Consider the following 143,673-nt stretch of genomic DNA (forward strand, 5'->3'; position numbering starts at 1 on the left):
AGAGGGGAAAACTGACTTAAAATTAAACCAGTGAATCTATTCTTCTCCTAAATGAGAAACAATGAACAATGTGCTCTGGCACTGTATTTTAAAGCAGCCCAAAGGTAAACTGATCACTAAGGAAGGGGAGAATGCAGTCAGTATGATGAAATTAAAGGGCACTTATTTGAAGCGCAGTTTAAATACGGTAGTTAAATGGGTGGGGGGGAATCAAGATTTTAAAATATTTGCTTAGAAGTTGGCTTCTAAGCACATTTGGTTGAACATGCTTAGAAGCCTCCTCTTGATCGTCAACTCTGATATTATAATGGAGCCAGTTCAACCACTCTTAGAAGCCCCTTTTAGACCTTCCTGGTTTCGGGTGGAGCGAGCAGAAATATGTACACGCACTCCCAATATCTATGCATTCAGACCACATGTTAAAAGCACCAAAGTGTTGGTGCTGACCTTTAAAGCCCTAAACAGCCTCGGTCCTGTATACCTGAAGGAGTGTCTCCACCCCCATCATTCTGCCCGGACACTGAGGTCCAGCTCCGAGGGCCTTCTGGCGGTTCCCTCACTGCGAGAAGCAAAGTTACAGGGAACCAGACATAGGGCCTTCTCAGTAGTGGTGCCCGCCCTGTGGAACGCCCTCCTATAAGATGTCAAAGAAATTAACAAATATCAGACTTTTAGAAGACATCTGAAGGCAGCCCTGTTTAGGGAAGCTTTTAATATCTGATGAATTCGTGTCTTTTAATGTTTTGTTGGAAGCTGCCCAGAGTAGCTGGGGAAAACCAGCCAGATGGGTGGGGTATAAACAATAAATTATTATTATTATTATTATTATTATTAGGGCTAATGTGTATTTGAAATCCAACAAACTGTTGGGGAGGGGAGCTGTTTGGAGTTAGGAATTGGGGGGTTAGGAATCGGGGGGTTAAGATAGGCTTGCCATATTTCAAAAAGTAAAAACCAGGATACCTCATAAGTTGTTGAGCTTTATTTAGACAACCCCCACACCTGATGAGCATGTGTGTGTGTGTGCGTGTGTGTGATTTTTGAATTGACTTGCCTAAGATCCAGGACAAAGCACTGCTTTGTGGAAATTTTCCCACCTTTAGAAATCCCAGTAATGTCTGGACATGTAGCAGCACATGGGCCTAGCCAGGATTTTTGGGGTGGGTGGGGAAGAAGAAGAGTTTGGATTTGATATCCCGCTTTATCACTACCCGAAGGAGTCTCAAAGCGGCTAACATTCTCCTTTACCTTCCTCCCCCACAACAAACACTCTGTGAGGTGAGTGGGGCTGAGAGACTTCAAAGAAGTGTGACTAGCCCAAGGTTACCCAGCAGCTGCATGTGGAGGAGCGGAGACGCGAACCTGGTTCCCCAGATTACCAGTCTACCACTCTTAACCACTACACCACAGTGGCTCTGTGTGTGAGAACTCTGTGTGCGAAAACTGAGTTATCAGCAATGCAATTGGTCAGTTAGCCCCCTCCCCAGCTGCGCCTATGTCTTTTGTCCTCCTTTTTTGCTATCAGTCCACATCATGCTGAAGTGGCTTTCTGAACAAATGTAACAGCTGTTAGGCTGCAGTTATATACATTCTGTGTTTAACATGCATTTTGGCCCTGAGAAGGAAGACCCCTCTACATCTTGGCTGTGATGAGGTCAATAGCAATAGTGTTTCCAAGAGCGGTCACAGCACCTCAAAAGTCCATTTCTGGCCTCCTCTTCAGTTTTTTACACACACACACTATGGTTACACAAACTTGCCCTAAACTCTGATTTCCCCCAGTCTGCAATGCAATACCTGTTTTCTCTCTTTCCCTCCGCCCCTTACTGTCAGATGGTGTTTGACATAATTCAACTCCACAAAGTAAGCACTACAAAAATGCACTTCTCAAATATAAACACAGTTCCCTTATGTCAAACTTTTAAACTTCATAACCGTGGAACGGCAGAAATCTGTATAAACACACAAGTGCTGTTGTAACTATTGATGTTGGCCTGAAGGATTGAGCATGGCTGCCAAGTCTTTTAATGAGGAAATACTTACAAACCTAGCCCCAAGGTAAAGCTTTGGTAAAACCTGATTTTTTTAAAGGGCAATTAATAATAATAAGCCTGTAGTCACAGCAGAGAAGCAGCCTATATTTCGTTTTAAAATAATGTAAAATTAAATTGCTAGTTGCAGCTAAACTTGGAGTGTCAGCCTGAAATAACTGGCATGGGGGTGAAAAGCCATTGCATATCCTAAAGTATGGGGATACCATTTTAAGCAGGGTTGGAAATACAGTAGTTGTAGCAGTATTTTTTACTGTTATAACATTAGGGTTTTTAGGGGGGTTTTCAGTTTTCCAAAACCTTTCTTCCAGACATTAAATTAAAAGTGTATTTTATGGAATGGAGGTAGATTTTGATTCCAGCTAACAATATTGGATAAACTATTGTTGTAGTAACTAACGGGATATGAAGTATCTGTGATGTGGCTTCTAATGCAGCAACAGACTGGTCATAATTGTGAGCCCACTGAGTAATTTAAACATTTCATTATTTTAATGAAGCAAGCTGACAATGTCAGGCACATCTTTAACTCAAAAGTGCGCAAGACACAAAAGCTGCTTTGAATTTGGCATACGAGAGCAGTCTCAAATGAAATTCGCAGACACAAAGACTGAGAGGGCATATCAGCAGAGCCCCAGAGTTGATGCTGAGACGTAGAATTTGGCAAAGATTTTGAATGGTACTAAAAACATGCCTTCAGGAGTTGTTTGATTGAAATCTGATGGCTTGTCAAAGTCAAATTCTTTTACCTAATGAGGAAACCACACAAATATAACAGTGGAATTTAATATATACAATTCACATATGTGCATGTACATATACAGAATCATTAAGAACCAGATGTTTTTTTAAAAAGGCCTTGTCTTTTTATGCCAGTAGTTTGATGAGAGCATGGTCCTGACTCGACATGAGATCATAAAAAATTGCCTGTGCCTCTTTTTACACAGTGAGCCTATCCTCCAGTTATGCCAGCTGGGATGGGTTAGGATCGAAACCAAATCCTCATGTGTGCAACCCAAAGATATACCAACATAATGAAGTTGCACCAACATTGCAAGAGCATTGGGTCTACTAAAACTTGGACCAAAGGAAGCAGGCCAAGGCCAGCAGAGGGGACAATGGTGGAGTTGGTGTATTGTGGAGGAAAAGCAATGATCAGTGTAGCTGGAATCCTATGCCCCCTTGCAGGTTGCTTCATCTCCACTGCTAGCACAAACCTATGGCTACAAAACAGGTGAAAGAGCACAACAACAAAGGAAGTCACCTTTGAAAGCACCATGAGGGTAGTGACCAAACAAGGCCTGAGAAGCTATGATCTGTTTGGAAAGCTGTATTTCAAATACATCAGCAGAAGACCAGTGGATACACTTCAGTTTATAAATAGCAAGAAGAAATTAGCACGTTATACACAAACGAATCTTGTGGGATCAAAAACCTAAGCACCAATAAAAGTGGCTATGACATAATAGGATTACAGTATGCAAGATTAAGTACAACTTCGTCATAGCTGTTTGCTGCACTGACCCTCCTAAACACCACCAACGCTCTAGTAGCAGCTTGCTTGGCTTTTGAAAGAAGCATCACTGCTGCTTTATTCTTATCCCCAACTCTCCCATTATTGTGTTTTTTATTTCCTGCTGCAAGCTTGCTTGGGATTACAGTCAGTTGAAATCGGCGGGAATTCTGAATAATTGTGGGGAGTAAGAATGAGGCTGGAAAGAGCTTGTTGCACTTGCAAATATCCAGCTGAAGTTACGCGGTCCTCATACTATTTATTTCTGGCCAGTTCCATGGATTCTCTCCCCCCCCCCCCCGGGAACTGCAGATTAATTGCATTTTGAATCTTGATTATTGACTGCAGATTTTCCTATGCAAAAAAAACACATGCAAGCAATGCGAACATGAAAATGTGATCCTCTGTGTACTCGATGGAGAAAAGATTATGTGTATTTTTTCAGTATCACTGTGGTGCTGTGACATTTTAAAATGGCATTTCCTCCCATCTGTTGCACATTTGCAGACGAAAGAGTGGGGGACAATTCCCCTGCAATATCACAGTAGAAAATAGTGCCTTTTCAGAATTAAAACCACCCTTCTTGCTTGACCTAAAAAAGACAGTGCTCTTACTTCCTGATCAAACAGTCACCAGCTGTTCACAGAAGTCCACCCTTAGCAACACATACCTAGGTATGTTATTTAAATATATAGTCTCTGCAGCTATATTAAAGCAAATAACAGAAAGACTTAAATCCCCACAGAAACAACAGTGCATTCCATTTTCCCTCAAGCACACCCATCTGGGGAACATCTGCTAGGGAAACACTGGCAAATTGAGTTAATATACATTAAAAACATGCAGCTAAAACCTGGATCTTTCCTTTTCCTTTCTGTTTTACACTCCCTGGATTGTCTTTCTTCTCTCTTTCCTCTTCAGTTTCTTTTTTAAAAAATACCCTGCTTTGCTGCTGGCTGTTCCGTACACTGTCCATGTTTTCCATTCTTGACCACCCACTTTCACCTTAAGACTACAAAGCCTTTTCTCTTTTTGCAAAATCCCATTCAGTTTCAAGGTGGATCTTCATCATTGCTCCTTTCTTCTGCTATTCTTTTAGGGCAATGGGAAGCTGCTATGTACCAAGTCAGACTACTGCTCCATCTAGTTCAGCATATTGCCTACACTGACTGGCAGTGACTCTTCATGGTTTCAGACAGAGGTCTCTCCCAGACATACCTGGAGATGCTGTGTATTGAACTTGGGGCCTTCTGAGTGCCAAGTAGATGCTGTACCACTGAGCTAACCAGGTGCTCTGCTCCTTTCTCTTCGTCTGTCCTTCTTTCCTTTTATGTGGCCATTTCCTCTTGTGCAATGGAACAAGGCTTAGTTTTATGCAGAGGACAATGACTGAATCCAGAGATGGAGAATAGCTGATTTATTAGGGTTGCCATATTTCATGAGGTAAAAATCCAGACACAAAAAGAAAGTTGGCGAGCTTTTCTAGGGCAATTGCCCAATAACCCCTCTGTCACCACAGAGCCTGAGCCACCCACTCCAAAGCCCGCACCCAGGTCACCTATAAAAACCCAAAATCCAGGTCATTTGCTTTTAAATGTAAAATTCCCCGTGGATGAGCATGTAGAACCCCCAAAAGAGGACATGTCTGGGAATTTCCAGGTGTATGGCAACCCTATATTTCTGAAGATATCAGAAACCAGTGACATAAGAATTAGAGACCCCAGGTATACATTTTTATTATTTTAATTATGTTTCACTTTAATTGCCTTTTAGAATGTATTAGGCTTGATTTTTGTGTGTTCTGCATTTGTGAGCCTCTCTCCTACGCTTGCATTCAATCTCTCCTTAATCTACCCCTGAAAGTGGTACCAATGGCAGGATGTTTTAGCAACAGTGTATAAATCAGAAATCCTTGAAGCTATCGAAGACCCAGGAAGAGGCTTTTCTGATGCTCTTCCCTCACTGAAGCCTAGGTTGCCAGGGTAACGCCAGACGTTCGAGACCTAAAATGGACAAATGGCCTGGGCACATTGGGGCCACTCCAAGGTGATGCAGGGGTGAAGATACCAATATGAAGCCATGTGTGCTTTACTTCTCGTGACCTGTAACTTTTCCTGACATATGTGAAGATGTTTTAGGACTCTTTGTTTGCTGTGTTTGAACTACTATATAAGCTTTTGTTCTGAAGTGCCTTGGGACAGACCATCTCAACTGGCATGTTGAGTCCAGTGAGCTCAGTCCTATTCCAAGACCTATAATAAACGTTGGGTCCCTAAATCCGGATGCTGGACTTGAAAACAGTTTCCTTTGTTCCGTGGTATATTCAAAAAGTGGTTATTCCTCACCTGGGTAACGAACAAGGTGGTGTAGAGGTGAATTCTTACCACACCAGTCAAAGGACCACATGTATATCATCCAGTAGTTTGGCCTGGGCCTTTTCAGCCTCTTTTTATGTAGAATTTGCTGTCATGTCTGGGGTTTCCTCAGCATTCCCCTATCAGTGAATACTTCCCAAAGTTTCTTTCTTCTGTTTGTGTTATTTTGCATTCCTCTGCGTATACTCAGCTGCTACTTTGACATCCCCACCTAAGGCTGGCACTGCCTCAACAGCCTGTTCTTCTCTTCCTCTGATTGTTAGTGTGGAAATCAGGGACTCTGCCATGAATGCCTGGAAGCTGATCCAACTTCCAGTATTAGATGAGTATGAGCAAGTGATGAAAATGGGTGGGTGGATGTGGGTGCAAGCAGGCTCTTTGCAAGTCGTAGTAATAGAAAACAGGTATGACTTGGGGGGGGGGTCTGAACAGTGCTTAGATGGGAGACTTTCTGGAAACTCCCAAGTACACCCCCTTGAACTTCATAATGGAAGAAAGCAGTGCTATTTTTCTAGAAAAAGAGGTGCTTGAAATTCACCATGAACACCTCCCCTCATTCTCTTATAATGGCAATGATGCCCACTTGAGAGGTGCCAGAACTGAGTTCCGGCTGAAAAAAAGCCCTGGAAGAAAGGTAAGATGTAAGTAAATGAAATAAAGATAAAATAAAACATTCATTATAGTAACCTGCCTTTCAGCGTTTCTGAGGGTAAATGAAATGAAGACTGGAAAACATGTTACACGACAAAATGCTGTACCAGTAACAAATATGGTTTTTCAATGGTCCTTAACTCATTGAAACAACTTGAAAGTTCCAGATACTCTGATAAGACAGCAAAGGCTGCCAAGGTTATATGAGCATTTAATTGCCCTGGTTCTTATGTATGCAACATGGACACCAGACCCGCATCAACTCTCAAGGCTTAAGCACCCTTTTGAAGGAATCATCATGAGGTGCACACTTGCATATGTTTCTGACAGAAGCTTCCAGTCCACTGACATGTCCAGTTTCAAAACTTGGCACACTTGAATAATTTAAAATTGAATAAAGAGCCACATAAGTGGTTTTAAAAGTAAAATATGTAAGCCAGGGAGACGAGAGGCACAAGACCACAGTCCTGATTATGAGTGTATAAAGCTCTACCTGCTTGACCTCCTTTCCTTCTGGCTGTAAAACAGCTTCCTGCAATTCCCTTCATGAGTCACTGGTCACTCCTGGCACTGAAATTGCATACCTAAGGAACTGACTTCTTGAGATACAGCAGGGACATTCCACCTTCCTTAAAATACAGAGAGGGCAAAATAGTTCCACCTCCAGTTGAAACAACATGAATCGAAAACCTCACCTTTTAATAATTACCTGGCGTTGTTCCTTCCATGCCAGAGTTTGGTCACGGCAGCTTTTTCCTATTTATAATGATGCAAATGTTTGCTTAGCTGAATAGCTCTATTTATTATTTGCCATGTTTACAAAAGCACTCAAATGCCTTCTGTGCCGGTAACTATGGGACGAGAAAAAACTGCGGATTCATCCATTTAAGTGGGTTCTGTTGCTGTAATGCTTCTCTTCCGTGCCCCCCCCCCCCAATAGTTTGCTGATGACTATTCATGAATGAACCTATGAGCCTTTTTGGACTTATATGACCTTGAAGCACATCAGGCTGCAATTGCAATTAATTTATCATGAGCCTCAGTAGGAAGTAAAGTTCTAATTTTATAGCTGCCTTCATGAAGACTGACAACATTTTGCAACAATCTGGGTAAGTGTACTACTGTATTTGTCTTTGATGCATCTATCTATCTGTTACTTTCCTGCTCTCCATAGTGAGTCTTATTGGAATTAACAGTCTTGGACCCATGCATCTAAGAACAGAGGTGGCTGTAAACCATTTGCTAAAGCTAAAGTAGCAAACAATGGGTTAGATTGTAGTGATTTTGATGGACAAATAGACCCCAGGTGATTGATGCTGGAAGATGAGAAGCAGCAGTGAGGTGCTGGAGGCCTGCCCTGCAAAACGTATGTTAACCTGCTACCCTCAGGTGTGATAGAGGATGTCATTCTGCCACTGATACTTCTGTACCTGGAAATGGCGCCAGGGAGACCATCTTGGCCTTTTGTGTCTTGGGTTAGCCCTAAGATATGATCCCCTCTCCCTCCACCCTGTCCCTTCCCTCTCAATAGTTTGATTCTATACGGATGGACTGTGCTTTTAAGTAAGCCAAGCAGAGAGTAATTTCAGTATACATCAGAAGAAATGTGCTCTTACATGTTAGTTAACATGTGACCTAAGATGGTCTCCTCAGTACACTTAGAGTATCCTATTACCGTTTCTTAATTTTCAGTTAGAGCTACTAAAACTCCCACATTAGAGAGGCCAGTTGGGATACAGTGGTACCTTGGGATAAGTACTTAATTCATTTCAGAGGTCCGTTCTTAACCTGAAACTGTTCTTAACCTGAAGCACCACTTTAGCTAATGGGGCCTCCTGCTGCTGCCACGCCACCGGAGCACGATTTCTGTTCTCATCCTGAAGCAAAGTTCTTAACCCAAGGTACTATTTCTGGGTTAGCGGAATCTGTAACCTGAAGCGTCTGTAACCTGAAGCATATGTAACCTGTATGTAACCTGAGGTACCACTGTATTTATAATACTTCAAGCTCCCACATGCATGGCTTGGACTGCTAGATAGAATTGCAATATTCTTTCTGAGGACAGGACAAAGGAAGTTTGTTGGGAATGAGGGAGAAAGGAGAAAAATACCGTGAGGAGGAGAAGAGCAGTGTAACTCAGGGGTTTAAAGCAACACAAGGACTGTGGGATGTTTCTGGTCTACCAAGGCTTATTGGCAGAATTGGTTTTTGTTTTTTTTCAGACTATGGAGAGACATCTCAGATGGTTGTATCCATGGGTTGCCTAATCCTGATCCAAGTTATTTGAACAGAGATGGGTGACACAGCAAGATTAATAGAACAACAACAATATTTTTGGTTGCAAATGTCTTCCACCACAATTTTTGTCCAATTATTTCCTGAAATGTCCCTTTGTGGGACTGATCTCTTTTTGCACCTGGTTCTTTAGCATGTAACTGCTGCTCTGTGCAAAACAAGGGCACAGTTCTGGGGTGCAGCATTGTCAGATTTATCAATCTCCATTTTCTTTTTTGGTCAGAACTCTTGGACAGGAGAGAGTGCCAGGGACCAGACCAGCGGCCACCCTCTCAACTCAAGCAGTAGCAATCATATGTCTGCCTCAGCCATTAACATCCTTAAAGGGGTGTCTCTGTTTCCCCTTTTCCAAATCAGATTTTCCACTATATTCCTTTAGGGGAGAAAAACAGCTGAGGAAACTGAGAAGGGAGAGGATCAAAATCTGATCCCAGTGCTACAGATGTTGCTACATGGGATAATTCATAAATGGATTTTTTCTTTACCCAGCAAAGCACCCTGATTTGGGATCCTTGCCATCCAGCATATTCTTGGTTGAGACTTGCTGTCCACTTTAGGGGCACCTTCTAATGAGGCTTCTAAGGTAAAAGCTAAAGGTACCCCTGCCCGTACGGGCCAGTCTTGACAGACTCTGGGGTTGTGCGCCCATCTCACTTAAGAAGCCAGGGGCCAGCGCTGTCCGGAGACACTTCCGGGTCACGTGGCCAGCGTGACATCGCTGCTCTGGCGAGCCAGAGCCGCACACGGAAACGCTGTTTACCTTCCCGCTGGTAAGCGGTCCCTATTTATCTACTTGCACCCGGAGGTGCTTTCGAACTGCTAGGTTGGCAGGCGCTGGGACCGAGCAGCGGGAGCGCACCCCGCCGCAGGGATTCGAACCGCCGACCTTTCGATCGGCAAGTCCTAGGCGCTGAGGCTTTAACCCACAGCGCCACCTGCGTCCCTCAATGAGGCTTCTACTATAGTCTAAATCAGGGGTCTGCAACCCACGGCTCCGGAGCCGCATGTGGCTCTTTTACACCTTTGCCGCAGCTCCAGGGCGGATACTAGCGAGGGGAGGAGGCGCATTGTGTGCCCCGACACTCCCCACTGTGGCGGGCGCTGTACTGGCTGTGACATCGCATGGGGGCGGTGCGTGCGTTAGTCACGCACCATCCCCACGTCACCTTCCCGCCCGCTACATTGTAAGGGGCATGTACGCTGGTCACTGCATTGAAAGGGGGCATGTACACTGGTCACTGTTTTGAAGGGGAGTGAAGAACTCACACACAAAAAAGGTAACTTGTTAATGTAACGTTTATTTCTATGAGGAGGAGTAATTCTGAGGGGTCAAAGAAAGAAATAATAAAAAAGTGACAAAAAAGTTATTTTTATAATGACGTGTTTTGCGGCTCCCAGTTTTTTTTTCTTCGGAAATGGGTCCAAGTGGCTCTTTTTGTCTTAAAGGTTGCAGACCCCTGGTCTAAATGAAGGATGGGCTATCCCCCCCCCCCCCATGGTGGCCTTCCTTTTTATGTTTCATGTCTTAGCTGCGAAAACAGCACTACAGTGCCATCAAGTGATAATTTGCAAGCATTACACTGGCATATTTGAAACATAACAAGACTCTGTACTCTAATTCAGTAACCAAGCACAGAAACACCACCATCTATATCCTGGATTCTCAGACGGTGTGTGTCAGGTTTCCCCAGAAAACATAGCTGTCAACGTTTCCCTTTTCTTGCGTGGAATCCTATTCGGAATAAGGGAATTTCCCTTTAAAAAAGGGAAACGTTGACAGCTATGCAGAAAGGGAACAAGAAGCTGGTTATCGCTCCATTCTTGCCTTTATCATCCCCCACTCATTCTTGAGCAGAGCCCTATGGGACAATTAAAAGTAAGGCTGGATGCAAACAGAAAAAAATGAGTAAACAATAAGTGAATGAAGTTTCCATTTTTATTGTCAAAGCAAGAGCAACTACACTGCTCTTGTTGTTGTTGTTTAGTCGTTTAGTCGTGTCCGACTCTTCGTGACCCCATGGACCAGAGAACGCCAGGCACTCCTGTCCTCCACTGCCCCCCGCAGCTTGGTCAGACTCATGCTGGTAACCTCAAAAACACTATCCAACCATCTCGTCCTCTGTCGCCCCCTTCTCCTTGTGCCCTCCATCTTTCCCAACATCAGGGTCTTCTCCAGGGAGTCTTCTCTTCTCATGAGGTGGCCAAAGTACTGGAGCCTCAGCTTCACAATCTGTCCTTCCAGTGAGCACTCAGGGCTGATTTCCTTCAGAATGGAGAGGTTTGATCTTCTTGCAGTCCATGGGACTCTCAAGAGTCTCCTCCAGCACCATAATTCAAAAGCATCAATTCTTCGGCGATCAGCCTTCTTTATGGTCCAGCTCTCACTTCCATACATCACTACTGGGAAAACCATAGCCTTAACTATACGGACCTTTGTTGGCAAGGTGATGTCTCTACTTCTCAAGATGCTGTCTAGGCCTGTCATTGCCCTTCTCCCAAGAAGCAGGCGTCTTTTAATTTCGTGGCTGCTGTCACCATCTGCAGTGATCATGGAGCCCAAGTAGAATCTCTCACTGCCTCCATTTCTTCCCCTTCTATTTGCCAGGAGGTGATGGGACCAGTAGCCATGATCTTCGTTTTTTTGATGTTGAGCTTCAGACCATATTTTGCACTCTCCTCTTTCACCCTCAATAAAAGGTTCTTTAATTCCTCCTCACTTTCTGCCATCAAGGTTGTGTCATCTGCATATCTGAGGTTGTTGATATTTCTTCCGGCAATCTTAATTCCGGCTAGGGATTCATCCAGCCCAGCCTTTCGCATGATGAATTAGTAATTTTATTATTTATACCCAGCCCACCTGGTTTTATCACTCCTGCAGTTCCTCCCTCTACAAAATCCTGTCTTATAGATATAAAACCACAGGCCTGGTAGTGGGCCAACTATGACATACAGTGGTACCTCGGGTTACATATGCTTCAGGTTACATATGCTTCGGTTACAGACTCTGCCAACCCAGAAATATTACCTCAGGTTAAGAACTTTGCTTCAGGATGAGAACAGAAATTGTGCTCTGGCGGCACGGCAGCAGCAGGAGGCCTAATTAGCTAAAGTGGTGCTTCAGCTTAAGAACAGTTTCAGGTTAAGAACGGACCTCCAGAACAAATTAAGTACTTAACACGAGGTACCACTGTACTTGGGCCACTAGAAAGCTGCTCCTCTTATCTCCCAGTAATAATGCCAAGCCAAAAGAGAGACCAACCCAGTCCCACCCATAGGCCTTGACATGGAGCTAGTGCAGAGCTCAGTCTCCCTGCCCCACTAGAAAGAATACGCACTCAGCTCCAAGTTGCCAGTTGTCCAGGGACTACTCAGAAGCAAGAGGAAGGATACTCTGACCCCATTTGTGAGGTAAAGGAACAAGAGCCACCAACTGCTATTCAAGGAAGAACACTAGCAAGTGAAGACTGGCCTGGCTTAAACTCTTGTAGCTCACCATTTTGCCTTGGAGAACTAATCTCCATCCTCCGTGTTTTGCCTCCATCCTTCACTCATTGTGTGTTATGCCTTTTAGTTTGTAAGCCTGGTGGGAGGTCCTGTCTCTTTCCTTTTTAAACTTTATATATTGATGCTAGCTACTTCAGGAGGCAATAATTGTTTGAAAAGTGGACTAAACATGCAGCAAATAACTAAAATCTATAGAACCTCCTGAAGCAGGGCCAATTTTCCTTTAATAATCCCATGCATATCTACTCAGATGTTTACAACGGGGCTTAGTCCCAGGCAAGTGTATATTGGATTGCAGCCCATACTTATTCATAGCAAGCCCCACTGAGTTTACTCCTAGGTAAAAGGGTTATTCCTAGGTAAGTGGGTACAAGTCTGCAGCCTTCACTGTACACAAATAAGGGCTCTGTATTTTAGAGTTGCAAAAGCCTGCGCTGGACGTTATTAACTTGTCTAAAAATAGAGGCATTTCTTTACCGAGAGTGCGCAGAGCCAACTTTCTCCTATAAAGTACCAACTTTGAGGCTTGTGGCAACCACTCACCTCATCTAACTGCTTTGTCCCTATGTATAACTACATATAAATTTAAATGCAGCAACACAGACACTAAATGGCAGCAGCTACCCAGAGCAGAACACCTTATTCAGTAAGAAAACAACTCTAAAACCACCTGCCTGAAAAAAACAACCTAATTTAAACAGATGGTCTGGTAGGTGTCCAGAATTTTGAGATACAATCAGGTGTTTAAGTAAACGGAAGTGCTATTTGCATAGAGCAATATTTACAAAAAAGCTAAATGCGGAATGCAATCTACACTTGGGCGAACAGTCTTTCCAAACAGAGGAACTTAGAAATTATTGAGCTACCCTGCAGGCCCCAAGAAACCGAGCGATGAGCTGCTTTGCCTTTTTTATACTGTATATGCCTTGCAAGTTGCAGAAATCCAGAGCAGTCAAAGAAAACAAAAACCGCTGTTTGGTTTTGTTTTTTTTAATGCAGCCTCTTAAATGCGTGCCTGTCCTTTCGGCGCTGTGCGCTTAAAAATACTGCGTCGCGCTTTAGGCAGGAAGCCGCTCGTTGAAGCCCGGCATCTAAAGCGCGACACAGCAGCATAGAAGGCACAAAGCGAGCGAATTACAAGCAAGGGCGCCTGGGAGATGCTCGGCGATAAGAGACTACACTTCCCGGGAGCCCCCGGGGCTGCGGAACGGGAAGTGACGTTTCCGCGCCGCTACCTGGTCAAAGGGTTAGAAGAGCAAGTGGCAGGGAGCATGTGGCTTATCAGCTACTGGCTGTGAACCCCGCGCCTCCGCTGATGGCAGTGTACGCGGGCTAAGGACCAGAAACCTTGGAGCTGCTATAGCATGGCAGCAGCAGGAAGCAGCGAGCAGAAAGAGCTGCTGGCTCTGATGCACCAGCACTTGGTCCAGATTGGCTATGAGAGAGCAGCAAGGGAGCTGCTGGCACAGAGTGGGCAGGTAACTGCACGGGCTCCCACGTGGGTAGAGGGGGCGGGGGGGGCTGACGAGCCGTGCTCTCCCCCCGCCTCACTAGCAAGCCTTCCCAATAACTCTATGAAACTGCAACCCTATAAAGTCTTTTCTTTCTGGTCTAACAAGGCAGCTGCCCTCACTCCACCCCCACCCCACCCCGGTAATCCTGCAGTAGGGAAGAATTCGTATTGGGAAGCTTGTTCTGTGGCGTCCAGCAGCCCATTTTCATAGCAGTAGCCTTTACTGGCCTCACAAGGCCTTAGCAAGGATTTGTTCAGTTTATTGGGCGTGTATTTCTAGGCAGCTCTTTAGAACACCCAGGGCTCCTATTGAAAGGATTTCTGAGATTTTATTTCAGTGGCTTGTATCCTCTAAGCAGCGTACGGTGCATTTATAAAGATGCAATGAAGACAAGACCAGTGGATGCTTACCAGAAAGCTTAAAAGTCCCAATTTGAAATTAAAGGTTTTCACTAGGTGGTGGGAGTGGAAGGTGGGCCTCCCTGATCTGAGCTGGGAAGTTCTTCAGAACTGGGCCTGGGTGGGGACCACTAGCAAAGGCTCCCCTGAACACCTCAGGCAGGGATACAGTGGTACCTCGAGTTAAGAACTTACTTCGTTCCGGAGGTCCGTTCTTAACCTGAAACTGTTCTTAACCTGAGGTACCACTTTAGCTAATGGGGCCTCCTGCTGCCACCGCCGCACGATTTCTGTTCTCATCCTGAAGCAAAGTTCTTAACCCGAGGTACTATTTCTGGGTTAGCGCAGTCTGTAACCTGAAGCGTCTGTAACCCGAGGTACCACTGTAAAAGGAATCAGGTGGTCGTTATTTACATGAAGCACTCTGGACACTTGGAACATGGTGGGTGTAGTTATATATATCTAAGAAATCCTAAGGAGCTGTGGTATCCTAAAATGTAAGGTGTTCATTGTGTGATCGTGTTCTGGAATAAGGGTAACACTTGGGTGAAGGAACCTCTACCCCTACCCCCATGTTGCTGGTTATGTTCTACAGGTTTGCCCAATAGTAGATATGCTGCTTTAGAATCCACTTTTTGTTCTTAACGTGAGTTTGCTGTCATCGTTCACAATATCAGTAAAGAAAAATAATCCATTTATCTGACTCCACTATTCTTTCTAACTGCCAACTTCTCTTTCCAACTGCCACTTCGATTGAATTGTATACCTACTTTTGGGCCACCCTGTATAGTCAAAACAAAACAGTATTTGGTAATTTGCTATCTAGATAGGATAAGCAAACTTGCTTTTTCATTTTACTCTGGGAAGTATTGCCTATAAATCCAGATTACCTCTCACAGTCGAGTATTTGGGAATGGTAATTCATTGATTTTTCTAACCTTTCTGAGCAGTCCTAGGAGTGGATTGTGAATTCCAGTCCACATTTTGACTGTTGAGAGTCAGTTATTACAGATTATCAAGAGTAACATGTTCTGTTTTATGCTAGTACCCTTGAACCTAGCTGGTTATTTAGTTCGCTTCAGCTAGCATTGTCCTGGTATCAGTGTCAACAGAGTCTCACACACACATGCATATTATTTAGTGACTTGCCGTTGAATGTTTGACTGCTAGGTACAGAAGAAAATACTGTGTGTGAGGAGCCTGAAAGGGAATGAAACTGAAAGCTCCAGCTGTTATACAATGTTAGTCATCGTTGGAATATATTTCTTGGAAGCAAGGGATTTAGTAACACTCACATCCAATCTCTGAGGCTGTTTCATGGATGCAGGTTTATTCAGAAATACACATGCATGTGTGAATTTGCCCTAAGCCTGTTAAATTCAAGGGTTCCAATTAGAGTTTTGGTTTGAGGTTTATACACCCAAAGCAAGCTCATGATAAAAGTATGTGAGTTTTACATTATCTACTTAATGGGTGTGTTCAACTGCTTAAATATTGAATAGATTAAAAATATAACCTATAGAGGAAGCAAGGGGTTAGTGTGTTGTTTGAGTATAGCCTCAGGAAATGAGGGTTTTTAAAAACTTAATATTTACGTTGTCTTGTACTGCAGTAAGCCACTTGTGACCTATCCTAAATTTTGTTTACAGTTGGGATGGTTGAGTTCACAACCCAGAAACCACGGACTCTGTAAAGATTAATTATTTGCATTTGGTCTTGGGGATGTGTCTGCAGGTGCAAATGGTCTTCACCACCCAATATTAAAATAATTTGTAGCTTAAAATAACAACACACTTGAACAATCTGAATATTTTTTACTATGGTCATCTAGCAGGGTGTATGTATGGAAAATATGGCCTAGTGCAAGTACGAGACCACATAACACTGGTCTTGAAAGACCTACATTGACTCCCATACGTTTCTGAGCACAATTCAAAGTCTTGGTGCTGACCTTTAAAGCCCTAAACGGCCTTGGTCCAGTATACCTGAAGGAGTGTCTCCACCCCTATCATTCACTGAGGTCCAGTGCCGAGGGCCTTCTCGTGGTTCCCTCACTATGAGATGTGAAGCTACAGGGAACCAGGCAGGGGGCCTTCTCATTAGTGGCGCCCGCCCTGGGGAACACCCTCCCATCAGATGTCAAGGAAATAAACAACTGTCTAACGTTTAGAAGACATCTGAAGGCAGCCCTGTTTAGGGAAGTTTTTAATGACTGATGTTTTAATGTATTTTTAATCTTTTGTTGGAAGCTGCCCAGATGGGCTGGGGAAACCCAGCCAGATGGGCGGGGAATGAATGAATGAATGAATGAATAAATGAATGAATCTACAGCCCTGAACTCTAATGCAGAATCATTTTCTCCTTGGAGGCTCTGTAGTCCTGTGGACCACCACAGAATTCCCCCAACGCTGTAACCTCCTAATTGGAGAATCTCCAAAGTGGTTCTGCTGTCTGGGCGCTCTGTTTAGTATGAAACCTTTTCTTCCCACCTGTGACAGGTATACAGAGCTTCGTGGTAGCACTAGCAAGACTTGATGCACATCAGCTTTGAACATTGCCATTTGAGAGGTACTGCTAAGCTATCAGGGACGCTGTGGTCTAAACCACTGAGCCCTAGGGCTTGTCGATTGGAAGGTCAGCGGTTTGAATCCCCGCGATGGGGTGAGCTCCTGTTTCTCTGTCTCAGCTCCTGCCAACCTAGCAGTTCGAAAGCACACCAAAAAAAGTACAAATAGATAAATAGGTACCGCTCTGGCAGGAAGGTAAACAGCGTTTCCATGTGTTGCTCTGGTTTCGGTGTTCCGTTGCGCCAGAAGTGGCTTAGTCATGCTGGCCACATGACCCAGAAAAACTCTGTGGACAAATGCCGGCTCCCTCAGCCAGTAAAAACTAGATGAGCGCCACAACCCCAGAGTCGTTCATGACGGGACTTAACTGTCGGGTCTTTTACCTTTACTTTTACTAAGCCTATCAGATTGAAACAAATAATTTAGGCAGACAGGATTGCAACTTGAAGGTATTTTGTGGCATAGAGCAGAATGATACTACGTGTATATAGGATTGGGGTAGCCAGACTTGAAGCTGGGAGGTTTGAGAGATTATAAAGACCCTAAACATGGAAATTACACTGAAAACAATATCGGACAAAATCTTTTTGGTTTCAGAGGTATCCACTTGTTTCTCATCCAGACTGAAGTCGTGTGGGCTTTTACCACCTAGAAATAACATTGTAGAGCAGTGACTGTTACTATTGTTTTTGTTGTTGTTTAGTTGTGTATGACTCTTCATGACCCCATGGACCTATTACTATTAGGGGTGTTCAGATAAGCTATTCTCATGCATTTAGGAGCTGTGTTGAATGTGTCCCCCCACCCCAATCCCCACAAGTGGCTTTGTGTAAGAAGCATCTCTCAATATTTAAATATATGTGAGTTCCTCCCACATATCCTGGTATAGAGGAGGCCAGTATGTGTACATTGAAATGCACATAGCACTGTTTGATAAATGTGATAAATGCTTATCCAGCTGTGTTGCAGGCACTTTTGTTTGTGGGTGTGGTTCTCCCCACTGCTTCGACATCTCCATTTGGATTGCAACTATGAGAGGCAAATAAAGTCTGGAGCCAAAATTGGCTGTACTGACAGTGGATTAAGTAACATGCAAGAGGGAGAGTAAGAATGCAAAAAGCATATTACAGGAAACCTACAGTGTTGTGTTAGTTGATGTCAGAGTTGGCAACTGCTGCCAGTTTTGTATGTGTGTGTTTCTTCAACGTCCTAGTTGTGTATAGGATATATTTATCAGTGCTGGTAATAGTATGTTTCCAATTGTCATATTTGGCATTTATTAGGCACTTGGGTGTAGCTGCTGCCAACACTTCTCTTGAGGATTTTATGAAAGTACAGTAGTACCTTTGTAGTCGAACAGCTTGGCTCCCAAACAAATTGGCACCTGAATGCCGCAAACCCAGAAGTGAGTTTTCTGGTTTGCAAATGTTTTTCGGAAGCTGAATGTCCGATTGAGTGCGGGAAGCTCCTGCAGCTAATCGAAAGATGCGCCTTGGTTTTTGAATGGTTCCGGGAGTCGAACGGACTCCTGAAATGGATTAGGTTCGACAACCATGGTACCACTGTACTTGATAAGTATATAGACTTCTGAAAAAAAACAAATCTTTGGATACATTTTAATCTGGGGCCAGAAATACTATTTTCCATTATGTTGGGCTTATCTTTTTATCTTTTGGGGGATATAAAACCAGTGGGGTTTTTTGGTAAATATTCTACAATGAGAAGACATGAGTTGTGTCCTGGGAGCATCTTTTGGCCAAATTGTTTTCCTTTTTTGTGGTTCTTAATTCTGGGCCTGTAATGTACTTGGAGCAACTCTACAGTTGCTTTCTTGTTGTGTTGTTGTTGTTGTTTTTAAAAAATGTGGGGCCAAAGAGTGGGGTTTCTGTTCTTGATATGGGTAAAGGACAGAATTAACCTCTCTTTTTCCCGTACAGAAGACCTTCCTACCATCCCCAGTCCCTCTCGGAGATATCTTCACTCAGTGGAAAAAGTAAGTTTAACAAAAAAGAAACAAGTTGTGTTTTTGTCTGATACTGTGCCTGATAGACACACTTTTAAATTAGTATTTGTTAGCAATACATTTTAATAATAGTAGTATTAGTATTTTCTGCATTTTAATTACCGGTATTTCCCTTTGGGAAGGGTAACCTCCAGACCAACATAAACTACCCTGAATAAAAGGATAGATTAGATAAAATAATCTTGTTTCATTCTTGGAACATGTGGAGTTGCATTTGGCGTTTGTAATAAGGGGCTCTTCCTGGAGCAATCCTGAAGCCATTATAGATTTCCCAGGCAAGGAAGGGTCTTTATTGTCCCATGACTCCTCCTTGTGCTCTACTTAGACCTGTCACTACATACATAGAGGGTCTTCACATGTGAGGGCGATGGCATAGCTGGCCTAGCATTCAAAGAACTCCTTGGAAGGGGGCATCAGAACCTCAGTGTCCTCCCCTTTTGTACTGTAGAAGGGTCAGAAAGCACTTCTAAAGCAAGCCCCCAATTTTTTAAAAAAAAATCCCTTTCGTCCAGCTCATGAAAAGTGGAATATTATGTCCCTATTCTTTTTTGCTCAGATTAAAACTTTGAAGCTCCTTCTGTTTCACTCCATCAATCTGGGACTTCTTGGGCTCTGTGTATCCTTTATTATATTGATAATATTGATATTATATTGATAAATTGATAATGCAAAGTTGTCTGGCCTGAGGTAAAAAGATTAGTGTTTTGTCTATAAATCACCATGCTCAAGTAACAGTACACATAGGCTACATAATTTTGACTAATTGTGGGTTGCAACTTTGAATTGTTCAGTCTTTCATTTCATTTTTACCTCCAGTTTTCCCCAAAGTTGTTTTCTAAGTATTGCGTAAATCTCACACACTCTTCCTCTCTGTCTCTTCAAGCTACAGTGGTGCCTCGCAAGACGAAATTAATCCGTTCCGTGAGGCTTTTCGTATAGCGGTTTTTTCGTCTTGCGAAGCAGCTTAGCGGATTAGTGCTATTAGCGGTTTAGCGGCTTATCAGCTGATAAGCGGCTTAGGGCTTAGGAAAAGGGGGGGAAAAGGAAAAAAACCCCGCAGGAACTCGCAATACATTTTCGTCTTGCGAAGCAAGCCCATAGGGAAATTCGTTTTGCGAAGCGCGTCCAAAACGGAAAACCCTTTCGTCTAGCGGATTTTCCGTCTTGCAAGGCGTTCGTCTTGCGGGGCACCACTGTAAATGGTTAGACATATGACACCTACATGATATAAAATGCAGTGTAAGGCAGGGATCTGCTAGGAGATGCCAACTTTCCTACTGAGTGATACTGTCAAGTTTTGCCCCCTGTTTATTCTCTCTCTGTGGTTCCTTCCACCTCCACATTTCCCCTGCACATTGGCCCTTGGAACCACCAATACCATGGCAATCCTTCTGTGTGGGGCTCATTCTCCCCTTTTACCCCTCTTTGGGGGGGGGGTTAAACTATGATCCATTCACTCTTGTGTGAGGGCAAGAGATCCATTAGCTGATCCCTTGTCTCTTTAATTGTTTTTCTCTTGGATAAAGTTTAGACTCAACATTTTTTTTTTCTTGACAGGTAGGTGATCAGTGTGACAGGCTTGGAAAATTCCAGCTTCAAATTAGCCATGCAGATAGGATGAAGCTATTACTAGGTTTTAATTAAGCTCCTCATCCTAATTTCACGGTCTTGAGTATGATTAGTTCTATTACTGCCTCTAATAGGTTAGTTTTAAAAGTTAACTTGGGGAGACAGTTTGCCTGAACTACAAACATTTTTTTAAAAAAGTCAAAGAAGTACCCAGTTTGTTTTATTTCCATAACAAAGTAAATGTTTCATGAGTGACAGTGGTGGTTCTTGTACTACAGAGGCATGAGACTCAGAAAGTTGTTGAGTGAACCCTTTTAAGCTAACTATCCTCGTTTAATGCCTATTCAACATACTTGCAAAATCTGTTCAACAGAACTTCCTCACAAGCCCAGAAACGAAAGGCGGAGGAAATCAAGCAAGGCAGCCCAGCAAAGATCAGAGTTCCTGATCCCAAGAGCAGCTCTGAGAGCTCGGAGGAGGAAGCAGCAAAACCCATAAAAAGTAAGATGCACTTGTCTAATTCCATGTCCCCAAGCACTTTACTACCTGGCTATTTTGTGATGTGTAATTTGCATCTTAGATGCTGTTTGAAAAGAGCAAATGCCGGTGAGGGACCATCTCATTTCTGTCCTTGACACATGCAGTTTGCTTGCAAAGAGGTTTTGCTATGAGGAGTGCTGTGGAACTTTGGGATACTGTCTAGAATTTTGTCACATGGTGTCCTTTGACAGGATAGAAATTGTCCTGCGACTTCAGTTTTCCTTCCCCTTAGAGACACTAAAATCCTTCATTCTTGTATAGGCTGACATCTCTTATCTGTTGCAGGCAATGTGGCTGTGAATAACAGTTCCCTAGCTAAAGCGGAGAGCAGCAGTGAGGACGAGGAGTCATCTTCTGAAGAGGAAGAAGCTGCTGGCAAGGAGGTGAGAAGGCAGTTACTGTTACTGCTAGTGCTTGTAAACTGTGTGTGAGAGAATAGGATAGCTGTGGAAAATCAGACTTCATGATTGCAAATATAGCACTTGCTTTGTTTGTGTATGTTCAAAATCTCTCATCAGGTAAACTTTGAAAAGTCCCTTTTTTTAGAAAGAGAACAGAGGAAGGTTTGAGCTGCCTCTGCTCACCTTCCAGAAAGGCAAAGCCCATATGCTGCACAGCTTTGAGGGTTAAAAAACCTAAACCCAAAATGCTTAATTCAGAGATATAGGAAAAGTCATGAGAGCCTGGAATAACTGAGATGTGTCTGCTTTGAAGGCTCACAAGCGGATATTGTAAGATTTGGGAGAAAAAACATACCTACCAATAATCCCTATGGCAAAAGGAACCATTCCCTGTTTGAAATGCATCCATATGCACCTTGTTAGGGTGACCATAATAAGTTGCATTCTTTACATAGTAAATTCTAGACAAGCTTTGAATGTCTAGGCAATTGTCTAGAGTAGACAGTTCTAGACAAGCACTGATCTACCTTCAGATCGAAATCAGTCTTGAGGCTATTGAATAGGCGAAAGCCTATAACAAAAACACATGGTCCAAAAGGTAGGACACAGCGCTCCTCTCTGTATTGTACATGCAGAGCTGCCAGTTAATGTGGTCTTATTGGAGCTGTTTGCAAACTTGGAGTCTCTGTGATGGACTGCATAGGCTATGTATTTTATTTATGAAATTATACTGCTTGATTGTAGAAAAGCCTCAAAGCAGTGTAGAAGAATCATTCATTGGTGGTGTCCTATGTACAAGTGTAATGAGATTGCTTCTCCTCTTAGGTGAACATCCCCGCAGCAGGAAACAAAACCAGCAACTTGCTGCAACTTGCTGCCCAGAAGACGAACTCCTTCCCAGGCAAAGGGGTGGCTGTAGCTGCTGTCCAGGCAAAAGGGCAGCAGAAAAAGGCAACTGCAAATAAGCCACCAACACCGGCTGTGACAAAGGCAGGACAGAATAAAATCCTCCCTGTTAAACCAGGATCTGCTTCGCAGCCTCTTGCTATAGCAGGGCAGAATGCATCACAGGCAGCCGCTGCAAGGAAGACAACAAAATCTGAAAGCAGTAGTAGCAGCAGCAGCTCATCTGAAAGTGAGGAAGAAAAGACACCAGCAGCAGTAAAAACCCCAGTACCCAAGCCAGGTAAGCAGTTGGCTGGCTTGAGATGTGTGTTGCAAGACATTGCACAAACATCATCCAAGCTCTCAGACTCAAATCTTTCCTTTTGACTTGCGGTGAGGTTGGCCTGCATTGCCTTGCAAATCATGTTGTAGGCTTGATTGTTTCAGCTCTATTTGAGGGGATAAATATAAAAGAAAACTATTCTCAACAAAAGGAAAACGTTCAGTACTCTCACTCAAAGCAGGTATCCATTGCAAAGAGACAAAACACGTTGAAGGATCTAAAGGACACAAATGCAGTTGTGTTCATGAGCACGCATGCAGGCAGGCAGGCAGGCAGGCATGTGTGTAGCACAGTAGCTTTCTTGGGTTAAAGTTATGGCAAGCATCTGAGCTGTCTGAGCACCTGAAATAAATACATTTCCATTTTGATGTCAGTTGACAGATTTTTCTCTATGGATTTCCTCATTTATTTATGAGGATGTTGGCCAGTATCTAGCTAAATCAAAATCACATGCAAAATAGGGTCACTCACCTCCCCATAAATTTGACCTGTATGGGTTTTCATAAGCCTAGCAATTTTAATAATATGTTTTTTAGTCTATTGGAAAGTCTTACAAATTATGGTCAACTAAGACTCACTCTGTCTCATTGGAGTACAGTAATTGAAATGGGCTTAAGTAACTTGAGTCCATTGGCTTCAGTGGGTCTAAAAGGAGTGTGTAGTAATATTGGATATTGCTCATCACTTCTGTCAACTCCAGGAGCATAAACCTCCTCAGTTATGACCCACTTCTGCTGTGAATTCTTAACATCCCTCCATACTTGGATCTTAAAACGTAATTGGTTTTTACTGCAGAAGAATATCCTGCTGCTGTGTCATTAATTGGTGTAATCTCAAGTACATGATTGGTATGTTCTGAACATGCCAACTGGAGGCTAAAGACACTTTCTAATGGCATGACTCATGTGAATAGAAACACAATTCTTCTATCTTGGGCTTCTCTTTCCTTTCCAGAGCTGAGTAGTCAGCAGCCAGGGCATATCTTTCCAAACAGCAATATTTTAAGGTAATTTAGATGACCTGTGGGTCGTGGCCCACTTAAAAACAGCTTTGTGCAAGCATCTTAAAATCTGATGGTTGGAGATATGGATACCCTAATAATAATAAAAAGCACCCCAGAGCTTCCTACTTTTTTGGTCTTGGATCTCTAAAGCTGCATTTAATGTTCTCTCATGTTTTATCGGATTCACCTTAAGTGCTTTTGTCTCCTCTGTGTCTTAGCTCTAAAGAAGGCAGAGAGTAGCAGTGGAGACTCCAGTGATGATTCAGACTCGGAAGAAGAAACAAATACTGCAACAATCCAGGTAGTTCCAACTACCGTAGGAGTGGGAAACAGCCAACTCAAAGGCTGGATGCAGCTCATGGCGCTTTTGAATCCAGCCAGCTCTCTTTGTCCTACTTCCCTACTTGGAGGGAAAAGGTCCCATTGGTGCAAAATGGGGTGGGAAAGAAGGGAGAAAGAAGGGGAGTAACAGTGGGTAACCTAAAGAAAATGGATCCCCTGGCCATCACCAGCCAACCCTGCCAACTTTTGGCTTTGATCCTGCTTACCACTGGCTCCAGCCCACCCCTGGTAATGTGGCTCCCAAGTGACACTTGTCATAGAAATGGCTTCCCACTCCTGATCTAAGAGCTCCTTTTAGGACAAAGAGAGTTGCACACACCTTAGCTAGGAAGGCTCTGTACACACACTTCATCCTATGGCTGAGAGAAGTGGGAGTCTCCATTGTGGAAAGTGTTTTCTGTCCTTGCCTCCCAAAGACAAGTGAACATCAGAGAGCTACTTCCACATAGAACTGTTCCTCCCACTGCTTTGCTTGAACGTCTCCTCACATCCCAGTCTCGCTGTGTGGGAAAAGCTTAAACATTGGGGTGGAACTTTCCAGGCTAATCTCTTCCCAATGCATTTAATTTTCATTGTGCCAGGAGATTTGGACATTGGGGTGCTTTCGTGCAAGCTGTTTCCCCCATGTGAATGTTAATGCATGTGCCTGTGCTAATATTTGAATTGGCTCTCCGGAACATCGCTCTAAACCAGCCTTCCCCAGTTTGATGCCCTCCAGGTGTTTTTGGATTACACCGCCCATCAGCCCCAGCCTGTTTGACCATTGGCTAACTTCAGCAATTTATTCTGTGGAAGAGTTCTCCCCTGGTTTTGGGCTCCTCTGTCCGACTAGGAAAAGCAGAGTTATTTGCCTGCTGCTTTAAAATGGGAACTGCTGTCAACTTCTACTTTCTTCCCTGCCTTTTTCTGTGTTTTTTTGTCCTGTCTGCTTTCTCCCCTTTACTCTTCCTGTTTCTTCCCCACCTTTGATGCCTTTGCTTTCCCAGCCTCCGGCTGAGCCCACTCACATCCTTCTCATGATGTCTTCTGCCACCTGAAAACTTTCAAGGGAATGCAGAGACAGTGGCTACATGTCGTTTCTTCCATTTCTGTATTCCCTCCCCACCACACACTGCCAGCTCAAGGGCTTTAGCAGCACAAGAGGGTAGCACTGTGTGATGAGATCGTGTGATCATAACTCATTGGGATGACTTATTAAGTCATTGGATCAAGGAGAGAATAGGCCTGCCAATTGTTAGGGCCCATCCAAACATCCTTATCCTGCCTGTTTGGGCATTGTAACAGTTCCTCCTGTTCATTTGGTAGGTTAGCAGGTATAAATATTTGAGGTGCAGTGCTGGTGGTGAGGTCACATTCATTATACACCATGTTAGTTCTCCCTGGTGTATTACTGTCTATCTTCCTTGTTCGGGTTCCATGGGTGTCCTGGGATCCTTTGTGTACATTTCTTCACTGTCAGTATTCTTTAATTCAAGGGGCCCATTTCAAAGCGGAGGGGTCTCTTCTCTCCAGAATGAGATGTTGAAAGGTGGTTGGCCCTGAATTCTGGGTCTTGCCTACCTAACCACGGTCCAATGCCAGATTCCAAAACTGCTTGGGAATCGAGGGCAACTTGCAGTTTAGGTGCTTGGAGGACTGTGACCATGTATTGCATTCTTATCAAAGGCATGTGCCTTGAGAACTTCCCAGCTCTCTCAGCTGCCATGCGCCTATTTTTAACTTTCCCGTTGTTGTAGGTAAAACCAGCTGCAGAAAGCAGACAGGTTGACACGACACTGACAAAAAGTGTGCCAGCCACCGCTGTACTGTCTAAAGGAAATGCAGTAAAGGCATCTCCAGCAAAGAAAACGGCACAACAAACCAGAGCAAGATCTGGAAATGTGGCTAAAACCACGAAGCCAGCAGACAGCTCTGAGACAAGTGACTCGTCTGACACAGAGATCGAGGAACCCTCCTTGGCAACACAGGTGAGACATCCTGGAGGTACCTGCCCTTCCTTTCTCTTCCTAAGGCAGGGTACTTCCAGGTACTACTGGGCTACAACTCCCAACATCCTGACTATGCTGGCCGGGGCTGGTGGAAGTTTTAGTCCGATAACATCTGGAGGACCATACCTTTCCCATACCTGCTGTAAGCCTCTAAGCACAAAATCCAAGAAGGGATGCTAGCTTAAAAATGGGCTACATTTGGCCAGCACACACCCAAGCCCCCAAACCATGGGTTGGGGGCTCAGTAGTATATTGGCTGGATGTAGGGGAGAAATCAATTTCCCCCAAAATGCCAGTGACAAAATGCATTGCTATTCCTAAAATAAGCCAATTCAAAATGAAACACTCTAATTGTGTAGTTTGGTTTGATGGCACTTATAGCTGTGTTTATGTAAGTCCATTCTGAAAGTTGCTTCCCAAAGCCTACTTGCTGATTTGTTTTTTATGTTGGGATTTATTTATTTTTAAAGCCTTACATATGAACCACTTGAGTTCATGAATTGGCTTTTATCTGTTCTGTTCCATTCTTCTAATCTTAAAAATAGGCAAAGTCACCTGGAAAAAGCCCTCAGACATTCTCATCCCCAGTGAAAAATGCAGCAGCACCCGGTCTGCTGTCAACCAAGACAGTCTCTGTTCCAGCTCTGTTGAAGCAAACGCCAAAGACTTCCGCAGTGAAACAGCCACCTCCTGCCAAGGCTGCTGGCGGGGGGAAGAAAGCTGAGAGCTCAGAGAGCAGCGAGTCGTCATCTGAAAGTGAGGATGAGGCTCCCTCAGCTCCAGTAAGCCAGAAGGTTAGAAATACATTGCTTCTACTTGAAATAATGGGATTGACTCTGCCCCACCCCCACCACCCTCCACCCTTCCTTACATGGCCTAACACATTCAGAATTATGTGTCTTTCTTGTGCATAAAATCTCCACTTTACAGGTTGCTTTTCTCAATCCCCTGTCCTTGATCATCCTTTTTAAGAATCTCTCGGGCTGTTTCCAATTCAGTTGGTTCCTCAGTATGTTGCCAATCTAGCTAAAGCGTAATAAGCTTGCTTTTCTGATGCTCACATTTTAACAACAGGTCATGACTGATGAAGCAAAAATGTTTTCCTTCACAACATAACGTTTATTACACAATCACTATTGGAACTGTTTTCTGAATGTTGGACTCATGTTATTGTTCCTCACTACGAAGCTTAAAATAGGTTTATAGCCCCTGTTGGTGTCACCTCGACGCTCAGAAATGCAGTTGGTAAATCTCTGCTATTCACAATGCCCTTATTGCCATTTGGCCTCTTGCCTCAGTTCCCTGGCCTGTCTTGGGGTATGTCTGTCCTCTGCAGCAGTTTTAAGGTCGCTGCTTTGAGTATTTAGCAGTATTTGGTTGAGTTTAGTATCCTAAAAACTGCTGATCTGTGAGATACTTCCTGGAATTTTCAAAGCGTCAATCTTACAAACCCCCGGAATGTCAAAGGGAGCACATCTCTCAAACTCCTATATTGAATTATTGCACCCTACCCATTTTGGGTTTTTTTAATTGCTTTGTAGTCTTTGTTAATTTTCTGCCTTGCAAATAATTTGTGTGACCACAGGCATCTGGTTGGCAATTGAGAACAGGAGGCTGAACTAGACAGGCTACTGGCTTGATCCAGCAGGCTTTTATCTTCTTGTGAGTCCATCTAGCTCCGTCCTGTCTATGCTGGTTGGCAGTAGCGCTCCTGGATTTCAGATAGAGCCTTCCCAGCCCTACCAGGAGATGACAAGGATTTTACCTGAGACCTTCTGCATGCAAAGTCATAAACTTTAGTGATTATTAATGGAAGCAGGCAGTGATTATTAATGGAGGGTTAGAGGAGGGCCCGGGTGGCACTCCAAATGGAGTATAACCAGATATGTTTTGTCATGGCAAACTGATGTGCGCTTTGCAAGCATGATTGTTAGTTCTAGGGTCCCATGTTCGTTCTTCTGGCTCTGTCAAAGATGTGCTTTCTCCTTCCTAACTCCCCCTTCTTTTTGATTTGAATAATTCTGGTCACAGAACATGATCAGAATGAGCCAGCTGGACAAGGTGTGTTGCACAGATTTCCTTGCCAACTTATTGCATTCATTCTTGGGACACAACTGGATGAGAAGTTAAGAAAGGCTTCCAGCTGTTATAAGCGTCCGCCAGTCTTGGCATCAGCCTCTCTTAACAGATGAAAGCTGCTCAGAAAACCTCTCTCTCTTTTTGCCCAGAGCCTTATTCTACTCCCCAGCGCTCTTAAAAATGCAGTAGACCAGATGCTGGGCTGGTGGTTCTTTTTGAAATGGCTGCTTTGATTTTGCTTCCTTTGGGGGCCTTTGAACTTCAGTGTAATTCAGCCCAACTATAATGTGCGTTGCTTGCTGCGTGGCTTCCTTCTAAGGCAATTGAATGGCAAAACTGAATTTGGTGGAGGGGATAAACTTGCTTCTTGCTTTCTGCCCATACCCCCTTTCATGTTCTCATGAGCTCTTTCATGTTGTTGTTGTTGTTGTTGGCATCTGTCTGTCTCGAGAGACAATGTACTTCTCCACATATCCTTAGGTCTTGTATGCTATGTGTGTAGGCCTTCCTTTATAGCACTTAACAAATCAATGGGGTTTTGGATTGGCTGATATTTTTGTCTCATGTCATTTGGAGAAAGCAACTGAATTAATTGGAGAGATGAAACTTAAAACGTTATGAAAGATCTGCATTTGAATTATAAGGAAAGGATCCTGGTGCTTTTTCAGTTCAGTATAGTCCTTTCCATCTGCTTTGGAACATACTTCAATTTGCCAAAGCACTGTCCTCTTCTGAAACAATTTTTAATTAAAGGACAATTCAGTTAGCCCTTCTTCATTTTTTCCTCGAGGCTTTCCATTATATCTCTGAGCCTGAAAAAGTAACTGATAGCTTGTTAATGCAACTGATAGCTTGTAATACAATTTTTTTAATAATAGATAATGTCCTTTTTATAATAGATAATGTCCTTTTTAAATTTTTTTGTAGTGCTTGCTGTTCAAGCAGTTGAATGCTCTGGTATTTTGTTTGATAGACACTCCTTCCTCCTGGGATTGCAGCCACTTTAGCAAGCTTTGCAATGCCATGCTTTGTGGGGGGTTGTTTCTCACAAGCACCTAGCTGGCTGCTGTGGGAAAGAGGATTAGAGAGATCTTTGATCTGATCCAATGGGCGGCCTCTCATTTTTTATGAGGGGTGTTAGAAGTGGCTTACATGCAGAGTTGCTTAGTTAGGGCAAGGTGAGAGCAAAGGTAAGGAGAAAGAGCCTGGAAAGATAGGATTATACTTTAATCCACAGTAATAGTAATATTAATTAATAACTTATTTATTTATTTGTTACTTATACCCTGCCCATCTGGCCGGGCCTCCCCAGCCACTTGAGGTGGCTTCCAACAGAATTAAAAGCACAATAAAACATCATACATTAAAACAGCCTTCAGATGTTTTCTAAAAGTCAGATAGTTTTTTATTCCCTTGACATCTGATAGGAGAGTGTTCCACAGGGCAGGCGCCACTACCAAGAAGGCCCTCTTTCTGGTTCCCTGTAACCTCATTTCTCACAGTGAGGGAACCGCCAGAAGGCCCTCGGCACTGGACCTCAGTGTCCGGGCAGAAAGATGGGGGTGGAGACGCTCCTTCAGGTATACTGGACCGAGGCCATTTAAAGGTCAGCACCAGCACTTTGAATTGTGCCCGGAAACATACTGGAAGCCAATGTAGGTCTTTCAGGACCAGTGTTATATGGTCTTGGCGGCCACTCCCAGTCACCAGTCTAGCTGCTGCATTCTGGATTAGTTGGAGTTTCTGGGTCACCTTTAAAGGTAGCCCCACGTAGAGCGCATTGCAGTAGTCCAAGCAGGAGATAACTAGAGCATGCACCACTCTGGCAAGACAGTATGTGGGCAGTTAGGGTCTCACCCTGTGTACCAGATGGAGCTGGTAAACAGCTGCCCTGGACACAGAATTGACCTGCGCCTCCATGGACAGCTGTGAGTCCAAAATGACTCCCAGGCTGCGCATCTGGTCCTTCAGGGGCACAGTTACCCCAGTCAGTACAATGTAGCCAAGTGATTTAGTACAGGTGGGGGATGTCCTGTACAATGTCAATCATGTAGCTGCTCTGCCTGAAACAGCCAAGATAAAGGCATTTTGAAGCACTAGTAGCAGACAGCTGCGCAGGTTTTCTGCAGGATCATGAACCACCCGCTCCACCTGCTTCTGCAGCCAGCCAAAGCATGCCAAGAGAAGGCTCTACTTTGTTTCTTCGGCCCAATGAGCTCCAGGAGAGGAGGCGTTTCTGAAATGTGTCCTGTGCGAATTGAACTAATTTGCTCCAAGAAGAATTCTGATGCCCTAGGGCCTAGAGTGATCTAATTTAGCGTGCTTTATTTTACTTGCATTTCGTAAACAAAGCTGAAAACCTTGAAACTTGCCTAAAATAGTTCTTTCAATTGGCATCTATTCATTGTTACTAACACATTTATGAAATGGAAAAATTTCCACCCCATGTCACTTGGCTGCCGGGAATTCTACCGCGAAACATCTGAACAGCACGAGGTTCAGGAAGGCTGCTTTAAAGTATGAAATTTCATTGCTTTAGGATGCCACTTTTGTGGGAGGGGGCTTTCACAGCTGTAGGATTGTCCCTGGGGATTCAACAGAGAATACACACCACAGTTGGGCAAGACAAACCTAAAGGAATATTCCTTCACTTCAAGTCCTAAACTCTCATGTCTGAACTCGAGTTCAGGTCATGCAAAATTGTGGTTGTTTAGTCGTTTAGTCATGTCCGACTCTTCGTGACCCCATGGACCAGACCACGCCAGGCATTCCTGTCTTCCACTGCCTCCCGCAGTTTGGCCAAACTCATGTTACTTGCTTCGAGAACAATGTCCAACCATCTCGTCCTCTGTCGTCCCCTCAGTGGCGTAGCTTGGGGGGTGCAGGGGGGGCCGGCCGCAACATCTGGGGGGTAGGGTTAGGGGTAGGGTTAGGGGGCGCAAATCCAGGGTTAGGGGGCGCAAATTACTTGCCTTGCCCCGGGTGCTGACAACCCACACTATGCCACTGCGTCCCCTTCTCCTTGTGTCCTCCATCTTTCCCAACATCAGGGTCTTTTCCAGGGAGTCTTCTCTTCTCATGAGGTGGCCAAAGTATTAGAACCTCAGCTTCAGGATCTATCCTTCTAGTGAGCACTCAGGGCTGATTTCCTTAAGAATGGAGAGGTTTGATCTTCTTGCAGTCCATGGGACTCTCAAGAGTCTCCTCCAGCACCATATTTCCAAAGCATCAATTCTTCGCCAATCAGCCTTCTTTATGGTCCTTCTCTCACTTCCATACATCACTACTGGGAAGACCATGGCTTTAACTATACAGACCTTTGTTGGCAAGGTGATGTCATGCAAAATAGCCGTGTCTATTTCAGTTGCACTTAAAAACTGTAATTATCAGTCTTTCCCATCCAGGAATATCCCTTTTTTATCCTGTTTTGGGTGACAGATTGGGGGCAAATCATAAGAAACCAATGAAACTCAAATAAACTCTTCAGCCATGAAAATAAATCCTTCACTGATGGCGGATGTGTGTGTTTTGTTTTTTCCCTGTGGTGCAGAAATTGCAAACTCCTCAGCCTCCCGCTGGAGCCAGACAAAATCAGATTGATAAACCAGGCACCCCGGCGAAAGCTGTGTCGAGTGCTTTGAAGGGGAAGGAGATGGAGAGTGAGAGCAGCAGCAGCTCATCTGACAGTGAGGAGGAAATGATTCCTCCAACACAACATAACCTGCCACCTCCTTTCGGTAAGAAGCCCCTGGTTTTCATTGGTGCTTGTTTTCAGCTTCTCTGTAAAATTTCTTTGCCTGAGCATTGGGGGCTCCGGAGTAACAAACAGCTTCCCTAAGGGTAAAAGCGCGCACACCCACACCCACAAAATGCGCTCTGAAGTGCCAAAACACAGGAACAGATGCCAATTATTCTGAAACTGATGTGAGGAACTTGTCAGTGTTCCAATTCTGTATTTGTTTTGTTTCAGAACATACTTCCAAATTGGCTGAAGGGACTGTACTTTTTGAAGGGGGGGTGCTCATTGTTTCTGGTTCCTCATAGTGTTTGCCAAGCAGATCCATTTCTGAGTGATGAGCTCCCCTTGGAGGCTGAAGAAAATAGCCAGTAAAAATGGCTTCATGCTTCTTGAGCTATTCATAAAGGAACGTTGTTAGCAGCTATGAAACCCTCTCTGGAATATTCTTTGCTTTGCTGCTTCTGTGAAGTTGAAAGACTTGGTGTGAAACCATCTTAAGTCATGGGAGGAAACCAGCGTGACAGCTTGCAGAGCCAGGGAGAGCTTTGCATTCAGTTTTTGTGACTGGGAATTTTTGTACACAGCTATCACTTTATTACTCCACACCAATGGTTTTCAGCCAGTGTGCCATGGCACCCTGGGGTGCCTTGAATGATGGTCAGGGGTGCCGTGGGCAACACTGATCTCCGTCCCTCTTTCCATCCCTCGCCCCTCTGGTGCCCTCTTGCGTCTCTGCCTCCCAAAGGCTTGCACAGCTGTTTGTTGCAGCAGCCCTGGCTGCAAGCTCCTCAGGCAAATGGTGCCTCTGGAACTGGCTAGGGGGTGTTTCCCAGGCCCCTGTGGGACAGTGCAAGGAGTGAAGAGAGTTAGCCATCCATCCATCCCTGTGGTACAGCATGAGCCTACACTGGATATCTCTATGTTCAGAGACTGTTTTTCAGCAAATGCTATGGCCCAAATTGCCTAGCAGGTCTCACTGTTTCATAACACGAGCAGTAAAAAATATGCCTGGAATCTTACAGTGATGAAGGAGGAGAAGCCCTGAGGGACTAGATGTTCTCCAAAATTTTGACATTCCTGTAGAAGCTGCCTCTTTCCATGAAATAATAGAACCCACTGTAAGATGTTCTGTTGCAATGTAAACCCGAGAATTCAAGGACGCTTAGCAACAGAAAAGGCTATGGAAGCGTGTGTACCCTCTCTTTGGGCCATTCCGTGGTCTTTTTGAAAGCTTATTTCATGCAAAACCTTAAAAATGAGAGATCGAGCATGTTGCACCCAGCAGACAGACAGAGTGGGAGATTTGGCATAGGGCAGCTCAAGTTCTGGTCTTCCCTCACCCATTAAATAGCTTTGGGCAAATTCTTGGCCTAACTTTACATTTCAGTGTTGCTTAAAGATAAAATGCGTGTAACTTCAGTGCATACCACCCCAAGTTTCATGGAGGTAGGTTGGGACACAAATGTAGTGACATAGTACAGTGGAACCTCAGTTTTCAAAGGTAATCCATTCCGGAAGACTGACTTCTGAAACATTTGAAAACTGAAGATCAACGGGTGGTTGGCAAAATCCATTGAAAAAATGGGAAAACACACAGCAGAGGCCGTTCGACTTCCAAGGCACATTCAAAAATGGAAGTAATTACTTCCGGGTTTTTGGCGTTCAGGTTCCGAATCGTTCAGCTTCCGAGACGCTTGAAAACCGAGGTTCCACTGTAGCATGCTTGAATAGTGCATATTATTTAAACGTGTGCTGCACTGACTACTGCTTGGTGCCTTAAAACCATCACCTCTCATCTTTCAAAGCATGGGTTGCATCCGTTGCTAGGCCTACACAGAGTAGACCCATTGAAACAACTAATTTAGATCCATCAATGTCAATGTTTACTCTGAAACATAATTTCTATGTTTACTTTGAGTAAACCATGGCTGAATGTGACCTTGTGTGAGTTATTAGGATGTCTGGCACGGCTCTTAGTCTTTTCCCTGCTACCCTTTGGCACCAGCGCACAGGAGGCAGGAAGCTGCCTTATCCAAAGTCAAGCTCTTCATCCATCTTGCCCAGCATATTCTACTCTGACTGGCAGCAGCTCTGCAGAATCTCCAGCAAAGTACTTTTCCCCATCACCTGCAGCAAAAGATGGAACCCTGGACATTCTGTATGCCAAGCAAGTGTTTCCCACTGAACTTTCCCTGAGTTAACATGCATTTGCAATGCCTTTCTTTTTGCCACCATGATCATGGAAAAGAAGAGTGTGTGAAGTTTTAATGGAGATATTGGGAAACTTCCCCCACAATTTTATCATGTTTGGTCTATCTAAACAAACTGAACAAAGATGAGGCATTACTGTACTGCATGGCTTGGCTATTTTGTTTTTTTCCAGGGAGCTTAGACCAGCTAAAGGTTAAAGGAATTGTCCTTCAGTGAGTTCTCTTTTCAATTGCAGTGCAATGGATTTGCTTTTTTTAAAAGGCTTGCATCTAAAAATCTTTCTTCCCTGCTTGTAGGTTTGACAGGCTTTGTAGTTTGGGGAGGGGGAATACCAGGCAGCAGCTTATCTGTCACCAGAAGGTAGCTGCTAATAAGATCTAGACTTCACGGCTGCAGGCTGGATCCCAACAGACTTCCTGACATATTTGTCCAGAAGCTGGAGGGGAAGACGTTTCTCGATTCAGGGTCCAGCTTTTCTAGTGGGACCATGAACTGTGGTGATCTCCAATTCCTTCCTGTTTTTCTTCAACCAGTGCTAGGAAATCACCAGCAAGCACTGACATGACCTTTCCAAGAGAGCAGCAGCTGTTCCTGAAGTCTGTGTTTCACTTCCTTTCTCTTCCTTTTTCCATTTAAGAAGAAATGGCTGCAGCACAGGTCCAGAGTGCATGAGCACTATCTACAGATGACTCTATCTTATCATAAGAAGCTGCCTCAATACCAAGTCAGGCCATTGGCTTATCTAACTCAGTATTGTCCACAACAGATGGGGAACCTGTGGCCCTCCAGGTGTCACTGAACTCCAGTTTCTGCCTCAACCAGCATTGCCCAATGGTCAAGGATGATGGGAGTTGTAGTCCAACACTATCTGGAGGGCCTAATGTTCCTGGACTGCAATGGCCAGCAGTGGCTCTTTAGGGAAATGGTTCTCAGCCCTACCTGGAGACACCAGGGATTGAACCTGCAACCTGCCTGCAAAGCATATGCTCTGGCACTGAGCTGCAGCCCCCTTAAGCTTTAACCCATTGAGCTGTTGTCTCACTTCCTTATTTCCTTTTAGCAACCAAGGCAAACGCTGCACCTCAGGTGGTGTCTGCTGCAAAGTCCCTGCCCCCACCAGGAGGACCACTTCAGAAGGCCCAGGAGAGTGAAGACAGTAGCCAGGATTCTAGCGATGAGTCTGACTCTGAAGAAGACAAAGTGTTCACCCAGGTAACTGAGAAAGCAAGGAGGGCAGAAACTCCCACCTGTATAACTCCGGCTGTGCTTCGCATCCTGGTCCTAAGTTCATGGTTGCTTGCTTTGCAAAGCTTGAGGCGTGTGCTTGCGTCTGGTGTGTTCAGAACCATTTTTTTAGAATATAAAAAGAAAGGCCTGAAAATTTGCTGATTGGCTGTTTAGCATGGAATGAGGATGAGGATCTGGAATTGGCCTCCTGCTTCTGAAAATCTGACGAGTGGGACGTTGGCTTCTTCAAAAGATCTGGCTTCGAGATTGTGAAGGGGTTGCTGTGTGTGCAGGGCCCCTTTTGCTCACAGTTGCTCATTCAGGTAATGGACTGTGTGCACTCACAGCCCCTAGCTATAGATTTGGGTATTTGTGTTTACTCAACGGCTGTGCCATTCAGCTCAGGCTGTAGGACACAGAGTGAGTATGAAGTGGTCGTGGTCGGCTAGGAACACTCCTCTGGCCTTGAGGTTGCATGGAGCTCTATGTAGTGCTTGCAGATAGTTGGGTTGCTTTTTTTCTAGTAGCCTCATTGTCCTCTCCCTCCCCAAATCTCTGTTCCACATTTTGGCTTCCAGATCTGCTTCTGAAAACAGTTCTAGGGCTTTCCACACTTAAAAGCCACTGTTCCTTGGAAGTCTCAAAAAAGAAGAAACAAGCAGGTGCTTGGGTAGAACCAGTGCAGGAGTTGCCAAGACTGTTCCTAGTGGTGAATAAATAAGTAGTTATTATTTTGCACAGCTGACAGTTTTGGGTTTTTTTGTAAAAAAAAAGATTGTTTTCGTTAATCTAAGTATAACTTCTACATCATGGCTGAAGCATATAATACAATATATGCATGCTGGATGCATAAAATATATTTTATATTATTGTGCCAGGTGTAGCATATTATGAAAAACACATGAAAACCCCACAAAAACTCCAGCCAGTGGTGCAGGTTGGGAAAGGCTGGTAACTAACAATCTGAATAGTATTTTGTCTGAAAATTAAAAATCTAAGGAAGGCTTGCAGCTTACATACAGGGTTGCAAAAAAACAAAACAAAACACCATTCTGTTTCAGAATGTGTCTTCAGTGTTCTAAGCGTTACTGAAATGTACCCAAGCTAGCCATGTATTATTTTTGTAAGTTGCTTTGGGTCAGTTTTGTTAGGAAAATGACTAATTGTTATTAATAATAATAATGTCTGTTAATTTCCGTGGGTATACACAGAGTATAACAGCCTATTATACTTATGAGCACCATTGCCATCATCTTGCATCTTGGGGGAAGCAACTGCGGTCTTCTTAATGGAGGTAGCAATTAAACTTTTTTTAAAAAAACAACAACCCTTAAGAATGTGAGGTGAAAGGCAACAGAAGGGCAAGTGGAAAGATGGAGCAGAAATTTAACAACAAAAAATAAATATATGTGCATATTTTGTTATATGTTGTATTTGTTGTTTGGTAACCTAGACCTTCACAGAAATAAATTCCCTTGAGTTTCTATGCATATAGAGCTTCTGCTCTTGTCACAATCTAATTATGTAATAATCCTCCCTTTTCCTAGAAACCAGCTCAGGAAACTCAGAAACCCACACCCGCTCCTGCGAAAGCTCCAGCTGCAAAGATGGCAGGTGCCACATCAGGCAAAGCAGGCAATGCTCAGCCAGCAGGAAAAGTTGGGACAGCAAGCCCAATGAAGTCTGCAGCTGCCTCTCTCCAGAAAGCTGCAGAGAGCTCAGAGACCGACAGCTCTGATTCTTCAGAGGATGAGGTGGCGGCTGCAAAGCCTGTGAAACAGGTAAAAAGAGAATCCATTCTGCTGCACAGAATCAAAGAGTGCAGCTGTACTAGTGGCTCGGACTTGAGGTGTGAAGCTGCCTGGTCCCCAGCACTAATGACCCCTTTCCCTTCTCAATAGCTTCTTAAGGCAGCGGTGATACTAGTGCCATAAGTGACTGTCATTGTCCATAGGCACTTTGGTAGGGCTGCTTTACTTCTCTCTGGCATGGATTTCCCTTGCCTTTCTCCCATCACCTCTGATCTTTCTTAATTGATAGCATTTTACTGCCAATTATGTAAATTATTTTCTTTTGTTTATTGCAACATTTATATCCCATCCTTCTAGTATAAACATGCCACTTGGGTGGCCCAAAACCTATAAAAATTACAAATCCATTTTAAAAAGTATAAAAATTACAGGGATCAGCCATTTTATCTCCCAATACCAGCACTGGGAGTTGTTAATATAATAACGTGCTTTTTTAAAACAAAAAATAAAGATCAACTACTTGAGCTTCATTGTTGCTGGCCTCCTAAGGAATACCCAGTGACAGGGAACAGAGTTGCCCTGAAGATTTGCATTGTTCATGTGTGATAGGTGACAACAGAAACAAGAATGTTTGAACCTGCTTTCTTTAGGCATAAGAATAGTCCGTTAATTCCAAGAATGGCTGGTTGTGAAGTCTGCACCCTCTTCTTTTAACTTCTAATGGACATTTCTGATTTTGTATCTTCCTGCAGCCCCCCATTCACCCCTTTTTTCTGCCGAAAGCAGTAAAAACACCTGCTCCTCCAGGGAAGCGTGCACAGGCCAGCTCTAGTACACCGAACTCTGTTTCCACCAAGTGCCAAGGCCTTGCTGCAGTAACAACGGGGAAGGTGGAGCAGAGCTCCTTCAAGAAGCCTAAACTAAGCCAGGCTCCGCCTGATAAACCTGATGGGATCCCTAAGCACAAGGAGAGTTCTGGAAGCAGCCGTTCCTCGGATAGCGAGGAGGAGGCATTGACAACCGCCAAGCAGATCCCACAGCCTGGTAAGAGACGAGATGGGGGGAATTCCAGTCACCTTTGAATGTGGCAAGCACAGTGAAGAGATGCAACAAGACAGCAGTGCCCCCGTGAGAGGGGAAGCTGAGAAGGATCCTAGCCTATTCATGGCATGTTTACAGAGGGTGTTTAGCCATCTGAAGGCCACAGCCTCTCACCTGGAATCTTGGATGTTGAGGGGATAGGCATTCTTGTTCATCCTTAGGGGTGCACCATGTATCCCAAGACTGAGCAGGGAAATAGGTGATGAGGCTAAGCCATGACTCCAGTTAATCCTCCCCACCCTCAGTGGCTATTTCACATTAGAAATTCGATAGATAGATAGATAGATAGATAGATAGATAGATAGATAGATAGATAGATAGCACAATTGGCCAAGTCTCAATGGGAGAAATTCCTTGGTTATATCTTCATTTTGTCTTATTACAAGGGCACTAGAGAAGAACTTTATGGTTTTCCTTCTCACAGTGTTTTCTTGATCTCACAACGAGATTTTCTTGTTTGTTTTTTTAATTTAAAAAATTGCCCTCAAAGAAACCCTAAGTATGCCTAACCTTCTTTAGGAGACTAGTTCTAGGTGCGAGATGTGGAGCACTGTACAATTTGGCACAATTCCTTTAGGAAATGTGGCCCCTAAGTGGGCTGCCTGTGGTGATTCAAGGAGTTTTGAAAGTGGTCTGCCTCTTCGCTGGGCCCAAGGGTCACGTAGCTCTTGTCCCAATAACTCCCTCACTTGCCTACCTTGGGGGAAAAACGAAAAGTAAGGAAAGTTTGGTATTCCTACAGCACAGCTGAAGCAACCCCAGTGGCCATCACCTAAACTTCTATGTACCCTTTGCAGCGACTACCTTGGCAAAGTTGGGATGGGCAAACTCTGTGGGTAAAAGTTCATAAGGCTCTTGGGTTGGCACTGTCTCCACAGTTCGATGCTCTTTGTGTCACAACAGTTTTGCAGCAGTAGAAGTACCACAGATGGCAGTTTTCCTTCTTTCTTTCTCTTTTAGCGAGCATACCACAGAAACAAGGAGTGGGGGAGAAGCCAGAGAGCTCATCTGAAGCGACCAGCAGTGATGAAGACCAGGAGGCTTCTCAGGTATTGCTTCCTTATTGATGGGGGCTTCATGCTGAGAAGACGGCTCTTAACACTGGCACACATTCCATTAGGCTGCATTTGATGTTTTGTCTTAATGGTGCATGTCTGCACAAAGGATTTTTTAAGATGGATGGTAGTACTATAAGGCTTGGCCTCATAGCTATAAGTAATGCCAGCAAGGTGTGGACTTCACCATTCAGCTGCAGGGTTATCTGCTATTAACACCAAACAGACTGGAGTTTTGCTCACTTCAGCAGTCTTGGGCCTGGGGATCAGTCTTGAACCCCATCTGGAGACACAATAGCCCTGTCTCACAGTTTCATAAGGGAAGGCTGCAGTGAGCAAGAAGGGCATTTTACTGGTCTTGTAAATGCATCAGATGTTAAGTGTGATTGGTAAAAATAGTTCTTACAGCTGCTTACTCTAAGCCTGGTGAAGGAAGGTCTCCCCTATCTGGAAGCTGGTGAGGGAGGCATGCAACTAGATAAGAAATGTAAGGTCATATTAGTGCAGGACAAATGGGTTCAACATTTATTGATCTGACATTGTAGTCATGACCAAAAATGATATTTTTTTTAAAAATGTTTCCAATTTAATGTAAAACAAAAAGAAAGAAGAAGCTGCTTTAAGGATAATTTGTTGTTTCAGGACATAGTTACAGTATTCAGGAACAGCACTTGGGGTCTGTAGTGACCCCCAGTCTTAAGTTGGATCCGTTATCATAAGCCCGTGATAAGATGCACTGTTTTCTTGAACTTAAAGTGGCTTTTAAAATAATGATATTTAAACCTCCTTATGCCTATAATATAAAGTTAGTTTGTTTAAATGTGGGTTTTCACCATACTGATATTATCTGGATGCCTAAAATTTTGGCGTTTCAGTGTGTTTTTTCCTTTCAGTCTGACCCAGTGGTTTTGTGAGGTGGTTTTATTTTGTTTGTAAGTGACAAAACGTGCTCCTTCATTATAAGATAAGTGCATGGGGTATGAAAGGGAAGAGATTGGGGGTGAGGGAGGCATGCAACTAGATAAGAAATGTAAGGTTATATTAGTGCAGGACAAATGGGTTCAACATTTATTGTACATTTTATATTAAAAATTGGTATTGACATTACTCATAAGAAAACTGAGAATAGGAATAGGTTCAGCAAAGGTGTCATCATCTTAAATGCACCTGCTGAACGGAATGAGAGGTGCTTCCTGGAAGTAGAATCTTGATTATATCTGTGTCTGACCTCATGTTAACCTGCTCTGCCTGATTAAGGGAGAGGTCCAGGTTGAAACTGCAGGGCTATGCAACGGTTAAACAAGGGGCGCTGTGTTAGGCAAACGGCAGCAATTCTTTATTTGCAATTTAAGCCATGTCTAAGCTATAAAATGTCCTTTTATGAGCAGCATATAGTATGAGCTGTACATCTGCAACGCATTAGACTTGCATGTGAGCCTGGGAGTGTGGTAATGGTGAGCAGCCTCCCCTATGCATGCTTAACAGGGAGAGAACAGAGAAGCAAATTTACTGCGTGTGTTGTAAACCCATAAAATACTGGCATAAATGCGCTCTCTCTCTCCCGCTGCCTCCCAATAGGGGGAATGGAAGCATTGGACAGGTTTTTCTGTCCCTGTGCCTTTCTCCAGCTATGCTTTCTCCAGAGCCTGTGAGCTGCTTCCTTGCTTCTACCTTCACTGGGGCAGGCAGGGGCGGGACTCATCGAGTGTTTTCCTTCACGGGCTCATAAGAGGCAGAAAATGGGGCTGTGAAGGAGGAGCTGACCTGGGCTTGCTCTTGGAATTTGTAGCGTCACTGTAAAGTTCTGTATCAGCATTTCAAGACCTACGAATCTACAACATGCTTTTCTCAGATCGGGAGCCAGAGGAAGCAAGATTGTGTCTCTAGGCAGTGGCATGCAGTGACATTTTTATAGGGGAACAGTTACAGCCAGTTGCCTTGGGAAATTACACCGGTAGATAGTACCCAGCATTTTTGAGAATAGTTTCAGGCTCCACCCAACTGTCAGCATTCAGTGGAGCTGCTTTTACAGTATTCAATGTGTCCAGTATTTGGCAGGGGAAAGTATTAGAAGAGAGCGATCATACCTTCCTAGCACTTAATCACTTGATACGTTTTTTTTTTTTTAAAGCCACACATATCCTACACACAATGATCCTCCACCCCTAGATCTTCCTATCCCCTTACTCTAGAATGGCCTTGAACAGGCAGCAGTCACTCGAGAGGGTGCCACTCTGCACATGTTCAGAGGCATCAACTTTCCCCACCCTCTTCTACTGACATCAGTAGAACTTAACGGTTTAAGTAGTAGGGTTCAGCTTGTTATGGGCAGAACTGTACTGATAAAGCAAATTTCTGAACGTATGTCAGCCTCTGCAAGTCATTTTGTCATTCCAGTGGGTTCTAATGGTCACAGACAATTACATACCATCCTTTGGGTATAAAGCTTCTTCTGCAGAATGAATGGGTCTGAGCATCACCAATTTTAGATACATATACATACTCCACAAACAGCTGGGGCAAGGTGGAGGTGAGTGTAGACAGTACAGAGCTAGAGGGGCCACCAGTCAGCTTCATATAATCAGGCCGCTCTGTGCCACCAGATCACCAGACATGCCCTCATATCTGCCATGCAAGGAGTGCAGCCCTCTGGCTTGCCTAGAGTGGACTAAAGAAGAGCCTCAAGAAGTAAGGTTGGAGGAGGGAGGAGAGAAGAAGCAAGAAGGTGGAGGGAGGAGAGAGAAGGAGGGGTTTCTTCCAGAAATGAAGCGTGGAGGTTTGTGTGTGTGTAATTTTACCAGAGTAATGGGGAGCTAAGCTAATCCCTCTAGTCCAGGGACTGCACGCCACTGGATCATCTAGGAAGCTTGAAAGGGGGCGGGGGGAGATGCTAGACTCGGAGGCACATTTTTTGTGATGGTGGTGCAGATGATCCCGGGCTCCAGCGGGCTTAAGGCTAGTCATCACTCTACCTGAAAGCTTAATTCACTAGTATGTCCTTGTACATAGCACCCCCACCTCCCTGCAAAACTTTTCCCTCCTCCTGCAGGAATTAGCGACCTAATTGGAGAAAGGTCTGTAAGTCAAGGGTTGAGCATCTGCTTTGCATGCAGAAAGTGTTGGTTTCTGCTCTCTTCACTGTGCAGCGAAAGGCTTGTCACAAGACAATGTTTACATTCCACAGACAGCATTGCTGTTATGCTTCCCACGGGAAAGGAAACTGGATGTGACGTACACTGGTTTCCTGTTTTTCACTGTTCTCACACAGTGTGTTTCTCTCTGAGCTTCAGAGGAGAGAGGATGCAGTTTTCTGCTCCGGCAGAGACAAGATGGTTTTCTGTAATCTACCAGCTTTGAAATGTAAATAAAGCAATATAGAGCATGTTGGCACGTATTCCTCATCATTCCGCTGTGCACTTGGATGCTACAAATAAACATTTTGGTTATCGGGCCCAGAAGAAAGACGCAGTCATCTGATGCCGGCAAAAGGATCGGAATGCAAAGGGTCGGATCGGACGGTATCTGCGCGTCAAGATGATTGATGAGGTATGTGCTACTGCCTGCCAGCTTCTATTTAATGGCTTTATGGCTGGACTTTGAACTTTTATGTCCGTTTGCCGGAAACAGGCAGCGGCTATGGCTATGCTGGCGAAATCGAAAGTAACTTTTACAAGAGCTGAAGAAGCTGTAGAAGTGACGCAGCATGATTTAGGCAGCAGAGAGAAAGCTGTTTTGAACTTGCCTTTGGAGTGAGGCTTGAAGCAGCAGAGATGCAGCTTGTATAAAGCAGCTTGTTTAAAGCAGCAGAGATGATGCAGAAGGCTAATGCCAGAGTCATGATGGCCCTTCAGGATGCTTGTGGGATTCCCAAGCTCAATAAGAAAAATTATACGGACTGGGTTATCTATGCAGAGGCTATTCTGCGGAAAGAGGGTCTGTTTGAAGTTATTACAGACACCCCCCCAGCTCCAATTACAGATGCATGGAAAGCTAAAGATTCCAAAGCAAGGGGAACTCTTACATTGATAGTATCCCCAGAAGAGCTCTGTCTATTGCGTGGTAAGACCTCAGCCAGAGAAATTTGGGGCGCTTTGAGGGAGGCACACTTGATGACAGAAGCTGGATCTTCTATGCATTATTTTAACAAGCTGCATAAGATGGCTAGCTGCAGAAGGCTGGCTGATGCAAGTGGGGAATCTGATGCCGATCAGCCACATGCTCAGCTCAGTGTAGCTTGTGATACTGCCATGATTCAGAATGAAGCAGATTGCCAGGGTGATAGCTGCATGGGAAAGGGGGAGTCTTCACAGACGTCATCCCATAGTGCAGTGGAACCACCAGATGGCGCCAAAGCTTTGAAGGCAGTGAAATGCTACTCCTGTGGACGTCTAGGCCATATGAAGAGGGAATGCAGATATCCCAGGGCCAAGACAGAGCAGCGCAGCGGAAGCTCATCGCGTGGAAAAGGCCAGGGCAAAGGCAAAGGTCCGGTGTCCAGGACAACGCAGCCCAAAGCAATGGTCTCACGCTTCACTCCAAAAGTTGCAGAGGTCCAGAAGACGTCTAGATCTTTCTTCGTTGTTGATTCAGCGGCTACGCACCACATGTGCAACGATAAGCGACTGTTCGTGTCTTTTACACCGCAGGAAGGTGCGATTCACCAGGCGGATGACCACACAATTCCCAGTAAAGGCTACGGAACTGTTGTTCTTCACAGTTTGGACTTATCGATACAGAATGTACTTTATGTTCCAGATGCCAAACATAATCTGCTCAGCGTTGGACAGCTGAATGAGCGGAACATTGACGTTTCCTTTAAGAACAAAAGGTGCATCATCACAAAGAAAAATGATTATGTATTGTATGCTGAATATGTTGATCGTTTATATGTTTTGTATTATGATGATGTTGTGCAGGATGACACTTGTTGCATTGCAGGTTCTAACAAATGTTTGCATGCAGAATGTATTCATGATTTTCATCGAAAATTTGGACATTTGGGTTTTGAGGCAGTATCTAAAATGCCTGCCTTGGTTGAAGGTATGACTATTAAACCCTGCAGGTACCACATGAAGTGCAAGGCATGCGCAGCAAACAAGGTGAAAATGGCTGCGAAAGGTAAGGTGTCTAGTAGGCAAGCTACAGAACCATACCAAATTGTTCATGCTGATTTGGTTGGACCACTAGCGCCCTCTTTGGGTGGAAATAGGTACTTCATGGTTCTCATTGATGCATTTTCCAGGTATATTTATGTGTACAATCTCAAGCAGAAATCAGAGGCTTTTCCTAGGTTCAAGGAATTCTGTGCTTGGTTGGAAAATGTGCATGGTAAGAAGGTAAAGACTCTTTTCACAGATCGCGGGGGAGAATTCACTTCTCAGCAGTTTGAAGCTTTTCTGACTGAGAAAGGAATTCAACACGATTTGTCTAGTCCTCACTCGCCATGGCAGAATGGACTTGCAGAACGAGCAAATCAGACATTGCTTCAAGGGTTAAAAACCTTGCTGCATGATGCAAATCTTCCAGAAAGTTATTGGGCCGAAGCTCTCTCATGTTTCACTTACAGTTATAATCGCAGGTTATCTTCAGCGATTGGTTGTACCCCCTATGAGAAGATGTTTGGCAAGAAGCCATACATCAAACACATGAGAATTTTTGGTTCTGACATGTGGGTTCACTCACCACAAAACTCCAAGTTAGACAAGCGTGGTTTGCATGGTATCTTTCTAGGTTATGAGAAAGGTTCTTACAGAATAAGGATGACTGACTCTAAGACAATTAAGCTCACAAGAAGTGTTGAGTACAATGCCAAGTGGGGGGAGAATGTGGGAATTTTCCAATGTTACCCTGATGACAGTGATGAGACTGAGGATAGTCAAAAGCAACCACAACCACCCACACCCACTGATAAAAGTTCTGATTCTGAGACTGAAACTGATTCTGAGTCTGAAACTGAATCGGGTGATTCAGAGGATTTCAAGAGTGCGAAAGCCTCTATGCGACCCTCTGAAAGCTCTGATCAAGAATTGGAGGAACCATTGTTCACAATAGGTCGCTTTTCTCCTAAGAAGGAAGAGGAGAGTGTTGAAGACCTAAGGCTAATTCGCAGGTCACAAAGAGCCACAAAAGGCAGACCTCCAAAGAGATTTGCTGATGAGTTTGCTAAGATAGCAGTAACAGCTGTTAAAAGCTCCAAGAAGGTATTTGAACCTTCAAGTTTCCAAGAAATCCAGGATTTGGATTCAAAGGAAGCTGAGCCATGGTTAAATGCCATGAAGGCTGAGCTTGATTCCTTGGAAAGGAACAAAACATGGGAACTTGTTCCAGTAGTTCCAGGAATGAAACTGCTTGGAAGCAAATGGGTCTTCAAAGCGAAGACTGATCAAAATGGCAAGATAGTCAGACACAAAGCCAGATTGGTAGCCAGAGGTTTTGCACAGGTACCAGGTGAAGACTATCACGAGACCTACTCACCCACAGTGAGGTATGAGAGCATTAGGCTTATGCTCAAGCTAGCTGCAGAGGAGAATCTACACATTAGTCACCATGATGTGAATACAGCTTTTCTGTACGGATCTCTAGATGAATCACTTTATATGCTTCCACCTGATGGCGTACAGGTAAAACAGGGATTTGTTTGTGCTCTGAAAAAATCCCTTTATGGTCTCAAACAAAGTGCACGGTGTTGGCACACAAAACTCACTGAAGTATTGTTTTCTCTAGGTTTTAAGCAAGGGAAAGCTGATCCATGTGTATTTGTCAAAGAGGAGGGGCAAAAGAAACTGTATTGTTTGTTTTATGTTGATGATCTTTTATTCTTTTGGAAAGATGTCACAATGTACAATAACGCCCTAGCTCAACTGAAAGAACACTTTGACATGAAAGATCTTGGTGAGGTAAACAACTACCTATCTCTGGAAATAGAGAGAGATCAAGATGGTAACATTCTAGTACACCAGTCACGGAAAATTGCTGATGTGTTAGGCAAACTAAACCTGATGGATGCTAACCCTGTAGACACACCGATGACAACAGGTTATCAGGTAGATGACACTGAAGAAGCATTTTCTGACACTACACTGTACAGAAGTGTGCTAGGCAAGCTAAACTTCATTGCCAGATGTTCAAGACCAGACATTGCTGTTAGCTGTAATTTGCTAAGCAGACAAGTCAACAATCCTACTGTTAAGGACTGGAAAGCTCTGAAACGCGTAGCGCGGTATTTGAAAGGCACTATGCATTACAGACTGAGATTTAACAATCAGAAGTCTGGTGGTCTTGAGATATTTGCAGATGCAAGTTTTGGAAGTGACACAACAGACAGGAAAAGCACGTCTGGAGTTTGCTATATGTACAATCAGGGTCTTTTTGATTGGTCATGCAAGAAGCAAACAACAGTTAGCTTAAGTACTTGTGAAGCTGAACTGAATGCACTGTCTTATTCACTCAAAGATTGTGAATGGTTGTTACAGTTGTGCAAAGACATGAAAATTCCTGTCAAATGTCCAATCCAGGTTTACCAGGACAACAAAGCATGTTTGGCTTTGCTGAATTCTGAAGGTTGTAAGCAAAGCACGAAGCACTTGCAATTGAAGTTGCAACATGCTAGGGAACGTATTCAGAAGGGACTCGTAACGGTGTCCTATATGCCAGGTAATGAAATTCCTGCTGATGTATTGTCCAAGATTGTATCAAGGGATCAACACTGTACCTATGTGCAGAAGTTGGGTTTGTACTGATATTGTACGAACACGCTGCCCAGTGGTGTTCACAGAAAGGGGGAGGATGTTGGTTTCTGCTCTCTTCACTGTGCAGCGAAAGGCTTGTCACAAGACAATGTTTACATTCCACAGACAGCATTGCTGTTATGCTTCCCACGGGAAAGGAAACTGGATGTGACGTACACTGGTTTCCTGTTTTTCACTGTTCTCACACAGTGTGTTTCTCTCTGAGCTTCAGAGGAGAGAGGATGCAGTTTTCTGCTCCGGCAGAGACAAGATGGTTTTCTGTAATCTACCAGCTTTGAAATGTAAATAAAGCAATATAGAGCATGTTGGCACGTATTCCTCATCATTCCGCTGTGCACTTGGATGCTACAAATAAACATTGGATGCTACAAATAAACATGCATGCAGAAAGTCCCAAGTTCAATCCAGCCTGCAACCCTGGAGAGCTGCTGTATAGACCAGGAGGAGCCAACCCGGTATCCTCTAGATGGTGCTGGACTACAACTCCATCATCTCTGGCCATGGGAGCTGGGGCTGATGAGAACAGGAATCCAATGACCCCTGGTCTAGGCTCAGCTGAGCCAGATGGACCCAAAGGCCTACGTTCCTGTTGTCTTCTCAAGGGCAGATGGGGTCATCAACCTGGGAAGGTAGCCCATCTAGGAGAAGGAAAACTCTGATCCTAAACCCCTGGGAGAAGAAGGGGCTAAGGAGTAAACTACACAAATCTGGAATGGAGTCTCTAAGGCAGTTGGATGGAGCCTTATATGCCTCCTTCCAGCAACTCCTGCAGCCAAGCTGGTGCCAAGCATAGTGCTCTGCTTTCCTTTGGACAACATCAGCGAGGTTGAGAGTGGGGTCTTGCTATCTGGGCAGTCCAGGATTTCATACACACAGCCCAGGCTTATGCCCCCGGGGAAGTCACTTCAGTGCTTCTAACGCAGCAGTTGGACTTCACACCCGGAGACACACTCCATTGTCTCTTGAGACAGGCGGATGGCAACATGCCCTGACAATTCCTTGCTCATGCTCTCCCCACCTTCCACCAATGCTCTGATGCCTCATTAAAATTAAGAGAAACAGAGGTTGAAGAACCACATTCCTGGATTCTCACTTGTCAGTATTGCAGCAGGACTATGAAAAGGTATCCAGTTAAGTGGCTACCCGGTGGTGATTTGTAAGGTACCACTTCCATGTTCTTCAGCTTGAAGATAGCAATAACTTGTGTATGTGTTCTCTCTCCTCCCCACCCCCTGCCCTCCTCTAGTCCCTCCTAAAGGGCTTCACGGGCCCTATAAAGACCCCACTGCCCACTCTGCCGAAGGGTGCCGCTCCTGCGCTATCCAAACAGAGTTCCAGAAAAGCTGCCTCTGCTCTTCGTGGTCCTCCCATCAGCATGGCTTCTGGCAACAGCTCTTCCAGTGACAGTAGCGACTCGGATGCCGATGCTAAGGAAAAAGTTGGGCAGAAGACAGGTTAGTCTTGGAGGGTGAATCCTTACAGAAGGGCTGGAGGAGAGGAATGTTCAAGTAAATCAGTCATGATGTGATATGGGCACAGGTCTACTTGTCCCAACCGCCTGAGAGCTCTCGTATTCAGCACAAAGTGAGGAGGTCCCCATTTCTCAGCTTGGGGGGGTGGACAGGAGGAGGGGTTCAAGCAATGAGTCTCGGCTGCTGCTTTTGCCTCCTCCCAAACTCCGTGTGGCATGAAACTTCTGAGATCTTCTGAGGGAGGAGGGAGAGGGTATAGATGTCCATGGATTTCTGCATGAACATATTTAGTGACTCTCCTCAGGTGGGTAGGGACAGTATTTTGCACTGAAGGGTTAACCCCATGCAATGTGTTTGTTCTTAGCTTTCACGCCATAGCCGTAGCATCACCCTTAAGGTTACTCGTCTGAAGATGGCAGCTGTGTTCTGAAGTGTGGCATAGCGTTTGTTTGTTTTTCTTTAGGACAGGAATGGGGAACGAAACGAGGGCAGCAAGCCAGATTGTTACCTTCCCCCGCCACCCTGGGCTGCCTACCTGTCAATCACCTTGACAGCACAGTATCATTAGATACTGCCTGCGTGGCTCTTGGCAGAGAGCTTTGCAAGGGGCTTAGAAAGACCCAGCAAGTGCTTTCCTGCCCTTTCAGCTGAGCCAGGACTTGACCTGCCCCACACTGTGACATCAGGTGTAGGGGCTGGTACCCATGGCTTGGCCAAAATAGGCCTGTGTGCCGAGTGATGCCTATAAGCTGGAAGTGCTCCCCCGCCCTGCCACTTTAGGGAAGCAGCTAGTCCCCTTCTGTTCATCTTCTCAGTTAAGTGTCTGGGGTGGTGGCAGACATTTTACAATGGGGGTCTGTGTCACGTGAGATATCTAGCTCTTTCAACAACCCTAGGCTTAGGTAATTTAGGGGGCTCTGCCCTGTTTTTGACCAAAAAGGTGGTTTTCAGAAGCAAGTGGGGGGAAATCTCTTCTAAAAAGCTAAAAATTTAGCACTTTGGAGTCACGGTGTCTGAAGTGCAAGGCTTCCGTTTGTGTCCTGGGATTCTGTAAAGTTCTGTGACCAAGAACATGAATCGTTAAAATAAGGGCTAGTCGGCACAAGCAAGTCTTCTGCTGCCACCTGTTGGACATCCGTCAGGAACACATCAGGCATGCTTTTTGTGTGTGTGTGTGGTCTTATGAATCCCTTGGGCGGGACACCTGAAGGGAATAACTGATAGGTGTTGGATTTGTGGATCATTCCCCAGGGTTACTAGTGAGAGTAAGTGTGTCCTCCTACCTTTCCTCTTTCTGATTGCTTTCTTAAATTGTTATATGGCCAGCTAAATGAGCAAACTGTCACACAATGTAGCTGCTAAAATAGGAAAAAGACACACTTTATTTCTTGCTGAAAGCTGGCAAAACATGGGCTGCAGGACGCTGTTGTTGACTGGGTTTGGACGCTATGATAAACTCTGGGTTTCTTCTGATGGCAGTCAGCCTAGGCAACCTCTCTCTTGTTTGGATTTGTTCACCCTCATCCAGTCCATTAGTGAAGACAGGCATCGCTTTAGTACTAAGGCAGCTTCCTTGGATTAGGCCTGGGCGATATATCAGTATGAGGGGCAGACCGCAATGGCAGTTTCACTCAGCAGTATATCGCTGGTGAAACCACTGCCTTGCGAGTCCTGCTACCAGCGCCAAGGGAGAAACAAGCTGCAGCTGGAGGCAGAGGGACTCAGAAGGCCACGGTTTCACCGCTGAGTGAAACCGCCATCGTCTGCCTTCATACTGGCAGAGGGAGAGACAAGCTGCATCTGCGAAGTGCCAGTACAGCTTGTTTCTCCCTCTGCATCTTTAAACTGCTTGGCTGAGGAGTGCACCACTGCCCTCGCCTCAGCCAAGCAGTTTTACAGAGCCCCCAACCCGCCACATGAGCCAGAGAATGGGGGGGCTCCATTAAGGTGCTCCCCCTCCCCAGCTGAGGGAGCCCTGATCCGGCTCCTGCTTGCCCACCAGCAGAAGCAGGATCAGGGCTGCTCAGCTGCTCATCACACTTCCCCCTTGAAGGGGGGTGGCTGTTGTTCCCCCTCAAGGGAGAAGTTCAAAAGATCCCCCACTTTGCCTCTGGCTCGTGGGAGCCAGCTGTGAGGTGTGGGCTCTTTTAGACACTCCCTCCCCGCCTCCCGCCAAGGCCCAGCAGGAGCTGATGCATCTTGTTTCAACATTGCCAAACCGCAATGTTTGGTGGGTGATAAATCGCAATGTTGAAAACCCAACATTGCTCAGCCCTACCTTGGATTTAGGCGAAAAGGAGACATAAAGCTGGGTGTCATCAGCATAGTGGTGACACAGAAGCCCGAAACTCTGGACGATATCTCCCAGCAGTTTAATGCAAATGTTAAATAGCATGGGGGACAGAACCCTGAGGGACCACAGGCCAAAGGCTAAGGCTTCAAAGAGTCCTCCAGCACCACTTTCTGGCTTCACCCCTCCATAAGTTGGGCCTTTTTCTCCTGCTGTTAAACATTCAACGAGAAGCTTGGTTACTAATTTGGTGCATGGCCTGATTTACCTCCCATGAGCCACAGTGCTTTGGAAGTAGGAGGCATTGGAGAGGCATAAGCTTCTCGGTAGCTAGTAAGGCTGTCAAGAGCACTTGAGTCACTCTCTCTTTCAATTATGTTCCCACAGAGATTGGCCCATTACCATCTTCTGGAAAGGAAGTGGCAAAGACCAAGGGGGCTAAGGGGGCCGCAGCAAGGAAAAAAGGAGCGGGAAGCGTCGGCTCCAAAGCCGCCTCTGCAAAGAAAGCTGCCGCAAAGGCTCAGAGCAACGGCAGCACCAAAAGGAATCCCGCAGGGCAGTTGCCACTCACCCTGCTGGCCAGCACCCAAACCGCACAAGTTGGCTCAGAGGAGGCCGCAGCACAAGCTCCTGGTGCAGCCGCCCAGGGAGAGCCCCAAGCCACCCCTGTTGCGGCAGTCAAGCGTCCCAAAGCAACCAAATCTTCCAAGGCTGGGGCAAAAGAGAAGCCGTCCAAGAAGCGAAAGCTGGCAGCTGGGGATGCTGGCCTGGGCGAGCCGAAGGGAAAGAAGCTGAAAGCAAAGAGTGGCGTAGAGGTGCCGAAAAAGCTGAAGAAGAAGAAAGACAAGTCTTCAACCGGCAGCGAAACACCAAAGAAAAAGGGCAGCAAAGAGAAGAAAGCTGATAAGAGTAAGAGCATCACACACATACACACATAAAAACACACCATACAATCCCAGGTGTCCCTTGCCCTATTCAGCACACTCTGCTGCCCCCAGATGGGCTCGTGCGGTATTGCTAGCTGGCAAGAAAGCTTAGTGTGCATTTGTGTTAGTAAGCAAAGGATGCAAGATTTCAGACCAGCAGGTTTCTCTGCAGAGGACCGTCTGTTCAGTGGGCTTTGGTTAGGCTTCTGTGTCCTGGTGCCTTCCAGAAGCTTTGGACTATAGAAGTCCTGTTATCCCTGACCACTGACCATGCTAACCTAGGCTGATGGGACTCAGGAGTCCAGCAAATCTGGAGGTCACCAGGCTGTGGCTGCCTGCCCTTCTCTACCCTTCTGCCAAGCTACACAGAAGGCTGACTCTGAATCCTGTGTTCAGAGAGTCTCGAAAAACACAATCCCAACTTTTCATCCTTCTGTTTCCCCTAAGCCTATGTGGGTCCCCTGTTGTTGTGGATGCACCCAGTTGATGCAGTCTCTATTCAGGTGTTCTGCTTCTGTGTCAAATGGCGGGGGCAGGGCTGTGTCACAGGTGCTGAGTAGTCCTTCCACGTGGTGCCCATCCAAGCATCTGCAGGGAAGATAGGGGGGCTTTCATGTGTGGAGCTGCATGCAGCCTCCTTCCAGACACCAGCCCTGTACAATGTCAGGGGAAAGAGCTACTCTGGGTTTTAATTTAATGCAGAAGTAGAGCATCTGAATAGGGCCTGCTGTTGTATTGTCCCTATTTTGTTCCGTTACGTTGCATAGTAAGCTGCTTTGGTGGTGGTTTAACAGAAAAAGCAGGGTATGAAAAATAAATCTCAAACTTAGGACCAGCTTGATGTGCCAAAGGTAAAGGTAAAGAGACCCCTGACCATTAGGTCCAGTCGTGGCTGACTCTGGGGTTGCGGCACTCATCTCGTTTTATTGGCCGAGGGAGCTTATCCTCATATAAATTGGTCCATCAGGCTGGGCTCCCTTTGCTTTGCAATGTTGCCTCCCAAACAAAGCAGTCGTATGGCTGGAGTTTCTTTGCTGCCAGTGAATAAGCTGTCTGCTTTACTCAGCAAAGCTATTCCTACTTAAGGCCGTGCCTGTGCTTGTAAGGGATTTCTGCCATTGCAATTTGGAGCAGCAAGGACCATTTTCTGCAAATGCAGGAAAGGGCAGAAGCCATATGCAGGTATGTCCCATAAGAAGGGCAGCCCTTGCTGTTGTGGTGTTTTTGCACATTCCACTTGTGTGCATGCACTCTCACCCCCAGCTCTATTCCCCCTCCCCATTTTGCTGGTCCTGGCAAGGCAGGGGGAAGAGGAGAAGTCTACGCTATTAAATGGCCAGGCATCTGTGTGGCCCCACAGAGCTAGGGAACAGCCTTCTGTCCTATATAGGAAAGGGTCTGTTTTTAAAAACAAATGGAAAAGTACCATCCCACTTCCATGCATAGATTCACAAGAGGAATGAAATTCAGTTTCAAGGGCTGCTAGTTCTTGTGACATTTAGCAGTAATTGAGCAAGCCATGGATATCTGTGCTGATGACTCTACAGTATTAAAGCTGCCTTTAAGTGCTGAGAGCTGCTGTTACCACACAGAGAGGGTGGGGAGAGGATGGCTGTTAATCATTCTCTGTTAAAAGAGCAGCTCCAGCCTGTGTGAGGCTCCTGCTAAGATTTGGTACATTCCTGTTGCTAGTATACTTCCATAGTGATTTCTTTCTCGCTTTGTTGCTGCCTCACACAGGGAAAGACTGTCCCAGCCCTCCTCCAGCAGAGGATGAGAAAGGGCAATGGGAGGGGAGATTTCTGACAAAGCTGAGTTACAGCTATATTGTTGGGCAAGGATGAGGCTCTGACTTAACATACGGTATATAGCTTTTGGAAAAACCAACTATGCCACGGATATATACATATGGCTGTGTTGATCCAGGCACTGGGCAAATGAATCACTAATATAAAAAAGAATGGGGTGTCTGATACCTGTGCAAGGAATGTCTTCAGTTTCTCCCTCTACAAACCAGAGACATGACTGGAACGTCATTTAATATATAAAGGCTTCTTATATGCCAGACTCACATCTAAGTCATTGTGTGGAGGGGGGGGGGGAGGCAATTATGCATGGGGTGAAAATCAAGGCAAGACCTTATATTGTAGCTTTTACTAAAGGTTTTGAAAAGGAACAATTTCTGTGATGCTATTATCTTAATTCCTGTGCAGCTGCCAATATTTCTGAACAGAATGCCACCTTGCCTCCACTCACAGAGCAGTCTAAATGTTATATCCCTGATCTTGTAAAGGGTCCCATATAGCAACAGGTGATCACCTAGTGCAGAGGTCGCCAACATTTTTTTACTGTTGGTGACAAAAAGCACACCCTGTAATCAAACACACACCATAACCATTCTGTTGGCTACAGCAGAATGCTTTTCTGACTAATGTCTACAGGTTTAAGTGAGTCCCTTGGGCATATTTGGACTTGTTTGATTTTAAGATTTAGGATTGATTTCTGTGGCTGAAGATTGGTAGCAAAATAGCTGACCATGTTGGGTTTTTCCAGAACATATTCAGACACCCATCCATCACCCAGCTGTAGTTTTTATTGTGTTTTATAAATATTCTTAGAAATAAATAAATGGCATGTTAAAAATATCACCATCATTGTCTGGAGAGACAATGGAGGAGTAGGCCTTTGGGGGTGAAGTCAAACCTCTGGAAGGCTGCTTTTGTAAGCTGCTAGAGCATGTGTGTGTTGGTTTTTAAAAAAGCAGGTTCTTATTTTCTTTCTTGCATAATTGTTTTATAGAGAAAAAGAAGAGCAAAAAGCTGGAGTCTCTTACCGCAGATGGATCACAGAAGAAAAAGAAGAAAAAGAAGGTAACAGGACACTAGAGAACTTTTTTGGATGGGTAAACCTGTCTGTAAGCACTTGAACTTAATGGGGCTTGCTTCTGAGTAGACGTATACAGGATTGCTCCCTCCGAGTTAGATTGTTTGCATTTGAAGAGGGTCCAGGACTATGCTGTTTTTCCAAAACCAGGTGTGACTGCAGCCTAGAATACTTAGGCAATTTGGTCTACATATTTCCAAAGTTGCTAGGAGACAGCCTTGTCAGAGGCATTCCTTAGCTTAAGTATTATATGCAGGGGGTGTAGAAACAACAAACCCGTATCAATGATGCAAATACAGGATTAAAGAATGCAGGTGACACCCGGCCCCATGTTAACAGTCTTGTCTGTCTTCTTAAATTTTGTTTTAGGGAGTGGCTTTATTTCCACCTATTTCCTTGTATCCATGAGAAGGAAGACCTATTGTCCATCTTACTGTACAGCTTGAAAACACTCTGAAAGTGAATCTTTCAGCTCAGTTTCTCTTTCCCCACCCTAGTTATGTGTGTATAGGGAAATTTTAACACTAGGGCACATTCACACATGCATCCCTCACTCCCAAATACAGTCATACCTTGGATCCCGAATGCCTTGTGAGTCGAACGTTTTGGTTCCCAAATGCCACAAACCCAGAAGTGAGCGTTCCAATTTGCAAACTTTCTTTGGAACCTGAACGTCTGACGCAGCTTCTTCGGCTTCCAGTTGACTGCAGGAGCTTCCTGCAGCCAATCGGAAGCCGTGCCTTAGTTTCCGAATGTTTTGGAAGTCAAACGGACTTCCGGAACGGATTTTGTTCAACTTCCAAGGTACGACTGTATATATGTACACATATACACTTACAGGTGGATGCATATATTGTCCGTAACTATATTGTGTCCCTTGTGAGTGTTGTGAGGAGCTTTTCACTTTGCTTATCTTGGAGTTTTTAACAAAAGTCAAGTACAATGGGATACAGTACTGTCTGTACATTGGGTTCATTTACTTGATCCAAAACCACTTGCAAAATTATTCAGCTAGTTTCAGATAACTTGTCCTTGCCACATGAGTGAAAGACTGCCAATACTCTATCTCAGTAACTAGCTTTTTACTATTTTGCCGTATTCAAATCCGCGGTACATTCTAATACTGTAAGATGCGGTGCTGGCACGTGACGCCGCTCATAGGAAACTTGCATTGCAAGAAACTTTGCTTCCTCCTAAACTTCATTACCTTTAGTTTATGTGGCTATGGGATGCATTTATCCCTCATGGAGCAATCCCTTTAAAAAAGAGGCGGGGGGATCAGGGCTTTCCCGAGACATTTTGCCACTTGATGGCATCCCCGCCTCCCAATTCCATCTATAGAAGCCGATCTGATTGGCAGCTGGGGATTTCTTCAACACAAGTGGCAGGGTGGCTTTCACCACTATACCTGAGAGCAGCAGCCTAGTTTAAGGGTCTTGAGGTGGGTGGTGTGACACACATGCAGTTCGGTTCAGCCTTGCATAGCAGTAGTTTTTCTTTTGCTTGGTTGTCTGGAATATGGCCTAAAAGCTAAACTAGGCTGTGAGGTGAAAGCCAGGCTAGAGCTACTTAATTCTTCTGACAGGATAGTATGAGTTATTGTGCTTTGACTGTTGCCCAGACTCTCCAGAATATGGGCCTGAACTGAGCACTTTACCCTGAGCTAACATAATTTCTTCAAGGGAGTCTGAAATTTCCATTGGTCCAAACGAGCTTGAGATTGACACCCTTCCCACCCACCCCAGAATTAAGTTTTGCACTGGAGCACTAAGTCTTGAGATGCCCTTTCCCAGCATGCTTTGTGTTTCTTAAACAGAGAATTAAGTCTTATTTTGCCTGCATTTGAGATTGGGAGCAGGAAAGATGGTTGCATGAGTGGCTGAGCCTAGGAAGAACTGGAAGGACCTGTTTCACCATCTGAAACTGGGTCTGTGTTCTCTGTACTGTGAAGGGAGCCAAGGACGTTGGAGGCAGTGCCAGTTCTTGGGGCAATGGGGGCGTAAAAACAACAACAGACCTAAATTGTTCTGGATTTCTTTCAGAAAACTGGTGATCTTGAGGGAGCAGCATGAGCCGGTAAGTATCTTTTTAAAGTACTCTGCAACTAGTTCATGTCAACTTGGCAAATTCCAATGGCTCTTTTTCTCTGGCTAGAGCCTTTTGCTCAGGAAATACTCTCATTCAAGGCAGTTTGCATGGGCGTAGCCAGGATTCATGTTCAGGGGGGCAGAACCTCAGTTAAGTATTTTTATTGATTTCTGGGAGGGCCTTGCCCCCCCCCCCTTCTAGGATCACTTTTAGTTTAGAGGTATATGAAGATGATTCTGTTCTAGGTTTTTGGATTGTTTTTAATTGCATTTTTAATTTGTGGCTTTAAATTCCTATCAAGAGCATAAACCAGATTTCCCCAACCTGGCGCTCTCCGGATGTTTTCGGGCTCCCAACTCCCATCAGCCCCAGTCAGCTTTGCCAATGGCCAGACTTTATGGGAATTGTCCAGACATCTGGAAGGCACTAGGGTTGGGGAAACAGGCATAAAGCCACTTAGAACTCCGATAAGGATTTAACGCAGTTCCGTAGCGATAGCAGTTTTATAGTGGGTTAGGCTCTCGATGAGAATTGGCATTAAAAATGTGTCTTCTGAAGGAGTTTTATTTTGGAATGTGTCAGGCCTGAAATAAATCGTATCTTCAAGTACCTTGAGTTCTTTCATCTTTTTTCCCTCCTCTGCAAAAGTCAAATAGCTCTAGGGTGGAGTTGGGTCATTGGTGTTTTCTGGTGGTTGGTAGCAGTGATAGTACCTCATTAACACAAGGATGAGAAAAGATGCTTGTGATGCATTTGAAAAATTATTTTCCTACTCATTGACAAATCTGTCATTGGCAGAATCTCCCTCCTTTGCAGTAGTTTTTTATTTTTAATGTGTTCTTTCTTTCTCTCTCTCTCCCTTTCCTGTAGTGGCTTAAAGCACGAAGTAAAGAATAAAAATATGCTGGGAGCATTCAAGGGAAAGAAACTGTTTGTTTATATTTTTAAAGAAAAGAAAATGGGAATGTCGAAGACTTGATTCCAGTATTTATAACTATTTTTAACTGTGACTTTTAGAGCTAAGCATTGCTAACAGTTGATCTGGCTATTTGCTTGGGAATAAGACATGCGCCGATTGCTTGGCCAATGGAGAAGATGCAGCTACTGTAACTGACGGAATGTGAGGAAGACAAACACCTTTGATTATTCAATCCTGAATCCAGCAATTACTTTTACGGCTATCTCTACTTCCTCCTTCACCCAATCCCAACCCTTAAGAGTTATATTTTTTAAAGGAAAAGATCGCCTCCCCCTCTTTTCATACTACATTAAAGGAAGAAGTTTTATGTCTCTGCAATGTCCATCCAGAAATTGTGTTCAATATGTACAAAATCCTGTTGATTCTAGGTTGGCTTTTTCTCTTGTATTTTTCTCTCCCTCTCTTTCTTTTTTTAAATAATAGTATACAATAAAACCATAGTAACTGGGAAAAGCACATGTGTGTTATTTGGAAACTGAAAATGTGTAATTCTCTTGGCTGCAGCTAAACAATTCCAAAGGATTTGGTCAGCTGCACACAGCTGTCATGTTGTGTTGAACCGGCTCATGTCTTTGTGGTTTGTTTCGTTCTTAAGGAGAGCCAAGCTTCCAGCCCTCGTGGTTTTCACAGGGAGGTTTATGGAAATGTATGTTCCGTTTCTCTCCCTTTGGTTGTTAACCAGTTAATTGGAGTCTTCTCTCAGTCATCCACCTCAATGGACAAGAGCCCTGTATTAGTGGGTTATCTTTTATTTTTTAAAACTTTACAAAGACTTAACAGTTAAAATCATCTTTGAGTTCACTAATAAAGCAATGATCATATATTCAAAGGGTATAATTAGTATGTCATAAGTGTGGGTGCTCGTCTATCATCTATCACTAATATATATCCACTCTGCTGGCTTGCTTGTGTAATTGAAGAAACATTCACTTATATTTGCTTTGGATGCGGGAGAAGCCTGTTCTCTGCCCATATAGATTTATATAGCCTTACCTACAATTCCAGTATTCTCTTGCGAGAAACTCTACTAAAGCAAGTTCTAGGGCTATGCTAGCAAATGCAAAGGGTACACAACCAACTCCTTAGGGTACAGCATTTGGGGTTTCAGGATTCACAACTATATTTAAACCTTACATAAGGTAATGCCTCCATTCCTCTAGACCACCAGGACCCTGATTCCCATCAGCCCCAGCCAGCATGACTCAGGATGACGGCTGTTCATATCCGTATATGTAAAAAACACTTTATAATTTCCCTTTAAAAAGCACGAACTCAGGGCAAAAAGGAGAAATGGGCTAAGAGGAAGGCACGTTTGGCAAACCCTCACCGTGATCAATTCCTGCCTGGAAACCTATGTCCTCACTGTGGAAGGACATGTGGATCCAGAACTGGGCTCCACAGTCACTTACGGACTCACTGTTTAGACTGTGTTCATGGAAGGCAACCTTACTTGGCTACGAGTGATCACCAAAGAACAAATAAATGAAGGGTTCAGTAGAAATCTTCTACCTCTTGTAAGACTTATCTAAAATCAGGGGGAGTCCAGTGGGGAAAGAGTAAGGTGAATTAAACAGAGTAATAAACCTTTGAAGAATATATTTGGAAAACAATGTTATATTCTCCCCCCAGCCCCCCCCATTTGAGGAAAACAGATATTTCATTGCAGATGATGTGCTCACTGTCTCAGAATCCTATTGTTATTCACATACATTCAGTAAATGTTCCCCTATTCATGGAGCCTGATTAGCCACAAGAATCACTGCAGGGTTTATTCGGGGGGGGGGGGCGGGGGGGGAGATCCTCTCTGCATGAGCTGAATAATTGAGGAAAACATCACCCTTTCTTGCTTGAAGCATTTTGCTGCTAAAGCTGTGGTTGTACAAGGGTTACTTCTCTAAAAAAGGTAATTCAGGGCTCAGCTCAGCAGGCTATTATATTTAATCAACCTACTTTTCCCTCCTCCATTAAGGATAATGCTTAAGCCTAGGAATTTTAGAAGTGGTTGCGGCTAACATAATTCAGGAAATCAATACAGAAGCAAAAAAACGAGAGCAAACTGGAGAAGATAAGCTGGGCTTCTTGAGCTGATGCAGCTGGTGCTACTGCCTGCCTTGTTTGCTTGGCATTCCTAAAGAAAGAAGAGAAATGAGAAAGGTGTGTCAAGCCCCAGAAATGTTTCCTAGTAATACAGAGGCAGAAATTGATGGAAAGTACAAAAAAAGCCAACCCACACACAACTTGTGTTGTTCTGCCCCTTAAAGTTAATGGTGCCTTTAATTGTTAGGCCTTGAGGTGGGGAGGTATCCTAATTTGGCTTGTATACCTATCGTTCTCCACATGCACCCCCCCACACAAAACCCACTCTGCCTTTGACACCTAGAGAATATCTGTATTTCAGGCTTTAAAAAAATATAGGCAGAAGCTGGATGTGCCACTACCTGCACATAGAAGGCCTTGGCAACCGCAGGAACTGTGGCCCATTCAATCTGTAAGGTAAAGGTAAAGGGACCTCTGACCATTAGGTCCAGTCGTGGCCACTTCTGGGGTTGTGGCGCTCATCTCGCTTTATTGGCCAAGGGAGCCGGCATACAGCTTCGGGGTCATGTGGCCAGCATGACTAAGCAGCTTCTGGCAAACCAGAGCAGCGCACGGAAATGCCATTTACCTTCCCGCCGGAGCGGTAACTATTTATCTACTTGCACTTTGGCGTGCTTTTGAACTGCTAGGTTGGCAGGAGCTGGGACCGAGCAATGGGCACTCACCCTGTTGCGGGGATTCGAACTGCCGACCTTCTGATCAGCAAGTCCTAGGCTCTGTGGTTTCACCCACAGTGCCACCCGCATCCCTATTCAATCTGTACAGACTGTTTAAAAAAGGCACCTAAGTTTAAAAACAAAGTACTTAGCTTGCTCTCTTGTGTATGTAGCTGAGAACACCAGCACTGAAATGAAAGGTGCCTTCAAGGTGAACTCCTAGGCTCTCCTGAACTAAGCCAGCTACTTTCAGGGAGGATAAGGTGATCAATGGCTCCTGCCATGATGACTGTATGCTCCCTCCAGGATCTGATTTGCCAGTCACTGGGAACAACAGAGAAAGTGCTATGATCCTCATCTCCTGCTTGTGGGCTCCCTATGGACATCAGGTTGGCCACTATGGGGGTAAAACAATGGTGGGCTTAGACAGGTCTTTGGTTTGATCCAGCAAAATTCTTAAGTTACCTCAATCATTTAGTTACTGTAGCTCAGCTGAGAAGCTGTCACATTCTCAGTATCACCAGCTGTCACGTTCACCAGTTGCCCTTTTCCTGGTAAAGGGAGGAAGAGAGAGATTAGCACTTTGCAATGCCCTAAGATATCCTCTTGTTTCCACATCACCTTTAGGATGCTTCCTACCAGTTTGTGCTATCTCATCTTCAGCCAGCGGCACAATCGTTTGCTTTTCATCTATCTTATTATTATTTTTTAGTAATACACAAAATTATTAACATTTGGCCATATTATTTTCCACTGCCTGTAGAGAGAAAGGTCATTTGAAATCTGACAAATGGGCACTGGCCGATTTGTATCTTTGGTCCATTCAACAATGCAAAGTTGTGGACTTATTGGCAGGTAGGTATATATTGGTTTTATGATTTTTGAGAGGCACTATCCCTCTGGATGCAAGTTGAATGGAATCACCATTAGGGAGATTGCTGTTCTACTCAGATTTTACTTAGGCATCTGGTTTGCCACTCTGAGAACAGGGTGCTGGGCTAGATCTGCCATTGGCCTCATCCAGCAGGATTCTTCTTATGTTCTTAAGATTTAAGTTTTTTTCTGCATAGGCTGTGACTAATTCCAATATTTTTTTTCTGGTTTTTTTCATTTGACTAATTCCAAGTTTTGTTTTGTTTCTTGAGAATGTGTTAGATTGGCATAATGATAATGACACAAATGAAGATGTTGGGTTTTCTGAGATTTCTATGCGCTGTAAGGTCATAATGTTTTAAATGATTTGCCATGGCTTTTGCAATTGTTTGTTACATTTGGAAAAAGCTTACTCAGGGGCAGATATCAGGTAGAAATCTGAAGCACAAAGATAGGGGAGACTTCCTTAACTGTTCACAACAGTCTTCCCTCTTTCTTGATGTGGGTGGTGGTGGAGGTGGTGGTAAGAGAATGGCGTAAGTTCAGTCATCAAGCAAGACTAAGTGCAACCAACAAGGCTATTTTTTCACATCAAGTTGCCTCATAATATTGACCAAACACTATCCCAATGGTGAAGCCACAAGGAACATAAAGCACACACATGCAGAAATCAAAGTGGGTTTATCTTCCAAGTAAGGAAAAACAATGTGAATTTGGCAGCAACAAGTATTGGCTCCACAACCAGACAACCCAAATTCTGCCACCAAAGTATTTTGGTGCAAAAATGCTCTAACTGCACTGCCTATGTAATAAGAGCTTCTTAAGAAAGTCTGGCATGGTAGATGTGGAAAGTAGTCAATGTGGTTCACACACAGTTGTGTTGTGACTCTTGGGAATCGCAGCACCCCAACCCACCCTGCCTATGTGTCCCAAAAAACTCCACTGCCTGACTTCATCTCTTCTATTTAGAAAAAGGAAAGAACACTGCTACAGCTGCAACAATGGCTGTTGCACTGCAAACACTTTGGCTCTGTTTAGGACTCAAGTCCAGGTCAGGGTGGGGGAGAGACTCATTTGCTCCTAGGACTTGGGCCATTAAGCTGTTGCTCCCTAAACTGTAAATAATCCAGTTTACTCAAGAATATAAAGGACATCTGCTTGCTTATTAACTCCTTTCCCCCTTGATAGGAAACAGAAGCTCTTTACCAGTGCAGTCCAGTGGCCCACGGACTTTAGTAGTGCCCTCAACCATGGTGCCATTTTTGTAGACGCACCAGCAAAAGCCAGTGCTACCATGGCATTGCTTAGGCAGATAGTCGCCATTTTCATCACACTTGGCACAGAATCTTCCCAGGTGGACACCCCGACCACATTCTTCTGTCTGGCACTTGGTTTTCACTTTAAACAAAACAAAAACAGAAACTTCAGTGTGCACAATTGACTGCCAGCTGCTAGCACTGCCCTTTGATGCAACTGTAACTACAACTGAACAGCTCCCTTGCCTTGCTTGAGACATATGGCTAAGTTCAGAGGTAAAGCTTTCCCTGCACCACAGCACTTCAGGTGGTAAGTTGGCACCAAATACTTGAATGCTCCGCGCTTATAGAAAAATAGCACAGCTGGAAGCATTCCCCAGCTCCACAGAAGCAGATTTGAAACTGAAAGTCCAGGAGAAACAATCCTTTTTGGTTTGGCTGAATGTATCAACTGCCTCCTAATATGAGAAGAGGCTGTTTCATTGTGGCCGCACCATGGGAAAGTAAAGGGGGGGGGTGAGGAAAGAATTGCTTTTTGTAACAATATGCCCATTTAATTAGGACAGCTATTTTATTGGGATGGCTCCCAGGGAACCCATTTAGCCTAATGAGAGCAAATGCTAATGAGTACTGCTTAATGGAGGCAGTATTAATATAAATTCTGCTAATGGGAATGTGTCCGACCACTGCTGAGTGGTTAATTGGTATGAAAATCTCGGCTGCGGGCTTTTATTTCAGAAACAGCTGAAATCACAGAAGGAGGAATCATTCTTTTTTTTAAGCATTGCATTGGTGCCCAAATTTGGGACAGGAAAGTGGTTGGCCATGTCGGTGTCCAAATTCAAGACTGTGTGTCATTAATAAGGCTCTCCCTCTCTCTGCGTGTGACTGTTAAAATTGTTTCAGTAGGCTTTCATTTTTATTTAAAAAAAATACTTGAAGTGGGCCTTAATTCAAACAACAGGTCTTCTTTCATCATGGGTGCATCATTTAGCTTAGATAATTGCAGTTTCAAATGAATTGCTCTTTGCCAATCACTCTTCCCAGGGGCAGACCGTGTTTTGCTTCTGTTGTGATGAGCGAAAAGAGGCTTTTTAAAAACCAGTGGTTCTATAACATGAAGACCTCGTTCATTGAATTGCAAGTCAGCAGAGAGCTCCCCTTTTGCAGCCACTGTTTCTTTGAAGAGACAGCAAGTGGCTTTGGGCTCAAGCTGTGCTCTACATCAAGCATATTTCAGTAGTAAAATGGTCAGTATCACAACATGTCGAAACAGGTTTTTCACATCTTCTGCCAAGGAAGACATTCATTTTTTGCTGTTTTCATTATTAGGTCCCTCAGTGTAGAATAGCAGCCAAGGCAATACAGAATTTGTTTAAAATGTAACAAACAACTGTACAGGATAAAGATGTTCCATACCTAGACAACTGGTACAGAAATTGTTGGAAGGCCTCTCTGAAATCCAGAGCTGCAGTGCCATTGTTGAGAGTGCCCTACTCTTGGCCCCATGAGTTTTCAATTGAGATAAAGAAGGAAACCTCACCCCAAAAAACCAAGGTCTGCACAGCAGATCTCTTACGACACAGAAGCTAGTAGACTGGGCAATGTTCCTGCAGATAGACCATCCATATGGAAGCCAGCAGCTAAACAAGGCCCAGAAGCTAATGGAGGGAGCTAATGGAGGTGAGCCAACAGAAGTCAAATATGTTTCCATGTTTTGAGTACAAGGCAAAGTTAAGCACTTTTAAGTTGCGCTGATTATAAGGAAAGAGACATACACCACAATCCTATACACACTCATCTGGCAATAAGCCTGACTGAGCATCCTGGGAGTTACTTATGAAGAGGCATATACATGATTATCGTATTAAGCACATTCCCAACTCTTCCCGTCACAGATGCATACTGGAAGGGACTTGGAGAGTACACAGCAGCTTACTGGGGACCCGGTGCTGTTCATGCATGCCCTTCTTTGTGGCATCCACAGGATACCATCTTCATCAAAATGCCATTCCGTGATCTCACCCACCCTCTGGAAACAGTGGATATGGATCAAACACCAGCTGGATGCTGCACAGAAGTTGCACGCGTGAGCAGTGCCAAGTAAACAGCCGTGTGAAATCACTCTTCAAGTGCTTAGGTCTGCCGCTGAAAATAAGTGGACCTGGCCAAGGAATTGCACCAGGGGCGCCGACTTATAAAAAATATTGGGGGGGGGCGGGGGCCCATACCGACTTATAAAAAATATTGGGGGGGCCCAAGACCTCCAAACCTCTGTTGCTGGGGGAACGAAAGGGGCGAGCCCCGGGCTGCCCCGACCTTAAGTGAACCTGTGAGGGCCCGCCCTTTGCGGCAGCCGATTGGCTGCCGCCGTGGGCGGTGAATATTAATGAGCTAGGGGGAATCCCTGCGAGATTGTTGATGGGTCGAGAGCCCGCAACCCCACCCCCTCTCTAGATCGGGAGTGGCTTTGTTTTTCTTAAATTATTGGGGGGCAGAGCCCCCCCAAATGAATTTTTGAGGGGGCTCGGGCCCCCTCAGGCCCCATGGAGTCGGCGCCTATGAATTGCACCCAGGTGGGCAACCCTTTCTGGCAGCTCCTTTCAGCAACCTCCTTCAGCAGCTACGTTCTGAAAAATGTTGTAGGGCTAAACCTTTGTGCCCAGCGTAGAAAGGCCAAGAAATAGTGAATGAACTGCAGCTGAAAGTGAGAATACTGGGCTTGGGTGGTCTTTGTGCTAAGGGTGAGCAGTCTTTTTTCTCCAGCCCAAAGCTTGCCAGGTTAATTGGAGCTACAAGGCTTTCGCCAACTAATTACTAGATTTACACTTGCAAATGAACCCCAGCTGGGAGAGCATTGCCTGTGAATGGCTCTCACACCCTGGTTTGCTTGAGGCTAGTGGGGCTGTGCATTGGGCTGGATCCAACCAACTGTGGGAGTTCTCAGGTTAATGCAAATTCACTGCTTCCCTCCCATCATTTCAACCCCCTGTGCCCCTGAAAAGTTGGATGTGATGTAGGATTTGGAAACTGCAAGTGAAGAGGGAAGTCTGCAGAAATTGCAGGTGTCCCCTTGTATGAGAGGAAGGGCCTTCCACTCACATCCTTCAGATCCAAACCAATGCAAGGGACATGGAGCCGCCGACACAAAGAGCAACACTGTGTTGAGTTCTTCTCCACAAGCACACCTGTAACAGTTTCTAGCCACTTTGTGTCATGATGTCTTCTTGCTGTGCATTACAGTGGTACCTTGGTTTACGAACTTAATCCTTTCCAGAAGTCTGTTCTTAAACCAAGGCATGCTTTCCCATAGCAGCGGGGGACTCAATTTACAAATGGAACACACTCAACAGGAAGCGAAACATGTTCCACTTCCAAGGCAAAGTTCACAAACTCAAACATCTACTTCTGGGTTTGCAGCGTTCTTAATCCAAGTTGTTCATAAACTAAGCTGTTCTTAAACCAAGGTACCACTGTACTTCTGAGTTGGGGCTGTGTGGAAACATGTGATGATGTAACACTGGTTAAGTGATGCTCTGCGTTCAGGCCCAGCGCAAGCAATTGCCCAGGACAGGCACTGGCCAAGGACCCTAGAGGCCCAGAAGGAACCCCCACCAGGCCCAATCCTGTTGTGCTGCCTTGCTACTACTTCACTGGGCCTCTGGAAAGCCGTTTTAATGGTGGATGGGTGGTTCTGCTGCTTTTGAATGGGAGCCAAGCTCTGCTCCTATCCATGATGACTATCTGCCATTTTAATTTACCCACAATATAAGGTGCCCCAGACCATACATCTATAAAACCGCCCACCACTAGTGGTGTTGTCATTACCATGAAAGAAAAAGAAAAGGCACAGCTGCATTGGGAGGGTCTTTGGGGGGGGGGCATGGGTGGCACCATGTTACGGCCTCCATAAATTCTGGTGCCAGTCCTGTCCATGTTCCAAAATTAAGAGGGAGACCTCCACACAGGGCTATCATTTTCAGCAGCAGCTCAACGTCCTGTATAATATCTCCTTCCACCCCCAAGTCATCAGCATACATTAACATTAGTCTTCTGGCATGCAGCAGAGCTCTTTCAGTCCCTCCTATAGAAATGTACTGTTTCTAGTACATTGGGATTTTGTTTCACATGATTTCCTGCATCTCTTTAGGATCTGAAGCTGCAGCAAAATGGAATGTTTTCTGTTGTGTTGTGATTTGAGCCCCTCAGAGAATTTGCGTCCATCACCCTTAGAATTCCTTTCAGTGCTACAGTCCTTGCGTACCTTGTGCAGCTGGAATCTCATTCTTGGCCATTTGGAAGAGCAGCCACTTGTGCATCCAGGTTTCAAAAGACTGCAAGAGATCAAATGCAGTTAATAAAAGGCATCCCTATCCACAAATAAATAAATGTAAGTTAACCACTGTCTAATTGCCAAATGACAAGAAGAGAAGTCCACCATATGTTTCACTGCTGGGTGAACGCCACTGTACACTGCAGGAAAGGGCTTTGATATAGTTCAGCCAATTTTAACTACACTAATAAACCTGAGGCTTTGTTGGCATAATTAACAGAGGTCCAGCGCTGTGGTCCCTTCACGGAAGAACTCCCTGCTGCCAGTTCCCAAATATAGTTCCTAGAATCTCAGGCATTTAGCAAGTTTAACTGAGGCCTATTTAAATCCCACACATGAACAACTCAAAACACTAGACAGCAGTCAAGAGGAAACTAGGAAGCATTGCAAGTGACAATGGATACTTGTATTGTACTCTCTTCCTGAGCACAAGAGAAGGACTAGGATCCCTTCCAAAGTCTTAGACTCCAACAGGAATAAGTCCCAAGGCAAATAAAATTAGCAGGATAGAGAGCTTCTAGAGCATGAGACTCAATCTCAGGGCCATGGGTTCAAGCCTCACATTGGGTAAAATATTCCTGCATTGCAGGGGGCTGGACTAGGTGATCCTCGTGGTCCCTTCCAACTCTATGATCTGTTAAATGAGATATTGCCTATCCATTGTGACACCATGTTCTCTTCAGGACGGGGCGGGGGCGGGGGGGGAGAGGATTCTGTGAAAGATGGCAGCACTTACCTTCCAGTCCTCAAAATCCAAGCGGCTCTTCAGAGTATTCATATTTTCCATGAAGCTCTTTTTCAGTTCAGGAAATTTTATGAGAGGGTTTGATTGCTGCAGGGAGGAACATGTTAACAAACGTTATGTAAGGAAAGTAAGTCTGCTGGAGGCCCAGAAAGAGATCACCTAGCAAAGCAAGACTATGCTCAAAGGATTGGGTCTGGACTGGCAGCATGTGAAATACCAACTCCATCTCATGAATTCAACCAGATACAGTGATGGTGAGGTCCAACCAGAGAGCATGGCAGCAGACTCACTTGTGGGAGTTGAATCAACAGCACAATCTTCTAAGGCAGGCAAAAGGTACAGGTGGGAGGGATTGCTGAACTATCTCTGCCCCCACCACCTTTCATCCTAAAGCTGCCTCCCTCGACTGCTCCTCCCTGCCTTGGAGAGCTCAAAGTTTGGGTGCAACTCCTTTTAAGAGGAAAACAGCCACAGCAGAATGATTTCAAAGGGAACATGCAAATGGAGAGAAAGGCTCCTCTCTCCCTGGCTTTTTCGCTGGCATAGCTTTTTCATATTCTGGTGGCTGTTTTGGAACAGTTAAATTTGTTTTTAGTTTATGTCAATAATTGATTGTATTATTGGGTTAAATTATTTTTGGGTTATAGTGTTTTGCTGCCAATTTCCTAAATACCTTGGGTTTCTTTGGAACATTGGGCAGGGCATGGGTTTGGGGAGGAAAATACAAAGAAACAAGCAAGCAAGTGCATCCAGTGAGAAGCTGAGATAAAAAGAAAAGCCTTTGCTTTCCCTAAAATTTAATGACAATTATTCACAGCATGCACCAGAAACTCTCACTGTCTGAATGTTTATCTAAGCTCCCTATTATCTAATCCACCTTTGTCCACATAGCCCCATATTACAAGTACGCCAATTTATCTAAGTTTCTCATTTAACAGATGCTTGCCATGCCACCCTCCAAAGTCATTTGGTGTCATGAACTGGCAGGATGATGGGGATTCTGACAAGGGGTGTAGCTGGGGCTGGGACACAATGGGGCAAGCAGGGGATGAGGAAGAAAGTACTCACAGAGTGACAGGGGGTGGCAAGGAGCCAGAGTTGTAGGACCCATCACCAGAGCCAGAGTGGCCCCTGTCTCCATGAACATGGTGGCCTCTGAGGTGTAGGGGGCAGCAAGAGGGGTGCTCTAAGAGGCTGAGGCAGGCAAGGGCCCACAGCCTAGCTCCCTATCTGCCCAGGTGGGGCTCGCTAGTTCTGGGAGGAGGGGTGTGATTCCTCAGCTGGAGTGGGATTGGAACAGGTGAGAGTCACATGCCTCATCAAGCCCAGTTGCTGCAATCAGCATGCAGAGTATAAAAGGGAAGCAGAGCTGAGGTGTTTTGACTGCTCAGCTGCCCATATTCATTGTCTTGGATGCTCCTGGACCTCTGCGGGACTGTGCTTTGTGTTTGGCTCTGGAGTGTATCCTGACCAGCAGCGTAGCGTGGGTTGTCAGCACCCGGGGCAAGGCAAGTAATTTGCACCCCCTAACCCGGGGCAAGGCAAGTAATTTGCTCCCCCTAACCCGGGGCAAGGCAAGTAATTTGTGCCCCCTAACCCGGGGCAAGGCAAGTAATTTGCGCCCCTAACCCCTAACCTGCCGCCGGTGCCAGCTTCTTCTTGCTGCTGCCTGGGCTGGTCGGGTGTGGTTCTCTCCCGCGCTCAGCGCTGCGCTGGGCGGCTGCTGCACTGTCCCTCCCCAGATAGTCCCTCCCCCGCTCTCTCTTCGCTCCGCTCCACTCCGCACTGCAACGCACGCCTGGCACCCTCCCCCTCCACAGTGGGCGGCGACCCGGCAGCTCGGATCGGATTCGCACAGCCAGCACTGCAGTGAGAGAGAGTGAGTGAGCCAGGTAGGGGCAGAGAGCTGCAAGTGCGAGCGCGCCCCCCCCAAATGTTGCGCCCGGTGCGGCTGGCCCCCCCGCACCCCCCACGCTACGCCACTGATCCTGACTGCTGGACTTGACTACTTGGAATTACCCTGGACTGTGTTTCCTGATCTTTGGACTTCGTATGGATTGACCCTTGGGCTTTGAACTTGGCATACTGACTTGCTGCCAGGTAGGCCAGGGGTTCAGGACACTTGGGAAATTTAATTGGTGCAGTCGTGCAGGAAAGTTTCCAAAGTGTATTTGTAGTTCAGAACCTGTGCGGTATTCATGGTTAATGTTATGACACTTAGGCTACAGTCCTTGGATCTAAAGAGGTATAGGCACATGGGAAAGAAAGGCATAGGTTGCTGCAGTTGTGCCTTGCTGCTTTTCATGCTGAAGAAATAACCAACTATTCAATCGAGCAGTACTAACTGGTGCACTAAAAGCAATGAAACCCATGTGCCTGTCCACCCTTCCCTCATTTGGATCCCTGCGTAAATACTGTATCCCCAAACCTTCCCAGGAACATAAACACACCTGTCAGATACTGTGGTTGGAAAACAAAGAATAGGTTAATGATTTTTAGGAACATAAAGAATATCTTGTTCTGTACTATGAGTTGCAGTCAACAAAGTTGTGTCCGTGCATCCTCTACCTCCCTCTTCAAATCTGCCCCAGTGGGTTGGGTGACCCACAGGAAGAGGAGTGCTAGAGGGTGTTCCATTGAGCAAGTGGAAGTTATTGGGCTAACAGGATGACTTCGTGGGATTCAGCCCTAGGCCTCCAGCAGTTGAGTCTGTAGCTGCAAACTTGAGTACTCTCCATCTAAGACAAGCAAAACTGTTGCACAGGCAAAGAGATGAGGCTCTTACCATGAGCAGGCGTTTGATCTGGTCTTCAGTGCTATTGGTCAGCTTCATTTTATCCTCTGGAGACTGTAGAAGAGACGACAACAAAGAAGTTAAAATATCGTAATAGATCCAGGGTATCAGTCTGTTAGTGAATGGTAGAAATTAATAAACAGTAGTATTTAGATAATATGAAGGGAAATGGAAGCTGCAGAACTGTGCCAGACATGGGTTAGCGTATGCAAACCAGTCTGCTGGGGCCAGTTAAGTGCAGAGTCATTGAGAAACAATGGGGAGTTGGGTGCTGGGCCATTTAGGACAATTGGCAACGCACAAAGCAATCCTTCCCCCCCCCCTCCATGCCCCAGGAGTGGACAAAGACAGGAGATTTGGGAGGTTACCAAGGTGATCGGGGCATGATATCACAGGAAAAATTTTCCTTTTAAAATCTAAAGGTGTTCTGGGAACAAGTAAAAATGGATGGCATTGGATGGAGAAGGCAGCAGCAAGAGACTAGGAGCCATGACTGCCTGGGCGTAGCCAGGATTTATGTTACAGGGGCAGGCTTTATGTTGGGGGGGGCAGAACTGAGCTATCTGTGACACGATTGGTCAGTTAAGTATTTTTATTTACTTACTTGATTGGGATGGTAGCTGCGCCCCCCCCCCCGGCTATGCCCATGCATGACTGACTGCTGCTTTGAACCCCAAAGCTATGAGAGAGGTAATGAGAAACACACTCTTGGGATGTCCTGTTCTGCACCCCCTCCATTGAAGACGCCAGGTGTAAATATGTGTACGATAAACCTTATTTCTTAAAGATGCTAGCCTCTACTGTGCCACGATTTTCCCAACAGAAACACAGCCCTGGGTGAGCGCCTGGAACACCCCTGGAATCTTGCTACCGCTTGGCGTAGATTGGGGGTGGCATGCAACTTTTGTCACACTATGAAGCTGCTCCTAGCCCAATCCCACAGAGCAGACTACACAAAGGGTTCTTCCCTGTCCTTCACATGCTGCAACAGATACAATGGACTTACTTACACCCAGGTGTCTCTGAACTCAACATGAAAATTTAGTTGCGACTTTTTTATGTGATCCAGATCTCATTTAAGTATCGTTGACTTAAAGGGAAACAACATGGAATGAACTTCAATCGGTATCCAAACCATTAGTATGAACTTCCTCCCAAGGGTTCTGGGGTGTCCCTAAACCAGCTTTGGCACCATTCCCTGGTTGCTGCCACCTCTAGGGAATGTTGACAAGGAAGGCTAATTCCCCGGCAAACCATTCCTGCATACTGCAAAGTGACCAAATAAGAACTGAGAACAGAGCTGGCCTAATAGGCTGTCAGCTTCACTCATGTCACATTGACTCATGTCAAGTTGAGCCAACTCACTCTCCCTGCTCTGAAGCTGCTGTTTCAAATGGAATCTCTCTGCACAGCTTAATTTGAGGCAGGACCTGTCAGTCTCAAGAGCCTAACGTTTATTTCCAACACTGGTGTAAGGTCTAGGTGCTGGGAGCATTGCATACTAGCCAGGAGGGGGTGTTTTTGTATTGGCAGACTGGCTGGAAAGGAAAGGCCCCAGAAGACAGAGCAAATGTCTTCCCCCTCATCCATAGCTGGAAAAGGAGAGGTTCCGAGGCAGCAGGCAACCCTAACACCTCCCCACCCTGTGCTAGTTAAGCAATTGTCATCTTTACCTCTTCATCTGGGTCCCTCATGACCATAGGCATAATGTTGGCCATTGCCATCCTCTTCTGGTTAACTGCCTTGGGAGCTGCAGGAGAAAAGAGTGGTGCAATTAAACATGTAGGGAGATTTTTTAAAAAACGTGGCCTCCCCCAAGGATATTCCTCTTATACAGATGAGTCAAACATACAAGAGTACAAATTATATTGCACAGACAGTTCATGACTTCAATCAAGGTGTCTGAGCTGGACTCAAAAGTGGAAACTTTGACTTGTCCCCCCCTCCAGTAGCAGACACCCCCCATCTCATATTAGAAACAGCTTTCCAAACTCTACCCCTGGGAGGGAAATCCCTCAAAACTGTCCAAAGGCTCAGATAGCTTTTTTAAAAAAAGGATTATTCAAACTAATCATAGAATCATAGAGTTGGAAGAGACCACAAGGGCCATTGAGTCCAACCCCCTGCCAAGCAGGAAACACCATCAGAGCACTCCTGACATATGGTTGTCAAGCCTCTGCTTAAAGACCTCCAAAGAAGGAGACTCCACCACACTCCTTGGCAGCAAATTCCACTGTCAAACAGCTCTTACTGTCAGGAAGTTCTTCCTAATGTTTAGGTGGAATCTTCTTTCTTGTAGTTTAGATCCATTGCTCCATGTCCGCTTCTCTGGAGCAGCAGAAAACAACCTTTCTCCCTCCTCTATGTGACATCCTTTTATATATTTGAACATGGCTATTATATCACCCCTTAACCTCCTCTTCTCCAGGCTAAACATGCCCAGCTCCCTTAGCCGTTCCTCATAAGGCATCGTTTCCAGGCCTTTGACCGTTTTGGTTGCCCTCCTCTGGACACGTTCCAGTTTGTCAGTGTCCTCCTTGAACTGTGGTGCCCAGAACTGGACACAGTACTCCAGGTGAGGTCTGACCAGAGCAGAATACAGTGGCACTATTACTTCCCTTCATCTAGATGCTATACTCCTATTGATGCAGCCCAGAATTGCATTGGCTTTTTTAGCTGCTGCGTCACACTGTTGGCTCATGTCAAGTTTGTGGTCAACCAAGACTCCTAGATCCTTTTCACATGTACTGCTCTCAAGCCAGGTGTCACCCATCTTGTATTTGTGCCTCTCATTTTTTTTGCCCAAGTGCAATACTTTACATTTCTCCCTGTTTAAATTCATCTTGTTTGTTTTGGCCCAGTTCTCTAATCTGTCAAGGTTGTTTTGAAGTGTGATCCTGTCCTCTGGGGTGTTAGCCACCCCTCCCAGTTTGGTGTCATCTGCAAATTTGATCAGGATGCCCTTGAGTCCATCATCCAAGCCATTGATAAAGATGTTGAATAAGACCGGGCCCAAGACAGAACCCTGTGGCACCCCACTAGTCACTCTTCTCCAGGATGAAGAGGAACCATTGATGAGCACCCTTTGGGTTTGGTCAGTCAGCCAGTTACAAATCCACTGAGTGGTAGCATAGTCAAGACCACATTTTACCAGCTTCTTTACAAGAATATCATGGGGCACCTTGTCAAATGCCTTGCTGAAATCAAGGTAGGCTACATCCAATGCATTCCCTTCATCTACCAGGCTTGTAATTCTGTCAAAAAACTAATGGACACCATGCTGCCACCGAGCTATACCCCTTCGCATATCCAAATATATTACGAAGGGCTCTTGCACAACTGACAACACTAACCTACTCATCCATGCTAACTACAGGGTGCACAACCTTGCCCAAGTTGTACCGTGTCGGACTTCAGGGGCAGAATGCTTTTCATGTTTTTATAAATTGTAAATGGATATAAACTGTCAATGTACAATATATAACAGTCATGAAAGCAACTCAAGAGCAGAATATAAACTGAAGCTATAAAACTCACAATAAGCATGACTAAACCTGATCAGAACAGGGTGACTGCTCCCCAGATTAAAATGTCAGCATTCTGAATCTGTAGATCCACTAGGTCTTCCTTTCTTTGGGAGGAGGGGTGGGATATAAATTTAATAAATAAAGTAAACTATCATCTGGTCTGTCTATCTAAGCAGACAAGCGATGGCTATCAGGATTCAAGTGCATAAACAGCTGACACACCCAGGCTCAGTCCCTTCAGCTCTGATTTGCACAATTAACACACAAAATTGAGAAATGTTTTAAGAATTCAGAATGCTTGCAAATATATCATGGTTAAATTTAAATGTTAGACAGTGTAGGAGTGGGGGAGAGGGGAGGAAGAAGGAAGCTACTAACCATGAGGGAGATTGTTGGCCAGCGACTGCAGTTTCAGCTCAGTGGCGGTCTTGGTTACTTTGGAAATCTGGGTGTTGTGCTGATACACAAAGTAGCCAGTCACTGCCTGGCCCGCGATAAGCAAGGCTATCAGGATGGAAAAGGCAGCATAGACAGGTTTACGGCTGGAAGAACCCCTGCAAGATACAAAAGAGGCATGTCAGTTTGTCCAATCAGTGGTCCAGATTGAGAGCTTATTTTCTTAGAACAGGTTTGGATTCACCTGCATGCAAATAACCAAGGCACGACATATCTTCTGCTTATAACACAAACAGAATGCTTTGACTTGGTTAACTAAGGGTTTATTAAAAGTTTGTTTAAAAAAAAACCACCACCATAGAAAAGGAGTGAAAGTGGAGTCGGGCCATGGTAATAAGAGCTACACACACACACACACACACACACACACACACACACACACACAAATACTCTTCCTGATCAAAAGTATCCACTTCCAAAGCTTACATTTGCACTACATGGCAGTACATATGTGTGCCTTTATGTTTTCTTGCATGGGTCAAATTGTAGCTGGGAGAGGGGATCTAAAATGTGAGGATAGCACAGAAGGGGAAAACTGATAAACCTTCGCTCTTGCCACCTCTCCTTCCTCCCACATAACTTCTTTAAACTTTTTTTTAGTGTGGGAAATCTGATCCTGGATCTCTTGCCATCTTTGGTCCTAAGGTATGATTCTGAAGACTTGAGGTTACTCAGCAGCTTATCAGAGGTTCCTCAAGTGAGATGCTTAGTGAATGGTAGACAAGCTACCTTACAGGCAACTTAACCATCACTACTAATGGTCTTCTAAACTGCATAACGGCAAGTGATCATTGGCCATGTTGGCTAGGCATAATGAGAGTTGCAGCACCACTGGAGGGCACCAAACTGACTATGCTGTCAGTTAAGCCTCTGAGTCACATGGTTTCCCACAACAGAGTCTGAAAATCAGTTATCCAGTTAACTTTTTAAATAGAAGAGTTCTACACAATTTAAGATTAATTCCTGAGTGGAAGATAGAGACAGGATGTGCTGAACATCTGCTTATCAGGATTCTCCCCTTGGTACCACAAGGACCGCAAATCCCTTTTACAGTTCCATTCCCCCAAGCTACTCATACACTATTTAACAGCCTTTCATCCTGATGGAAAACACCGTGGGGGAAATTCCCAAGCTGCAGCCAGTCATTATCTGTTCTGCTTGTCACGTCACTTGTTGCTAGGCAGACAGAATGTGAAAAGGAAGAAATGTTTGGGGATCTAATGCCATAGGCTTTAATGCAATAAAAGCTGTACGTGTGTGTGTGTGTGTGTGTGTGTGTGTGTGTGTGTGTGTATTAGAATCATAGAACTGTTGAGTACCCCAAGGGTACAACCCCCTGCAGGAATATTCTCTCTCTCTCTCTCTCCCCTCTATTCCTGCATCAGAATACAAATGTTTTCACTTGTATCACATAATCCGTGCCTTTTTTTCTGGGGGGACGCAGGAGTATGCATACCCCTAAACGTTCTGTGAATCTTTGTACTTTTGTCCATTTACTGTATTTATTTTTCCTGATTTGAACTATAAAATGGTTGTTTTCTTGAGGCAAAATGAGAATACCCCTAAACATTTTTAAAGGGAAAAAAGCACTGAGCATAATTCTGATTAGCCATCATAACAGTGGGGCTCAGAGAAACCTCCCCGCACCCACATTCAAATAATACATGGACTAGCCCATGGATATGTATCCATGGATATGCCAAGTGGCCACAGATCTCCTTGTGTGCGTATGAAGGGATTCTGCATGCATACTAGTACAGGAATGTAGATCTCTTGTGCATTAGCAGTGGAGCAGGGGGTTCCCTGAGCCAATCCAGCCCACCCCTTACACGGAGGAGCTCAATGCAAGTAAGTCAGGAGGCACACTGAAGCTGCTATGAGCCTCATTGATTTTTTTATTTTTTAAAGTATGATTTTACTAATGGGGTAAGTAGCAGTTTGGGTGGGGTGGGGGAAGTTCACTGGGGAAATAGTAAAAGGGGAAAGGGATAATTATTTTCCATACGCTGTGGTTCCATACTGGATGTCTCTCTCAATGTCCACTTTCCCCTCCCCACAGCTACATTTTAAAGAGATGGAGATACATTTAGGCATGTCTGTTGTAATGTGAAGTTTGACCTTCAGTTACATCAATAATTCTCCCTGTATTTATTAGGGCTGTCACCAGATTAAAGATACCTTGACAGTTGATCAATCATAGGCGTTTTATTCAGTCGAGTAAATTCGCATTAATCTGAACATGAATAAAGCAACTTTAACACACACAACAAAGTGTTCTTCCTTTCAAATGATGCATGCATGTGTTATGTGCGGCAGATACCACCTGAGAAATACTCATTTCTGTGATTAAAAGGAGAATGATGCCCTTTTTAAAAAAAGAAAAAGGTTTATTTGCTTTAAAATAAAACACAAATGCAGGTAATTCCATCTGAATTCTCATATAACCATAAACACAAACACAGTTAAATATAAATCAATCATTTGCAACATTTCAGATAACTAACATTTTGAAAATATGTTCTAGTGCCAAGAATCAACAAATGTTTAGTAGTTCTAAATATGTTTGTTATGCTTCTCTTTTACCTTCTTTTATATAACGAGCAAGCTTGGCAATAATGACATATTAATCTCTTCTAAACAACTGCCTGTCACACACATTGTTTTGTGACTACTTTTATTAAAAACAATTAACTTTTAGAAAGAGTACTCAATCACTCACAGCAGCTTATTATTCTATCAGAAGAATTATAATTCTACTAAACATTGAAGTCCTACTATTTATGTCCCCTGTCATGTACATTCAAGACTTAAAAACCTTAGCTAAATTCATCCGCTTTATATGTTCTGGATCTGATTCAGAGAGGAATGTAATGCTTGTTGCTTAAAAAAAAATCCATCACCAGTACAGTTTAGCTCCATGTAAATCATCCTGTAGGACAAAAAGGTTGCTATACAGTAATGTTTAAGTATGGATATTAACTTTCTGAACACCCTTCTCCCTAGTAACAAGTGACATCATCATATCTTTATTATTTGACTGGCTTTGGCTGTTCGGTAATTCCCCAAAATGGTCACTGTTGTTAAAAAATCATTATTTACCAAATAAAAATGAAAAGACAAGAAACCTGAGAACATGACATGCATTTCTTAGCGTGCCTCCATTTTGTAGGTGTGGTGCAGGGATTAGAGACGTTGGCTTGCATGTGAAAACCCAGTTTCAAATCAAGCTTACTAGGTGCTTTTTTCCAGCTCTTTAACCCAGACAACTTTATGGGGCTGTTATGATGCTAAAATGTTGTATTTTAGAATTTCTTGAGGGAAACAAGTAACACAGTAACTGCATGTGTAGGAAAAGGGAAAGCAGTTGCATTCCATTTCCTCCTCCCTCAAAAGTAAAGTAGTTTTTCGGGGCAGGGGGGAAAAGGTGGGGGGGGTAGGAACAGATCCCCACACCAAAAAATACTTAGTGGTGGCTAAGAAAACCAGGATTTTGTTTTTTGTTTTAATAGAAGAGATGTTTGGATTGGCTGTTTAATACAGTGGTACCTCGGGTTACATACGCTTCAGGTTACAGACTCCGCTAACCCAGAAATAGTACCTTGGGTTAAGAACTTTGCTTCAGGATGAGAACAGAAATTGTGCTCTGGCGGCACGGCGGCAGCAGGAGGCCCCATTAGCCAAAGTGGTGCTTCAGGTTAAGAACAGTTTCAGGTTAAGAACGGATCTCCGGAACGAATTAAGTACTAAACCCGAGGTACTGTACCACTGTATTAGCAATGGGACTGAATATTATGCTAAACAGAAAATCTTATTCCTATTTGCAGAATACATGGTGCTTACAAAAATCTAAATTGAATCATGAAATACAGTGCAAGGGGGGCTGTTTTATATTAATACTCTCAATAATCAATATTATTTTAGAAACAGTTCCCAATTCTTTACAGCACCTGCTTAATCTACCAGAAGGTACAGTGTGATGCAGCAGCAGCAGCAAACAAACAAACAAACAAACAAACAAACAAACCCTAAAGGCTGCATCAACAGAAGTGAAGAGTCATCATCACGGGAAGTCATAGTGCAGCTCTATTCTGCCTTGGTCGGAATACTATGTCCAGTTCTGTGCGCCACAACTTAAGATGGATATCACACAGTGCTATTTTTCTAAAAAAAGAGGTGGTGGAACTCACCATGAACACCTCCCTTGTTCTCTTACAACGGCAATGATGCCCACCTGAGAGGTGCCAGAACTCAAAAAAAGCCCTGGATATTGACAAGCTGGAACATGAGGAAGGGTGACCAAGATAATAAAGGGTCCGGAAACCAAGCCTTATGAGCAATGGTTGAGGGGGTTGAGTATGTTTAGCCTGGTAAAAAAGTGGCGATTGAGAGGAGATAACCTTCTTCAAATATCTAAAGGGCTGTCATATGGAAGATTGAGCAAGCTTGTTTTCTCCTGCTCTGGAGGCTAGGACTGGAACCAATGGCTTCAGGTTACAAGAAAGAAGATTTTGACTAAACACCAGGAAGAACTTTGTAGCAGTAAGAGCTGCTTGATAGTGGAAAGGACTCCCTTGGGACATGGGGGGGCAGGCTTTATGTGTGTGTGGGGGGGGGAAGAACCTCAGTGAAGTATTTTGTATTGATTTACTGGGTTAGGGCGGCAGCTCCCCCTCCCTGCCCCCTCTTGGCTACGCCCATGCCCCGGGAGACTGTGGACTCTCCTTCCTTGGAGATTTTAAAGCAGCGGTTGGATGCATAGCTGTCAACCTTCCCCTTTTCTTGCGAGGAATCCTATTCGGAATAAGGGAATTTCCCTTAAAAAAAGGGAAACGTTGACAGCTATGGTTGAATGACCAGCTATCAGGCATTATTTAGTTGAGATTCCTGCATTACAGGGGTTGGTACCTCGGGGTACCTTTCAACTGTACAGTTCTATGATTCTGTGATTCTATAATTCTATGAAACAGTGAAGTTCTAATAGTTATACTCTGTCATCTAAATTCAAGTCTAGACAGCCCAAGCGGAAGTTACTCGCTTTAAAAGTGATCTGATTCATAAGCAGAATATAATGCTTGTTGCTTTAAAAATAAAAATCCATCTCCATATAACTCCATATGACTCAACATACGGGACAGAAAGTCTACTATAATGTTAAAGTATGGATATTAATTTTCTGAACACCTTTCTCCCTAGCAACAACTGACATCACCATGTCTCTATTATCTGATTGGCTTTGGCTGTTTGGTTTGGCAGGAACTGCCTACTGCCAGCGTCGCAGCAGTGTAATTCCCCAAAATGGTCACTGTTGTTAAGAAATCATTATTCGCCATGTATTAATAAAAAGACAAGAAACCTGAAAGCATGACATACAAAATGGAGGCACACTAAGAAAAGTGTGGTGCAAGGGCTAGAGAGGTTAGTTTGAGTATAGAAATCCAGGCTCAAATCCTTACTAAACAATCAAGCTCACACTCTGATTTTTTTTTACTTTCCATTTCCTCCTCCCTCAAAAGTAAAATAGCCTTTCCTGCAGGATAAAAAGGTAAGAAAGAAAGAACACATCCTCTCCCCTCAAATGCTTAGTGGTGGCTGGTAAATACAAAAGTTCCAAAGAATTGTTATAAAACACAGGGCTGAGACTATATAAAACACACCAATCGCCCCTTATTTGGAGAGGTGCAGGCAAGAATAAAAGTTAAAGAGCATCAATTGCACCAAACTTTTCCTTTCAGTTATGAAAGTATGAGACAACACTGTGGCAGAACTAACTGTAGCAAAGGTCTGCAATTCAGCATGAGGAGAAATATAAAGTAGCTTTGTTCGAACCTCGCTGGTTTGCAAACAAGCAGGAGTCATTTCTGCAACGCAATCCTATTCCCAAGTCTCACTGTGTACAAAGGGCTTACTCCCAGGTAAATGCATACAGGTTTGCAGCTTCAGTTAATTCCACCACCACCCAACTTAGGCTACCAAATATTTTTTTCTGTTTTAGCCTTTCATTTTAGAGGGATTGAAAGCAGAGTGCCATACCTTACCCTAACTTTCTGCCCTCATAGTTGGGACCTGCTGGCAGTTACACAGAAAGTACACGCAGTTACACTACCTCTTAGCCTGATACAACATCATGAGCAACACAAGGTGCCACCCTACCACCATCAAAAAGAAAAGAAAAGGAAAAAAAAAGATGCAAAATGTCCAAGACCAGTCCAGTTATTTGGGTACCTGAGACAGAAAATCCTGCAAACACCTTCCCACCTCGCCAGCGATAAAAATATAATACACGTTAAATATCTTTCAATATGATGCCTTTTCATGATATCTAAAACCTACTGATTGAGGCAGCTGCCGCACTTTGCCTAATGGTGGGGCTGGCACTGCCAGGCTGCCTTTCTAGGGGGCAGACAGTTTACAGTGGGAAACCTTGATGCTTATTTACCCCATACAAATTATTAAAAGTGCAAGGTAGTGGGGGGGGGGGGGAAAAAGAACACACATGCAATCCTATGTACCTTTCTGGCACCGGAGCAGAGCCAGTGTATGTATTGGGGAGAAGGTTGTTCCTGTCATCTTCCATGGTGCTGTCTCTTTTGATGTTCTTCTTGGTGGCTGCAAGTTAAGATGTTCTGCCTGGGACCAGCAAGGGCTCTATAAAGGCTGTTGCACTCCTCAGAAGCTTCTAGAAGCACAGAATTGGGAAGTGAAAGTTGCAGGACCTAAAGAATTGGAAAAACCCTTCAAGTCCTTCCTCCACCCCCACCAGTACCAACACACAGGTCGTAAGCAAATTATCCCAGCTTTAACTTTTTAAAAAATCTCATTGGCTACTCAGATGACATCACCGGTTGTCAGGCAGAGTCCTGCAGCTTTTCGTGCTACTGCATAGACTGTGCGTTTTGAGAACACTGTAACGTAGCTCATTGCTCTCTCATGGCACGGTTTATTCAAATAAAGTAACTTTTTGTTCTTTAGAGAGAGATTTTGCTTCAGATTGGGCTTTGGAGGGGAGATTTGGAAAGTGTATGTGGTGAATCTTTAACATATTGTTGCATATTTATGAGGCAATGCGCCACAATATAGCAAGTTGTGATGAACAATACTGTTTTTATGTCGGGGTGTGAAACCTAGATTAAAATCTTCCCTGAAACAATGAGACGCAAGGAGTGAAGATCATATACTACCAACCTTTTATTAACTCATTTGCAACCAAACAAACTTGAACAAAACCACCACCTAAATTTAAAACACCACAGCCGAGAACTCCCAGTTCCAACATTCAATAGCAGGACCTGTGTCATCACCCCACGAGAAACAGAGAACAAATGAAAGTCCCCAGTTTTTGTTTCATAGGTGGAAAGAGTGAGCAGACTAAAGAAAAAAGACTGCAGAGATTGGGTATTTTTGTGTTGACCATCTTCATAGACAGTGATGCCATATATTGAATTCAGTATAACCAAATAACAAGGGCATGATAAAGGGTCCAGAGGGGTAACCAGGTCAGCCTGTTGCAACAAATTCCTTTGGCACATTACACTTTAATGCAATAGGGCCAGCTTTGTCAAATGTATTACCGTAAGTGTTGTTCTCAGTCAGCATATCCCAACAAAGAAAAATGGGGCAGTATTGTAAAGTTGGGCCAGCATTGCAAGAGAGATGCAATGTCCAATGCTAACAAGGCCTGTTGAAAACATGTTAAGATCCAAACCATTTTCCTTTCCCCCAAGTGATACCAGCACTAGGGAGTACAGACCCTCCAAGTGTCCCTATTTTCTAGGGACATCCTGATTTAGAGAAGCTGTCCCGGTTTCTGATTTGATCACGGAATGCCTCAGTTTCACTTAGGTTGTCTTTATTTTCACCACATAAATGTTGGAGGTTATGGAGTTATTCAGCCCCTGAGCCATCTGAATAGGCTGTATAGGGAAGTTTTTTTAAACGTTTAATGTTCTATTATGTTTTTATGTACGTTGGAAGCTGCCCAGAGTGGCTGGGGCAACCCAGTAAGATGTGTGGGGTATAAATAGTAAAATTATCATTATGGAATGGAATGTCCCTATTTTCATCAGAGAAATGTTGGAGGCTATGGGAGTAAGTGCCATGAACTGGCAGGAGTTCAGGGAGGAAGAAGAGGATCCTGGCCAGGATTGCGGCTGGGACTGGGTGACACGGGGGGGGGGGGTGTAAGCTGGGGATGGGAAAGGAGAGGTTGGTGTAGAAAGTAAGGTAAAGGTAAAGGGACCCTTGACCATTAGGTCCAGTCGTGACCAACTCTGGGGTTGCGGTGCTCATCTCGCTTTATTGGCTGAGGGAGCCAGCGTACAGCTTCCGGGTCATGTGGCCAGCATGACTAAGCCGCTTCTGGTGAACCAGAGCAGCTCACAGAAATGCCGTTTACCTTCCCGCCGGAGCGGTACCTATTTATCTACTTGCACTTTGACATGCTTTCGAACTGCTAGGTTGGCAGGAGCAGGGACCAAGCAAAGGGAAATCACCCTGTCGTGGGGATTCGAACCGCTGACCTTCTGATTGGCAAGTCCTAGGCTCTGTGGTTTAACCCACAGTGCCACCCGCGTCCTTGGTGTAGAAAGTACTCATGGGGTAAAAGAAGATGACAAGGGGACGGGGCCCAGTGCACAGGAAGTCAAACCCTTGCCAGAGCCAGAGGAGCCCCTGCCCCCATGAACATGTTGGGTCCTGAGGTGGAATGAACAGCGGGCAGGGCACTCCAGGAAGCAGAGGCAGGCCAGGGCCTAAAGAGGCAGGCCAGTTCACTAGCTGGCCAGGTGGGGAAGGAGGCTTGTGATTCCGCAACTGGAGCAAGCTGAGAGCAGGTGAGGATGAAGCCCAGATGCTACAACCAGCAGGCACATTATAATAAGACAGCAGAGCTTAGGTGCCATGTCTGCTCAACTGCCGTGATGGACCTTGTCTTGTGCTCTCCTGGACCACCACAGGTTTCTACTTTGGGCTTTGATTGACCCTGAACTTTGTTTCCTGACAGTCAGCCTTTGACTTTGGATCTCAGACTGTGGACTTTGCAGATGCTGATTGACCCTTGCATTTTGGACTGAATCGGCCAGGGGATCAGGACAATAAGTCACACTTGCTCAGCTAGAACCTTTCACTGGATTGTGTTTACATTGGACAGTCACTGCACTGAAATGGGGCCTGCGTCTCCCTTGCGGTGCTGGGCCCTAACATATGTCAACCAGATGCGCTCCAGATGCTTTGGACTCCATCTCCCATCAGCCCCAGCCAGGTGCGATTGGTGAAATCTATTTCAAAACATCTTGCGCGTACCATGCTCGTTGCCAGTGTTAACTGATTTATTACAGGACCTTTGTAGACTGGAGTCCACATTAGCAGATAAATCCTCTACATTTGGCTAGTGTCTTTAACTAGCAGGTTTGAAAGTATGTTGGCATCTAGGGGATCATATTGAAGATTTCCAGATACTGAAGGGTAAAACTTCAGTGCCTGCGTATCAGCTTGCATCATCACATGACCAGCAAAAGCCAAATAATGCAAAATAAGCAAAGATATGCTTGATTTGTACAACAGATGTAGCTCAGACATTTGAGCTTCTCTTGGTACAGAACTGATTTTGTAAACAAATCCCCAAATACTTTCATCTCTAAAATAACACACTACTTGTTGCGTGGCTTCTTCTTGCATCCTGTGATGTGCAACTCTCTCATCCGTAACAGTGATATTAGGTCACAGGCACTCTTGACAAGAATATTTGTAGAGCAGTGTTACATGTAGTTTTAATGAAATTGGGTGAGTAGGAAGAGTGGGAGAGGGCGAGTCAACCTTCCACCTACAATACCTTTGGTATTCATCTCCTGCCCCCTCCACCCCCCCAGCTTATGAAACTAGATGTGCAAACATTGTGGTGTGAACACACCCCACAATGGCACACACGCCTGTATTCTGAAGTGAAGTGGCATCACCACTGTCATGGGGGATTGATTGATTGATTGATTGAATGCTTGCTTTCCCTGGTTTGGTCCCCAAGTAGGAAATTGGAGAAACCATTGTCTGAAGCCCCAGAGAGCCACTGCCAGCTTGTGTGGACAATAAGAACATAAGAGCCTGCTGGATGAAGCCGACGGCCCATCTAGTCCAGCATCCTGTTCTCACAGTGGCCAATGAGATGCCTGTGGGAAACCAGCAAGCAGGATTCGAGCACATGAATCCTTCAAGATCAAAAGGAAATAGGAGTTCTGCCCTGTAACAATCCTGTGCTGAATGTGTACAAAAATATACATTCTTTTTATTTCTCTTATCTAGCTACTTCTGGTGGAAATTTTAGTACCTCACCTCTTTTTAAAAATGACCTATTTGCTTAGGAAGCATTGGAACACAACTGCTAAACAAGCTACTGCTCTCTCATAACAAAGGCAGAAGTACAGTTTGAGCCTTTTGTGAAGCCTTTTCTACCTAGCAACTCTAAACATCAGGAAGTAGCCAATTTCTGATTGGCTAGAATACTGGTTATCATTTCCCCTTTTCTATTTCTTAGGTTTCCACATAAAACCACAAAAGAAAATGAGGAAGAAAGTCTTTATTTCCAAGTTCCTTTTCCACGAAATGATGCCCAAAAGGAGATCATGAAAATGGAAGACATTTCAAAGAATGAGTTAGCAGTCATTAATCCAGGGACCAGATGAATAAGGGCTGGTAGGCAGAATGAGGATTTTGGGTTTCATGAAAAAGCTTGTTTTGTTGGCATCTGTCTGTCTCAAGAGACAATGTTGTGTGCTTCGGGGGCAAAGTCAAACTGCTGCATTAGCAGCACCCAAGTGACCTGTCTGGGCTGCAAGCCTGGGCAGTGTGTGTGAGGTTGTGGGCTGCCCAGAAGACCACTCTCTTGACCTCGCTGATAGCGGAGCAATACATCTGACACCAGCTTGGCTGCAGTTGTCAGGTGGTGGCGTACAATGTGCCATCCAACCACCTTAGGGGCTCCACTCCATACTTATGTAGGGTTTACTCCAGGCTTCCTCAACCTTGGCCCTCCATGTTTTGAGACTACAATTCCCATCATCCCCAACCACTGGTCCTGCTAGCTAGGCATCATGGGAATTGTAGGCCAAAAACCTCTGGAGGGCTGAGGTTGAGGAAGCCTGGTTTACTCCTTAGCCTTTTTTTCTCTCAGTGATGTCCCACAAAACGGTGGAGCCATTTATTTATTATTGCATTATTAATACCAAGGAGATAAGCATTGCTTCAAGTGTCAAAATAACTTGACTCCCCTTAGGTACAGGGCAGCAGCTCAATTTGGAGAGAAAGCGGTGCCATTTGCTGTACTGCCTCAGGCAGTAAAATGTTTTGGGCTTGCTCTGAGAATACGCTTTTGCCCCTTGCATATTCTCATCAGCCTAAATACAGAGCCTAAATACACAAGTAGACCTCAGCTACATGCAAGGTCCTGTGACATTTTATGTATTGTTTCTCCCGAGTCAGGAAGAAACTAGCCTGCCACCAAAACCATGCTGCGGAACCAAAACCTGTTTTGAAGAAAACGCTTAAAACACTCAGAACTGTACAGCCCATAATATGAAAAAGGGAAATAACCCAAGGCAGAGGTACAGTCCAAAATGGCAATAGCTCCTTTCTGCTTTTACAGGCCATTTGGTTATCAATAATATTGTTGCTACAACTTGGACATAGTTGGTATCCAGAAAAGGTCCAGCATTCATTTGGCATGATGGATCTAGAGAGACTATTGAACCAGGCATGGCCTGACTGAAATAATAATGTAATAATTTATTATTTATACCCCGTCCATCTGGCTGGGTTTTCCCAGCCACTCTGGGCAGCTCCCAACAGATTAAAAACACGCTAAAGCATCAAACGTTTAAAACTTCCCTAAGTAACGCTGCAACAATTTTTAAATATTATTTTCTAAGTTCTTGCTCTGAAAGGCTCCATCTTCAGACACCAAGGGGTAGTAGCCTGAGATATGCCCTATTCTACAGTGGCTCCTGGCCTGTGGAGCACCAATCCTAATTTTCGATGTAAAGTTAAAACTTATTTGCCTGGGATTTTAATTAAGTTTAATTTTAGTACCATGATTTATTTTTTAAAAAACAAAACCCTGCTGCTTTCTCGTTTCATGCCTGTTTATATTAATGCAATTAGTTTCTGAAGAGTTTTGTGCCTGTTTTAGTGGAAGCTGCCTTGTGAATTTTTAGCAAAATTAAAAGAGACAGGATATAAATAAGTGCAGTGTTAATAAGAATGTGAGCTATGACAAAGTCCTTATTTTTGCTGGTGCTCATTCCAGCACTATTTAAACCAACCCTGTGGAGAATTTGCACAGGTAAACACTTCTCACACAATTGCTTCTCCCTAGTTCTTGACAAAAAGACTAATACTGCAATGCTATCCACTTACATGGGAGTAAATGTCATTGAAAGCAACGAGTTACTTCTGAGAAAACAAGCTTGGGATTTCTGTGCAGCAATAATGCAATGTAAATGAAAATTCTCAATTCAGACCCACAGCTCTACCATGGTAAATCTGTATTGACAATATGCATGTGACAATGCACTAGTGAATACAAAATTCTGAAATAATGAAAAGCTAAGGTGCATCTAAAAAGGCAGATGGGGAAGAATCAAATTATTCCTTTCATACAGATTTAAATGTTTTTCTAAATGGATCCCTGAAAGGTGTATGTGGCAAGTTAAGATGAGTCCAGAATTCTGTTATACAAAATCAAAAGAACACATTGCTAGCCTATTGCATCTAAAACCAAACAGTGCTTTGGGGGAAGTGGCTGTCCAGGGTTGTGTGTGTTTTTTTAAAAGTTCAATATATATATGGAATTGAGATGCTTTGTCTCTACTTTTATCCACCACCTTCAAAATTGTCCTTAGACTGTAGCAAGATTTTTTATTTTTGCTAAGTAGTATTGAGTAGCTTCATAGAAAAATAACTCAGTGGAGAAGTGATACAACAGAAATCCCATGAAAGCTGTTAATGCACAGAAAAACTCCCCAAAAGAGACTGCTTTTCATGTAAGTAATTGGTGAGAAAAGGTCCAACTCAAGGATGTACTTCTAAGGACACCAGCGGTGACTAGAGTTGTATAAGAAAAGAACAAATGAGAGCAGAGGTTTATTGGAAAGCTTTAATGATGAAAGATAACAGCTACTGTTTACAGACGGCGACCACGGCGACCACCCTTTCTGCGAGTGCTGTCTGAAGGGATAGGGGTGACATCCTCTGTGGAGAGAAATAAGGATTTCAACATTCAGAAGACTTTCTTGCATACACAGGTCCCCCCCCCCCCCACAAAACCCTCTAAGTCACTTTTCATATGGTAAATGAAACAATTTTCCAATGCAGAAGGCTGGTGGTCAAAATCTAAGAACCCAATTTACTGCAGGATCGTAAGTCAGCCTGAGAAGCTGTACTACCAATTTACAGCAACTGTATTTTAGGATGTGAAAGTCCAAGTTCAGACAAGTCTGCAGAGGCTTTAGGACTTCCACTTTACTTAATTAAGAAGGGACGACACAACTACCAGGGGAAAACATTTCATAATACCATGGTAGTTACCAAAATGCAGCTTAGCACCAGTTTCAATTCTTTCTAACTAAAGGTCACAACTGATGTTGGGACATCTCCTTGTCTAATCTGCAATATTTCTGTACTTCATATCTTAAACTCAGCACCTTTAGCATGTACCCCACAATCTTGAAAAGCGTTATCACAGGAAACCAAGAGGGTTTGTTTAACACCTGAGTAAGAATGGGACATTAAGAAACAGCCGTTTTCTAAAAGAGACGGTTTCCAAGGAGATGCATTCTTCAAATGCATCTTCGGTTGACAACTCACCAATGCGCCCTATCTTCATGCCAGATCGAGCCAGAGCTCTGAGGGCTGACTGGGCTCCAGGCCCAGGAGTCTTTGTTCTGCAAAGGAAAAAAATGAAGAACTACATGAAGCAGATAAGCATTTACTAATAATCTCTGATGTCCAGTCGGTCTCCACTGCATTTGTTTATATATATACTGGATGGTTCTATAATAATTCATATGGAGGGAATAAACTGGTGACAAAAACCAATGTGGGACAAGCAGGGAGATAAGATGGCAGTTCAACTTCAAGTTTTTGGTCTAGTGGCAAATAGGGCTCTTACTGTATTTTTATAAAAGCTATGTCATTTTCAGCTAACTTCATAGGCTCACCTTTATGCTGGAAGTTGAAGGAAAGAGTGTAATTGAGGCATTTTATATTAACCAGCAGGGTCCCCCCCCCTTCAATTCAGACATTTAATCTACTGGGAATGCCAATCAGTTTCTGTGATTCATGAAATTATGTTCTTTTTTTTGTCTTGGGTGCCTGCTACCCCTTGGGAATTATCCTTGCCATAATCCATGTGGATTCTCAAGATATCTCTGCTGCATGCCTTTTCTACCCTATGCAGAACTGAGAAGGCTTCCCTCTTTTTTGCTTCTGACTGCAAGGCCTATGTCTAATGAGCATAGAATATCTCTGTTCTATTAAGGGAAATACATAGAAGCATTCAAAAGAAGTGGCTATATTAGGGTTGTCATATTTCAAAAAGAAAAAACCAGAACACCCCAAGGCTATATTAGCTGCAACCTGATCTCACTGACAAATAATGTGGACAATACTTTTTATAAGATCATGGTAGTCCAAACTGCAACTTAGTCCATCTAAATGCAAAGCTTATTTAGGTAAGAGAAAAACAACAAAATATCCACAAAGATATCAAGCCAACCAATATATGCATTCAGTGTCAAGAGGGTATCCTCTCTGCTCCCCCCCACCCCCCCGGTCTACAGAATGCTACAAAATTATATATACGGTAACGTTCTCATATGGTATTCCTGCATAATGTAGACTGTTAAGAGGTGAATGCTGAATGCCTTAGATACTAATTAGTATCTGATTAATTACATTTTATAAACTCTGTGTGGGAGAGAATGACAGACATACCTATTTCCACCTGTAGCCCGCAACTTGATGTGAAGGGCAGTGATTCCCAGCTCCTTGCATCTCTGAGCTACATCCTGGGCAGCCAGCATAGCAGCATAAGGAGAAGACTCGTCCCTGTCAGCCTTCACTTTCATGCCACCAGTTACTCGGCAGATTGTTTCCCTGAGAAAGAAGGCACAGAGAGATTATTTGAGGAACCCCAAGTGTAGTCTCACTTTCACAGAAGATATGAAGTTACAGGGTAAGCAGATAAATTGTATTCTTGGCTTCTTTGCCAAATTGTTTTTAAAATATGGAAGCAACAACTTCCAAACCTTACCGCATCTACTGCTGCCCACAAGTCCTATATCCTAGCAGACAAGACACAGAACCAGTCGCACAAAATTTAGCTTTCCCTTATGTCCCCACTTACTCCAGTATGCCTGAACAGCTTATAGCAGGTCATGGGGAACTGGTGGCCCTCCATTGTGTTGGATTCTAACTCCCACAAGCCCCAGCCAGGCAGCATAGCCAATGGTATTTGTAGTTCAGAAACACCTGGAGGCCCACATTGTTTCCTGAGTCCTGACTTACAGGATTTTAAACTAAGAGAACCTTTCTGTACCAATGTGAGTGTGTCTCTTGATTTCTGCATTTGATCAAGGGTCTGCCTGTGATGTCCAGCACTATATGTCCAGTAGATGCATTTAGGAGAATTGAGGTGTAAAAGTTTACCAAACGTCATAGACCAACATCCCCCCCCCCCAAAAAAAAATACGTCTTTCATTTTAAAAACAAACATGTTAAAGAAAGCAGTCACGAACAGGTGCCTACTCACTTGCCAGACAGGTCAGTTACATGGACAAAAGTGTCATTGAAGGAAGCGAAGATGTGGCAGACTCCAAACACATTCTCTCCTTCAGCCACCTGTGGTCCCAGACTGATAACTTGTTCTTCCTTCTTTTCCTTGCCCTTACGAGGTGCCATTTCTGTTATAAGAAAACAACAACAAATTATGGAGGATATGGAAGGCTTAAAGTACTGACTCTTTGAAGGGATCTACTTATAAACCTTTATTAAATTAAAATTCCAAGGCAAGGAAAGTAAGTAGTTCAGACCCAAGTTGCAAGCTATTTTAATAAGCAGCTACGTGGGGCTAGTTTACAGCCCTTTTTGCAGCTCTGTGAACAGAAAATCCTTTCTGTAGTGATGCCAACTTCCAGCTCAGTCAGGCAGTACAGCAGCCTTCACCAACCTAGTGCCCTACAACACCCAGCAGCCCCAGCCAGCATGGTTGTGCTGTATGGGGCAGAAGGGAATCTTAGTCCAAAGCACCTTGGCAAAGGTGGCAACAGAAGCACCTGTGTCTGAAGTTCCAGCTTCTAACTGCACCTCACTCCCAGCAACATCCACTCACCCTTGCAGCAACCCAGCTTTTCCTTGCCTCAGAAAACAAGGAAATCACTGCATCAGGTACTTCTCTCTCACATATATATAAATCCGAGGGGAAGATAAAGGACATCAATAGCACCATAGTTTACTAAGTTCACAGTCTTGATTAAGATATATGCAATATATTAACTAGCAGGAACAGCATCGTGAGACCAACAACAACCAAAATTGGGAGTTCTTGGAACCAAAACTTGTGCTAATTTGCACTGACTTTTCTTCAACATATTTTAATAATTCTCTTCATAAAACAGGGCATAGAAGCCAAATGACTTAACATAATGGTCTCCACTTTCTTTTTAAAATTATTTCAGGCCTATTAAATGAACATCCCTTCTGTAGGAGTGTGCATTTAAGTGAAATGTGTTGCTTCCACACTAAGTATACTAGCTAGCAGGTTACAAAAATTAACAACCTCCCTGAATAACTTGCACAGGAATAATAATGCTAATCAAACAGCACACATTACCACAATCACATCCCTATAGGAAAAAATCCTGCACTCCTTAATCAGGCATGCTTAGGCCTATAGCATGATACATTTCCCAACATCATACATGTGGCAAGATCCCCACTGCTCTTATCTGTAATATTTAGCAATATATATTCCACAGACAATCCATCAAGAAGATGGAGAAGGGGCAAATGGACCCTCAGCACTTAAGTACTTTTAAACAAAAGGGTATGTAAAAAACAGATATGTATCTTACAGCAGAGAAACCCTCCAGTCACTACATTCAACATTCAAATAAAGGGGATTATAGGCAGAATGTATGGAAACCTAGATGGCAGCGATTTTGCAGAGACAAGAATACAGCATGGCTAGTCAACATGGTAACCTCCAGATGCTTTGTACTACAACTCCCATCAACCTCAGCTTGCATGATACGGGGCATTAGGAGGTGGAGCACAAAGTGTCTAGATGGCAGCACATTGGCTATCACTGGAATATGGAAGCAGCTTTAGCATACTTAAAAAACAAAATAAACCATGTTCCTAGCCCAAGTGACTGCAGAAATAATCCTGAAAACTTTTTCATGTCTGGCTGAGAATTCTCATGGCCACAGAGAATATATTAATCTATGCCATTACTATGATTTACTATTCTCATGGTTAGAAAAGAAGGGTTAGCTGTCTCTCCTATGTACAAAGCTCAACCTGCCCCCCCCCCCATCTAGAACACAAAAAATCATTCTATAATTAAGAAGTACACTGTGGTTACGATCGGTTTAAGCAAATAATCTCCGAATACTGAACAATCCAAAAAGAGCATGCACACACATAACAGTATGTGTGTGTGGCATTCCAGGTGAAAAGAACCAAGCACACTTCGCTCTCTAAAGCACAACTGATTCCCAGAAGTCAGACCTACGGAATTGAAGGCAAACTACTGCTAGGTAAGCGGGCTTTAGGATTGCAGCCTTTGAGGTGGAAACTTTAAAAATAGGGCTATTAAGGGCTGCAATCCTGCAGAGCTAGGCCGTGTACAGTATGTAACCTTGCAGATGCAGACGACTTCGTGATGTGTGGATCTTTTTTCTATCAATGTAACAGGACGGCCTGAAAACACAAACATGATGCCAGACCATCTCTGATCTCACAAGGCCGCAATCAGACCCAGAAAGTTCACTTCCTAGGGATGAGGGAATTTGTGAGTTGAAACAACCTGCAGCTACTAAGTAAAGAAGCTTTTCCCACGTCAAACCATCTCAAAAGGAAGGGAGCCAGCCTGCCTACCGGAGAGCAGACTCAGCCACAGGCCCAAGCGGCGGTCCTGGGGGAACCGCTAAGCCTCGTCCACCTTGGCCTTAATGAGAACCACAAAGGCCTACATCACGGAAAGCGACTCAAGCTACTGCTTCGCCTCTTAATAAAGCAAGAGGCGCGCAACTGAAACAAAAGGCGGGCTGCGCTACGAGGCTCCATCCCCGCTTTGCCCAGCCGCACTCCTTCCCACTGCGGTGCTGCCTACCCCTGCGGACACCGGGGGCACCAGGCCCTCCCCTCCGCCGCCCTCCCCGTGCAGCCGGCGGAGGAGAGGCCAGGCAGGCCGCAGACAAATTCGGGGAAAGCCGGGTCCCCGAGGATGGGGGTGGATGGAAGTTACCCCCCTCTCTCGACACTTACTCGCACGTCTCCGCAGGCAGCAACCAACACCGGAAAGGAAGAGGCGGGCGTCGCGGGGGTCAGAGGTCACCGCGCTTCACCCGGAAGCGGTACGGCTGACAAAGGCGGATCACTTCCTCGAAAGACAATCCGGCTTAATCTTTAAATGCAGATACACACACACACACATGGAATTTGATCGATTGGGGAAGTGATGGAAGATAGAGAAAAAAAAGGGGGGGGGAGGAAAAATAAGGCAGGAGTCGGAATGACCTATTCCAAAATGGCGAGGGGGGTAGTGATGGAAACCCTCACTAAAGATGGCGGAGCCTAGATAAAGTCCTTTCCTCAAGATGTCGGGCGGCGGCTCTGACGTCAGCGCGTTCCACCCCAGCCGCACACATAAAGCGGGGGTGCGTTGTCCTCGCCTTTTGCGAGTGTCCGTGGCGAAGATGGAGGCAGCGGGGAAGGAAAGCGGGAACTGGCGCCTTTATATAAACCTCAGCATATTTGAAAAGGGCAGACGCAGATCGTTCATTGATTCCTCGCTGTGCTCGAGCGCAGCTCAGGTCCCTGTTGGGTAGCCGGCCTTTCTCCGCGAGGAGAGGACCGCGCTTGCTCTCCCTTGGTTCCTTGCTTTTGACGCTCGGATATGGCTGGCCCCCTTTTCCCAGTGCCGAAATGTGCTGGCTCAGCAAGTGTTTTGTCTGTGCCGAAACCCAGTCCTGAGTTTCTCTGCCCATCGGATGAAGTGCTTCTGCCGAGGGGTGCTTAGGGTCCGAATGCAATGCTTAATTGCATATACAGCATTATTTAGAAAAATGGTTGCGGCAATTACAATCGAAATGGCTACAACTGGGGGTCCCATTTCTGCAATAACCAAAGTGTTCCCAGAAGGTGGGAAACCTGCCTCTATTCAGAGATCAGAGCTTTTCTTCCCCACAGCTGTTATCAACATTTATTATTTGCAAAAGTGCTTATATGATGGAGGTCAGAAGGTAGGGTTGCCATATTACATATTTCAAAAAGTGAGTGAAGTTGTTGAACTTGTTTTGGGTTGTGTGCCAAAAAGCTGTACAGTGGTACCTCGGGTTACATACGCTTCAGGTTACAGACTCCGCTAACCCAAAAATAGTGCCTCAGGTTAAGAACTTTGCTTCAGGATGAGAACAGAAATTGTGCTCCAGCGGTGCAGTAACAGCAGGAGGCCCCATTAGCTAAAGTGGTGCTTCAGGTTAAGAACAGTTTCAGGTTAAGAATGGGACCTCCAGAACAAATTAAGTACTTAACCTGAGGTACTACTGTAGAACCATTGAGGATATCTGTACCTGGCCCTGCGACTAATTTCCTTTTCTGAGATTGAGACCATTTGCCATGGGTAGGCAAACTAAGGCCCAGGGGCCCAATCTGGCCCAAATGCCTTCTCAATCTGGCCTGCGGATGGTTCGGGAATCAGCTTGTTTTTACATGAGTAGAATGTGTCCTTTTATTTATAATGCATCTCTGGGTTATTTGGGGGCCTGCCTGGTGTTTTTACATGAGTAGAATGTGTGCTTTTATTTAAAATGCATCTCTGGGTTATTTGTGGGGCACAGGAATCCGTTCATTTCCCCCCCACATACGCCCCCCCCCCAAGGTCTGAGGGACAGTGGACCGGCCCCCTGCTGAAAAAGTTTGCTGACCCCTGCCATTTGCGCTAGTGGTAGATTATACTGACAGAGCAATCCATATCCCTTTTATGTTGGGCTGCTGGTGGCGGGGCGGTGTCTCTCTGGTGCAGATCTCCCTTGTCTGCCTACCAAGAAATGGGGCTTTCCAGAGGTGGGGCTGAATGTTCTCTGGATCTTTTGGAATGTGAGTTGACCATGCTGCCATCATGTGGTAGTGTTGAGTGAGCTGGGCCCAGCCTCTGCGTGCACCCTTCACCTGGGATGCTCAGCAGAGGTATGAAGGTGACAGTGACCCTGCTGCTCTGTAAAGCCCCACCATGCTGGGTGGGTGGAAGTGTTAGGATTGCTCCCAAAGAAGAGCCTGTGGTTTTCCTAATATGGTGCTGACACAGTCTATTAATTTACCTCCAGAAAATTACCAGTTACAGCAGAACCTTTGGCCCTCCAGATGTTGCTGCGCATACCACTGGCTATGAAATTTGTAGTTCAGCAACATCTGGAGGACCAAAGTTCCCCATAGCTGAGTGAAAGGAATGACCTAACCTAAAGCGTGTGGGCTGTATCCAACTAAGCGCTTCTCAGACCTATTGAAATTAATGCATATGACTTAATTTAGCTATTTTAATTTTAAGAGGACTACCCTGAGTAGAAATGAGTTGGATACAACCCTGTGATTTTCATAATATCACTGGTTTGACAATTGTGCAGATGCTGAGAAACAGGCAGACAAACAGAAAAATGTTTAATTTTTATTTGTATTCATTGCAGAAGCAAAACATGGTTAAAAAATAGTATTGCCCAAAACTGCACTAGTTTTGAATGATTGCATTTTGTTGTTTACGCATGTATGGCTTTCATTTTTGATGCATTTTGTCAGCTATCCTGTGTACATGGTTTCCATTGCATACAATACAGCTAACTTTCATGTGTTGTTTCGATCGGTCATAGTTTGTCAGCTGTGTACTTGTATAGGATTCATAGGATAGAGTTAGCTGTGTCAGTGAAGCAGTGCTTGCTTCTGTACAAAATACATGATATAAATGCTAATTTGTAGTTGCTGATGAAAAATAATTAATAACTAAGCAGAATTTTAAGCAGGTTTATGGTTAACCCCACCTCCTCTGCTTGCAACCCTGCTCATAGCATTACTGGTTATGAGCTCACGTGGCTTGTTTCCATCATTGTCAGGTGGAAAGTGCTGACTGTGCCTGAATGAAACACAAGGCTGTGGTTATTAAAATATGAGTTACGTATGTGCTTTGATCTGTAGGGCGGGGGATTTCCTCTGAGACCCCCAGCAATTTTCCAAGTGGTCTGCTGGTGGTGGGGTGGGGAACTGAGGACTGCTAGTCTGGGCGCTGGGCATACGTAATATTACACAGGTCCTGCCTGCAGGCTCAACAAAAGGGAACAAAATTGGAGAAAGAAAATGTCTCACTTGCTGGGGGAGGCTAAAAGAAATCTTCAAAAGTTGCAGTTAAAAAAACACAACCCACAGTTATATAGCAATTAGCCTAAAATTGGGGGGGGGGGGAAGAATCAAATGGAACATCATCAAGAGAGAAACACATGATAAAATAAGTATATTTTAAATAATTTCTTAAACACAGACAAGAAGAGAGCCAACGGCTTCATGTCTCCCTAAACCTCCCACTTGGGACATACAACAGGATTGCAAAAGTGGTTTTTGTGTGTGTGTACATAAATGCAGATCATTTTTTGTTCTACGTGCATGCACACTTGCACATATGCACTTTCTTTTGATCTTACTAAACTAATATTCTCAAAGAATCTGGCTTCTAAAAAGCTTCAGTTACATTGAATTATAATTCTGTCCCCATTGTTCAGGCTACAACATGGATGGGGAACGTGAGTCTCTCCCTATGTTGGACTGCAAGCATGGTCAGTGGTCAGGGATGATGGGAGTTGTGGTGCAACAAAATCTGGATGGCCACAGGCTCTCCACCCTTGTGCTTTGTACAACACACGTTTAGTTATGTTGCCTTTGCCCCACCCCCAGCCTACCACCACTCATGTGCATAAAACATCTCCAGCCAGCATCCTAAATATACCCGGCTGAAAGTATAGGCATGGAATCATGATTCCACTGAAGTCAGTGAAAGATTTATTAAGCACTTCAGTAGCACCGTGATGGCAAGCAAGGCAATCCATCCATCACTACCGCCCCTCAAAATCATATCTGTCATAGATGAGGCAGCTCATGGAATCTGAAGGTGTTTTGAAATCCCTCAAGTGGAAGAAGCAGAACAAGCAGGACTCCTGGCCAAGAAGTAAATGTGCTGCAGCAGAAATCTGCAACGAGTTCCAATCTCTTTATTACCCTTTTCCTGTAAAGGAACTCAGGCAACATTTTACATCTCATTTATCTTTCAAGGAGGCTTGCCGGATGATTTTTGCAACAGGATGGGCTCTGCCACCTCTCATTCATCTGGAACGAATCTCCATCCGTTTGCATCGATTGAGAGAGAGAGAGAGAGAGAGAGAGATTTGCCAAATATTTCAAAGGGACCTTTCAAATATCACTCTGGAGCCTGACGTTTCCTTCGCATTGTGGTTGTCACAGCTTGATGGTCCTGGAAGGATTTACACAGGGGAGTGGGAGGCCATGTTGCTGTAAGAAATCATTGATTGGTAATCATGAATGGGCACTCGTCCATTCCCTCCTTCTCTGATGATGATGAAGTAGCTCTACTTTCAGCAGCCTGACTGCCATTTCATTTGGGGATCGGGGGGCTGAGAAGAAACCCAGAGTCAGGGAATTAAAACAAACCAAAAACACTGCTGGGAACAAAAGCACATAGCATACATGCAGGGCTGAATCTTCTTGTAAAGAGTAGCCACACATTCCTTCCTAGCTGAATTGCATTCATTATTTAAATAATTTACTTTAAGTAATTTCTTCTTTGTGTAAGCTTAATTCCAGATCCTGCTCTTCTGTTGCAAAGGATTGCTGCAGATACCTCACCTTTCACACTTTGGGATTGTGGTGGGAGTTTCAGGGCTGGTTCTGATATTGGGAGTGTTGTAACTGGCCTCCTTGCAGCCTGTCCTATTCATGTTTACCCAACAGTAGGCGTGGCTCATGTCACCACCACTATCCAAAAAGTACCATAATTTTGCTCTGGCTCCTAAAGACTCTACTGATTTGGGTGGCAGCAGCAAAAAAGGGAAAGTAAATAAAAGTATACACAAAGCTCTGGCATGGGTGGAGCCCTGTTACCTGTTGGGGCTGTCATCAGATCAATGTATGAGTGGAGAGGGGGTGAGAATCCTTCTTAGATGATCTGCATGGATTAATTTAGGAAATGGGTCCTGTGCATGTTCTCTGGCATGCAACCCCCAGAGGGTTGACTACAGATCAGGCCCAAAAAGGTCAGCCACTCTTGCTTTATAATAATTGTAGTTGTGTTCACTCAGACTTGCTCCCTGGTAGTTTTGCATACTTAGTCGCCTGCTCACAGAACCTAGGGGGTACACAAAAAGCAGAGGAAGCTGTGTTGGTTAATGGGCGTGGGGAACCAAAACACATAGTTGAACCTCATGAAGATCAGAGTGCTCAGCATGTCAGAGGTGTTACCTTCCGGATCACAGGCAGCATGCAGGGGAACAACGGCGGCAGGAGAAGGCTATTTTGCCCCTGCCTTGCATGTGGGATTTGCATCAGCATGTGGCTTCCTACCGTGAGAAACAGGATGCGTAGCTAGAAGGGCCCTTGGCTTGGTCCAGGTTCTTGATCAGGTGACATTTTGCGATATCTGTGGAATCCTCTGTGTAGCACCCCGAGATGGATTTAAAGTCTGTTTCAAAGAAGCGGGATAGTTTTAGGTGCGCTTCAAAATAAGTGGATCAACCACTTGGAGCATTGGGCCAACCAGCAAGGGAGCCACGGGACAAAACTGACATGCTGGAGGTGGAATGGGGGGCGGGGGGGCTGGCCTGTCCGGCATATGAGAACTTCACTGCATGCCTCAAAGCTGGCAGCTTTGTAGCGGTTCATGTCAGCTGGGTGCTGAAAGAGTTGCACATTTAAATAACGTGCTAACAAAACAAAAACAAAAAACCCCAACAACCTACATGCTGGTCTTTTCACACTTAAAAGTCGTCTAAGCAATAGTATTTGCTTCTAACCTTTCCCAGTGGTGCATGGCTCTTTGCGTTAGAAGACATTTCTATTAAAGACAGAATAGGAATGTAATGCAATTAATATAAAATGAAGTCCCTGCGAGACGACTCCATAACACAGCAATGGCCTTCTTGTGAAAATTTATCTACAGTGGAGTATAAAGGGGTCTTAAAGAATAATGAAACTGTATGTGGGGATTTTAATGTACGTAATAATTCCCTGAAACATTTTCTCTTAAAAGATCTAATTGGTGGCAATTTTAATCCACATCACTCTCTGTAGGGACATAAGGCTATTGCTGTGAATGGCATAGACTTTGCGGAGAGAATGACAGAACTGGGATTGCCATTTTATTTCTTCCTTAAGCAGGTGACCGTAGGGAATTTTTTTTGCATCTAACTCAACAGAGCTTCCATTTGTTAAATGTGAGCCTCAGAGCTTAAGGACTATTTCCTGGCCTGAGATGTCCTTGGTTAGAGGAAGAATGGACGTAGTCAGATTCAGTGCTTGAGAAAGTTCTGGAATTCAAATTCATCCAATGGCTTTGGAGGTGGACAGAAAGGCAATACTTGAAGGCCCTAACAAAGGCTGACTTTGCTGGGATCTGAGGGAGCTCAGAACTTTATGGAGCTACTTGACAATTTAAGAGTTTGGGAGGGAAAAAAATCATATGTTCTTATAAGGAACTCCAGTTCCCCCGAAGGCATCAATGAAGATGGCTGTGACCATATTGGCTTTTGTCAGGTTATGAGATTAAATAAAAACCTGAAACTAAAAGGTGGATGGTGCTGTTCTCTTTTCTCCCGCTAGAGGGTACTTGAGATATTGTTGGATGAAAGCAAGATGACCACACAAACAAACATCTCAAAGTTCCTATGAAGCAAACAACAAAAAGGGAGCAATTGCAATGAGAAGCTACAGATCTGGAATTTGTTAGCAAATGTGACCTTATATATCTCATGGATTCAGTAAGGGATGTGGGTAGTTCTCTCAGCTATGTACAGTGATTGTTTTCCATTTAGTATTCTTGTAATGGGTTTGTTTTGAACTGTAGTTCATGTTTCACATCCCAGCTATTAGAATATAGCCATTAGTGTGAGCTAGGTTTATCCCTAAGTGTACCTCTTGCCTTGCTGGTAAATGTCCATTGAGATGAATTAAAGAAAAAAGCTCTGTCATATAAGCTCATGGGATATTTTAAAGTCTCAGAGGAAGTTTAACTGGAAATGCTGGGAATTTAATATGGGGCTTCCCCCCCCCCAAGTGTGCTCTGTTGCTGAGCTATGAACAGTCTACCCAAGGATTATTTAAAAATCCCTGGAATAAACTGAAAGTAAATGGTTCCCCTTTGTTGTTGTTGTTTAGTTGTTTAGTCGTGTCCGACTCTTCGTGACCCCATGGACCAGAGCACGCCAGGCACTCCTTTCTTCCACTGCCTCCCGTAGATTGGTCGAACTCATGCTGGTAGCTTCGAGAACACTGTCCAACCATCTCGTCCTCTGCCGTCCCCTTCTCCTTGTGCCCTCCATCTTTCCCAACATCAGGGTCTTTTCCAGGGAGCCTTCTCTTCTCATGAGGTGGCCAAAGTATTGGAGCCTCAGCTTCAGGATCTGTCCTTCCAGTGACCACTCAGGGCTGATTTCCTTAAGAATGGATAGGTTTGATCTTCTTGCAGTCCATGGGACTCTCAAGAGTCTCCTCCAGCACCATAATTCAAAAGCATCAATTCTTCGGCGATCAGCCTAATGGTTCCCCTACTTACTGCCAAACAGTATTGTTCAGTCCAGTTGGAGAGGAGCACACAGCCACTCACACTGCCAGCACAGGACTCAGATACAAAAATGAAAGTGTGTAGGGCAAAGGGAAGAATGTGGCTCGTACAGTGAGCTTCACATCCTGTGTTAAAAAACCTTTATAGAGACTGGTCTGTTAAGGTGTTAGACTGGAGCTTGACCTAGGACACTGGTTTCAAACCCCAGATCAACTTTGCAATCTAATGAGAAGGCCTTAGGCAAGTTTCTCCCATTCAATTTCATTTCTCCACTAGTAACATGAGAATAACAGCAGAACATCTGATGGCTGAGATAAGGATAATAAAGGAAGAAAGGACCATTAAAGCAATGAATTAACCAAAAGGTGCTATGGAAGTGAGAGATTAAAAATAAATATTGACACATTTTAGGGCTGACACAATATACTAGCCAGTTTGTCCCTATCTTGCTATTTCTGTAGGCTTTTGCTCATGGAGTGGGGAGAGGCCATTGTGCCCATCACCTCAGACAGAAAAATATATGTGGCTAGTCCTGCTAATCAGCAAGCTGGCCTTTGGTATGGTAGACCCCATTCTGTGTAGAGCTCTCTCCAAATTTCTATCTGTGCCTCTGCATTTAAAAGTAACCTAAATAATTACAGTATATTAGCCGGGCATTTATTAGAGGATCCACTGTTGGTTTTCCTGTTCCTTTCCTGTCCTCTTTCATTTCCTTGTGGTACTAGTAGTGGGAAGGTACTATATATAATTACAGGCACCAACTCAATAACAGCTATGAGCCCGTGGCCACCCACCCACCCACCAACCATACTTTTAAAGCACATTCTCCTCCACAAATAATCATGGGAACTATAGTTTGTTAAAGATCCTGGGAATTATTGCTCTGTGAGGTTACACTACAGTCCCCAGGATTCCTTGGGTGGGTGTGTAAAATGTACTTTCAGTGTCTGGCTTGTAGACGGTCCTTCAGTGTGCAAACGTACTACAGCTATAAAAATCTGAGTGGTTATGATCCTGTTCTGCAGGGAATCTTATTGTTCATTTATTGCATGCATATCTCAAGGAGCTCAAGGTGGCAAACATGGTTCTCCTCTTCCTCATTTAATCCCCACAACAACCCTGTGAGGTAGGGTAGGCCGAGAGGCAGTGACTGGTCCTAGTCGAAAACTCTGACCAACCACTGCACCACGCTGGCTCTCATTCCAGCGCTGGAATGTAAAGAGAATACTAGCACTGCTTTTTCCTTACAGAATAAATAGGCCCAGGGGCGTCTTACCCATAGAGGCTAGTGGTGCGGGGCGCCAGGGTGCCAAGTTCTGGAGGGCACCAGGGAAGAGGCGGAGGCTGGACGCGGCGCCTCCTGACATCAGCTCGCCTGCCTCCGCCATGCCGTGCCGAAGCAGCGCCACTCCCGGAGCCTCCATCTGCAGTGGCCACTGCGGCACAAAGCGTCCAGCTGAGCCAGGAGGCGCCGCGTCCAGCCTCTGCCTCTTCCCCACCGGAGGAGCCGCCCTCCAGCCACTGCCTGCCTCCTCCAGCCCCGCTGGCAGTGCCATCCTCCTAAAAAGGTGGACAACTGGGAAAGGGGGGGTGTGCGCCGGAGGGAGCTTTGAACCACGGCGCCGGATATGCTTAAGACGGCCCTGAATAGGCCCCTCACCATTATAGATGCCAGGATAAAAGGTGCCTGAAAACGCCTAGTCAAGCCTCAGAAAATAACACAGCTTTGCTATTTCCCCGCAGTTCTCTTCTCCCATTCAAGCAAATGTTCCCTTCTCCTGGCAGTAGCTCTTACTATCTGCCGTCTCTGAAATGAATTTTGCAAGGGGGAACTGTATTCACTTTCTGTTTCTGCTCCTCTGTGTGCAAGGCTTTTCTCTGACCATCTTGTTTCTGTGTCCGTTGCAGGATTCCTCAGCCCCCCAGCCCTCCCCTTTTAAAGACCATAGGAAGCTGTTTTATACCAAGTCAGACCACAAGCCCATTATGTTTTTATTTTTCATTTATTCATTACTCCGCTTGATTGTAGGGGGGGAAAAACCTCAAAACACTTTACAAAACAGAACAGTCAGATTATCACAAGAAAAGTTTTCAATAATATTTTAAAGCATACAGAAAGTGAAAGCAATAGACTAAAACCAATTAAAACTCAGCATCAGCTTTCTAGGCATCTGGGAAGAATTGTCTAAACAGGAATGTTTTTAGCAGGCACCCAAAAGTGAAGGTGCCTGCCTGATCTCCATAGTTCAGTATTGTCCACACTGACTGGCAGCAGCTCTCCAGGGTTTCAGGCCCATTAGCTAGAGTCTAATGGGCACATAACTACATTTTCTTAGTAAATTTGTAAAAAAGAAGAAGAACCTTATTCTAGGGCAGGCATAGGCAAACTCGCCCCTCCAGATGTTTTGAGACTACAATTCCTATCACCCCTGACCACTGGTCCTGATGGGAGATGTAGTCCCAAAACATCTGGAGGGCCAAGTTTGCCTATGCCTGTTCTAGGGCAAGTTTCCATGTCTGGTTCCAGGGCCTGCAGCGACTTAAACCTGGTCGCTGCATAAGGCTCAATATTTACCTAAGTCAAGTAGGCCCGGCCTACTTAGGCCAACAGCCCCATCGTCACAGTATCCAGATCACTGTTGATAAAGGGAGGTTTGTAACTATTTCCCAATTGTTGTTGTCGTTTAGTCGTGTCCGACTCTTCGTGACCTCATGGACCAGAGCACGAGGCACTCCTGTCTTCCACTGCCTCCCGCAGTTTGGTCAGACTCATGCTGGTAGCTTTGAGAACACTATCCAACCATCTCGTCCTCTGTCGCCCCCTTCTCCTTGTGCCCTCAATCTTTCCCAACATCAGGGTCTTTTCCAGGAAGTCTTCTCTTCTCATGAGGTGGCCAATAAGGCCATACAAAAAACCCTCAAGACCTGAATGTGCCAGACTTCGTTATCCCTTATCTTGCCCCAGAAGGGATTCACAAACTGCTTGGTGTCAGCCTGCTCACTTCAACCCCTTAACACCCCTGTGAGCGATGGGATAACCCCCGCCCCCAAACCCAGTGCATTTCCTTCCCACATGAACTTGATTAATTGCAAGCTCATTCGCAATCTTCCAGCTGGCGATAAGCGCCACTAGGGGGTTGGCGGGAGTTCGGATGCTGCTTCATGTGTGTGAGAATCCCCCCAGCTATGCCTGGATCCTCGACGTGGGTGGCCCATCTCAGCCAGCCTGTGCAGGAAAGGTGAATGGAGTGGGATAGAATTTCGTCCCAGAAGTGCTACAGAAAAAAAGGAACCATATGTGCATGGAAGGCTGGGCCGGGCAGACTATAAATGGAATTAGCATCCGAGAGGATATGGCCAATCTAAAGCGTTTTTGGAAACAGATGTGAGAGGTGAGGAAATGGCACATTTTTATTTCGCTTTATCAAAGCAAAATAGCCCAGGCTGCTAGATGAGCACCTAGAAAGCACAACTCTGATCACCAGCAATCTCCCGTGTAAGGCACTGTTGGGAGGCCCCTGCCTCCTGTTTTTCCTCCCCTCTCCCTCTTATGTTTTGGCTTCCATGGATGAGTTCACAAAACCCAAGGAGCCAGTGTGGAGTAGTGGTTAGTGTCTTGGAGTTATATTGGAGAGACCCAGGTTCAAATCTCCGCCTGGGCATGGTGCAGTTCACTGAGTGACATTGGACCAGTAATTCTCCCTCAGCTTCAGCTACCTCAGAGGTATACTTCTTTGACCTCCTTGGAGGGAAAATGTGAGATAAATGCAAACAAACAATAGGCTGTTGGCGAATGGAAGACTAGAGGCTCATGCTCATCCTCCAGCCATTTCTCTTTCTAGAGTTGCTTTCCTAGGTATTGTACCGCTGCTTAATCACCTCGTGTGGCCATCACTCCGCTTTCTGTTTGCCCTTGTGTAATAGGAGTAGGGAGGAGTTCGCAGCAGCAGTATATCCTCCGTCACTACCAGACCACTGATTCCGTCTTAAGTGAGAGGTGGCTCCCAATATTTCTAGACCAAAACCTTGAGGCACCCTGTGGGCCCAAAGAGCAATAAAGCAATAGCAGCAGAAGCTGCTAGCTATGAATAGAGGAATATCAGGACGCCTTAGGCCTTGTCCTTTGTTTGAAAAATATTTGAGGAGAGACCTTGAAGTTGCCCATCAGCACCCGGACAACAGGCTAACAGGTCACCTGGCCACACCCTTCCCCACTGTGCTGAGATGGACTGTGTTTCTATTTAAATTATAGTAATTACGTCTACATTTGCCTCTCTATGTATAAATGAGCTTAGGCAATTTGTATACAAATCTGTGCCCTCCTTTTGCCCTCTGCTTGGGTATGTGATGCATTTTCTTTGGGGGGGGGGCAATCTGTTATGTGGGCACCCAAGGATAGCTAGAGTGTGCTGCTATTGGGCCAGGCCTAGCTGGCCAGGTAAACTGCAGGGCAGGCCAGGCAGAGAATGGCGAGACAGCCAAAGGCTGCTCCTCCTCCTCTTCCTCTTGCTCTTCAGAGCTCCCACCACAGCAGTTTCAGAAGCTTCAACCAGTGAATGGCAGCCTCCTCTGGAAGCCCAGTCAAGCTACCCCAGTGCTGAGTCTGCTGATCAGTCTGAAGCTCCCAGTGCGACAGGAAGGAATCCAGAATTATCTTTTAGATACTGTTTTCTCCTTGTATCTTGACAGGAAGAATAATGTCTCTCCGCTTCTTCTCCCAGATCAGAAAAAAAAGCGAGGCTGTGCGTGCACCAGCAGTACGCCATGTTATCAACAGCAGAGAGGGGCATTCTCAGACCACTTCCAGAGAACTTGTCAAGGCAATTAACAATTGGCAGAAACATTAATGCTTGGCATTAAAGGCCCTGGCGCTAGTTAGGAAAGATAATTTATTTTCTCAGGATCTCTCGCCAGGAAGTAAGCCATAAACTCCAAAGCCACATCTACTTTTCAACTAGTGACAGTGGAGAATATTTCAACTTTATCTCCTTAGCTATCTCCCTTCAACTGTTCTGTGGCTACAGCCTCCCATTACTGCTCATCCGGACTGCATATAGGATTGCTGCTGCATCCTTTGGTAATTGCAGCTACCTCAGTGCATTGGATAATTCTAGAATATTCGGCCAAAATACTTCTGCTCTCTTTAGTCCTTCTTTGCAGTGACGTGGCTATAAATCTGCTTTAAGTTGTTAGCATGCCTTAAAAAAAAATAATCAAGCAATTATTTGGTTCACTGTTGATCCATTCTACTTGTGTGGTCTACCAGTTCCCACCAAGATAAGTTCATGAAGTTGCATAATTTGTTTTGAGATTGATCTGTTTATCTCTTCTCCTAGCTTGGCAGATGCTGGCCAAGCCGACAAGCCCTTAAGTGAAAGATGCAAATGGACAAATGGGCTTAATCAGAACCCCTTTAACAAGTCATGTTGTTACTGTGTGGGCGGATGGGTGTTTGCAAATGCCAGGCCGAATACTTAGCAAATTCCTTTCCCCACAAGAATAATTAATCAGTGGGAACATTTTCGCCACTGGACATTGTGAACTTTAGCTCTGAGACTAGTTATTAGTCATATTTTATCCCCCTTTCTTGGCACGATAATTTCTGTGCAAGTCCCACTCTGAAAAACTCTCACAAGGGTTCAAGTATTCTAAAATGCATATTTCTTGGAACTATTGTAGCTGACCTTGCAAACGACCTTTGTTCTTGACAAAATTGCCATGTTTTTTGTAGACAATGTAAGTATCCGGGGGTGTAATGGACGCAGGAACACGAATATATTTTGGAACAATATGGACTCTCAGAAAACACACAAGGGTACTAAAACTGCCTTAAGTTCCAAATAATAGGAATTTCTGCCTGGTGAGTATAAGTTTGTAACCAATTTTGTATTTTCACTTTCCTCTGGTATCTCTCCCTCTCTCTTTTGTTGGGGGATGGATGTTTTGATTTAAATGGTTCCTTTTCCCATTTGCTAATGGGGAATTATTCCAGAGAACGGTGCCAGAGGCCACATTCCAGAGATCAGACAGTCTACTGCTTCATCCCTATCAGATGTGGTACACCAAATATCACAGCAACTCTTTTTCTCTCCAGCGCTGGATATTCCCACTTGAGTGTGTAGTGAGGCAACCACAAAATGTTAGCTAATGAAACACAGACTTAGGGGGGCGGAGGGCGGAGCTGGGACAACGCTGGAAAGGGAGAACGTGTATCCTGACTGATGTTTCTCAAATGGGATGACAAGGGCTTCCCGCAGTCCTTGCACTGAGTGCCATTGGGAATGCGAAAGCGCTGGGAATTCTTCTCCCCCCACAGACTCTGGTAGCCTTGCAGTGGCACACAAACAGATGACGAAGGGCTGGCCTTTTCATCTCAAAGATCAAGAAAGAACATGAAGCTCTGAAGGCACAATGTGAGCAATAAACATCCTTCGTTACGTCCTCCAAAGCTGAATTGAAAAGTAGAACCGACACCTTTCTTGTGTGGCCCTTTTCTTGTATTTCAGAGGATGGAAAATAAACAGGTGCAGCTTTTACAACCACATGTGGAAAACTCTGCCGGTGGAATTTCCGAGTCTCATTAAAATCCCTGGTCATCGCTGGGTTGCTGAACAGACCGCGCCGTATTTTGATTGTCTTGACAATGAAGTATTGAGAGCTCCAGGAAGGGAACAGAAAGATAGTTCACTTGCTTGCTCAGTGCAGCTGTCCTGTGCACCTCTCTGCCCAGTGCCACTCAGCATGGAGTCAACCAGTCTTGTTTATTATTTTCCCATTTGCACAAATGTTGCCACACAGGGGGCAAGAGAAATGCGGCTTACTCAGTGAAGCCACCATTCAGTTCTGCAATGAATGCAGCTCACCATCCATGGTGCCCCAGTAAGTCAGGCAGGGCACTGAAAGCAGGGTGCCCAGGATCCTCACAAACCTGGTGTCAGCGCTCAGGGGTGCCAACAGGATTTTCTGGGCCCAGTACACTGCATGGAGATTGCAGAAGAGGATATTTGCAAAAGAGGACACATATTTACATAAACATTGCAAATGGCTTTTTGTCATGTGCATATTTGTGTCCTCCTTCACAAGTGTAGAAGAGGCCGGAAAAAAATAAATCCCTTACTATGAAGTAATAAAATGTCTGACAGACAGAATGTGAGCAGATGAAGCTTTTCTAATAATTATATTTCTATATTATGACAGGTTTAATCAGTTGCATTTCTGCCTGCCACACAGTTGTTAAAGGTACAAGAACCCTGTTTCCACCAACCCTAAACCAAAGTCTAGGCTGCAATCCTGTACCCACATACCTGGGAGCAAACACCATTAAACAGAAAGTGACTTACTTCTGGGTAGACATGCAAAGCATTGTACTGTATGTTAAACATACAGTGAATTCTTAACCAGTGCATGGACTTTAACTCATGCACAGCAGGCAATATGCCTAAGCCTCTGGTGGTAAGTTTTCACATTTTGCCTTTGCCTTTTGAGGGGTATGCTTTTCCACATGTACTTAATGTACAGTTACATTATCAGAAAATAGCTTAGAGGAAATATGTGATCTCAGATGAACCTACCACAGGAAAGATGGGATGGGAAACTGCAGAGACTCAAGGGACAGAAGACAAACAGGAAAGAAAAGTGCATTAAAAGGGGAGAGAGAGGAAAATGTGGCCAATGATCAGGGGTAATGGGAGTTGTAGTTCAACAACATCTGGAGGACCAAAGGTTTTCCCACACCTGCTTTACAGAATTTGCTGCTCCAGACACTCTTGCTGCGTGGCTCAGACTGGCTGTGCCTGGGCATATTTGTGCCATAAATATACATTTTTACTTGGAATGAATCCAGAGGGGATTTTTTCACAGAAGTGTGCTCATAAAGTTTTGATAGTCATTCTCTCCCTCCCTCCCTAAGGAATTCTACCTCTGCTTAGGGATCTCCTATATCCTCAGAGCAGTCACCCGATCAGAGTTCCTAGGATTCTTTGGCGAAGTCATGACAATGAAATGGATATAAAGCTGGTATAAGTTTGAAGATGTACCTTCTACATTGGACTCCTGCTCCCATCTGCCCCAGCAAGCATGGTCCGTGGTCAGGTTTGATGGGAGTTGTAGTCCAGTAACATCTGGAGGGCTGGCCGCAGGATCCCCATCCCAGATCAGCTTCCTGTCCTGTGACGCAGGATACAAGTTTGTTTTTCTGTTACTTTTGTTCCCATTTGTTTTTATGGTGTGTTTTTATTTTGCTTTTCCCTGTTGGATATACATTTATATCCAATGTAAATTTTCTTTTGCTATTTACCTTCATAGGCACTTATTTGTCAACTTTTCAATTTACCTGCTTTTAAATTTATTAGCATTATAATAATAATTCTTTTAGGGTGCAATTTGATGAATGTTTACTCTTCAGTGAGTCCCAATATGTTAGCAGAGCTTACTTCCAAGTAAGTGTGCATAGGATTGCAGCTGAAGTTTATTTAAGCAACGTGTTCACAAAATAGTACACACAGGTTTAGAGATGTGAAAGCTGTTTATTTAAAACGATATATTAAATAACTCTTTTTATTGTGGATGACTGGAAGATCCTGTTTTTATCATTCTCCTGAAAGAACTGTAAAACCTGCTTGCTCACAACATGTTCATGTCGGACTCTTAAGAGTAATACCTATTGTACTTCACTTTCACACCCTTGGATTGCTGTTTCTTTTGTTCTTTGCTGCTGGGCGCTGTTTTGGTACAGTTCCACAATATCAAACAATTCGTTGATGGAAAACAAAATGGAAAACTACAGGAGACATTTCACCACAAACATGGGCAAGGGGAAACGCACTGGAAAGTTTGGCGTATTGGCAACACTGTGTGCCATCATATAACCTCAATGCAAACCAATCGGAAAGGTCAGTGAACAGCGACATTGTAGAAGCACCATGAGAATTGTGTACCTGTGTGTGGAAATGCAATGAATGTGCAATTAACTGGTCATCTGGAAGAGCCTTTAATCTCCATAGGCTACCTGCAAGTCTGAGCATATGCCCAGAGCATAGGAACCAACTAAAAAGTAAAACTTTCTGTTACTGCAGTGGTGTTTTGTTTTGTTTTGAAACCAATCTGTTTGAACATGAGCTGGAAATAGAGGTTGTTCTATTGGGGGGGGGGAAGCAATGTATTCTTTGCCACTGATTGCATCGTAGGTGTCATCTGCCCTCGGTGTTTAGAATTTATGCATCCACATGACTGCTACTGTGTGCTGACAATGATTTCAGGTACCATTGCTATTGTTCTGAGTTTGCCTGTACATGACTTAACAATCCTCGGAAGCCTCTAGGCAGGAATAAAGGGGCAGGGAGAAAATGATGAACTAGGACAAATCTGGGCCTCCCTCTTTCTCTCCCCACCTCCAAACTCTCCTCCAGGCCAAGGGAATGGAATTCTTTGCAGGCTAGAGCAGGGATTGTAGCTAGGCAAAGTCCAACATGCAGCTGGCCGTTGGAGCTGATCTGCCCCTCATCTCTCAACTGGAGCGTGAAAAGTGGAAATTATTTGATGAGCTAGCAGCTTCTTCTCAATCCCTGGTTAGGTGGTGGGGGAAACCTCAGAGTTAATTGGCTTCAAAAATCTGACATGCATGAGGGCACAAGAAGCGCACCAATTGCCAAAGAAAGGAAGCAGCCTTAGAAGAAGACATCAGCTAGACATACCAATTACTCCAAAAGCAGGCAGCCTCATCCGGCCCTTCAGGGCATTCCACCAACTTTTGCTGCTGGAATGGTGCAGGGGGAGAAAGGACTTTATGGAAATATAGATCACTGGACAGAGCATCAAACGCATTCTTCTCCCGGCTAATCACAGTGCCGGGGAATCCTTTCGCTGAGAGATCATCACATAACTTAGGATAAGCCACCCAGGGCCAATGTCGCCCACATTGAGTCAAAACCAAACCAAACCTCTGTTTCAGAAGTGTGGGGGCGGTGTGTGGGATTGCTGGCATAGAAGAAATCTCCCCTGAAAAGGTCAGGGTGTACTTCCAGAGATATTAGGTTTTTTCTTCCATACCCAGGTAATCCGCATGGCCCAGCTTCTTTTAGTACTGCCCACAGACAGCTACTGAGCACATCTCTGAACACAAGGGACACAAGAAAGAAGCTCGAAGAAAACGCATCCAGTCAGTCTAGTCTGAATTTTAACCTCTGGGCTGTTGGCCAGAACTGAAAAGCACAAAGCCTGGCAAAGATCCATCAGGGCTGTTTTTGCTATTAATTAGTATGTGGGTGCTTTCATATAGCAATCCTTTATTTAAAAAGTACACGTGATTAAGGTATCAAGTGGTGAGGTGGCTGCATTTGTAGTGCAGTACAAGGTTGTGCTATGGAAATGTTGTGCTGTGAATGCAAATACATGAACTCTGCACTGTTCCATCGAGTTCAACACCATTAATTAGAAAGAACAATGGACTTTGTATGTACTCAGGAGCTCTTTGTCCTTAGCGCTCTTTTTTTAAACACTTATTTCCCCTGGGGAGCAGAAAGGAACACTGACATTCAGTGGATACTGCTGCTTTCCTTCTCTCTCCACCTCACTCTATGCCACTCTGTAGGGTTGCATGTGGACAGTATCCTGCTGCGTCTCCTTGTGCAGAACTGGGAGCAGGCTTGGCAATTGTCCTGATTTCCCCAGGAAGTCCAGAACATCACCATGCTGCTGAGAATCAATAAAACATTCTCTTCCTAAGAGGGGATGTCTTGAATTGTAATGGTACCATATACAACAACGATATACACTCTGTGCTTCTAAAGTGGCACCGCAAATCTCCCATCAGAATTTTCCCTTAAGCTTTTTGCTTCACCTTCATCGCCAAGTGAAAATAGGGCTGCAATCCTAGAGAGATTTACCTGGAACTAAACCCTTCTGAACACAGTGCTGACTTCCACATAAACCTGCATATGGCTCGTATGTTCACATTTGCCAAGGGGGGAGCCATGTCAGCTTGCTGCAGCAAAAGCAGCAGTGTCTTGTGGCATTGCAAAGACTAACCAAAGTGTTGTGGCATAAGAGTTACTGGGCTGCAGTTTACTATCAGAAGCATGAAACTGTCCTCTTGAGCTGAAGTTTATCTGTACAGTGGTACCTCGGGTTACATACGCTTCAGGTTACATATGTTTCAGGTTACACACTCCGCTAACCCAGAAATAGTACTTCAGGTTAAGAACTTTGCTTCAGGATAAGAACAGAATTCATGCAGCGGCAGCGGCGGCGTGGCGGCAGCAGGAGGCCCCATTAGCTAAAGTGGTGCTTCAGGTTAAGAACAGTTTCAGGTTAAGAATGGACCTCCGGAACGAATTAAGTACTTAACCCGAGGACCACTGTACATGGAAAGGAACTGTAAATGGTAAGGTAAGAAGGAAATGAAATCTAGATAGTGATAATTACATTGTTGATGGTGGCCATTTACACACAGAAAAGCTGTTGATAACACTGGCAACCTGATATTGGTAAGCCAATTGACACATGCAGTGTGACAAAAATCCCTTATCCTGATTCAAACCACAAGCCATAGTACTGTATTTAACTTCTTGATGAAGTAATTTCGCGGTTTCACATTATGGTCTCCCTCTAAAAGTAATATGCAATTGCATGTTACTTGTAAGCTGACTTGATGGGATTTATATCCTGAAAGGTAGGATAAAATAACTGTAATGAATAAATGTATGCATTTACGAAGTATACATATTTTTGGATATGGCCATTTCTGATGTCAGATTTGTGTCCATTCTTTTGTGTAGATCTGTTTGCCCTATGCAGAATGCAGAGAGGCCATTGTTGGCAGATAATGCCATAAATCACATTGAAAGAACGGGAATGAACGGCTGAAGTTGTGGATGACTTATTAAGTTGTGTGATTGTGTCGCCAGACACTGGCAGAGTGAATTAGTGGAATAACAACTAGTTTCTATCACACTACATGTGTTAATTGGCTAACCGATGCCACAATGTCTATGTTATCTACACTTCTGGATTTTGTGTGTGTTTGTGTATGTGTGAACGACCACTGTTAGTAATATAATTTTAACTGTCTATACTTTTCTGCATTTCATTTCCTTTTGATCTCAGTGTTTACATCTTAAGATAAAACTTAATGTAGCTGATGAAGTGAACTGTAGTCCATTAAAACCTATGCCAGAGTACATTTGTTAGTATTCAGATTGCCACAAGACTCTCCATTATACAGTAATTAGATTTGTGTCTTCTTGGGTATTCTTCTCTCTCCCGGTCTCGCTGTATAGAAATTTAGATTGTAACCTATTTGAGGCAGGGACCTCTCTGTTCTGTTACTTTCTAAAGTTCTAAAGTTCTAAAGTTCCAAATACAGTGTAATGCTCTGAGGAGGCCAGGAGCCATTTCATCAAGTTGGTAACAAATGTTTTTTCAACTGATGTCTGACATCACCACTCACTGTCTGGTTCGCATGTGCATTTTTACATTGTGAAGCTGATTTACTGGCAGATTTTGAAATGACAAATCTCTCATCCCATCTTGGAAACTTTTGAAATACAGATTCGTTTGGGAGGTGGTGACTCACAGTTTTGAACTATTCACAGAAGAAAACACCATGCCAGAAAGTAATCTTTGGGAGGCGTCCTTATTAAACACTTTAAAAAAAAACCTAATATTGTGACAAATGGCAGCTCTGAAACTCAGTTAACTGACATCCAATTTGATCTCCCACTTTCTAGCTAGGCTCACACAACAAAGAGTCCTAAACTGCCTGGATTAAAATATAGACGGCAGAAGAAGAAACTACAAATGGAATTCTTCCACCATGCCACCACTGAACATTTTCCACCTTATTTGCTGTCGTCAGTGCCCAATTCTTGGTGGAAAGGTGCACTTTTATCACCAAGTGATATTAGTGAATGTCAGTTTAATTATGTGATATGTGAACAACTGCTTATTTCTCCAGTGGAGATGGATCCGTATAGGGCAGGCATGGCCTAACTTGGCTCTCCAGCTGTTTGGGGACTACAACTCCCATCATCCCTAGCTAACAGGACCAGTGGTCAGAGATGATGCGAATTGTAGTCCCAAAACAGCTGGAGGGCCAAGTTTGGCCATGCCTGATTTAGGGCAAACAGGGCACTGTCCCGTCTGTTTTACCCTCATAGAACACTGCCCTCATCACAGTGGTGATGGGGGAAACCTAGAATAAGTTGGCTCCATCTGCTGTTGGCTCTGGCAGTGGGTACACTGCTGACCTCCCTAGATATGTGAAAGTCTGGAATTCTGTCTCTACCTACTTTTGGCCTCTCAAAGTGATGTAAAGGCCAGGGCTGGGGACACACCACAGAAATATTTGGAGTGGAGCTCTGGTTCTAGCATTATGGAACAAGGAAAAAAACACGTCTGTCATTGGCCACTTTCTCTACACCGTAGCTATTCTAAACCAAGTATCTACAAATATTATACATTTTCTTCATAGGGGAGTTGCGCCTTTTCCCTGCATCCTTCCAGATCTACAGTACCCTTTCTAAGGTTCAGTAACCTAAAAAACAAAAAATCCCCAAATTCCAAGTGCAGCAGTACCTTGGAATTGTGGATAAAAGCACTGAACTCACTGGGTCCAGAACAATGCAGTTCAGCTGCTGAGGCACCGTACATTTAAATCCCATCCTGCCAAAGCGTCCTGGGAATTGTAGTTTGTTAGGGATGCTTGCTAGGAATTGTAGCTCTTTGATGGGGAACTACAGCTCCCAGGATTCTTTGGGTGTGTGCTTTAAATGTATGGTGTCTATGAAGCCTAAGCACCTCTTGTCTTGTAAGCTATGTTGTTGTCTTGTAAGCTATATGGGTTCCCTATAAACCACCGTGATCACCTCTGTCTTGAGAAGAGCAGGGTAGAAGTGTGACAGATATTCTGAATCACTGTGCTTAGATCAAGCTGCAGGGCTACATCCCTATGTACATTTACCTTGAAATTAAGTTGCATCTAAATTATCTGGCGTACTTCACAGTAAGACATGTTCAAGGTAGGGACAGTATTCCCAGCTGCAAACCTTTTTAAAGAAAATTTACTGCAAACCATTTTAGGAGCCAGCTATGTGCAAACCTATTCTTTTTGATGGCCTTTGAAACAGGATTGCCAACCGACTCTTGGCTGGTCCTTGCAGCTTTTTGATGTCCACATCACCAGTGAGGCATGGGAGATTGTTTCCTTCCTGTTTTGCTTCCCCCAACTCTCATTTAGTTACTTATTAATCTGCGGCTTGTCTGAATGATACCTAGCTGAAAGGAAGTTACAGCAGCTGCTCAGCCACAACCAGCAGGTGCAACAAAGGAATAGCTTGGATCCAGACCAGGCTCTGGGAGAAGTGTGTGTCTATGAGAGACAGCGAGGCTGAAATGAACCTAGATCGGTGACATATTCATCTCTCTGTATATACGTGTGGGTGACACACAGAGAAAAAGTGTTTGTATTGTCTTCCACACGCCGAGTTCTTTGACCACACAGTGCATATATCTGATCAGAGCCATGCAGCTCAGCTGGGGTCATGTTACTGAACTGAATTCTCTGCTCTGCTTGGGTTTAGAGTTTTCTGCGATGGAGTCATCAGTTGTCAGTGTTCCCCGTATGTGAAATGGGTTACTGCAGGTGCACAAATGACACTCCCCTCCCACCCCAAAATCTTGCTGTTCCACCAAACAAAGCAAAATAAAATAAGGTGGGCTGCCATACTGAGGGCCTCAAAGCCTGCAAACTGCTTAGGAACGCTGCTTGTCTCTTTTGGACTAGGCAGAGACCTGCTGATCTACACAAACGCAGGTGCCTCTTTGCTGTACCTCCCTCCACCCTGGACGAGCACTGTCCCGGCTACGAATCAGCAAAACCTATCTCCCTCCACCTGTGAGCTGCGGAGCCCAACGCACTTCCCTAGGGCCTAGGCGCCTCGTGTGAACACCACTGAGGTCTACAACAGAAAGGGGTGCCAGCGCGAATCCTAGTGTAAAGTAATTGATCCCCGGGCATTTCGGGCTAAGGCGCGCGTGGGGGGTGGGGGAACGACCCGGTTCACGCGTATGCTAAGCATGCTCCGAGATGCTGTTCCACACGGCCACGATCAACGGGGCGCGCTGTCTCAAAAGTAAACCCGACATCGGCGATCCAAGTTCAGCATTGGCGGCGAAAGGCAGCCTTGATTTCAGGAGCGCGCCGCCGCCGCATTGCAACCCAGACCCGCCGCGATCCTCTCCGGTTCTACTCTAGAGCAGAGCCGGCGGGCGATTGCAAGGAAAGCCAGGATTCCCAACTCGCAGCCCCGACGACGCCTCGGCAAACAAACCAGAGGCACGGCACACACGCCGCCGCCGCCGCCGCCGGAGGAACCTTCTTGGTGGGTGGAGATACGGAGGAAGGGGGCGGGGCAGATCTGATGGGAGAGCTGGCAGGAGGTCGCTCGGTCCTTCTGCCAGCAGCGGGGCCGGGCTGGGAAGGGTTAACCGCGGCAGCCTCAGCAGCAGCAGCAGCAGCAGCAGCTCCTCTTCTTCGGTGCTCCCCGCAGAGCCTGCTGTGGCCTTTGAGGAGGAGACGCTGCTAATGCACCGCGCACCAGCCCCCTCTCCCTCCGCTGCCGCCACTGTGGGCTGCTGCAGACGCTGCGAAGGAGGACGGCAGCCTTGGCTGAGAGCTGCCTAGCAAGCGGCGCCCGGGAACTCGCGGAGGGAGCCTGCCTTCCCAACCACCGCCGCCGCCGCCGCCTCCTCCTCCTGGCTCCTCAGGTGCTGCCCGGGGGCTTGCGGACAACAGGTACGACGCGGCGAGGAGGAGGGAGGAAGGGGCGAGCGGGCGGCCGCCGCCGCTCTCTCTCAGGCTAATGAATGGGCTGCGGGGGCGCCGGGAGCGCGTGCAAGGCCCGGCTGGAGCTCGGGCGCCAGGCGAGGGTCCGACGCGGGCTGCTGCTGCTCCGCCTTCGCGGGTGGAGGAAGGCGAGTCTCCTTCGCCGTGGGGAAGGGCCGAGGGAGAGCGGCAGGGAGGCGGCGGCGGCGGCAGCGGGGCGGAGTGGGGGGTGCAGTGGACAAAGGAGGGAGCGGGGTTAGTTGGCGGGGAAGGAGGGAGAAAGGCCTGCAGAAGCGAAAGCCGCCTCTCCGCCTCCCTCAACCGCGGTTTGGGATGATTCTCTCTTTTCTCCATCCGCGCCCCCCCCCCGGCAGTCGGTCTCTTTGACCCCTCCCCCCCAAAAGCTGCAGTTCTAGGCTGGGGAGGGGAAGCGTGTTGTTCCCCATGTGTGAAAGAACGGGAGGGGCGCCTTGGAAGTTGCATCTGTCTACTGTTGCTGGAGATTTCTTTTTCTCTAGTTTCTCTCCCCTCCCTCCCCCGGAAAATATATATATTCCTGAGAACTGACAAAACTTTTGTCCTCTGCAGTATGTTGTGGAGACCCATGTGGTGGTGAAGGGGGGGGGGTGAGGAGCAGGAGGGACTGGTCCTGGAAAACAGTGCAGCCTCTGGTGGCCCTTGGTGGGTGGAAAACTTGCTTTTCTTTTCCCTTATCATTTTTTTAAATAAAATAGAAATATGTATCTGTGTTGTTTTGGACCTGGGTTTCCCTCTCTCTTGTTTCAGAAGCCGCTGCTGCTTTTATTCCCAGTGAAATTCCCTCTCCCTCCAGGAAATTCCATATATAAATTTTGTTTGTGCCTTCCTAATCTATCTCCTCCGATTGCTCTGGAGACAGTTCCTGATAAAGAGAGCCCTTAGCTTGCCAAGGCACATCTTAAAATACGAAAACGCAGCATACATAAATATCAATTTGAAATAATACTTGGCGCTTGGATTGCTTTTCATCTTCAAAGTGCTTTCACACTCATTAACTGATCCTCTCAGCATCCCTTGGATGGCAGCTTAACCTGGAATGATTTATGCAGAATATCAAAGGGGTATGTCTTCCTAATGCTGTCTTACGTTCATGAGTGTTGCTTTGTTCTTCACTGGTAAGCTCATGCCTCAAGCTGCACTTTCTTTATGCCAAGATATTCTGCACCCCAGTATTGAAGATTAGGGGAGAGAGGGCAAAGTAGACATCCATACAGGTGATGGAAGGTGGCCAGGAATTTTCTATTGAATCTCATGCCTCTTAGATCAAGGATGGCTTTTATACGGAGTGTCAAAAGGAAGAACACTTATTATGAGGGCACAGGGAGGCTAAACTGATTAATAACCAATACAGTAAATCTGCCCTGCTTTTTTTTTTTTTAAAGCTACTGTTTGTGACAAAAATTGGAGCTGTCTGTTTGACTTATATGTTGCTGTCATTGATAATTAGTAACACATTAAGTAGTTGGGATCTTGAACAGGTTGCTAGTTGTACCTGAGTTCACTGTTCACTGTGACATGTCAGCTACTGGCAAGCAGTGGAGAAAATGTTTTTTTCCAAGTATTTGAATATACTGTACTCCTGATATACTAATGTTAGAGAGTCACTAAGACAGCCAAGCATTTTTGTGACTGATGTGCAAAATGTTAGCTTGGTTTAGTACCAGATGCTACCATGATCTGCTTGGACGAAAAGTAGGATATAAATCTTACAAATAAATAAAACAAAGTGGATATGTTGCTCCAAAATGTCCAACCTGGTAAGGTTATAGTTGTAGCAGCCCCCTTGATTCAAAGTGGAAGTGGTCACATGGGGTTGGTGGCATGGGTGACACTGGTGAGCAGAATTTAAGGAAATATATATAATGGGAATTTCAGGTAAAGAAATACTGTTGCTCCTATGCATTTTCGAAAACCTCTGAGATAGTCCCTAAGATACTAAAAAAATGAGTAGATGGCCAGAATTAAAATACCTAACACTGCCAAAAATCTATTGGGATGGACACTATGTATTACTACTGTGAAGAATCTGAGAACTAGACCTGTAGAGGCTGTTTCTTTTTTTAACAAAATACATAGTGTGGCTCATAAGATTTTCATTATGTTGTACCAGTTCTGTATAACATTTAGAATGTGTTTCCGTTGATTACCATCTGCATTCTGCTAATTTTTGAAACAACTTGCTTTGGTTGATTGGAGGTGGTCAGAAGTTAGCAGCAGCTGTTCTGTGTTCCAGCCCTCTTTTCAAACAGCATAAGCACAACTAGGAGTTTCTTCAAAAGAGGGCATCTGTTGCCTTCTCTCTGTGCTGGCATTTGAGCCTGGGAGCAAGAGCTGTGCCAAGTAACCTCCTGCTGCTGCTCTTGAATTACTCTGGGTATCCCAGAGATTCTTGGCTGGAGATGGAGTTTGATGGCAACTACAAGTTCATTTCTGCTAGAAAGAGATGTTGTTTGTAGAATGTAGGGAGCAAGGATGGCAGGAAAGCTGTATTGTGTGACCTGTAGTCTGCTGATGGTGGTCTGGCTTGTACCAGGAGACACAAAGCCTCAAAATGGATTGAAGCCCTGTAGTTGCACTCTTCCCCTCACCTTCCTGCCTGCACAGTTTAGCAGGATGAAAAGATCTCTCCTTCCTTAGAGATATCTGCTGGCTTCATAAAGCCCTAATCCCCTTGTGCCTTTCAACTCTTCCTCCTTTAAAAGGTGCTCTCTGAGGATTTATAGGAAGGAAAGTGCTAGCATTAATATAATACATGCAGGCATAAATATGAAACGTATTTAACACTGGAGATTGCTGCATCAGTAAAGCTAGGTCCCTACCCTCCATGGCTGATCAGAGCTTTCGGATAACTGCCATAAAACAAATAGGCTACCTTTCAAGAAACCAGAGGCATGCTGCTCCAGGCATGGATGAAAAGAGCTATGGATAAGGTGCTCTTCAAATGTCATTACCTAGGAGAGAGAAACAGCATTAATTAAAAATAAAAGATTAGAGAAAAGCATCAAATTGAATGCGTGAGTTGGCTTAACATTCCGCACCTTCTGAAGCTGCAGGTCTTTGTGTTGCTGTGGCTTGAGCCTTAAACAAAGCGCTTTATAATCCCAGCTGGAAGGCCTGTCCTAGCTTCTGAATTACAACATTAGCTGTAGTCTTTAGCTAACAACAAATGTATGTGTTTGGTGATGCGCGCGCACACACACATACATAGATGATATATATATATGTAGAGAGGTAATTTTATTCTTTCAGAAAGGACAATTCTGTGGTTATTTTTCCTGTCTTAGTAACTAGTGATAAGTATTGCTTCATTGGGTGGGTATTGAGGTAGACTAAAAGCCATCCTTGCCTAATTCCCCAAATATATTTCAGGGGCCATTGTGTAGTCAGACTTTCTTGCTTGGGTGTGAATAATATATTTTAAATGTCTAAAATCGGAAAGCATAGCATCATAGTTCATCTAAAGGAAAAAGAATGCATACATTTGCATGTGTTTACAATGAGTTCTGATTTGAAACTTAGAGGGTGTAGGTTGGAAAGGAGAAGTTTGGATGGCAGATTCATGAGCATTGCCTCTGGACACTGGAAGACCCATAAAGATCCCTTTTGGGCTGTGATTGATTCACTGCCACTGCCTGCACATTTTCAAGCTTTACTTCACAGCCTTGAGGAGCAGAAAAATGTTACTGTTTTTAAAATGAAAGCCAAGCTTCGCAGGGTCCAGTAATCGGTTTAGAATCATTATTCTTTAGAAAGACAAATGATATGCTTTATTATATTTTCATTGCTAGGCAGTTGCCTTGCGCTCTCCCTTAAGCCTGCTGGTCTGCTTTTCTCCAAGAGTCTTCTCTAGAAATGTGTAAAGTGAGTGGCAGTGTGGTCCAGTGGTCTCGAAGATCTTAAGGTCTTAACTCCCTCCATGGTCCGTAAAATTGGGGGGGGGGGCGGGGGCGGGGAATAGTCCCACAGCTGTTGTGAATACCTCCTAGGCAATAATTTGCATTGGGAAATGAAAAGCACTTTAAAAACAAGTTTTGTAATGGGGGAACCTTTGTTTTCATTAATGTCATTGCTCTCAAAATACAGCTATAGGGAGGAACGCATTTAGGATTACAGTGGTACCTCAGGTTAAGTACTTAATTCATTCCGGAGGTCCGTTCTTAACCTGAAACTGTTCTTAACCTGAAGCACCACTTTGGCTAATGGGGCCTCCTGCTGCTGCTGCGCCGCCAGAGCACGATTTTTGTTCTCATCCTGAAGCAAAGTTCTTAACCTGAGGTACTATTTCTGGGTTAGCGAAGTCTGTAACCTGAAGCGTACGTAACCCGAGGTACCACTGTACAACCGTAAAGAGAAACTTTGAAGTGTGACCCAGCTGAAACCTAAAAGACCCAATGTGTCAAACAGCAATGCACAATAATCATTTGCCTTATCCTGTGATACTTTGAATGCAGCAGTGCTAGAATCAGTGCTGCCAGGCAGGGTAAGGCTTCTCGCCATTGGAATCTGATTTCCACTGGGAGCCGAATGCTGGGCGGGTGCTGTGATGCATGCAATGGGGTTGGGTGGGGAAGGGAAGCCTCAGGCAATAATATGATACAGTGATTTGGTCATGGGTTCCTTTGGTTGGATCATAGAGGGTAAGTTTGTGCAGAGGCTATTCAACATCAGACACATTCTCTCTTGGGCAGAGATGGGGGATGGGTGAAAAATGCCTGCTTTTGCGTGTTTTGTCAAGGCTGCCTATAGATCAGCTGGAAAATGAATGCAAAAAGGGGTGTGCATCATACAGTCAATTGAAACATTGGTGAGAATGAGAGAGCAGATGTGAAGGGAGAAGTGGTAGGAGAGAGTTGCTTTGTGCTTTTAAGGGCAGCAGTGGGAAGGGCTTGTAACACACTGTGCTAGTCCAGTCCAGTTCTTTTCTCAGTTACTTAATTGTACTTTATTCTATTTGTGCACTATCCTTCGGCTCACAATAAAAATGCAAACAACGGTAAATACGTACAATACAGCTAAACAAATATCAACGACAAAGCAGTTGAATTGGATTAAGGCACAGAGGAGGACAAAAAAGCAATTGCATCACATCAAACAGAATGGGCACCTGGTGAACCTCCTCAGGAATTCTATAACCACTACCAAAAATGGCCCTCTGGTCAGTTTCTACCCACCTAACCTCAATTAGTGAGGGCATCTGAAGAGAGGGCCTTTTCTGATGGCTTGGCACACAGGCTGGTTGATGTGGAAGCAAGCATTCCTCCAGATATCCCAGTCTCAAAATTATGTAGGGCTTCAAAAGCATGTGCAGAAATGGACCAGAATCCACTGCAATTCTTTTAAGCACCAGTGTGTTAAGGTTTCCATGTCTGGTGCCAGATCGTAGTCTAGTGCTCTTATTTTGAACTTACTTCAGTTTTCAGTAGTCTTCAACGATAGCTCCATGTAAAGCACATTACAGTAGCTGGTCACAGATGTTACCTAAACATGATTTATAATGGCCAGGCTGTTTCTGTCGAAGATGGGCTGCAGCTGGTGCTCCAGCCTCTGCTAACGAAAGGTGCTATGTACCACACAGATTTATTATGATTATTTATTACATTTCCATACCGTCCTCCATCCTAGGATCTCAGAGCAGTTTATAATATAAAAACACATAGCATAGTAACAAACAAAAACAACACCTCCCAACAGTTTAAAAGGCCATAGATTGCTTGATTTGAATGTCCAGTGACAGAGCTGGCTCTAGGAGCGCCTTGAGGTTGCAAAACACTATCCTTTAGGAGAGAAATGCAACTCAATCTAAAACAGCCTGAGCACCAGTTCTCTGAGAAGACAGTCCATTTACCCACAACACCTTTGTCTTGTCAGGATTGAGTTTCAGTTTATTGATTTCATCCAGCCTGTCACTAATTCCAGACACCGGTTCAGTACTTTGACAGCCTCTCACCTGACTTGGATATAAAGAAGTAGAGCGGTTATTTATATACTTTGAGCAGTTTTATAGCTGAAATAGTTGCATCTCTGTGGAACATTGCATAGTTTATCCAGGTGTGGGGATAGTAAGGAGGTAAGAAGGCAGGCTGCCAAGTGCTCAAGGACATCGTAGGTAGGAAAGGCGGGTGATAAAAGACGTGAGGGAGAATTAGCCATGTATTAAAGACACCTATGGCTCGGAGCCTTCGCTAGAGACTGTTTGCAACTTTTTCTTTTTAACTTTCTTTCAAAACCATGTAAGTAGAAATATTCTTTTTTATTTTTTCCTCCCTCTCCCACCAAACAAAACCAAACACAACATTGGAGATTCTCAGGAATCTAGGTTATGTGGCAGAAATATTATGGGTTATAGATTGAATGTGCAGTGGATTATAAAAATGTGAACAGAAGATAGTGCTGGCATTGAGGGAACTGGTCTGGTATTTAGGAAAGCTAAGTGCTGGGAACATCTTTGTGTTAAGCTTCCCCCTTTCACAAAACGTGTTCAGTCTGAGGTCTGTACTCAAGGTTGACATTTTTTTTTAAAAAATACCAATAGGCCAGCTTGAGAGAACAACCAGTTTATGTACCTTGGATCATAGTGTTTTCCATGGCTCAGATTCAGGTTTTACGAGAAACCATAGCTTCTCGTAGCTTCTCGAATGTGCTACTACAGTGACCCATGGTTCCACCTCCCTATGCAAAGGGACAAATATTTGCATCCTCTGCTTGGATTTCGAACAGACAATGAACAAATTTGAAACCAATTTCATCCAAATAGAAGAAACTGGTTTGCACAAACCATAGCTTATAGTCAGGCTATAAAATCAAAGACCCTAAACTATAGTTTCAACAAACCACACTTGGCCTATACCTATATTTGGATGAAATGAGAAACAGCAGTTCTAAACCTTTACCAAAGCTTTAAATAACCTCTCCTCAAAGAAGGTGGGGGGGGCATGTGAATTTGAGACTTGTGCACATTTGTTCTTGTGACGACAAACCATGATTTGACATGGTGTCTGAATTCAGTGTTTCTGTAACAAATTTGGATCAGCACTGTAGATGTTACCCTCTATACCAGAAATACTTGGCAGTAATTATTTTCATCTTGACAGTAATTATTTTCTTCTTGCCTCTCAAAATTTAGACAGTACTGGTAAATTTTCATGTACCATAAAAAGTAAACGTTTGAGTGCCCAAAACACGCCTAGTGGCATGACTATCTGGAATGTAATGGCTTCAAACAATTTTTTCCATGATCTGCACTGACTTTACAGAGGCTGTGTAATAAACAAGGAAATCAACAATACCATACTTGTGTATTCAGCAGCTTGGAAAACAAGCCATTGTTTTCCAGATGACTCAGTTCTTTTTTTTCCAAAAAAGAGGGAGTATTCAGCAGCTACAATAAGCTTGTGGCTTCTGAATGAACATTGCAAAGGCTGTACAAGAGGGGAATTAAACTGAAGGAAGTTCGTGTCCTTTTATTCCACAGAAGAAACTAATTCAGTGTACTGAATAACTGCATAATTGTTAGAACTACCCTAGAAACATGGGGATGCTGGCATTCTCTGGCATTTTGGTAACCACCTTATATTCTTTGCCGAATACTAGAATGCATTTGCAGCATTGTTATTCATGTAATGGGTGTTTTAATGAAGTTAGTCCAATAAAATATTTGCTTTCTGTAATTTCTCTGGGACAATTAATTGCAGTATTCAAAACCCAGCCTTCTAATGGCATATTTCAAATATTTTATTTTCTTTCAGAACAACTTATAAATAAAAACATAAGTGATTGCAATCTGGGATGCTTGTTGGAACTCCACCTGCTATCAGAGTTGGTCAGACTCATGGTTCACCTAGTTCTGCACTTTTTCTTTCATTGGTCAAGATTATATAATTTAGAAGAATGGAGACACAAAGAGGAGTGCAGATTCACTCTTGGTTCCAGGCAAGCAAAGATTGGAATATTTAAAGCGCTGCTTAACTGAAAACCAGTTGAACTGGTGCTTTTGGATATAAGCCAATCCAGCACTATTGACTTCAGAAGCAAGGGTAGCTTAAATCCATGCAAACCTTTTCATCATTTGAATTGCAAAAAGAACAGCAATGAATTCCCAGATCTATTGGCCTGGTAATTCTACAACATGCTAATTTATATAAGAATATAAGCAGCTCCTCCTTTTGTTTCTTGTTTGATAAGAAGTCTTTTCCCCAGTCTGTTTGTTTACTTCCAATCTCTAGTGCAATGGTTGTCAATGCTATCAAGCCCAGAATCCATATTTAATCCTATACTGTATTGCAGTTTAGGACTGTTTTTAACTTTTTTTTTTTTTTACTGTATACTTCCACCTTTCTCTTGATCTCTTAAATTTCAGCGAAACAAGAAAGATAATGGTGCTGACTGTGCTTATATGCAATCCAGTTGAGGTTCATAATTCACCATTTGAAGACGAATGCTTAAGTATCAGAATGAGCTGATTGGTTTTGTGTGGCGTACATCTGTATGTGTGTGTATACACTGGAATCTCTGACATGCTTTGAGAATTTTAAGCAAGAGTTTGTTCTTAGGGTCACTTTAGTTAAGGCATAACTAATCTGTGACAAGTGATCCTGAGAAAACACTCTTATGAGCTTTATAATTATCTGAGTAGATCAGACCAAGGTGCTAGTCCAGTATTCTGTTTTGCCCACAGCCAAGATGCTTCAAGAAGCCAATGAGCGGGACCTGATGTTAACAGCTGCTCCTTGTAGGTTCTCCCCAGTAATTGGTGACTGGAGATATGCTGCCTCTAAACCAGGGTTTCCCAAACTTAGGTCTCCAGCTGTTTTTGAACTACAATTCCCATCATCCCTGACTACTAGTCCTGCTAGCTAGGGATGATGGGAGTTGTAGTCCACAACTGCTAGAGACCCAGGTTTGAGAAGCCTTCTCTAAAGAGTGAGGTTGCATTCTGGTCTTTTCTGCCTACTGGCCATTGATAAAATTTTAGACTCAGGGGTGTTGGAACCCAACAACCTCTGAAAGGGCACCGCGTTGGCAGCCCCTGATGTAAATGTGTTTTGTCTTTATTCCAGTATCTCTGCACTGACATACTAGGGAGCTGTCCATGTAACCAGTTCAGCTGTGTTGATGCCACTGTCAGGTGTTTTCAACTTTCTACTCCCAGAGACCATTTGAAAGGCCTGAAAATGGCTGAGGCCCACCAGTTGCAAGCGGTGGCGCTGCAATGGCAGCAGGTGGAGACAGGCATACATCTTCTCCTTCTTTGACAGCTTCCCTCCCTTGTCCTGTTACTCTCTCTCGTTTTATTGTCATTTACAATAAGAATGTTTTGTCTCCCTTTCTCATTTCCATCAACATCCGCTCAGGTCCTTTTCCCCTCAGAGGAGGGAGGAGGCTTCCTGACTTGGCAGCAGATTGCGTAGGAAAGAAGGAGGGCTGGTGTTTGTGTGTGTGTGTGTGTGTGTGTGTGTGTGTGTGAAGGCACAGCAGTGCATCTCCTTAGTCCATCTGCCCTGTTTACCTCCCTTCTCCCTCTTCGTTCTCTTCCTTTCCTTTCACTCGGCCAGTCACTCCATCAGTCACATCTGTTTCTTCCTTTATATTTCTCCCCTCACAACTGTGTGTGGTACCAAAAAGGCTATAAAGGAGGTTCAGGAGGGCTGTAACAAGGAGGCTCACCTGAGAGTGAGCTGAGGCCTACTGATAGTGCCTGGACCACCGTTTGGGAAACATTGCATTTTACCTCCAGCCTAGTTGGCTGACTCTGCATTATTTTTCCATCAGAAGCTATATTAAATCGTAACAGGAATTGATTAAGTGAATGTATTGGGTACCTGGTTGGCATGCATGTAACCTACAAGCTGTGGACTGATTTCTAGTTTGTATCTTTTTACATTTGCCTTGCTCTTCTCTGCTTGTCTCAGTATTTTCACCACTCCCGATTGGTTCTTGCCAGGTGCCAGTCAATTGCCTACTGTCTTACTGCACATCCTTGCAGCAAATTGCTGGGCTTCCTTCCATATCTCCGAGCAGCTATTTGTGCTGGCACAGCCCTCCAAATCCAGCTAGATTGTCCTTTTAAACATCTCTGATGTCCTGTTCCTGGCTCAGCTCAGTTTCCTGCCTAAAACCTTGTTTATTTGTCCTTCAACTTCTCGCGCTGATTTCTTGGCTCAAAGCGCTATCCAAAATTGGATACAATTGTGATTTGGATAACGAGCAGTTGCAAAGCTGTATCCTATAGCTCAGTGTTGAAATTTGTGTTCTTATAGCTCATGCAAGTTTGGTTCTTAATGTGTTTTTTGCAATAGCAAGCCATCAATCTCCCCTCCCCAATTGAAGCATTTATGTGTTGTTTACCAGTAATGTGCACCAGGTATGAATGTATGTCAGCACTGAGCAAGGTTTCCCCAGGCCTACTGATCGACTTACTTGGTGTCTTTTCCTCCCCCCTCCCAAATATGTGGCTGGCACTGAAATAGTATCTATCTTGGATAGACATCAAAAAGCTAACAGCTTCCTTCAAACTATAAACTTTCCAGTTGGGTGCAGTTATGGGGGCAACATGAGTAGGCTGTAAGCTTTATATAGCATTCACTGTATGTATGAGCCAAGTCCAGGCCAATGAGGTACTTCTTGACACCCCAGATTTCAGCTTGGTACCACTGTTCACAGTCTCACCATGCCATAATGTCAGAAAATGTACCAATGCTGAATCTCTTCTTGAATTCTTTTGCCAAATACAAGCATTTCCTTTAGCCTACTTGCAAGGACAGACATACCCCAAATGTGAAGGTTAGACGATGTCACATCACTGGTTAAAAATCACCATGACTGGTTTACTCAGAGGTTTTGTGAAAGTGGAGAATGTTAAGCATGCACCGTCTTTTAAAATATGGCTGAAATAAATAGGTAGGATTATCCTTAAGATTAGTTTTTTCTGATTCTGTTGGTTTTAGTATGTCGCTGGAATGGGTTCAGATAGAGATAGAGGAAAACCAAATGAGTGCCAATTAAATATATGTAGGATATTTTCAAATATCAACGAAATGGCAAGATAGTGTTCTACAGATATTAGGCATGATTGAAAACATACACTCTTGTGTACAGAGAAGTTCATTTTTTCTAACCAATATATATGTATAGTCCATTAAAAAGAAACCTTGGAGAAATTCTGTTTTGAGAAAAAAAGATTTATGCTTGGAAGAAAGGAAAACATCTGATTTGTCTTTCAGTCTTCATTGTGCAAAATGTGGTGTGTGCACTTTGTGCTTCTCATTAGTCTGGTTTTGAAGCTACTTTCTCATGGCAATTTTGGCATTGTTTGCATGTTTGCCTGCTTAAGAACCTGTTTTTTAAAAAATCAATGAAAAAATTCAAGATGGGTTAGAAGAACTAGTTGGTGTTTTTCAAAAGGAATGATATTAATTAAACTGTATGGATTACGTATTAACAGAATAGTTGCCTTTCCAGAAAGTTTAAATCTGTTTTTGAGCACTGTCCTAATCAGGACACTAGTTAAGAGACTTTAAAAAAAAAAAATAAAATTATTTATTTCATATATACTGTTTAATGCCAAAATAGTTCCATTCTTTGCTTATATTATTATTTTGTAAACTGGTTAGAGACTTGCATGCAACCAGACCGTATAATACAATGAAATCCTGGAAAGGCAACAACATAGCACACTTTACAAAAACATTGTACGAGTCAGGGTAAGTTTCGTGAAACAGGTGAGTCTTTGATTGTTTGAAATTCATCGAAGTTGTTGCCTCTTGTTCAGAAAGAGGAGAGGGTGTTTCAGAGGGCTGGTGCTTAACCTTTGTAAAAAATAGTGACTATGCTCCTGTTTCTTAGCAATAACATATTGATAACTTGTAGTTGAGGCTTGCCATCAGAATTTAGGAGTAGACTGGACTTCAACAACATGCTTGAACTTTTAGGAAATGTGGCTTTATACAGACCTAAACACCACAGATAGGTTTCTGTGGGTCAAAACATACTGAACATCCCATTAGATTAGCTTATACTTTGGGGCCCCTATCCTCTAATATGTGTAATGTGGCTGACAGTTGTTCCCCTCATGCTAATTGGAGTCTGAAAGCAGTTAGGGTAATGCATAGATGCAGAAGAACTCTGATTATCAAGGCACTAAAATTTGTAACTGTTTTCTATGATATAGATAGAATCTGCTTTGCACTAGTCACTTAGGATCGCTAACATTGCCTTCTGGGTCAGTGCCTGCTGTATCTATTGTTCATGCTCTTTTTGTGGCATAAATCTGTTTTTGTTGCCAGCAAGGCTTCTTTTTTCTGCAAGGATGACTAAGTTTATTTTTTTAAAAGAGAGAGATAAACCAACATTTTCCTGCACACACTTCTGTTGTGGTTGTTACAATCGAACAGCCAGGCAACAAAGCATTCAGTGCAAGCTTGCCTTTTCCAAAACACACAGAGGGGGAAGGAAAGGTAAGCCCCCACTTCTGACGTTGACAGAGCACCATAGTCCATAAGTTTTCATGCACACATGGATCTCCATTTGATCTGCTGGTTGCACAGTGAGAAGTGAGCTCTTCACTTTGTTCTAGTCTGTCTTGAAAGTGCAATGGATGCTCTTGGGGTGTTTTACTTTTGGTTGTAAATTCTGTACGTAGCAATGTTCCTGGAATGCTAAGATATTTTCTTTTGCAAGGTTGTGTTCCACTTACTCTGTCAGCTTCTTGCATTGTTCAAGGGATATAACTGACTGCATGCTGCCTTAAACATACCTCCTAACCTGACCCACTCTTCTCAAATTGCACAAGCTCACCTGTGGGCATCCTTATGATCTGTCGAGATTAGAAGATGTACCGTATTTTTCGTCCCATAGGACGCTCCGTCCCATAGGACACACCTACTTTTTTGGGGGGGGGAAATAAAGGAAAATCTTTTTTCCTTTATTTCCCCCCCAAAACCAGGTCGGGGAACAGTGAGATGGCGGCGCTGCGCCTCCCCGCTGTCCCCCGAGCTTGTGGGGCTGGCCGATGTCTGTCCAGCGCGCGGGACGCTCTGCTTCAGGGCGCCCCACCCGCCTGGCGGCAGGCTGCGGACACCTGCACGAAGCACGGGGTGTCCTCCAAAGGGCGCCCTGCGCTCCGCGCTGCCGGCTGCCGCCCGCAAGCCCTGCGCGCCGGGGGGAGTTCCCCCGGGCGAGCAAGGCTTGCGGACACCTGCGCGAAGCACGGGGCGTCCTCCAAAGGGTGCCCCTTGCTCCGCGCTGCAGGCTGCCGCCCGCAAGCCTCACGCGCCCGGGGGGAGTTCCCCCGGGCACGCAAGGCTTGGGGATAGCTTCCTGGAGCCTGGAGAGCGAGAGGTGTCGGTGCGCACCGACGCCTCTCGCTCTCCAGGCTTCAGCGAAAGCCTGCATTCGCCCCATAGGACGCACATACATTTCCCCTTCATTTTTGGAGGGGAAAAAGTGCATCCTATAGGGCGAAAAATACGGTACATGTGTTTCTTCATAGCAAGAATGGGGGAACATCTGGCTTTCCAGATGCTGATTCACTGCAGCTCCCATAATCTCTGACCATTGGCTATAGCGGCTGAGCATTGGGAATCCCAACAACATCTGGATAGCTGCCCTATCCATATTTCATACAATTAAAATTGATCAACAGTTACCTGCCTGCTTAGCTGTGGGACAGGGAGGTTTTTGTGGACTGGAGGAGATTGCCAAGAATGGGAAGGGAAGGTCAGCTCCACTGAGAAAACAGAACTTACTTCCAAGTAAATGCACTTTTGTGGCTCATAGGTTAGTAACTATTATGCATTCTCTTACAATGCTGGCATAAACTGTACAAAGGTGGGCTACCATACTGCTAATGTTGCTAATATAAAAGTACAGTGGTACCTCAGGTTACATACGCTTCAGGTTACAGACTCCGCTAACCCAGAAATATTATCTCAGGTTAAGAACTTTGCTTCAGGATAAGAACAAAAATCGTGCAGCAGCGGCAGCATTAGACCCCATTAGCTAAAGTGGTGCTTCAGGTTAAGAACAGTTTCAGGTTAAGAACAGACCTCCAGAACGAATTAAGTACTTAACCCAAGGTACCACTGTAGTAATTTTGCACTTCTCTTATTTCAAATGTAGCTAGCTTGCAGTGGTGAGGACCAGAAGCCTACATTCTTTCACCAAAACGTTGTACATAGATCACAGCTGAGGAGTTATTGTTTTCCCTTTTGGCAGAAATAGGTTTACTGTAAGTTGAACTGTAAGCTAGTTTTAATCGATACCGTGAAGTGCTCCTATAATTGACACTTAGCTCAAACCTGCCATCTTTTTTGCACTTTAAATCTTGATGTTAGCAAGACTATCCCAACATGGCACCCCCATGAATAGATAATGGCACTTTCCCATCTCTGTTAGCTGGTTTGTGAAATAAAGATTGCTGTTTAAGAGGTTCTTACTCTGAGACAAGAGGGCCGTAAGATCCAAGCCCCCCCCCCTTCTCTTTGCATATCTGCAAACTCAAGATGGAGAGCAGGCTGTGAGGGAAATGTGTCTTGCCTGTCAAGATCTCTTCATGTGAACTCTGGTCCCAAAGGAGTTAAGTGGCTGTTCTTCAGAGGGTAATGAGGCTGGTGCCAATGAGAGGCAGTCATGTGAAGGAAAGGGGGGGGGAGGGCTGGAAGGCTCTGGAGGCAATAAGGCTTCCCCCATCCCATCCCATCCCATCCCACTCCACCCCAGACCCCCTTTTCCAGCCTTCTCTTGGCTCTTTCCTATTATGTTTTCCGAATGGTAGTTCATAGTAGCTGGGAAGTGTCTGTGAGTTGCCCACAACACAAATGCGGGGAGGACTTGTGAGACAAGGACACAGGAGTTCTTCTGTATCGAATTGTTCTGCTGTAAAAAGCCACAGACGGTCATGGCGGGGTCTGCAGGGGATGAATCAATAGCAGTGATGCATCTAGTGCATGACTGCTGGCTGACTGGATTTGGAGGGGGTTACTTGCTGTCGGCGGCAGAGCGCAGTCGAGGCTTCCCTTTCCCTTTGGGGAAGGCAGGTGAGCCAAGAAAGGCACCAGAGTTTTCCTGCACCCTAATAATCTGATACATTCCCCTTCCACCACAGGTGTGTGTGGAATGATCATTTCTTTCCACTGTGCTCTCTGGCAGCTACAGCTGCTTGGAGCTTTGCAGACCGACTTGCCCTGTGTTTTGGGTGCCCTGCTTTTAACAACCCAGTGCTGCAACCTCTGGCCTTTATTGTGTATAGTCACATGCCCTATATCCATCAAACCAGATCAAATCTTGTAGTGAATGTTCTAATTGAACCCTCCTCACCGTTTTCTTTATCCAGCCTCTTGCCCAGACCTTTCCAAGGTTTATATCCTGTGTGGAGTTCCCTCCGTGTTGGCAATTGTTTTTTAAAACCTCAGCTCTTGGGGCAGAGCAGTAACACAATATAAACCTCAGCCTTTTCACCCTCTTTTCTCTGCTGCCAAACAAATGTAAGATTCTGAATTTTAAAATCATGTGAGCTCTGCACTGATTTATAATTTTGAAGCAGTGAATTTTAATTTGTACCTGGTTTGTTTCTGTTGGTGGCACTTATTTCCTTTTCAAAGGCATTTATATATTTGATGACCAATATGCTCCCTTATCCAGCCAGACAGAAACTGCCTTTTCGTCGAAAATTATTTTAATTCTCCGGCGGGGTGTGGCGGGTGGGGTGGGCAGCCATGTCTGTTGGTGTGAAGCATATTGCAGTTTTGTAGTGTCTGCTTTTCTTAAAAGAACAACAACAACAACAACAAATAAAGAAATTTCATTTGTGTCAGAATATAAATGTGGTTGCATATATTTTGTGGGGGGGGGGACTGTGATATCTCCCCTCCCCAAATATATTATGCCCTCTGCATTAGCATAGCCTTATATGGAGTTGTACCCATTTAATTTTTCTAGCTCCCTCCCTGCTGATAAAGCCTGCTTGGAAAAGCCATGAAAGAGGAAAATTAAGCTAATAAGGAATATTGAGATTTGTACTGCCTGGCTTTTTTAAATATATAAAGAAAGGAGGTGGAACGATTTTACATTTTAAGCTCCATATGGAGGGTATAAATTTATCTTAAAACAGTTTTCTAATTATTACTTTGTTTTTAATTTCCTTGGGGTTTGTAATTAGCAGAGGGAGCCAACCAAAGTGGTATTTATTGTTTTTAATGGTTAGTGGTTTTTTCCCATTTAAATCTGGGGAAATATTCCACAGAATGTAAACTGGCATATAAATTGATGAACATTCAGGTGCCACATTTACATGGTGTAGCACTGAACCTTCCGCTCCATCTTTCCCATAATAAATGCAGCCCGTGGCTAATTAACATTAAAGCCAGCACCACCGTACAGACAAAAAGGGCAATCAGTTCAGTTTTCTAAAGCATATTGCATAATTTTACACAAGACATATTCTGTTATGTAATAGAAAAAAAATAAGTGGGGCCCAGCAATAATTTCTAGCATGCATGTGTTACTAGAGCCTGCATGCAACTTAGTGCTGGCTTTTGGTCTGAGAGGGCAATTGGAATAGATTGCCCCTTGGTGCAGCCTGATACGTATCAGGGATTTTTGACTGGCGATCTAAATGAGCCTCATCTCAACCTCTGATCTGTAATACAGTAAAAGCAACAAACTATTGCGCAGGGCTGCTGTAAGATACCATACTTAGCACAGACACCTCAACCTGTAATAGGGTCGCAACGGTGAACTGCAGTGAAGGTTTGCTGTATACTTTCTCAGCCCAGGCTGTGTTTGCATAAAAGCAATAGATAACTGCAGGTTTGTTGCAAGCTACTCAGTCTCTCCTCCCACTCCCCACAGCAGCAATAGGGGCCAAATTCCTCTATATAACGCTGCAGAGTTGTAAATCACTTTCCCAGCCACAGCTGCTGCAATATGAGGAAAATGAACTGTATTTGCTTCAGAATTTGTTTTAGCAGAGGCATTAAAAAAAAGTTTCACACTAAATAAGAATGCTGTTAGAACCTCCCCATTTTTATTACCGCTTGGAAGGCCACACAAATTGATGGCTACATCTTACTATATTAAAACCTTGGATTGCTCAATTTTTTTCTTTGGTCAGCTGTCAGTCTTGTCTCTGGGAACGCTGAAAGACAGTGAGCTGCCCAGACAGTATATCTGTGTGTGTCTTCCTCCATTGTCTCTTGATAACTTCTCTTTGAGGGGGAAGAAAGGGAGCTGAAGAAAAATGCTTGAGGAGAAAAAGAATTAACTCCTCTTCCGTGCTTCTACTCATTGCACTCCTTGCCTTCTCTTACAGCTCCCCTCCCCTGACCACCCGCCAGTTGATCAGTGATGTTTTCAAGCCTTCCCTGCTGTTCCAGAGGCACCCTCCTCTTCAGCAGTCATTTCAGCTGATTCCCTTCCTTCCTCCGGTTTTCCTTTCCAGGATACTCAGTTTTCTGTGGCTGCTGAACATGCTCAGTCCTAACTGGACTGCTCTTTCTTTCTTTCTTTCTTTCTTTCTTTCTTTCATGTTTGCAAACCTTAGGGTTCCCCCATGCTTGTCGAGACCTTCCTCTTGTGCTTAAGTGGTGCTATTCTGCTCAGTAAGGGCCACTGACAGTCACCCCTGCACTTCCCAAATGAGGAAATGACAACGCTGCTAAGAGTTATTGTCTTTATGATGCCTCAAATGATCCTTGAAACAATTTGTTAGCCTTCTCTATATGTTTTGGTAATCATTGCGTACCTGCTGCTTTTCTATTTGTCCAATAATGAAAAATCTCGGCTCTTCCTGCAATCAGTGTATTAGTTCTCCTTTGTGTGAAAGGACAGAATCTGTTTTCCAATAAGTAATAATAAAACTATAGTTTGTTTTAGGGCTAATCATGTAAGGTTTGCTGCCCAATTGAATAAATCTCAGTATTATTTTAAGTTAATTGATCAATTATCTACACAAGCACATGAAGAAATAGAATAGTTTTGAAAAAGAAGAAAAAGAGCTTGTTTTTTAACGACGCATGTCACAGCAGGTATTATTTTAAAGGAGTCATTAGTTCTATTAGGGCATCGCCCCAAATACATGAGCTGTGCCCACTGGCCCTGCTCCAGATCTCCTAGCACTGCCACCCCCTTGTAGTAATGATAGTTTTGAAACTACTGAAATAAGTATGGGTTCTTGTCATCAATGTTGTCTGATGCTGTGATAAGCTATGTTGGAAAATGGGGAAATGTATTTCTCCATATCCTATGCCAAATTTCCCCACTTACTCAACATGGTTTAAATAGGATTTCTTGTCAAATATGGACGCAAGATTTATTTTTCCAGATGCAGCACACCAGGCACAGACCCAGAGAGTTGTGGGTGGATGCAAACACTTCTGTGTATATAGTAGGTTGTCTCTGATTCTCCCCCACCCCCCTCCACCTTTCCACTTACAGCTTTTTGCGTTGTGTTTAAAGGCTGCTCTGGAGAATCCCCAGAGTTTTGGAAATGGCTTCTCTGGCAGCAGAGGGGCCTTTAGTTGGAAAAGAATCTCTGAAGCCTCATTGCATATGCAAAAGCCTTCTTCATGGTCCATTGGACGCCAGCCATTGTGTGTATTTTACCCTGCTCTAAACTTTAAAAGGGAGAATGACAGCCTGATTGTGTGACTATTTACTTGGAAGCAAGTCCCATAGAGTTCAAAGGGGCATACTCAAGTATGCATGCATAGGACTTTAGCCTGAAGATGTGTACATTTTGCTTGCCAAGTCCGTTCTCTGCTTGCGGTAGCCCCAAGCAGGAATCTTTAGCCATTTAGAAGCTTTACAGATGAAGCTTTCTTCTTTTCTATTCTCTGTATCGGTCCTCATCATCTGAGCATCACTGTGAGATGGAAGGGAAATGTAATATGTATTCACAGGGCACCTGTGACGTATCTTCAGATAGGGATCACTTAGTTGCCTTTCCCCCAAAAGGGAAAGAGGGGAAGTAGTTACAGAGGGGAAGAGCACCTCTCAGGCTTCAGGCTTGGGGGCCTGTGAAAGAGCAGTGCCAGGTGACCGATCTCTTCCCTCTGCTCAGATCCAATTACTGGTTTATGTCAAGCTGGTGATGGAGCATGCAGCCAAAGGCAAAGGTTGGCTTGAGCCTGCCAGGGAAAGAACCTGCCATGGGGAAACAGTGAGTCATGCTCAGAAAAGACCCTGGACAAGGGACAATAACTGCCATGCGTAACAGACTTGGAAGTAAATGGTCAGCAAGTAGGTGACAAGTTGGACCTGCAACAGAATGCTGCAGTTATTCTTATTTCTGAATAGGAGTGGTCCAGTTCAGGATGCCAGCCCATACTTTCCTTTGACACACTATGAGCCAGGATGGTTTCTATGGCTAACGCTTGGAGAGATGGCAGTGGGTGGGGAGCCTTAGGAAAACAGAGAGAAACTGTGCTACTGCTAATGGTGAGCCCCACCCCTGAGAAACTGTTGGAGAAATGATCCCCCAATTTTTCTTCCTGTAATGAAGGTGGAGGATTTGTGATGTTACCTGGACACAGTTCTAGTCCATACAGTAGCTTTGTTTGCACATTACACTTAGCCCAAACTAGGGGCTCAGTGTGAACAAGTGTGCTGATGCTCATTTAGAAAGCCATGGCCACTTGGCTCCTCTCCTGTTTCTGCTGCTGCCATACTACCAAGACCAAAGCAATGGTTTATTTCACTCCAAACGCATCAAGCATAGTAGGCCAAGAACAGCTTGTGGTTTGTTCAGAGAGAAGCAAGTCATGGTTCACATATAACACTAAGCCAAACCATTGCTTAGCACAGCAGCAGGAGGGACTAAGAGTTGTAATTCTAAGCTGGGCGCAGAGGAGCAATGGAGCGCTCTCTTCCTTCTCTACCAGGCACTAGCCTGCTCACTCACCTGCACGGAATTCCTGGTCGCCAGTGATCTGCCAGGCTACTTCTTAAATGCAAGGTTGGGCTAGCATACTTATATTCACATTACTTAATATTTAACTTATTATTAAGAAAAAAATCTTAATATTTACAATTAAATAATTTTTTTCCTAAAAAAAGTTCAGTTGAATAAATAGCTATTTAGAAATGGAAAAAACAATTTTTTAAATACCCTGGTAGTAATAGCAGCAGATCCAATGGGACACATTAGTAGGGACAGAGGAAAACTACTTTCTTTTCCCTTGCAGGGATTCAAACACTAACATGATGTGGAAGTGAAAATTTGCATTGTAATTCATTTATATATATTCTGAATGGTTTTCCTTTCCAGTTTTCGAAAGCTTGTTTTGCAAGCACTTAGTTTTGGGTCAAATTAGCCTCCCCGCATCCTCTTACAAAAGAATTAATGATGTCCCATTGCTTAATGGATAGTGATAAATTGCTGGCTAAAGCTAAGCCTGCTCCAATGTCGATCTGATATTATTCTAATCTATGAAATTGTTCAGAATGATGTAGGAGAGAATACTCTGTTTATTCTTTGACATGATTAACTGAGACTTCCAATATGACTCTCTTGTGCGCGCACACATAGAGACACGCAACACAATCCCTTTTAATGAGAAACTGTCAGGGAAAATGAAGTACAGAAAAACAGTTAGTGAATCCCCTGTGCACTGTGCCTCTTGTCATGGTTTCTGCAAGTCAAGTACTGTGAGCGGTATTCTGCACTGTTGTAATAACCTTAATGCTGCTTGTATTGCTCATAATGTTCCACCACTCAAGGTTGTTGAGCTGATTTGGAAAATTTTGATAAATGAAGCACCGCAGCAAGGGGACCCAGCTTTATTATCTGTGTATTACTGATGGGTTTCCCCCTCTCTGAGACTGCATTTGTTTCCCCATTATGTCTGCTTGCACTCATGAAGGAAGTCCAAGCTGTCTTAAAAATGCAAGCTGTGTCTACCTTGTAAAAAACGTGGGCAAACAGTTATGAGACTAAAATCCAAGTTTATTAAGAAGCCAAATAGTAATTGCTTTTGAATTAATGGTCTAACAGCTTTCAGTCATTCTTCAGATATAAATGTTATAATAATGGTATGTGTTGAGTCTCACTTTTCTTGAGTACAGAGACCTAAACACCAAATACATGAGTGTTGAATTAGTTGTGACTGACGCAAGCATGTGTTAAAAGAGTAATTTTCCTTGCAAGCTAGGGCTCTCTAGCCTTTCCTGATTGCTCTTTCTATGTAGCTTGCAGTGGAAAGTAACCATTTAACGGGCTTGCATAAAATCCACAACAAGCTTAGATCACTCACAGGCAGGGAGGTATGCTTCTGAGTTGGCTAAGTAATTATTCAAGAAGAAAAGAGACAAAATTTGACACAACTGATGCTTCTGATGGAGAGAATAAATAAAAAACATATAGTAAAAATGAGACATACACAAAATCAGGATGCATTTTAAATGGACAACTTTTGGAGGAAGGAGAGAGTTCCTGTTCAAGTTACTGGGCAATGTGAAGCGTGAAGCTTCCTGAATTGTATTTAGTATGAGATACAGAAATGGTTTGAATTCCTACTTACATTTTAAAGAAGATGATGTCTGAGACCCCTTTATCCACAATGATAAACATTTATCTATAATTTGCCAAGCTCACTGAGTAATTGATACAAGGAACTATGACTGATTGTATCTGTGACTTATTCTGACTCCAGACGATTTGAGTGGCAACCAACCTTGTGTAGGCACAGTTCCATACACACAAGACTTCTGCTTTTTATCTCCTTGTAGACTCCTGTGTGCTCCAAAAATCTGCTCAAGGGTGTCCCCCAGCCCTCTGAAGCAGATTCTCTTGTGTGGTGAATACAGAATACTGCCTCTTGGCCCTCATAGTTTTATATTTTAAAGCCCTAAACGGCCTTGGCCCTGTATACTGAAGGAACATCTCCACCCCCATTGTTCTGCCCGGACACTGAGGTCCAGCTCTGAGGGCCTTCCCTCATTGCGAGAAGCAAAGCTACAGGGAACGAGGCAGAGGGCCTTCTCAGCAGTGGCGCTGCCCTGTGGAACGCCCTCCCATCAGATGTCAAAGAAATAAACAACTATATGACATTTAGAAGACCTCTGAAGGCAGCCCAGTTTAGGGAAGTTTTTATTGACTGATGTATTAGTGTATTTTTAATCTTTTGTTGGAAGCCGCCCAGAGTGGCTGGGGAAACCCAGCCAGATTGGCAGGGTATAAATAATAAATTGTTATTGTTATTGTTATTATATTTTGTACCATTACAGGCATCTTTTTTCATCCTCATCACTTTTTCTTTTGCTCTGCTTTGTTTATCTCTACACCTACATGTGTATGGTGGTAGCAGCAGCAGCACACAAGGCTTTCACTCTACCAGCAATTCATACCAGTGGAGGAGTCTTTGAGTCAGGCAGATTATGCAGTTTGGCTAAATGCCCCCCTCCCCCGAAAAACTGGGCCACTATCACCATGCATCTCTAAATCCAGAAAAGAAGCAATGCAGATGCAATGCTGTAAAGGCATTCCATCTCCCCTTTTGGATGAGCCTGTGTGAACCATAGATGTTCCTACAAAGGGCTACAACAACAGCTCTTTGAAAGTCAGTGTGTGTGTGTGTTGCAGCTGCAAGCAGATGGGGAGTGTGTGTGTGTGTGTGGGGGGGCTTTCTATTTTGCAGGCCTGTGTTGTTATATGGATTGCCAGGTGACTAGGAAGGAGGCAAGGTCTAACATGTATCTATCTACACCTAGCACAAAGAATTTGTCTCAGGGCCACAGACAGGTGAAGGGTGGGATTTTCCCCAGCAGCAGCTGAGAGGAGTCTGAAGAATCAGAATGTTAATTATTCTAAAGTAATTGTTGTCCTCCTTTATTCTAAAAGCTTTGGAGAGGGTCTTCTCTACATATCTAAATTTGAGTTTGACTTTGCTGCACGGCATCGTGTCCTCCATTCTGCTTCTTTCATGTGGATTTCAGAAAATGAGGGAGGAAGCAGGAAAGCGAATAATAAGTACCATGCCACAGTTGCTCATTATTTTTTTTGGCTTTGGCTGTGGTTGAGAGTGACTGTGAATGCTATAGATCTCAAATTCTCTAACAAGAGTAGAATGGTCAGATTTGTATCACATAACGTGCTGCTTTGCATGCTCATTTTATTTGAAGCATTTGGCTTTTTTTCCCCTTAAAGAAAAAAATTCTAATTTTAGTGGGCATTTGTGGGTGGGAGGAATAATGTAGGAAGTCATTCATTGGAAAGGATGTGGTAAATTTCTAATAGTTGTACTTCATTGTGGGATAGCATATTAGAATTGTGTAACTAAAATTCCTGGTGATTTCAGGATACAGGTTAAAAAAAGGGAATTACTGTGATATATTTTAAAGAATAAGTTTTAGTCAAATGCATCATGTGAATTAAGGAGTGAAAATCAAAAGATTTACTCTTTGTTTTTCTTTATTTGAGAACATTTTCAAAATTGCTGGAATAATCTTTCATCACTATTTACTGAAAGGAGCGGAATGATAATGTGTGAGACCATGCCCTTTTCTGAGGGAGATTTTATTATTATTTTTCTTTTTGTCTCCTCCATTAAAACAACAAAGTTGTTTGGAAGGTTGCGGGCTAGATCTGTTATGGAAATAATTAAGCTAAAAATGCAGAGCACGAGGCAAGCCAAAACGACCATCTGCCCCAAAATGCTTTTCTACAGTTGTGCAGACTGTGGCATTTTGATAAGATTTGATGCAACAGCACTATCAAGTCACATGTGTAATCTTATTACAGTAGCAATAAATACTTCCTGGGTACGATATTTAATAAATGAGATTTGGCATTAGAATGTGTAGAGGCAAAGGTCAATTGCAGATTTAAAGTACTCAAGATGTATCCAGCTTGAAATCACCCACTGGTGACACTCAAAAATCTGGAATACACACTTAACAAGATTATGCAGAAATTCACATCATGTTTTTTTGCCTGGAATTCACAACTGTAAAGGGGCGTGGTATATAGCCTGTAGATAACTTGTTGGCAAAGATGTTTCTTACAATTGGCTTGGAATTAGAAGTCATGGTATTTAACATTTCTGTATGGGTTTTTAGTCTGAAGCATTTTACACACATTAAGGTACAAGGTAAAGGACCCCCTGGACAGTTAAGTCCAGTCAAGGGCGACTATGGGGTTGTGGTGCTCATCTTGCTTCAGGCCGAGGGAGCTGGCGTTTGTCCACAGACAGCTTTCCGGTTCATGTGGCCAGCATGACTAAACCGCTTCTGGCGCAACAGAACACCATGACGGAAACCAGAGCGCACAGAAACACCATTTACCTTTCTGCCGCAGCGGTACCTTTTTATCTACTTGCACTGGTGTGCTTTCGAACTGCTAGGTTGGCAGGAGCTGGGACAGAGCAACGGGAGCTCACCCTGTTGCAGGGATTCGAACTGATCAGCAAGCCCAAGAGGCTCAGTGGTTTAGATAACAAGCACCTTATCTGGAGCCAGTGCTACCTCTATTTATTGACGCTGAATTCAGGATGAGTGTCTTGCATAAGACCACCTGAAGAGTTTGTAGCTGGAAGAGATTTAAACTGTATATATGTGGGATGAGCAGATCATACTTTCAGCTCCTCTGTTAGAGGCTCTAAAAGTCTCTTTCCCCAAGATCCTTTAGTGATGATGCATTGCAGACAATTCCGCAGAATCGTTGCCACTGCTGGAGGCAGTATGCCTTAAAATACCAATTGTTGGGGGAACAAGAGTGCTGTTGCACTTAGGTCCTGATTGCATGCTTCCCATGGGCATCTGTGAGAACAGGATTGTTTGTTTATTTACTTAGTAAAATTTATATATCACCTTACTGCAGAAAAACTCAAACTGGTTTACTGGCCTAGGTGGGCCAAGTCCTTATTCTGTGCCTGAATCCTGGTTAGCAACCTTTGCTGGATTTACATATTTGTCCAGGAGCTAAATGGGGTGGGGTGGGGTAAATTGCCAACCCATAGTGAGATTAGCCTTAATATTTAAGCGCTTGCTCTGTGCTTGTCTGGCTGCCTTGCAATCTTCTAAATGTGCTTTCCAAATGTTAATCCTTAAATAGGCTGTCTTGTAAAGAATTCCTCGGCTTCCCATTAAGCAGTTAGGAAAACCCGTGTTTTTCTAAACTGATAGATTCAGAAACTACGTATGTTTCTTGTGTACGGAAAGATTTGCAAGAATCTATCAAGACTAAGTTGGTGTAGTTAGTGCTTTGTGAATGGGAGTAATCATGTTTACTATTTAAAATATTTGAAAACCAAGGCCAGCGTTCGAATTGACTCCATTATTGTTTATGAACATACAGTACTGCCCTGTATTTTTGGCTTCAGTACAGTGTGTTCCATTTTAGTGTTGCTGTTTGCCCTTCCTACATCTTCATTAGACCAATGAGATTGAGGGTAGAGGGAAAAGAAGAGAGGGAGAGAGAGAGAGAGAGAGAGAGAGACAGGGAACCGGAAAGTCACTTGGATGTCTTTGTTAAAACACAAGCATTTCTCCCCTGCCCTGGATGTTGTTTGTTTTATCCCCTGAACCCTGTAACTACTGTTTGCTAAGCACTTAAGCGGGCTGTGTAATCTATTGCTAAGATGTTCCTTATCTGCCTTTTATAAAACTCCTCTGACAGACTGCCGGAAGCCTTCTTATTGCTGTGGGAAGAGTTAGGGTGCTGGAAAAGATGGTTCTGTTTGCCTGCCAAGTATTTTCAGAAATGACAAGCCTGGTGACCCTAGCTGCTGTCTTTAGAAATGGTAGGATTACACATGCAATTAACAAGGCTTTGCAAATATTGGCCACCTCATATAGTATTTACAAGCATCAACATGAATGAATGTTTTACGGCAGCAGCTGACTTTACCTGCCATAGGCTACTGCTTTTATGTATCAAAATGTGACGATGGTGAGATTTAGTGGTAGGTGGGCCAGAACTTTAATTGAGTAGTTTTTTCCATTGACCTTGCAGATCAGTTCCTAAGATTAAATGTTTACCTGAAAGTAGCTGGTGAGAATGCCCATAAGCTCTTAAATTCATGTCTCTGAATCGTGAGTTTCTCATTCGAAGCTCAACTGGATGAAAGAAAATATGGAAGCAGAGTAACAGAACATTAGCTATATGCAGCTACCTAAAGAGGTGATTTCTGTAAGAAGAAAGCGCCATCTCTTTTCCTCTCCCGCTGTTCATACAGAGGATATGCCTCTGTTGGGCAGTATACATTGATCAAAGAAATGTGTTTTATTAATGAAGGCAAACAAACCTTCCTTGCCTTGAAGGGATGGGTACCAGTGAGAGAGGTGCTGCTCGTGTCTCATCCAGCAGCTCCTGCGCTCTCCACAAAGGCTGAACACGCCTTGGCTATAGGGATCCTATTAGTGTGCCTTCTTGTTATGTCTCTTCAGTGGCCTAATTCTAGGAAGGCACCTTGATCCAAAAGATATCTCCCCTGCCTTTTCCTGCCACCTGCAGCTCTGTTCTGTAAAAGGAAATCACACTACCTGTGAAAATCCGCCAGTACCACACCTGTCCCTTTTATACCTCTGTGAGAAAGGGGAATAGCTCGAGAATCTTGGAGGCTGATGCGTTTTGAGGCATCCAAGCTGATTTAACATAACGATGGCAAATGATCTATGTGGCCTAGCTTAGGAGGAAGGATAAATTCTGAAGCCTCACGTGGAGTTTTATCTTCACAGTGCCCCCAAATCCCCAGGTTTTTGTTATCCAGATCTGGAGAAAAAACACCCCAAAAAACTTTCTTCTTTATTGGTTTCCCTGCTTGTCTTGAGGCTGTGTAATTTCGCTTTCTATTGATGCCTGACTGCTGGATTCAGCTGCAGCCCAGGATGTGAAATGCAGCCAGCAGCCGGAGAAGGAGGGGGAACACCTGAATTATTTATTAAGAACAACTTACAGGCTTGTGGCCTAGCTGTTAACGATCAGCAGAGAGAGCACAGAACAGGGATGGGTTGCGGGGTCTCTATCTCTCATTCTGTCTGGGAGGATGTTATTGTCTTGCCTGGATCAGTGTCAGTTCGGGCATTGTGAAGTGCTCACTCAGAATTTGCAGAAACTGTAACATTCTAAGGCCAAGGGGGCTTCATTCTCAGGGGTGTAACACCAGCTATTCAAACTCCTTCCCATCCCACCCCCCACCCCTGCCCTGGATTTGCTTTCACTCCCCAGTGGCCTGCCTGGAACGCAATTCTTTCAAAATGAGAGGTAAATCCCCAGTATGGTGTGTTTAAAGGGATCTATGCAGATGTCAACAACAAGCAGGAAAACACCCTGCCATCGTGCGGAGAACAGCCAGTTAGAAGCTGAGCGTGTGGCACAACAAATGCTTCTCTTTTGTTCCATTTGGGAACATTTAGGAGCTGGGCTATAAATTAGTTTTTCAGCAAAGGGGGCAGCTGACTTCCTGAGACTCAGATGCTCTGCTCCTAAAAGTTATTTTCCATGTCATACTGATTTCAGCAGAGTTTGCTTTCAGGTAAGAG

At 44.3% G+C, this 143,673-nt stretch overlaps 3 protein-coding genes and 1 long non-coding RNA gene across 4 annotated transcripts; 2 read left to right on the forward strand and 2 right to left on the reverse strand.

Annotated features, from left to right (window-relative positions):
• The first annotated feature begins 13,609 nt into the window (after nt 1-13,609).
• On the forward strand, nt 13,610-59,285 carry TCOF1 (treacle ribosome biogenesis factor 1). Its single transcript, XM_079968207.1, has 18 exons — nt 13,610-13,867; nt 18,806-18,861; nt 20,834-20,961; nt 21,286-21,383; nt 22,227-22,587; nt 23,851-23,933; nt 25,711-25,941; nt 26,508-26,756; nt 31,592-31,778; nt 35,052-35,203; nt 36,766-36,999; nt 37,722-38,013; nt 39,031-39,119; nt 48,120-48,327; nt 51,023-51,544; nt 54,361-54,431; nt 56,487-56,520; nt 57,403-59,285. Exons 1-17 carry the CDS (start codon nt 13,754-13,756, stop codon nt 56,514-56,516), a joined length of 3,105 nt encoding a protein of 1,034 aa, XP_079824333.1. The 5' UTR covers nt 13,610-13,753; the 3' UTR covers nt 56,517-56,520; nt 57,403-59,285.
• Nucleotides 58,245-80,998, reverse strand: CD74 (CD74 molecule). The gene is made up of 9 exons (XM_079968332.1): nt 80,758-80,998; nt 74,171-74,346; nt 71,939-72,015; nt 70,257-70,319; nt 67,463-67,558; nt 66,658-66,727; nt 62,344-62,535; nt 60,730-60,815; nt 58,245-59,639 (listed from the first exon to the last, which is right to left on the reverse strand). The coding sequence occupies exons 1-8, from the start codon at nt 80,820-80,822 to the stop codon at nt 60,739-60,741; spliced, it is 816 nt and encodes a 271-aa protein (XP_079824458.1). The 5' UTR covers nt 80,823-80,998; the 3' UTR covers nt 58,245-59,639; nt 60,730-60,738.
• Nucleotides 80,999-87,372: 6,374 nt separating this feature from the next.
• Nucleotides 87,373-92,935, reverse strand: RPS14 (ribosomal protein S14). The gene is made up of 5 exons (XM_079968343.1): nt 92,780-92,935; nt 90,042-90,192; nt 89,225-89,386; nt 88,097-88,173; nt 87,373-87,481 (listed from the first exon to the last, which is right to left on the reverse strand). Exons 2-5 carry the CDS (start codon nt 90,188-90,190, stop codon nt 87,414-87,416), a joined length of 456 nt encoding a protein of 151 aa, XP_079824469.1. The 5' UTR covers nt 90,191-90,192; nt 92,780-92,935; the 3' UTR covers nt 87,373-87,413.
• Nucleotides 92,936-102,832: 9,897 nt separating this feature from the next.
• On the forward strand, nt 102,833-106,600 carry LOC307209753. Its single transcript, XR_013835747.1, has 4 exons — nt 102,833-102,995; nt 105,065-105,420; nt 106,075-106,203; nt 106,336-106,600. It is a non-coding gene; the product is annotated as an uncharacterized lncRNA (long non-coding RNA).
• The last annotated feature ends 37,073 nt before the right edge of the window (nt 106,601-143,673 follow it).

The sequence above is a fragment of the Podarcis cretensis genome (genome assembly GCF_951804945.1).
Source record: "Podarcis cretensis genome assembly, chromosome: 2".
Classification (NCBI taxonomy): domain Eukaryota; kingdom Metazoa; phylum Chordata; class Lepidosauria; order Squamata; family Lacertidae; genus Podarcis; species Podarcis cretensis.

Coding starts and splice junctions, on each gene's coding strand:
- CD74 (XM_079968332.1), bottom strand. CDS start 80,822: ATGGAAGATGACAGGAACAACCTTCTCCCCAATACATACACTGGCTCT. Junction 66,728..67,462: donor TGGATTTTGAGGACTGGAAG/GTAAGTGCTGCC, acceptor GATCTCTTGCAG/TCTTTTGAAACCTGGATGCA. Junction 60,816..62,343: donor TGGGCCACTGGACTGCACTG/GTAAAGAGCTTC, acceptor TCCCTTTACCAG/GAAAAGGGCAACTGGTGAAC.
- TCOF1 (XM_079968207.1), top strand. CDS start 13,754: ATGGCAGCAGCAGGAAGCAGCGAGCAGAAAGAGCTGCTGGCTCTGATG. Junction 13,868..18,805: donor TGCTGGCACAGAGTGGGCAG/GTAACTGCACGG, acceptor TTTCCCGTACAG/AAGACCTTCCTACCATCCCC. Junction 39,120..48,119: donor AAGACCAGGAGGCTTCTCAG/GTATTGCTTCCT, acceptor GCCCTCCTCTAG/TCCCTCCTAAAGGGCTTCAC.
- RPS14 (XM_079968343.1), bottom strand. CDS start 90,190: ATGGCACCTCGTAAGGGCAAGGAAAAGAAGGAAGAACAAGTTATCAGT. Junction 89,387..90,041: donor GTAACTGACCTGTCTGGCAA/GTGAGTAGGCAC, acceptor CTTCTTTCTCAG/GGAAACAATCTGCCGAGTAA. Junction 87,482..88,096: donor CATGAAGATAGGGCGCATTG/GTGAGTTGTCAA, acceptor TTCTCTCCACAG/AGGATGTCACCCCTATCCCT.